Consider the following 114198-nt stretch of genomic DNA (forward strand, 5'->3'; position numbering starts at 1 on the left):
GCTATTTACAACTTAGGTTGGGAGTCAGCCTGCAGAATTGTCATGAAAATAAATTATTTTGGAAGCTTGATAAAATTGAGTTATTGGTGACTTGTCTTAGTTGTGAACTTATACTGGATTTTCAGTTAAATGCCACATACAGACTTCAGCATAAATATGGCACTTAACCTGAAGAGATTCCCCTTTGAAGGGTGATGCTGGAAAGTTAACCTGAAGAGATTCCCCTTTGAAGGGTGATGCTGGAAATAATCATAATTTTTTACAATCAAGACAGTGGATTCTCTGACTCAGTTTACTTTTCCACGGCAGGTTACTTGTGCCCAGTTACAGTCTGCCCATAATGTTCCTTCTTTAAGATAGAGCTGTCTCTGAACATGACACAGCATTCTTACTCAGGATCTCCATATGCTAAAATTGAGTATTTCTTCACAAGTATAGCCATAACAGCATTTTAGAATTTTATTATAATTCCAGGTTTAAAAAAATCATGATTGAAACCTTAAATGGAAAAAAGAATCTGCTCAACATGGCTGGCCCACTGCAGAGATCTGTCATTCATTCTTCATCCACTCAAATGATGTGCCCCCCCCCCCATATCTGCTTTGTAGTGTCATGTGACTACACTCAGGGGCTTGCTGCTGGGCAATTGCTTCCTCACTGAGCTACCTACCTACAACTCTCTATCCTCCCAGAGCTGCCTTCTACATGTCTGCATGTCACAAAAGACTGGGCTGGGCAAGGTCATGGGGGCCAAGAAAACATTCTTCAAACAGGATGTCAAACCCCAGATCACCTTCCTACTCTTAGTGTTGAATTAAGGCTTTTTCTTACAGTCAGTGAACTGTGTAGCTTAAGTCTCCATACGAGGCTGGATTTTAGGAAGACAAAGGTAAGAAAAAGCTTTGTCAGCCACCAGGCAGGGAATTATTGCTAAGTGACAACACTTACAGGTTAGTCACCCATTTGGAAAGTGACAGAACCAACTTAAGTGAGATACAATTTTAAGCAGACAGCTGAGGTGTTCCCATGCTTGGGTCACTAACATCTTCATCAAGGGTAGGCTTGCGGGAAGTTGATGACTATACATATGTATATACTGGGCTGTTCTGTTCAGCAGGTAGAAAGTGTATTGATCATCACCGCACAGAGCCCAAGGAAGGGGCAGGGCCTGCACAGAATAGATCAGCTTTCTAACAGAGTGCCTTAGTAGCAAGATTGTTTACCATCTGATGCATCCACATATCATGACATCAAAAAATGATTACATTACTCAAAACAAGCTTCTAATTCTATGATTTAAAATTTAATTATCTACTAGAATATTAAAATAAATCTAATTTCCCTAAGGTCATTCACCACATGGCAATACTGAGGTGGATGGAGGGGGGTGCTTGATTTTTAATAACAAATTTTAGGATGTTGGTAAAAATACTAATCAGTTAAACAACAAATGACCAACAAACACAAGGATTGTAACTGTGGGGGCGGGGACGGGGGCGGGGCATCTTTCTTCACCCACTTTAGAAGCCCATCGGAGGCTACCTGAAACTTTTGTTCAGGGAATTATACAGTTAACATTGTGGGCAGAGGGACAGTTTTTGAAATAATACTCCGTGACAATGCACTTATGTGAACTCACACTGCAAGGTTTCTACAGAGAGGAAAAATTGGCCAATGAAGAAGGCAGCTGATATTAAAACAACTGGTACAGACTCCTTAGTACACAGGATGAAAACACAAACAAGGACCCAGACAAGTAGAAACAAGGTAAAAAATGGTGTTGGCAAAGTTGTCTCCACCCATTTCAAATATGCCAAAATGCACATAATCTACAGTTCCTTTCCTTACTAGAATGAACTGAAATAAAAAAAAAAACCAAACTGAAAGCCAGATGGAACTACCCATTGTTGTTGGTAGGAAATATTAACAGATACAATAGTTCCTGGACAAACAAAACTTTAAAATATTAATATTGAAAAATACAATTAAATTTTTATTAAAAAATACATACTCCTTACTCAATCTTTGTGTACATTTTGTCTTGTGTGAAAAACAAAAACAAACACCCCCCCCAAAAAAAAAAACCAAAAATAAAATAGGAAAGGCATTAAGACTACCTAATTCTTTATATTGTATTTGGTAGAAGCGTGTTTCAGTCGTGTTTTGATGAAAAATAAGTTACTCTGCTTTCATTTGCTCCCGGACATCTGAGGGCAGAGTCTCAAACAGAGTGTCTTCTACGACCAACCCAGCTCGCTTCAGAGCCCGACAATCGCCCAACTCAGGGGGAAGGACTTCAAAGTGATTACCTTTGATGTCTAAGTAGGAAAGAAATAGTAAATTTCCAATTTTTGGTGAAAGTACGGAGAGGCTGTTTTTCCCAATTTTCAAAGTTTTTAGTTTCTTGCAAAAATAGAGTTCATCTGGAAGGCTTTCGACCTTGTTACAAGTGATGGAAAAATAATGTAAACTTTGCAGAACTCCGATTTCGGGTGGGATGAAGCGAATGTCATTATAGGACAAGTCCAGGTATCGGATTTTGTTGCATAGGAAGAGGTGCGAAGGCAACACCTCTACCTTATTGTGACTGAAAAACAGTCTTTCCAGGCTGGTCAGTTTTTTGATGTGCTCTGGAATGTAGGTGATGCTGTTATACCACAGTTTGAGCACGGTTAGCTTTCTCAAGTGCTGGAAGCTCATGATCTCTTCTATCGACTTCAGGTTGTTCTCCTTCAGGTCCAGTTCCTGGAGGCTGAGCAGGCTGAACACAGCGTGGGGAATGCGCTCCAGATCACAGTGCACCAGCTCCAGCTCTGTCAGGTTGGTCATCTTCTTCAGGTTGTTCAACATCACCAGTTTGGTGCCGTCGTTGTGGATGCACATTTTCTGGAGGTGGCTGGACACGTCCACCACGGCCTGAGGGATTTTGGAGAGGTTGCTTTTGATGGAGAGGGTTTTAAGGCTTTTGAGATCCCGCAGGGACTCTAGGGTGACATTTTTGGAGATGTCGTGACTCAGAGAACCGACCAAATAGAGCTCTTCCAGATTGCGGAGACCGTACATCCAAGGGGGCAGCTCCCGCATGTCGTCAAACTTGACACTCAAGACCTTGAGGTTCTCCTTCAGGAAAGAGAGTGCCGCACTATGGATTTTGACGGAGCACTGGTGTAGAGAGAGCTCCTGAAGGTTGTCCAGCTGGGCAATGGTGGCAGGTATCATGACATTCTTAATGATCTCCAGCTTCAGAGACTGCAACTCCGTGATTTCAAACACGGTGTCTGGAAGGCCGGACAGCATGATCAGAGGCAGTTCCAGGCGGTTATGGGCATTGGTCTGCAGCTTCTGCCTCAGTTTGTCAGGGGTCCACTCGTTATTTAAATTGAGCTGCTTTAATTTGTTCTCGCTGACTTCAGACAGGAACACCGCAAACCTCTTGGAATAGAGAGGGTCATACTGGTCTATCATATGGAGCATAAAAGCAAAGTCATTTTTCACATCTGGAATGTCATCAATTCCAGTCTCCTGCCGGACATACTCAAAAGAATATTCCCTCAGAGAACGGTAGAACAGCCAGTATAAGGTGTAAAGGCACGTCAAGCCGTAGATGCTTACAAAGCACAGGTAACAGAAAGAGAGTTTAGAGAACAGATGAGCCATGGTGTGATTGCAAGAGAAGTTTTTATATCCTGTCATGTCCTGGATGTCCACGTTACAGTCCACCGTAAACTGGACCTCGGAAACCAGAGCGCTGTTGTACACAATGATGATTAGGAACTTGATAACCTTGAGCACCGTCTGCCGGACGTACATAGCGTATAGGATGTCACCTTCTTCTACGTGCAGTCTGAACTTCTTCACCTTCTCAAACAGGGCCTTTGCTTGCTCACCTTCCTTCTTGTCCAGAGCCCCTGCAGTAGATTTGTCAACCACAAACTTCTCAGGAATCGACTTGAGAGACTGGGCGTTGGCCAGGTTGCCTTCAGGACCAGGCTGGATAGTGTTGGTCTTGTTCAGGTTGTTCTTTCTGTTGTCTTTCTCTTCTGAGTCCTCTCCAGACACTTCAGAGAGAGCACGCGTGGTCCACGGGGAGTCAAAGCACTTCCCCAGGATGGAGATGAAGTGTTCTATCTTGGAACTGGAACCAGGGAATTTGAACCAAAAGTTGCTGCAGAGCATGAAGACCAGGGTGTGGATGAGCACGAGGTAGGGGAAGTACTTGGCATACCAGTGGAGGGCTCGCTCGTAACATATCTGGTTGATGAAGCTGTACTGCTGAAGGTCCAGGTCTGTCTTCAGCCCTTTCATCTCCACGGTGGTGGGGTTGGTTGGAGAGGGCTTAGGTGGAGGCAGCGGGGTGGTACTGATGACTGCCTGAGAGACATTGGAAACAGAAGAGTGGTTCTGAACAGGCTGCACTCTCTTCGGAAGGCAGATGATCTTGTCTTGCATGACCTGAAATACAGAAATAATAGCTTCAAATTATATTACCCAAAGAGCTTTTGTAATGTCATTAGTGCAAAGGAAATAGCAATAACATCTAATAAATGTCTGTTTCCTCTGCCTGGAGAACATAACATTCATTTGATTCCAGCACCAAGGTTTTATTTTTAGCTCATGTTAAGGAAAAATGAAGTATCTGATTTAGTTCACCACATCAAAGATTGACACAAAGCAGTGGTATCATCAGGGCCTGGAACATGTCATGGTAATGTGAGTATTTAGGGAATATTCAGTATTTTTAGTCTTTGTATTTCTTCTCTTACTGAGGCCTGGTAGAATTCTGCCTTGAACTGGATGACTTTCAATGCCATCTTCGCTTTTTGTATGAGATGTGTGAGCACTGGAAAGACACGGTTCCTGGTGTCCCTGTTTACTGTCTCCTTTTGTCCCATATCTGGTGCTATGTATGATTAACACCACTGGCTCTGATATAACGGGGCTCTCATGGAAGCTTTCCCATGTTCTTCAGACACAAGAGAACACACACACAATGCTCAACAGCACTGTTCATGCTCTAGTTTGCTGCCTTGGAGAACAATCTTCTGCTCTGCCTAGAAGTGCAACACAGCAAAGAGAGGGTCTGGGATGAGGCAGGTTACTCCCAAAACCACAGTACAGAAGTCATCTCACAAAGAGGCTCAGAAACCTGGAGCAATTTGGACAATGAGCAACAGTTCGGAGGATGAGTAGCAACCAAAGAGCACAGAGTATGATGTCTGGAATTAATAACACAGGGAAAGTTGGTTTGGGGCTCGTGAGGTGGTGGCTAAAGGCACTGGCTTCTAAGCTTGGTGTCTGGAGTTTGAGCCCAGGGATCCACATGGTGAAAGGAGAAAACTGACCTCCACCGATGCACACACAAATAAACAAATGTAGAGGAGAAGTCTGTATCTTTAAAGACCGGAAACCCATTGTGTGGTAATTCTGCAAATGCAAGAACCTTGCAGACAACAAAGGACTTTGCATTGGTTACAGAGGAAGAAACTGAATTCACTGCAAAGTGGACTTGTGTAGAGCAGTATGTGACCATAAGAATGTGATGAGGGCAGTGGAGCCCCTCACCAGACAGACCCACAAGGCTGACAACCAGCTGAGGCATACAAGGCTTAGTAAAACATGTGTACTCAGATGTCAACTGGCTGAGAGATACCCAGGGTTACCACCAGTCCCTCTAGGTGTGGTTGCTATCAGTGTGAGCATGAAGAACACCTGTCCTAGGGATGAAGATGATAATGGTGAGGATAATGACAGCAGCACAAGTATGTTGTGCTCAACATGTAACTGTCCTTCTAGCAACACAGGATTATTTTGAATTGCCACTTAGAAAGGGCATCATGTTGCCCATGGGTATCAAACATCCCATGTAGCTGAGGACGACCCTGAACACCTACTCTTCTTGTTTCAACCTCACAAGCGCCAGGATTCTAGGCATGTGTCACTGTGTCTGCTTAATTGTCACCTTAATCTCAGAAGGCAAGTACGCTTATGATTCCCAGTTTATAATTCAAGAGACCAAGGCATTAAATTAAGTGACTTAAATGACGTCATGTAGCCTGTGACCAGTTCTTATTTTGTATAACTTAGAGGTTTAAAAATGCCTTTATTGCTTTTATCCTTAAAGAAAATCTCTTTAAAACTGTGTTTTAAGTTTTCACATACATATGTGTATACACACACACACATATACACACACACACGTTCATGGCACACATGTTTGGGTGCAACAGAGGCCAGGAAAGGGCACTACATCCCCTTGAGCTGAAATTACAGGTGGATGATGAGCAGCAACATGAGGCTGGGAAACAAATTTGGATCTTTCAGAAGAGCCACATGTGTTCTTAGCCACAGAACCATCTATTTACCAACACCCCCCTTTTTTAAAATTAAAAAAATTATCTTTATTTTTTCCTCAGTGAATTGTATACATTTTCACCTCCTATTACCCTCTCCCATCCCCCTCCTCCTCTGGCTGAGAACTTTCTTCTTCCTCACAAATGCTGACCCTAACTTTTTAAGTCTGTTGTGTGTGTCCACTTTGTTTAATTGGGTTAGATTGAGCATGGTGCATTCTTTCTTGCAGTAACAGTTCAGTATATTAGTTAAGTTTTACAATTCTGTATTGAAAGTAATTTCCCCTCTGCATTTGAAAACTACTCTATTTCCTCTTGTTTACTCAGTGGTGAGATGCCCGCTGCCAATTTAGTTCAGTTGTTTCATGAGCAATCTACCTTTGTCTGTTGAACCCTCGATTTTGTAGCACCACTCCCATTTTGCATACACGTGAATCATCCCTACTGCACACTTGGCACAAATGACTCAACTTTGTTCAGTTTTAGAAAATATCTTCCAATCCTACTTTGCTCCATCGATTCCTTGTGGGCATGTGCTCCTGGCTTGTGGTCCCTCTCCCCTCGCAAAGGTCCTCTCGTTTGCTTGGATCTGGGAGAACCCAGAACTCACTTCTAATGTAGCACTTCCACAGGCAACTGTTGTAGGATATTTGTACACTGAGTGAAGATGCAATGCTGTGACTAGTGAAAGAGTTGAATGGACAATAGCTAGGCAGGAAGAGGATGGGCGGAACTTCCACAAAGAGAGGACTTTGGGAAGGAGATTTCAACAGTTGACTTGGAGCAAGTTGGATGTGCTGAACTGAGAAGAGGTAACGAAGCCTCTTGGCTAAAGCAGATTTTTTTTTTTTTTTTAAATATGGGTTAAGTTATAAGAGCAAGTTGGAAACAAGTCTAAGCTAAAGGTCAAGCTTTCATAATTAATAACAAGTGTCCATGTTGTTATTTGGGGTGATCCAAAGATAGTCTAACAAAAGAGCTTGCTACCGGCAACTGGGCATAGGACTCACGTTCCATCAGTTGAGTGTTTAAAAATTAATTTTCATTTTATGTGTATGCGTGTTTTGCCTGCATGCATGTCTGTGCATTATGTTTGTGTCTGGTGCCCAAGGAAGGCAGAGGAAGGCACTGGATTGACTGGAACTGAAGTTACAGACAGTTGTGAGCTGCCGTGTGGGTGTTGGACCTGAACCCGGGTCCTCTGGAAAAGCAGCCAGTGCTCTACTAACTGTAGAGCATGTCTCTATCCCTCAGCTCTCATTTTAAAGTTTACCTTTGCAGCAGCTGGTTTTGGTGTTGTGGGTTGAATGCAGGGCTTTCTACATCCTCCCACCTTCCAGTTTCCATGAATTTTTTTGTCTTCCAGATACCAAGACATTGCCTGCCTATCTACCCCCCTCACAGCCACCTGCTAGGTTCTGTTGCTTCTTTTCGAACATTGTCTCTGAACATTCTGAATAGAAGCATTTTAAGTTCACAGTCCATTGCTTCAGAACACGATTTGGCTCTGAGTGAATCTGTCCTAATTGTTAATTTTAATGTTAGCTTTTTTCTAAAAAAAATTTTTTTTCACTTCCTTTTGAGACAGGGCCTCAGTATTCAGTACAAGCTAACCTCAAACTTGTGGCAATCCTCCTGAGTTGGCCTTCTGAGTGCTGGGATCATGTGTGAGTCCAGTTTGATCTCAGCCTGTTTTTAGTCTTCTTCACCTTCATACTTCTGGAGTGGAGCAGGATGTGGTTTTCCAGTGCCTGAGTGTGCTCTTGTGATTTCTGACTCCATCTGGCCCTGAGGGCCATCCCTGGACAGTATCACAGAGCTCTGGTGTTTCACTGGGGACACGGTCACCTTCCAGGTCCACAAAGGGAGACAGTGAGATGGCTGATTGGAGCTCTGGTTGGGAGGTACCCTAGATACCTCTGAGGCATGAGCTTTAGCATCTGGTCCGTTAAGATTCTTCCTAGGTTATTCCTTCTGGGAATAAGATCTTTGTCTTCAAAGAGTGACCAGGGTCCAGTCTCTTATCTCACCTGGAACGTTTCCAGTTGTCTTTGCTGGCAGGAGCCAAGCTTGGGTCCGTTGCTGCTTGGGTTTGGAGAAAAGCCTGGCAGTTGATTTAGCTCACTCAGTGTTCCTTTCCTGCTACACAGACACACTTGTCTGGGTTTGCAGCCTACCTGTGTGCTTTGCTATCTTACCATTACTTAAATGGGGAGTGCACTGAAGTCTAGCATTTTACAAGGTTTTCCATAATCACACATGTACATTACTAACAAAGTTAGTCAAGATACAACATTAACCCCCAGTTCCAATGTATTCTTTAGTCTGTGGCTTTTGGTCTGAAAAGACAGGGCTTCACATTGGTTATGGATGTTGCTGTTCAGTTTGGTTAAGGCAGATTTTTTTGTTGTTGTTATTTTGGTTTGGTTTTCTGAGACAAGGTTTCTCTGTGTAGCCCTGGCTGTCCTGGAACTCATTCTGTAGACCAAGCTGGCCTTGAACTCACAGAGATCTGACTGCTTCTGCCTTCCGAGTGCTAGGATTAAAGGCACCACCACCCTAAGGCCCGTATGTATGTATGTATGTATGTATGTATGTATGTATGTATGTATATTTTAAGGAACAGTCTTTTAATTTATTCTTTGGTAGTTTTATGTACATATACAATGTATCTTAATCATATCCAAACCAAATCTCCTCTCCCACTCACCTAGACCTTCCCAGTACTCTCCCTCCCCCATTATGACTCTTTTCTTTCTTATTTTTAATAATTCCCTGAGTCAATCAGTGATGCTGCTGGTGGTCATGTCAGAGTAGCAGTAGGTGTCAGCAGGGGGTTGGGCTATGAGGAAGCAAAGCTCCAGTGGGTGACTCTTGGACAGGCAAGGCCCAAGGGCTTTGGCCCCAGAATGCCTCTTGCTACTGCTGTGTCTTTACGTGCTTGCCACTGCCATTTTTCTCTGGTATCTGGCATGGTGTGAATGGACATGGGGAGATCTCCACTGACATTAATGCAGTATTACCATCTCATGGAAGCATCCATTCTACTGGGCATTTTTACCTGTGAATTATTATGGAGATGATCTCTCCTAAACTGTACTGTTTAATTGAAGCATGATTTTATACAATAGCAGGGTCAGTTGACACAGAATTTTGATTGAGGGTTTTTAATAAATATAGTAAGGGATTGCAATAAAGGTTAGTTTAGTGGAAACATTAACATAGATAAAGGTAGGATAAAATGGTGCCCCTACCTCTGATAAAGCAGAGGCTGCAGAGGAGAAAAAATAAAACCAGGAGGTGTCACCCAGCTAGGACACATGAGTTTCTACTGAGGAGCCATAGAGATTGTGGCTTAGGTTAATGATTAAGAAAAACAACTGAGTCCCAGTAGCCCAGATAGTTTAAGTTTAAATTCTTTTAATCTTAATGTTGGGAGATGTGTTCACTGGTTTATGAGTGCATTATAACAGAAACAAAGCTTTGAAAATGACTTAATGTTAGATTGAGATGTTTTTGTTAAAGAGCTGTGAGATGAAAAATCAAAGAAGACAGTCTAAAGCCTTAGAAAGACACATAGCTGAGTGAGGGACTTGTTAAGGTCAGGGAATGAGAACAAAGCAGCCCAATTACTATCAGCTGATGTGCCTTTCTTGCTGTGATTGGTTGGTGGTCAAAGATGATGATTAACCCATTTCTGCCCTGAGCTTCCTGATATGAAAAACAAAACAAAACAAAACAAACAAAAATCAAAAAGCTGTTCATGAGTGGGTATACACACTAAAGATTTAAAGTAGAGTGGAGTTTTCCGTAAATAAAAGTTTAGGTTTGTGATTATTTTAAGGTTCCAAATAAGCTTACTTTTCAAATAAGTAATTAAGTGATTGATTGTTTCTTTGTAGCAACAACATGCAGCCAGCTAGTAAAAGAACTGGCTGAGAGAAACACCCTACTTGCTCACACTTTGTTAATCTATAACAAGTCACTTAGATGGGGATATATGTGGGTTCTCAGGATGACTTTGTTTAATCAAGTAAGGAAAATGGGGAAAATATAGTTAGTTAAAGGAAGACATTAAGAGGCACAGAGGAGTTACATCTAGAAAGAGGTAAGGAAATACAGAACGGTGACAGTTGTTAGAAAGACCCTAATAGTGGTTCTTCTTTCTGGCCCTTCTACCTTGATAATCCATGACTTATTACATGACTTGATACAGATGCTCCATTTAGGATCGAGCATTCAACAGTCACTTATTCTCAACACCCTGACAAGTCATGAGTCCTTGTGTTGACTGTCGTCACAGCCACTGGGTAGATAATTCTTTTGGGTCAGGGTTTCATGTAACATAGACACATGGCCTTACATTTACTAAACAGCTTGAGAGCGACCTTGAACTCATGCTCCTCCTGTTTCTACCTTCCAAGTGGTGAGGCATGCCCAATTGAACCCGGGCTTTGTGTATGCATGGTAGACAAGGACTCTACTAACTGAGCTACAAGTTCAGTGCAGTTGTGGCAGATTTGATCCAAGCTGGTAGAACAGATCAATAAAAAGGCTGGTGAACTATACCAAAGATATTCAGCCCTTTACAGGAAGAGGTGATTTGGCAGTATAAGTTCTTTTGTTTTGGCACTAGCCAAGCAACACAGACGCAGCACATTGTTAGCCTGTTTCCACTAACCTTATATTAAATATACATTGTATTATTATTGTATTATTATTATTATTACATATACATTGTATATGTAATTATCTCTATTATCCTCCATTTACTCCTCAGAGATGCACATAGCTGGTACTAAATGTGATAACCCAAGTATTGATACTCAAAGGTGCTCCCAAATCAGACAGAGCAAATCAAGTTATCCCTGCTGTCCTAAGTGAGACAGGAAAAAGTGCATCCCCAAGTTGTATTCTCCATGACTTGCTTAGAGATACAACGAAGTGCTTTATCCACAGGAAAGGAAAGTGGCACCAGCAACGTTCACTCTACAATCTTGGTAGAGATGTAACTGCTGTACAAAAAGTCAACAAGGGCACAGGTGAGGCAGTATGCCCTCCACAAGAGGGGCACAGGAAGTGCAGCAAGAGGCGGGGTGGGGTGCAGGAAGTGGAGGGCTGCATTGGGGCTTGAAGCTTGAAGCTTCTAGACTTGGATAGAGCATTGGGAAATCGAAGGTCAGAACCTTGTAGGTTCCAGGCACAGGAGCAAAAGGCTGCATTGGGTAAGAGATTGAAAAGTACTAGGAAGATGGCTTGTCACTCTTACTACTTCTGGAAGTAACTCATGCCACTTAGGTACCAGTTAATGAGCAAACCTAAGTTCTGTCTCGCAGATCCCAGAGGACAAAGAACCATTGCCAACAGGCACCAGTTTTGTTCTTGTGGCGGGCGGAAGGATTAATTCAGAAAGTGCTGACTTTGTTGCAAGGTCACTGAAAATGTTTTAAGTATCATAAAAACCTTTCAGGGAATGAGAAGGAATCAAAAAATCAGGGCAGATGGCGCTAAAGCAATGAGCACTTTGGGGTTAGCAAATGTCTTATTCATAAGCCTGCTGTCCTCTGAGCCCAGCCCTGTGGATCGGGGGCAACCACCCCAGAGTGCAAAAATAGACATCCATGAGAACCACACATGCTACATCACTGTCACCAGGACAAACAAGGTCTTTGTCTCCAGGGGAAATGGGAAAGCAAAACTGAGTGGTGCCGTCACTTCCTGTCTGACCATCTATCTTCCCCTGTTATTTAAATGACTTTATTATACTTTTAAGAAAAGTTTTAGAGTGACAGCAAAATAGAGAGGAAAGCACAGCAACATCCCATCAGCCTCCCACTCACACATATGCACAGCCTCCTCTTACCAGCACCCCCAGGGCGGTGCATTATCACAATATACAAGATAGGCCTATCTTGATATGTCATTATTACCCAGAGTGCCTAGCTACATCAGTGGTCTCTCTTGGACTTGTGTCCTATATGGGTCCGGACAACTCTATGACACATATTCATCACCATAGGATCCCACAGAGCAGGCTCATGGCCTTACAGGTCTTCTGTGTTTAGCCTATACATTCCTGTCCTTTCCCTTTATCTCCCTCCCCCAAACACTGGCATTTTTACCTTCTTTACAGTTTTGCTTTTTCCAGAACGTTCCACAGTTGTGTGCAATAGTACGTAGCTTTTTCAGATTGATTCTGCCACGCTACACTTGCTTCATGGCCTCTGTGTGTTTTTGCAGCTACCTCAGTTTCTTCTGGACAGGACTAGAAAATAACTCGCTGCCTGGATCCTCTCTTAGTGACAGTGTTTAAATCTTGCGGAATGGTTAGGGAACAGCACAAAGTGCATGCAGGAAGTTTAGACCCAGAAAGCCAAAAACGGGGGGAAAAAAAGTCTTGAGCAAATTGTGAAAGTTTAACTGGTTACTTAATGAACATAAGGACTAGAGAGGGCTGTTGTTCAGGGTCAGAGCCCTTATTTATCAGCATGCATGAGTGTGATATTTTGCAATACACACACGTGACTCAAGAACTGAGAGCAAAGTGTGTCTTTATTAGTTGTGAGAAGAAACAAGGCCAAGCATCCCCTGCCCCTGGCATTGGATAATAATCAGTCTTTTCTCTGTCTGGGTTGTTTTAGTGAGGATGCCCAAGACTTATAATATGTTCAGGAAGCAACAGGTACACAGAGAAAGTTTCATATGTAGAGAATCAAAATAAAGAAAAACCAGAGATACCCGCAGCCTCCTGTACACAACCAAAGCCTCCTATATACAACCACAGCCTCCTGCACACTCACACCCACAGCCTCCTGCACACTCACACCCACAGCCTCCTGAACACACCCAAAGCCTCCTGAACACAATCACAGCCTCCTGCACACACCCACAGCCTCTTTTATACACCCACAGCCTCCTGTTTATCTATGCCACAGAGTGGTGCACTGGTTAGAAGTCATGGGCCTACACTGGTAAGTTCAGGAGTTTATGTCCTTTTCCTTGAGGATGGAAAAAAAGATGTCCAGGAAGGATTGTAAAAAAACCTGATCTCTCTCAGTGTGAAGAAGTAACAGTTATACACATTGTATATGTGTGAATTTTCTCAGTGGTAGAAGATAAGTTGTACATGTATGTGTGAACTTTGTTAATGATAGAAGATAATCATATTGTATATGTGTGAATTTTCTCAGTGTGAAGAAGATAACAATTGTACATATTCTATATGTTTCACAGAAACCAGACATTGGGCAAATCTTGTGGCTATAAATCAACAGGAATTTCTTTGCTTGAGGAACATGAAATGCCACTGGAATGGTGCCATTACCATGTCACTATTACACAGATCAGTTGAAACCTAAACACTGTCAGTTCCTCAGAGACAGGCACCATGGCTTCATCTCATGGTGGCACACCTTAGGACACAATGGACACCAGATGAGTAAATGCTGTCTTTCCCCAAGGATAACAAGCCTCAGCAGAAGTGGCCATGCACACGCACACCTATAATAAGATGCTGTTAACATCTGGAAGCATCTGGCTGCTAGCATCTTCTGAGATAAAACAACTTCTTATGTACATTCTCCACATTGCCAGAGCTAAGTGCTAACTGTTGAAGATCCAGAGAGTGCCAGAGTTGGGAGGCCAACACATGTACATTAAGATCATCTTTGGCTTCATAACCATAATTCTTCCATAACCACAGACACTGATATGAATGTTTGTTTCTGAGAGAGGCGATGGCATGACGATGTCTGCCATTATTGTCAATGCCTCTCACTACTGGTTGGCCTGGCACGTCCCAGACATCTGAGATGGTTCCATTTCCTATAGTGTGATTATACTGACATCATCTGATTCCTTCTGCTGAAGCACACAGATTCATGACAAGCAAGGAATTGGATTAAAAACTGAGGGTGTGTAAAGGAATTAGAGGGACCAATGGCATTTTTCAGCTACAGCAGTGGATTATTGGATCCATGGCAATTTAAGATTTTAACAGGAAGCATGTATATTTCAAAGTTAAAAACACATGGGAAAATTCAGTGGATATAAAAACCACAGATAAACACTAGGGATATATACACTGTATATGACTGTTTGGCTTATGTCTTTGATAAATTTGAAATATTTACCTATAAGACTTCCCCTGAAATAATAAAGGAAAAGCAATCTGTGAAGTGATATGCAAGAACTGACTGACATCTTGTTTGGCAGCTATGGTTTGCTATGGTCTCTGAGTAGTGGTAGAATTAGAGAAACTGAAAATGGTTAAAGAAAAAAATAAATAAAAACCAAACCATAAATTGTCCACCATGTGTCCACAACACAAAGAAATGAAGATCATTTTATAAATTTGTTATAGTAATTCAATAACAACATTCTATAGCTCCCAAGGAGTTTGATGAGGCCAATGGCTAGGGTCTAATCTGTTGGAACAGACCAATTATTCTTAAAGGAGATTAGCTGTCTGCCACTCACTGTGACATCACAAGGGCCCACCATTAAGTGAGTGCTGTTGCAATTGTTAGGCAGCTGCATGAGCAGCTTTGTTCTTGGTCCAGGGAGGTTCAGGGCTGCAGAGATGCTCCTCTTTAAGGAGGAGGACTGGACTGTTGCGGGGTGGGGGGTGGGGGGTGGGGTATCGAGTTTGGTGTCTTCCTTGATGTCAGCTCATGTGGCTGCTCTCCTTCAGGGTTCTCTTTGGAGTCCTCTTCTGTAGGTAAGGCTGTGTACTACAGTGTGGGAGATCTAGCATGAGCTACACCCCTCAGTATAGGAGTCATTGTCTGCAACCTCTCCTTTCTCCAGGGTGAATCTAGTACTGCTTCTGTCTTAGGGTGATAGTGGCCTGGGAAGGTCTGTGGGACAACACAGATAGGGACACCAGCCTTTCTCTAATCTCTCTCTCTCTTTCTCTCTCTCTCTCTGCCACCCACCCTTCCAGTTCCTTGCTAATTAATCCAGCTCTGCCCTGTCCCCTGCGTTGTTTTGTTCCTATTGTTGTTGCTCTGCTGTTATTGTTATTTTGCATTGAGCATGATGGTCACAATACCACAGAAGCCAGGCAGGCCCCCTCCCCCACTCTGAGATCTTACAGGAGAGAACATCCTTGTGACTTATGTGAGGTCTGTCCCAGTTCAACAGGAGAGTGATAGTGCGTGCTGGGGCCAGAGCCTTGTGGTCAGTTAAATGGTTTTCTTGCCTGGCTCTCTATCTATGCCTGTGCATCTTCTGCAACACTTCCAAATGAGAAGTGTAGGCAGGCACCTGCAGAGAGAAGAAGGTGGGCATTTGGCCTTGGGTCCCAGGGTTCTCTCAATCTCTAAGTGGCTTACCAATCTTGCTCAACTTTAGTCAATGGAACTGTCCCAAAGGAAGTAAAGTGTCTTTGATGTTGACAGTTAAAGAGGACCAATGCAACTGGTTTCTACTACACCATGATTAATTTTTCAGAATAACATTGAAATAAGGGCTGGGAGCTGGCTCAGCGGGTAAAGTGCTTGCCTCACAAGTATTAAGACCCAAGTTCAGATCTCCAGAACTCATTCAGAAGCTGGGCACAGTGGCATACATCTGTAACCCCAGCACTAGGGTGCAGAGGCGGGTGGATCTCTGGTGTTCAAGACCAGCTTGGTGTAAACAGAGAGTTCCAGAACAGCCAGAGCTACAAAGACCTTATCTCAAAAATGTGAAGAAATAAATGAAGAAAATACCTGACACCAACCTCCACTCTTAAGTCTTCATACCTTTAGTCTTTCAATCAGGAAGCGCTACCCTGTGTGTCTACTTCCGTCTGTCCATCTGTCCGTCTGTCCGTTCATCCATCCACCCATTCACCCACCTATCCACTCACCCACCCACCCACCCACCCATCCACCCCCCACCCACCCATTCATTCATCTATCCCCCCTAGTCCTTATTTGCTAGAATCCTCCACATGAGCATTTATGAAAATTTTAACCTAGTCTTACAAATCCTACCCTTTGTAATACCTTGTAACACTTTACTTCAGAAATATAATTTATTCCTATATTATTCTAATCCAGTATAAAACACTAAGGGCTTTGATTTCCCAAAGTATAATTAGTTGCCTTTCTCTATTATAGTCACTGAAATGTATTTATAGGTAATCCCACTGTAGAAATTATATAGTTTTATGAGTACACACATGAGTTTCTATTTTGAAACAGTTTAGATATGTTTAGGATTCAAACCAAGTTTGAGGTAGTATAATCTAGTACAGTGTCTGTAAATACAGAGGAAACTGATACAAGAAATAATAAAATGCTGTTTTGCCTCTGTAACCACTATATACAACCTTTGGGGACAGAGACAGAGTTAGTATTCATTCCCTGTAATTCCTGACACAGTCCTGGGAACTCAGTGAACATTCCACAAATGTTAACTAATTTATTTGCACTTTCAGAGTGCAAGTTTCACACAACAGGGATCTTCTATCCCCAGACTGTCTCAAGGAAAAGTATCCATGTGTGAAGGATAGACTATCTCTGTTGGACTTCCACTAAGCATCTTTTACATTCTCTTCCAGAATTATCAGAATTTTGTAAAAATAAACTTTGTAAAAAGAAATGTAACAATATGAGACCACAGGCTTGGTGGATAAGATTCAACCAATGTCACGAAGACACCACCATTATTGAGGAATGGCGGCTGGCCTTTACATGAAGAAATAAGTATGAATCCTTGAACGACCAAAGACAGTCACGAGGAGTGAACAGAAGCAAGTCCTCAAAGCTCCTGTAAAAAGTGGATTAGAATAAAGACAGGAGTGATAGCTTGGAAGTTAAGAGTGCCTGCTACTGTCCCTGAGGACGTCAGTTTGGCTCTCAGCACCACGTCCAGCAGCTCACAACCACCTGTAACTTCAGCCCCAAAGGATCTGATTCCCTCTCTGGCCTCCTCGGGGGCACATGCTCATACAGACAAGTAAATATAAAACATTCTTTAAAAGTTGGTTTAGAATAAAGAAAGAATGTTTTCTCGTGAAAACTGATGAAAGTTTTAAGGCCCAGGTCAGCTCATAAAATCTAACCAAGGACACAAGGCCATTTGACTACACCACAGAACCTGAGCACTTCAGATACAAAAATCTTTGCATGGGCTGGGAAAATGCTCACCAAGTCCCACTTATGAGGAACTACTGCTATCTTGTGTCTACCAGGGAAGGGAACATCAGTTTCTTCAGGGATGTGGTCCCCAATAGGACACCGGTGCTCAAGTAGTTGGACCTACACTCATGCACTTACTGGCAGCAGCGGATTTTAAAAAAAGAAACACGAACTTAGGAGGGAAGTAGCAGGAGGACAGGAGAGGACAGGGGAGTCATTATCCACATATAGGAAACTCTCAATAAAATACACAATAAAATCTTTATAAAGAAACCTTTTACTGTTGCCAAATTAAATTTTTGTGACCCTCTTACATTCAGCTATGTTATCCCATAGAGGTTACATACAACCCACTGTTTCAGAAGCCCAAGGCACCAGATGGGTACAGAATGAATCAGGCATGAGTCCAGCCTATAAGGAACATGGCTTCTCTAGATGCAAAGCAATATGCTCTTGGCATTGTCTGTCCTGTACTGCAGTTGCCCACTGTAGTGGGATATTCACTTTGTCTCCTTCTGTGGCACTGACCACGCCCATTAGGGGTGGAGCCAGGGGCGGAAGTGACCTGTGGTGTTTTATGCACATTATTCTTACCATATTCTATGTATGTATACTTTTCTTGTATTCAAGAAATTATTTGTACCTAATTACAATAATTCTCAACCGGTGAAGAGATATCAATGGCAGGTTTTGCCACAGGGAATGCTAAATAGCCCCACCCTGTGCCAATATTTTGTACAAAAACCACTAGAAATAATTCATAAACAGTTTCCACAATCCATAATCTATCATTACATGAATGATATATTGTTAGCTGACTCTAAAGGAGAAATATTAGAAAAAAATTTTTGAGAAAGTAAAAGAAGTTTTACCTCGCTGGGGATTACAAATTGCACCTGAAAAAATACAAAAAGGAGAGTTTATCAACTACTTAGGATATAAAATAGGTCTACAGAAAATTATACCACAAAAAGTACAGATCAGGAGAGATTGCTACCAGACTCTTAATGATCTTCAAAAATTACTAGGAGAGATTTCTCAACTGCAAACCATTATTGGAGTAGAAGGGCATGATTTGAAAAACTTGAAAATGGCCCTAAAAGGAGACAAGGACTTGAATAGTCCATGAATACTATCAGCTGAAGCTGAAAAGGAATTAAAATGGGTAAAAAAGAGGATACTAGAAGCACATGTGGACCGTGTGGATGCAAACCTAGACTGTATTCTGGTTATATAACCATCTAGAGAATATCCTTCAGGGATTTTGATGCAGAGAGAATATATCATATTAAAATGGATATTCCTACCACATAAACAAAATAAAAAATAAAAAAGATCTTTGACTTGATTATAAAAGGTAAATTAAGACTTCGTCAGCTAACAGGAAGGGACCCAGCAGAAATTATAGTACCTTTAACTAATGAGGAATTTTCGTCCTTATGGATAGATAATGAATATTGGCATAGAGCTTGCAGTAATTTTTTTGGGAATGATTAGCAACAATTATCCCAAAAGTGAAAGAATCAAATTCATAAAGAAACGATTTGGATCCTTCCACGCATTGTAAGAAAAACACCTATTTCTGGAGTTCCTACATTCTACACTGATGAAAACAAATCAGGTAAGGCAGGATATAAATCAGGAAAAATTAGTAAAGAAGTGGTTCAAAACCCTTAAAATTCTGTACAAAAGGCAGAATTGTATGCCATTCTCATGGTACTTATGGATTTTACAGAACCCCTCAATATAGTTACCTACTCTCAATATGTACATTGAGACTGCAGAATTTATTCCTGACAATACAGAATTAACTTCATTATTTATACAGATCCTAGATGGTGGAGGCCCAATGTGGGTGAGTGCTTGCCCCAGTGTGTGGGTCCACAGAGAAAGGAACCACTCTGCCTCCTGCTTACAGTCCCTTCCACACTGTGGAATGTTTCTTGGTGCACACCCACGGCCTCCTTTCTGTCCATTTGTTCTGCTCTGTTTGACCACTCTAGTGGTTCTCCTGCACTCTCTCCTTGTAAGGCTTCGTTGTTTCAGACAACTTATGTCTGAAGTCACATTTCAGATGTATTTGCTGGTTTTTATGCAAGGAGCTGGATATTTTTTAAAATCTTGAGGTGTGTGTGTGTGTGTGTGTGTGTGTGTGTGTGTGTGTGTGTGTGCACGCGTGCGGGTTGCCATGTGGAGATCAGAGGGCGACCTCTTCTTCCAGTCTTCACATTCCACATTAAAACAGGATCCATTCCCCCGCCCCCTCAACATACACATTGCTTATGTCAGCCTGGGCAGCCCCTGAGCTTCCCTGGCTTCCCATGTCCCCTATCTCACTGTTGAACTGTTGGATTTTCAGACACATATGACTGTGCCAGGCTTTGCTTGGGTTCTGGGATTCAAACTCAGGTCCTGGCACACGCACAGCAACTGCTCTACCCAACTGAGCCACCTCCCCAGCCTGGGTTTGGACATTTTTATCATCACTGAATCCCACTGATTGTTAGAATATGTGCCAAGAGTGGAGTTCTCATAACCCATGGATTCTTCTCTCAATTCCTTTTTCCGAGTCCCCACCCCTCCTGAAGGGGATCTCCAGTCACAGGAAACTCATGACCTAACATAGCATTTCAGAAAGGTCTTGACTAGAGCCACAGCATTCTGTCCGAAAATCCCCGTTCTAGGAAGCATAGAAGATGCTCAAGCCATTGATATTTTCCTTATGGAAGGAAGTCTGTTATAGTTTGAATCTTCAATGTCACCCCTAAAACTCATGTATTGTGGCTTGGTCCCTGGTGTAGCAGTGTTCAGAGGCAGGGTCTTTGGGAGGGATTGGATCATTAGGGCTCTGACCTAATCAATATACCCATCCAGTAATGGGTCAATAGGCTACTGGAGGTGCAGGAGCGCTAGGTGGGGTCTGTCAGAGGAAACAGAGCTCATGAGGGCATGAATGCATTCATTCCTGGGCCCTTTCCCAGTGCCATCCCATGCTGTCGGAGATGGCTAACATGTCATTTGTAACTCTCATATCTAAAACCCACATGTTTGCCGATGATTACCATTCTGAGAGTATAGTGATGAACCCCACAGATGGGGCCCAGTTTTTACCAAGTTCACAATCTTATACATTGGATATAAATTTTTTTAAAAAAAATTTATGTGTACTGATGTTTTGCCTGCACAAGGGTATCAGATCCCCCCTAGAACTGGAGTTACAGAATGTTGTGAGCTGCCATGTGGGTGCTGGGAATTGAACTCAGGTCCTCTGGAAGAGCAGCTGGTGCTCTTAACCACCGAGCCATCTCTCTAGCCCCTGCTTATAAATTCTTACAAAACAGATTCTACAGAAAGGAATGATGTATCCTGAGAGTTGATAATTTTCCCTCTTGTGAAACTTAGTGATAACGATGCACCTATTTGTGAAGTACAATCAAAATGCTTATAAGGTCATTTCCAGGGCCACATTGAAGAGGGATGAAGTTTGGAAAGAACGTGTAATACAGTCTATAAGGAAAGCAGAAGAGTCCTCTGGGGGAGATGGTTGGATGTGACTCTGCACAAGAGTACACACACAAGCATTTCCACATGGCTGACATGTATGAAGACACACAGGGAAGGGGATTAACTGTGCACACTCTTGAACAGATGTACACACATCATCACTTTATGTGACTCTTGTCTTCCCCCCCACTGCTTTCTCCTTCCCAGTCTTTTCATTCTTTAAATCATTCTTTTCCCATTATCATGATAAATAAGAATTCTTCATTTAAAATTTGGGGAAGTTTATAAAGTCTCTTTAAAAAATTCTAACTAGAATTTTATGAATATTGCTTTGGATCTATAAATAATTTTGGGGATTGGAAGTATTGACAGTCTCACTTCTGTGTGATCTGAAATGTGTAACATGCTTATTCAAATCACAACAACTCTGTTATTCACTGAACTCCTAAATGCTTCCCGTGAAGGGCTTGTCTATTGGTAGTTGGCTTGTTTCCCAGACACCGGGTTTCTCTTCTGCTTTTCAGTGGCACTTTTATTTTTCCTTTTAGATGGTTTGTATCTTTCTAGCTGGTAGCATTTAATTAATGAACGTTTAATTAATCAGTACACTCATTTATCCCTTTTCTGAGACAGGGTCTCATGTGACCCAGGTTGTGTTTCTGTAGCTAAGGCTGCTTTTGAAACCCCCATCCCCTTGTCCCAGCTTTGCAAGTGCTGGTGTGATTGGTGTGTGCAGCCATGCCCGGCCCATTTATATATTGTATGCAGTGAGTTCCTGTCCCCAAGGATGATGCATGGTTCGTCTTTACCCCTTTCTCCAGGGTTTGACAAAGAACAGGAACCTGCATATTATTCTTGGCCCATCCAATATCATGCAATACCACATACAAATCACATATGAATGCTAGACATTCCAAAAGGATGGGAATTATAAAATGCATATAATAAAAATACATGATTTAACAAAGGAACATTGGCTTAAGGGGAAGTAGCAGCAGCACGTTTCAAAATGAAAGGCTCCAGACACAAGCTAGAAACTTCCCAGCTGACAATTAAAATGTGCTTCTGCTTTAGCCTAATCTCTGCAGGGCCTCTGATTCCTGAGGGGAATATAAGAACTGACAGTGTTCTGGGTGTGTGTGTGGAGTGGAGGGACAGGGTCATCGTGGAAGAGGAAAAGTGGACCTGAAGTCAGAAGACTGAGGGAGAAATACAAGATCATCCCCTCACCATGGTAAACAACCCCCCCCCCCCGACTCATCTTCTTCCTTTTATTTTGCTATTTGCCCTTGGTTGGCCTGAAACTCACTATGTAGCCCAGGCTAGCTTCCAGCTTGTACCAGCCCTCCTGTCTCTACCTCCTAAGTACTGGGCTGACAGGCACCACCCACCACATGGAGCCGGTCCAGATCATTAAATAGAGGCTTTGAAGGATTTATACACACATAAACAGCAAAGGAGACTAAACACATGATAAATCTCTTTGGTCTCACATAGAAAAAAGAAAGCATTAAGAAACAGTCGGCACTGGGTGTGGTGGCGCATTCCTTTAATCCTGGCGCTTGGGAGGCAGAGGCAGGTGGATCTCTATGAGTTCAAGGCCAGCCTGGTCTACACAGTGAGTTCTAGGACATTCATGACTGTTACATAGAGGAAAACCCTGTCTCAACTCCCACCCCAACAAAAATGCTTCAAAATAGTATCAATCCACAATGTCCAGGTGAAGGGAAATGCCCCTTTCACTGACTGGCAATGCACGGTGTCAGAGGGTCTAAGACACTGGATTCCTGCCCTTTGCCCGACTCATTCTTGGTGCCAGGAACATACTGGGCTTTAATTTGTCACAGTGACAGAAGAGGAGAAGCAAAGTGCCAAGCAAGACCAAGAGCATCCGATAATAACGAAGGGGTCTTAACACAGACATGTTTTTATTTAACACCCCCCAAACTTCCAAGTAGAATGGTGATATAGATGTGGGCACAGTTATAAACATATCTTGGATGAAGTCTCTGATTCTTTTTTTCTCTTGGAGTCAGGGTCTCTGTATCCCAGGGTGGCATCACGTTTACTGTACTCCACCTGCCTCAGCTCCCAAAGTGCGATCCCAGCCCGAGCCTCCACACCCACTTGAGGTCTTATTTTAACCCTGCTCATTGGTGCCTCTGTTATTTTCCTGGATATTAAACTTCACCTTAAACAAAAGCTGTGTAAGAACTGGGTTCTACCTATAGTAGAAGCAAAACTCAGAGTCTACCACCCCACGGAAGCCCTCTGAAGTTCATGATTTCTCCAGCTGGGACTCTCCATGAGCTGCCTGTGAGGATTTCCATCCAAAGTCACTTGCCATAGCCTGACAGAGAATAAGATGGATGTCCATGCGCACCAGGAACCAAAGTGTCCCCAAAAGCTCTACTGAGCGAGCTGACAGCATGAGCCCATTGGCCAGTTTGCCCTGGGCAAACTTTTTTTCTTTTTTGGTAAATGGTCTCAAGTCATAGAAATAATTCTCTTGCAGCCCCCACCCAACTCAGAAAGCAGGAAATACCTTTCCTGTGTAACAATTGCAGGGCAAGTCCCAGGGGCTTCCTGGGACTTGCATCCCCCAATTCCTGTTTCTGGTCCCTAATTGCTCACTCTACATTTGTGTCAGGCTGCCTGCTGTGCATTTGGCTTATAAGATAACCCACAGTCATTGAACTCTAAAACAATCTGGTTTTTCCAGGAAGCAACAGACTGACCTCTCAGGATTTGGTCTGTTTTGAGTGTGTTGGGTTTTTGAATAGTGCTGTTTATAGCACAAAGTTGGGTGTTTATACTGTGGGTCCTTGAGAGTGAATAACTGTACAGGAATAGGATATGCACACTCTTAGACTCTCTTGGCGTATGCAGAATTGATTCCTGTTTCTTCTGTGGACTGGTGTCACATACGGAATGTTATTTACACATGTTTTTCTGCCACTGTAGTTTTGAAATAGCTACTTGCTTAGAAATAAATATTTGTCAGACAAACAAGACAAGGGCCGATTCCAACTTTTGCATTTCAGGGCATGAAAGGGCCTAACCAACAGCCCTTTTATAGATGATGTCATTCCCCTAGTGCTTTCAAAGCTGGACTGTACTATACTATATGAACAATATATTTTAGGAAGAAACAGATAAACATGCATGATTGGCCACAGAGGAAGTGATTTTCAAGATACTTCAGCTGTTGTGTTACCATTTATCATCAATCAATCATGACCCAACTACTACGGATTTTGCCCTGCTGTGTGTTCAAATCTAGGGATTAACTTGCTTTGTAACTACGGTCAGAAAGAAGGACCAAACTTTCCTTTTTCACCAGGGAATAGTGCAGCATAAAGTACATTTTAGTCATTTTAATATCACCGTGGAGATGGGAAAGGAATGTAAGCTTCACAGAGGGCCCTTTGTGTTTCAAGATTTGACAGTTACTGGGCCAGTTTCAGAGGACTCCCGCAGCAGAGCCCGGATGGGAGCATGTACTCCTTTCCCAAGGAACAGTTTGTTCACCACAGTGTGACTCCTGGACACTTTAAATTTTTCTTTAATAATTTATTGCAGCCTTTTTCTTGTTTCTTTAATGCAGAAGCTATTATAGCAGGCAATGGTGAACAGCCTTTAAAAAAAATCCGAATCTGTAGGGTTGGCATCTGTAACCTCATACCCCTAATGTCCTTAAATCCCCCCAGTATCACTTTGCACTTGCTTTTACGTGTAGCTTTATACACTAAAATCTCTCAGTGTTCCACAACAGTGTGTGTGGGTAAAACATTCCACAGTGTCTGTGCACAGGCTATAGCAGTGGTTCTCAACCTGTGTGTCTTGACACGTTTGGGTGTCGAATATTTATATTACAATTCACAACAGTAGGAAAATTAGTTATGAAATGTCAATGAAATACTTTTATGGTTGGGGGTCACCACAACGTGAGGAACTACACAAAGGGTCACAGTGTCAGGAAGGTTGAGAACCACTGAGCTAGAGAGAGGGGGCCTGAGAGCTGGTGTGCTGCTTCCTGTACCCAGCCCTCAGCTACAGGAAAAGCTATCCCAACTTTTGTCCTTCTAAATCCTTAGCTGAGAAACAGGACTTCACTGCTCCAGGCTCATTCTGGGAACTAAAGAAAGTCCGTGTGGATTCCAATACAGGTTGTTTACACGCTACTCAACCACAGTGCTGCTGACATCCTGGCTAAGGGGGGTTCTACTGTGTGCCACAAGCAGGGTGCTGACTTTTCTTGACTCTGCCCTCCCTCAAGATGGCATCTGGGCCTCTGCCACTGTGGATCCCCGGAGGGTTTGTGAAATGACCAGACTGCCTTCTGCTTGCGCTGACTTTTCTTCCCATTCTAGTGTTATTTGAGATCTCACTAGGTCGTCTTCTCTTCAAGTCCTAACTTGCAGTGACTGAGATGCTGGCACCATGCTGAATATTCTCTCAAGTCAGTGAGGTCCATACAGTGCAAAACATCACTTTGTGTATTTTCAAGATCTTCAAACTACTAATACCAGGGTTTGGGGCTGTACCTTTTGTTCAGTGTTTAGTACCTTACGTGGTCCCTGGCCACTGCTGTCTTGGTGGTTGGTATGAGTTCAGAGCCCTGTAGACTTGGTAACTTGATGCAATGCTCTCACTCCTTGGGACTGTGGCATCAAGGACCACACTTTCTGTATCTAGCCTGCTAGCATCGGATTCCTTCTCAAGGACTGTAAAGATGAAACAACATGTGCAAAAAGCCCAGGCTAGTTAACCTATCTGATTTGAGTCATAAAAGCAGAGGTGGGTGATCCTGAGTTACTCGCACAGCTTCCATACAACAGAGACAGGATGGGAATTAGCTGCAGACACATGACTGTAACAGTGTAACAAAAAAGGAGTCTTAAAGTATGCTTGGCAAGCATCCCTAGGCCCCAGAACTTCAGACACCTCTCCTGAGTGATATCCACTGGAGACATTACTTTTATTTTATTGAGAGATGGTGTCATAGATAAGGCTGGGCTTATATTTGTTACACAGCTGAGGATGACCTTGAATTTCCCGTCTTTCTGTCTCACCTCCCATGTGCTGGGATCGAAACCTCCTTGCTGTCTATGTGGTGCTGGGAATGGAACCCAGGGCTTTGTGCATTCCAGTTAAGTATTCTGCTAAGTGAGCCGATCCCCAGATGCACTACAGATATCTTGGTGGACATATTCTCTCTTTATTTGGTTTAAAGCTAAGGGCTATTTCTCCCAACTTTCTGAGTCCTCTTTTCTGTACTCTACCCAGCCCTGGAATATAAGCCTTAGGAAGTTCCTGCCCTGTGTTGGAGCTCTGCACAGTCAGATGCGCAGTCTTCCTGAAGACCCAGGCACCTTCTTCCCAAGGTACCCATTGTTAATATTTGTCCCCTTCCTTGAGGCCGGCATGGCACTGCTTCTCTTGGTACCATTCCCTGTTATCCACAACCACCAAGTCTCTGCAGATGTGTTCCTTTTACACCACAGAGAAACTAAGCTGCAAAGGCTCACCTTTTAGTGTCCCTTCCAAATAAAAGACACTGTGACTCCCTCTGGCAGCAGATGCTCCCAGTCAAGGGGGTCCCTTCTACCCAGACCCATCATGCCCTCCATCCGGGGGATGAATATTGACTGCTAACCCTCCATTTTGGGGGATGTTTCTATTTATTTACTCATCTATTTATTTTACATCCTGGCTGCTGCCTCCTTCCATCCAATCTCACTCTTAGCCCCTCCCCCGCCCCCAATCCCCTCCTCTTCATGGCAGATCTCCCATGAGTATCAATAAAACATAGTATATCAAATTGCAGTAAGACTAAGCACTTCCCCGTGTACTAAGGCCGGGCAAGGTGACCCAGTATAAGGAGTAGGATCCCCAAAGCAAGCATATTAGGAGTCCCATAAGAGGACCAAGCTACACAATTGTAATATATATATTCAGAGTGGCTAGGTCAGCCCCATGCAGGCTCCCTGGGTGTCAGTTCAGTCTCTGTGAGTCCCCATGAACCCAGGTTAATGTTTGGCTGTGGGTGTCTGCATCTACCTCCAACAGTCCATGACTACACTTTATGTCTCCACCTATGCACCCACTATCACAGCCTGGGGGTTGACATACATCTCAAATGCAGCATACTCAAAACCAGTTGTTCAGTTGTTAAAGGTCTAAAACCCTGAGACATCTCCACTGCTTTTTTCCCTCACATTTAACAATCATCCAGAAACCCTTGCTATGTTTCCTTCAATACATCCAGGGCTACAGTTTCTAGCCTGGTCTGAGGCACTAGATTAATATCTGGATTATTGTACTGGCTTTCCAAGTAGTCAACCGATGTTCCCTTCCTTTGCACCTGTACATTCCCTCTAGCTCCCATGCGAAAGTGCCTTGGTCTGGATCACTCTCTCCTGGGGGTTTTATCTAGACAAGCTCGAGCTGCACTTGTAGGGTTGGGTTTATGAGACACTCTCACTCTGCTCCATCTGGAAATTGCTTCTTGGCCATGGACTTGTGATCCCTTTGCCTCTTGGGTGCTGAGCTTATAAGTATGCCACCCTGCCTGCACTTACAATGCTTTTCCACAGCTGCAGTGGTTTTGTTAAAATACCACCCTGAGCCGTGCATGGTGGCACACGCCTTTAGTCCCAGTACTTGGGAGGCAGAGGCAGGTAGATCTCTGTGAGTTCAAGGCCAGCCTGGTCTACATAGTGAGATCCAGGACAGCCAAGGGAACAACATAGTGAGACCCTGTCTCAAAAGAATCAAAACAAATAAACAGGTACGTAAGACTGTAGATAGACAGAATGACAGACAGACAGACAATACCACCTCACGAAAACCCTCTGCTCATAACGGTCCATTTGAGTCCTTCCAGAACTGACAAAGCTCTATGTGACATGGCTGCCACCATCTCTCAGGTATCAGCTTCACCTTTATTATGCCAGGGAAACCCTTGCTTGCTTGGGTCACTATCAAGGGCTTCCTAGGTTCGCCTCATACCCAGATTCGTATGACATAAGCCTCACACAGTACTGGCACCACTTACAGACAGGGTTCTCCAGAACAGCAGCTCTATCACACAGCCTCAAGCCCTGAGCTGCGCCCTTGATGGAGAATCTATGCAACTCTTACTGCAATGCTCCACACTGCTCTCTGAGCGTCTCCCCAGTCCCTCTTGTCAGGCTTATACGACAGAACAGTCTACACCTCTCCCAGACACAAATGCTCCTGAAAGTCATAGGAGTCAATGCTATGGCTCCTAATCTGGCAATTATCGCTTTTAGCTGAGACAACCTGACAAATCAGCAGTCACATATAAGCACTGTTACCTAGCAACAGAGTTGAAGCTTTACCTGTATCAGGTCGCCAGGGGAACAGAGGCTGAGGAAGTGAAGGGGCTAGCACCCCATGTCTCTACACCCCTGTTCTGGCCTGGAGTGCTCCTTTCAACTGTGTGACCAGTCCCTGCCCATCTTCCAACTCCTTGGCCAAAAGCCACTCAGGTCCTGGTCCCATCTGAGGACTTCATGCTTCTGTTGCCCTCCTTCCATTCCAGTTTCTCTAACATTTGCTTTCTATCTATCAATTGCGATTCTGTGGTTTTGGTTACACACTGTCAGTTGTGGTCCTAAATATTAAATGGAAATCTCAGAAATAAGTGATTCATGCACCCATTCACTTCATGCTGTGTAGTGTGACACTAGTAATTGTCTTGGTTTTCAGGGTGACTGTGGGGGCACCTCGGCACTTGCATTCCTGTAAACTTGTATTTTTAAAGTGGCAATTGAGCACCAGGGGAGGTGATCTGAACAAATCGACAGCCCCAAGAAGTCTCAATTTAACAGGGAAAACATTTTTAAAAAGATTTCCTGAGGTTGCTAAGAGCCATATAATGTAAGAACAAACAGAAAAACATCAAGTTTGGTAGAATCCTTTCAGAAGCCACTGGAGGCCTTGTCAGCATCAATTGTTATAATTTACTCCCGGATTTTGCTTGCTTTCTTCTCTCCTTCCCCTCAGGCTGAGGTGGGTTTTGATTGTTCATTTAGTGTGCGTGCTCTTGCATGTGCTGCAGGAAGAGGCAGCTTTCTGAAATCAGTAATCCTCGACCATGTGATTCTTAGGACCCAGCTCTGCGGGGCAGGCTTGGCGAGTGCCTTTACCCACTGACCCACCTCAACAGCCAGAGGTTTTTTTATCTTTTATTTTTCCTTCCTTCACTGACAATTCTCAGTACAGCAGTGCCCAGCACAGAGTAGTGTGTTCTTCAACAGTTATTTTATTTATGAAAATATACTTATGCTCTCCTTCTGCTTTAGACTTTAGTTTTTCCTTGGTATTCTTTTCTGAGTGGGTGGGGAGAACAGAAGTGTGGTTTTCTTTGTTTTAAGACATGGCTTCATGTAGCTCAGGCTAGCCTGGAACTCATTATGTTGGATGACCTTGATTTTACTCCTGGTTCCAATTTCCAAGTGCAAGGATTATGAGTGTTCACCACCAGGGTAGCTAGCAAAATGTTTTTATTGCTTAAATAAAACAGTGAACATGGTCTTAGGGACGAGGAATGAGGACTCTGGATCTAAATTTCTTGGGTTTAAAGAATGACTATGCTGCCCACTGGGAAGTTTCCCTTACTGTCTGTGTACTTATTATAGTGACAATTCCTATCTGAGAGTTGGCACGAGGAAGGAATGAGTCACCACAGCAAGTAACATGTCCAGAAGGATGCCGGCCAGGCACACAAGCAACATTAGGACACACTTTAATGATTGACAATACCATTTTTTTTCTTTTGGCTTTTTTGAGACAGGGTTTCTCTGTATTGTTCTGGAGCCTGTCCTGGAACTAGCTCTGTATACCAGGCTGGTCTGGAACTCACAGACATCTACCTGCCTCTGTCCCCCAAGTGCAGGGACTAAAGGCGTGCACCACCAACTCCCGGTTAACAATAATCATGTTTTAAAGGCCTTTATTTCTACACTGTGTTGTTTCTGGAGATTTCTCTTTCTTCCTGCATCTTCCACCCATTCTTCCTGAAGGTCCCATCCACCCACAACCTCTAACTTCCACCCACTTATCCAACCACCGAACTGGTTTCTAAGGGGGCCAGATGTTACTTTTCTCTCTTTCGTGAGTCAGTTGGGAGCTACCTGCCGTTGTTACCCACACCTTCCCTGAGCACGGGACTCTCCTGCTCTCCACCTGGCCCTACTGCTCCCCATCTCTCCTTCAAGAACTCTTCAGTGCTGTTCCTGGCATCCTTCCCCTTCCCTCATTCTCCTTGGATGATTCCAGTCCCAGGTACCACACTGACGCCTTCCCAAAGACACCCACTCTGCAGAAGTCTCCTGGCACCTTCTCCCCACTCTTCCAGCTGCCACCCTCTACTCAGCCAGTTAATTCTCCAATTTTTAATGCAACTAAAACCTTTTTCTCATGTCTAGGCTAAGCTAAATTCTTTCCTCTGTGCTTCGTGGCAACACCAATAGCCTCTTCTGCTCGCCTATAAGCTTAGCTCCCCCATCAACTACATACAGTATCTAGGTCCTTCTAGTGTGGTGCCTGGCACAGTAACAGGCACGAAGACATATCTGGATTTGATACATGGATACACAGCTTCCATACAGAATGCATTTGTGACTGAGTTACATTTTAACTTAGAACTAGACACTGAGTAAGTACACTTTGGCCTGTCCCCAAAATATTAATTCTCCCAGAAAGACTCAGGCTCAAGCATAAGCATCAAAGAAAGCTCAAAAGCTGTATTTGACAATGCAAGTGGCATTGTGAACACTTCAATGTGAAGGCAATGAAAGATGAGGAGCCCTTTTGGATGTTAATGAGATCAAATGTCACCTCAGCAAGTAATGTCACCTCAGCAAGTGGCTCCCTTGCATTCTGGCACAGCACCATCTTGTCAGGAAGGTTTAGCAAGTGTTCCCTGCCCGATTACCAATGCTATATATAGACAGAAATGACTACCTAATTGTTACCTGTGACCTCCCATACAGCCAGCTAGCTCCTCTCCCTTCTCACGCCCTCTTTCTCCTCTCCTTCTGCCCTGTACAGTGCTGGGGATTGCACCCAGGGCTTTATGTATTTATCCCAGGCATCTCCCACCAGCGAGCTGCACCCCTGGCCTAGAAGAGCCAGCCCTGAAGTCGCACCATTTGGCTTTCAGTCCTCCAAGGGCGAGACACTCACCTGTAAAGTACATCCAAACACCCCGATCATCAGCATGGCCACTGAGAGGTAGTCCGTGAACACATCCCACCATGGCTTCAGCACCCGGAAGGCGGGCTGCTGCTCCGAGAACTGCCGGAACTCTGTCACTGGAATCATGTTTCTGAGAAAGGAGAGAATGCTGGTGAGTTAACATTTCTTGGGACATCACATAGGACATTTTGTTGTTGCTACTAAGCAATGTCTACAATGCTTTTGTGAACCTGCAGGAGCAGGGTCAAAGGGACACACAGTGCTCCTGAGCCAGTGATGGACCACCAGTGGAAGAAATAAAGAGGGCCACATACAGCCAAGTTAGCACCTGGTAACCAAGCTCCCTCCGTGCTCCTCTGGCTTAGACATACCCTGGGATTCCCTGGATCCTCACTTCCTCACACCCTCAAGTAGAACAAGAAGACGCCACAGAGAAGGGAGCTACGCTCTGAAATGTTTTTGCTGTTTCTCATCTCCTCAGGCCGTGCTTTAGAGTCCCTGCCATTTCTGTATCCATCTGTACTGCTTTACTGGAATCTGTTCATGGTGCTTCCTTTACTCCACAGAGAATAGAAACCATGTGGCTACTGCTTGTCCTTTAGTAGGCTGTGTGTGTGATTTTCTCCTCACGTTTATTTTGTCTAAATGTGTCTCTTTTTGTTCCTTTTCTGTTTCTTACATGACACATTCCACTGTGACTCTCAAACATATCCTGATATTCTATTCTGAGAAACCAGTTTGCCCAGGAAACTTGCTACACTTTGCATGAGTGCTCCCTAGAAGTCAGGTGTTAACACATGTATGGCCGCCACAGGTATGGCCGCCACCCTGCAGTGCTTTTAGGAGGAGGAAGACCTTTAAGAGATCAGGTCCAGTAGAAGGAAATTAGGTTGCTGTGAGAGCATCCCTTTCGGGGACACTGTGCCTCTCTCTCAGCTTCCTAGCTGTCACATGACCAGTAGGCCTTGCCTGCCATGTGCTCCTGGCCTAGATGTAACTACATGCCAAAGATTCAAAAGCAATAGGTAAACAGACAATGGACTAAAGTGTTTAAGAACATGGACCAAAAGAAACCTTCAGTCTTTTACAGTTGCTTTATCCCAGGTGTTTGTTACAGTGATACAAAATGAACACAAAAATAGTATCTCTATAATAATGACTGTTCAGCATTAAATGAGACATTAAATTGCCCCCTGCCCCCAAAGCCTAGGGAACGTTGGAAAAGGGGAAAGGAAGAAAAAGATGAGGAGTGCTATGAAGTGCTGTTTTCTTGACAGGTCATGGCATCCACCTGGGCCCTACAACATTCCACTGTAAGCTGGGGCGGGGCTTTGAGGAGATATGGGGGTTAGAGGTTGCAGGAGGAGGAAGCTAGAGTCCTCTGTAAGAACACCAAGTGCTCTCAAGTGCTGAGCCGCCTCTCTAGCCCTCCGGCTACTCCAAATACTTTAAAAGCCATGGCTATGTAAACAACAGCAACTGAAAGCTCCCTGTGCACCCGAGGCTCCCGGGAGGGAAGGGAAATGGGCACCCCCTCTCAGTCTGTTCTCTCACGTGCCCACTCTCGCAACATCCACCATGAAACTCCTGTGAATTTGTTGGTGGCCATGGCTTTGCAAAGTTAACATACTGTTCATTCTATCTTATTGCTTTGCAATTCTTTACTTGGTTTTAGTTTTGTTTTGAGACAGGGTCTCTCTACATAGCCCTGGCTGTCCTAAAACTCACTTTGTAGACCAGGCTGGCCTAGAACTCACAGAGGTCTTCCTGCTTCTGCTTCCTGAGTGCTGGGACTAAAGGTGTACATCACCACACCCACTTACAACTGTTTCTTAAACAATAATTTGGGCTTTACTCTTTTGAGTTTATTCTTTAATTATGTTGGGAAATTTCAGCCTGCCTCCTTGAAATCTGAGTGGCACTGATGTGGTTTTTCCATCCTACTGAAACACAATTCCACGATAACTCCATCGGCCACCTTCAGGTTCTTGAGAACTGAGCCTACTATGTTGTGCATGTGTGCCTGTCCTAGTCTGCTTTCTAGTGCTGTGATAAACACCACAACCAAGGGAAACTTGGGGAGGAAAGGGTTTATTTGGCTCACGGGTCCTGGTCACAGCCCATCTTTGAGGAAACACCAAGGCAGAACACAAGCAGGGTAGGAATACAGAGGCGGGAACTGAAGGAGAGCCCATGGATGATCCCTGCCTACAGGCCTGCTCTCCATGGCTTGCTCAGATTGTTTCTTTATACAACTCAGGACCACCAGCCCAAGGGAGACACCAACCCTAGTGGATTGCACCCCCACTAATCATTACTCAAGAAAATGCCCCACAAACTTGCCCAATGCTTTCTCTTAGATGATTCTAGTGGGAATCAAGCTGACAAAAACTAACCGGCAGTGTCCTTAAAGCCAGCACAGGCAAACCACTCAAAAGCACCCAATGGTTTCAATCAGTCCTAGAGCAAAGGGCCTTTTCCTCAGTCAACCACGACTGTCACCTCTCTTACTGTACTGAGGTCACTTGCTTGACACAGACAGGCTCTGCGTCAGCTGGATTTCCAAGTTCTGCTGCAGAGGTGGCAATCATGTCACCAGCCATCATTCCTGGAAACCAAGAAGCTCTGAGCAGTTGTTGGGGAAATAAAAGGATGGATTCAGATGCTCATTCACCTGGGGCAGTGATGACAACTTGGTGACAGTAGCAACTGCTGCAGCCCACTGTTCTTCCATGGGTTTGGCTGTTGTGTCTTTCACAAATTCCTTACATTCACTTAGGCAGCAGACAATTTCAGGAAGAAAAATGTCACTGTGGAGCAGTGGGCTCAAAAAATAACGGGAATCCCAAAGCATTTCCTATGCTCTTGAATATTTAACATTAGAGATGAAAAACACATTTAAAAAGTGTATTCATTTATGAAAAGAGTAAATGTATGATATAAAAACTGTTGGTTGCACATTAATGTTTCTCACGAAAGTCAATCAACAAAACTATGAACTCAAAAATGAAAAAAAAAACTCCATTACATGCTAACATTTATTATTATGAAAAATTAAATGTTCTAAAACACGGAAAGATGGCATTGTTTTACACTTTTGAAAATCTCTCCAATATCTAAAGAGAGATGACAGTTGGATTTTCAGGTCTGGTTTTGAAGCTAGTGTACTGTGACACGCTGTTTGGGTTAAAACGCATGAGACTAAACCCAGCCTCACAAAAATATGAGTTCAGAAATTCAAGAACTACATGACTAGACTTTCATGTAACTGTGGATATTTATTTTTGAGACCTTGACTAGTTAGTTACAGCACCGACAATAGGGAGGTAGTAATGAACCTCACTATAAGTGTTTCTCTGGCCCCTAAGAGTATCAAAGGCAATGGGCATCATCTAAGGCATAGGGGGCTAGAACCAAACAGGTAGAAAGGTTTAAGCTAGACTAGAAGTGAGCTGTTGTCTCTATTGAGTATACTTTGTATCTCTCTCTCCTAGAGTAGAGTGTTCACCCAGCTGCAGGCCCTTTGTGGCCAATATAGAGAGGCATCCGCTGGCTACAGTTGCAAAGCAATGCCACTTAAGGGTCCATTAGACCTGCCTGCAGGCAGGCAGCTGCCCAGATAACTAGGCTTGACCAAACAGGTAGAAAGGTTTAAGCTAGACTAGAAGTGAGCTGTTGTCTCTATTGAGTATACTTTGTATCTCTCTCTCCTAGAGTAGAGTGTTCACCCAGCTGCAGGCCCTTTGTGGCCAATATAGAGAGGCATCCGCTGGCTACAGTTGCAAAGCAATGCCACTTAAGGGTCCATTAGACCTGCCTGCAGGCAGGCAGCTGCCCAGATAACTAGGCTTGACCAAAAGGTAGAAAGGTTTAAGCTAGACTAGAAGTGAGCTGTTGTCTCTATTGAGTATACTTTGTATCTCTCTCTCCTAGAGTAGAGTGTTCACCCAGCTGCAGGCCCTTTGTGGCCAATATAGAGAGGCATCCGCTGGCTACAGTTGCAAAGCAATGCCACTTAAGGGTCCATTAGACCTGCCTGCAGGCAGGCAGCTGCCCAGATCACTAGGCTTGCATTAGACCTGCCTGCAGGCAGGCAGCTGCCCAGATCACTAGGCTTGATAGCGAGGTAGATAGCAGCCTTGACTGCAGGCTGGTGTAGCCAAGGAGGTGGGCACCACTCCTTCCTCGCTTTAGGCCAAACTGATCAGCCAAAGCCAGCTCCATTGAGTTCATCAGTGCTAGAGAAATGCACAGGCTCCATGGATGTCCAGGATGCAGAAGCCAGCTACTGATAGGAATATATGGAAGACACAGGGCAAGGAGGGTTAGGTATCCCACTGGAGTTAGAGAATAGCCAGACATCTGTGTCACCCCCCATCTAAGGCTCAAGAACTATTGTAGAAGAGTGGGGTGGAAAACTGTGAAATGAGTCACTCCCACCTCAAGCAACTCATGGGGTTTTTCCTTGAGACACCTCTGTACTCTGTGGTGTTCTGCATCTTTCCCATGCAATCACAGGGTCATCAATACATCTAGTTAAAAGATGGAAGTAACTAAAACAATAACTTCTATTGAGTCAAAGGGACACTATATGAAACCGAGTTTAAAAAATAAAACAAGGTAACTGTGTGCTTAGAAAGACTACTCTCCTCCCTCCAGTCTGAGTTCTTCATCTTGATGTATGAAACGCATCTTACACACCACTGATTTTGCAAAATCAGTGACAAAGGCAAAGGACATGTTAGCATCACAAATTGTTGACTTTGTGGGGTCCCTTATATGTGTGGGCTAGTGGGGCTCCATGGGCTACCAAGACAGAGGCTCACTGGTCCTTACTGATGGTTTTCCTTGGAAAAGCAAGGGTCTAGAACTCACAGCAGGTGAGACTCCATGAGCCAGTGGCTGAGGTTTCTCCTAGGCTTCATGCTTTACTATGGGCAATGAGGGTGAACTAAGGAGCCAAAGCATGCCCGTGAGGTATGGTGGTTTGAAAGAAAATGGCCCCCATAGGGAGTGACACTATGGTGTGGCCTTGTTGGAGGAAGTGTGTCACTCCCAGCCCTGTCAGTGGTTGTTTTGTTGCTGTCTTGCAGTGGGTACGGGTGAAATGTTCCAATTTCATTATCTCAGCAGCACCTGACACCAGGGAACCATTCATTCTCCTTTCAGTTTCAGGTTGCTTCTGACCTCCCTGGCTGCTTCTCCCATTTCTTTGCATCTCCTCCTTTATTTAGAGTGACCACTGATAAAGTGGTGATTTTCTGCCCTCACTGCCTCACTCCTTGGGCAACTCCATCACTGTTCTTCTCGCCCACATCAAATCTACCACATGGCTGCGCCTTCATCTCATGCAAATATCCAGCTACCCATTTGACATCTCACTCAGTTACCCACTAGATAAGCCAAACTTGGTTTTCCAAAATCTGCCCATGTCAAGCCCTCATTTCCCACCCTCACAGCAAAGCCCTGATTCATATGTAAACTTCCTAGCTCAATAATGACAATGGTATCCTTCCAACGACCAAGGACCGCAATCTGAGTCACTCTTCACTCTCCCTGTCTCTCATATACATAGTTAACCTGTCAAAAAGACAAGTTTCTTATTGAGCTGCTTCTTTCCTTCCATGACAACCGAAGTTTCACAAAGACAGTTCGTCTTTTCAGTCCAATTTTGTTCACAGGCATGCTAAAAACACGTAGAAAATAAGGAACAATATATGATGAAATTAACACATTAGGGGAGATAACTCAGTGGGATGGGGTGCTTCTTGTTCTGCAAGAACAAGGACCCAAGTTTGCCTCGTACTGGGTTTAGTGAGGGACCCTGTCCCACATGAATGAGGTAGAGAGTCACAGGAAAAGGTACCCAATATTGTCCTCTGCACTCTGCATGTATTTTGCAGTGTACTCACTCATACACACATGTGCACACTGCATAAACATCCCATATAGATGTGTATATGTGTGTGTGTGTATAATTACAAATATTCACATACACATAAAATAGTGAATATTTGTAATTCTAGTGAGGAAGAGGGGTAAACGGTTTTCAACTTTACAACAGTCATGAAAAATCAACACGTGTCTAGGGGAATACCACAGACAGATGGTCTCTCTGTGTAGGGCCAGGTCAGAAGCACAATGGATACCAGGATGGAGAAGGCACATGTGGCTTTACACCCACAGACTCTTCCATTTGTACCAAACGGGCCCGCAGGTGAAAGGAAGTCATAGGGATGCACTCAAAGCATCTGTCACGAAACAAGTGGCCTTTCTTCAGCATCGTGAAGACGATGAAAGAGGCTCATTTTCCCAGCAACAGACTCTGAATAGAGTCTTACTATGTGGTACACATGACAACATCTTTCTAAAAAAATCCACCAGAGGTTATGATGATACAATGCTACAGAAATACACTTTTGTTAAAAGAGAAAAGCCTTAAGTGCATTACAAATTAGAACTGACAGGGACCAGGAGGTAGGTCATCCCGCTCATACCATCATTTTAGCGGTGAGAAACCTGAGCCAAGGGAGACAAGATGCTTGATCAAGGACGATAGCTAGCAAGCGGAGAACCGGAACTTCCAGGTGAAGTTCTTGTGCTGGAGTTCTTTGATGAGGTCACAGGATGCTGAGGAGGGTTGACAGAACCTAAAGAGTTCTGAACAAATAGTTGAAGTGGAATTTCTCCTGCTGCCACAGCCTTTGTTTGACCGTAAGCAATGAAATTTCTCAAGTGCTATCAAAGTGGAAATGATTCTTAAAGCCATTCATACCACACTCAGGCTGTCCTGAAATTAAAGTGGTCGACTCAAAGGAAGCTTAAAGGTAAAGTTGACCCTGTGACCCAAGTGGCACCTCTGTATTACCGGCTCCCTGGATCTCTTCATACATTCCTGTGTTTCCATGAGTGGGGCTCAATTATCCATCGTATATAAAAAGTCTTCAGTTTAAACTTCCCATGATTTCCAAGGGCAGGAAGTGAAAATCACCATTTAGCACTTTCGGTTCTGTCTTAACCAGGGAAAAGACCACCTTCCTTTCCAGCCATCTCCTTTGACTACTTAAGAACAATCCATTCGTAAATGTGTGCTGCAAGCTGCACGCCAAGGCCTTGGCTTTGTTTCTGGGAACTCTATAGTCACTGCCCTTTGAAGCTACTGAAAATATGTCATATATTTGATCATTAGCTGTCTGGGGCAACTCCCCATCGAAATCATGAGCCACTTCATTACTAATCGGCTTGCTATAAATGAATTATGAGAGTGAAATATGCCTGGAACTGTGCCAGGGGCTCAGGGAATAAAGAAGAACACAACAGACCAGGCACAACCCCCCCATATTCTCTCAGGGGAGGGGACCTGTTAGCTGGATTCCCACAATCCGACACTGCAATGCTCTTCTTTCTAACCAGAGTTGATTTGCACTTGAGATTTACTTTATTTCAACAGAGACAAACTGTATATGTTACTTATCTCAGAATCTTCTAGAAAACAGAGGGGTCTCAGAAATTGCTATTATTATTTGGATTTTCGAGACAGGGTTTCTCTGTGGCTTTGGAGCCTGTCCTGGAACTAGCTCTTGTAGATCAGGCTAGTCTTAAACTCACCGAGATCTGCCTGCCTCTGCCTCCTAAGTGCTGGAATTAAAGGCGTGTGCCACCAACATCCGGCCTCAGAAATTATTAATACATATTCCTTAAGTTGAAATCACACAGATACACATACCCAATGAAGCAATTTGTAGTAAATACCAAATCCTTCCACTAATGTTACTCTCTTAAAAACTTGATATTGCAATAAAGAAAACCAAATGCATAAACACATAGATGAATATTGTAAAAAGCGATCAAATAAAACACATCTGGTATCAGAGAAAATGCCTGAGAAGAGCAAAGGAGTCAGAAACTATGTATCATATCAAAGCTGAGTGTAGTGATAACTTATTCATATTCTAACAAAGTTTGCCTGAAGATCAGAGAGGGCAGAGCTACCCACTAGTTTACCAGAGAGGTATGGAGGTCTTTACAGACAGACAGGAAGCGATTTGGCTGGGCCTAGATAGGAAATGATAAGGCAGGAAAAAACAGAAACTCGGTGTTTTTCGGCTGGGAAGTTGAGTAGGTAAGGTGTGGCTGTGGTTTTGCTCCTTCATCTCTCTGACCTCTCAGCATTTCCCCCTACATCTGACTCTGGGCTTTTATTATTAAGACCTACTAGATCTTGTATCACAGCCGAGGGTTGGTGAAACCCACTTGATGCCTGTCACTATTGCTGGAGACAGTGCGCTGATAGGAATGTGTTCCTAAATCTCAGCTTGACCCCAAGGGAAGAGCCAATGCAACAACAGAAAGAGCTCAAAACTGAGTCTGGATTTCTCCATTTCCAGAGCCTGCTGGGGTTTGAAAAGGCTTTCATTTTTTGGGGTATGTTTGCTAAGAAGCTTTAGGGATGTCACCATGACATTAACCACTCAATGCTCATATATATATATTTCAAGTGCACCTATGTTCAGCGATGCCTGGTGAACTGAGGTTAAGTGGCAGTCTAACGCCCTCTTAAACACTGACCATGGCCCAGCATGAGGGTAAGGCTTCTTTTCCTGGTCTCTGGTTCTGAACACACCCACAGGCTGTCTGCAACACGGCTGCCAATCTGTATTCCATGTGTTTGTTTGAGAAAGGGTAGTAGCCTTGACCTCACTAAGTGTCCCAAGGATGACCTTGAGCTCTACTTTACCTCTTAGTGCTGTGTTACAGGTGTGTTCAGCACACCCTGTTTAGACAGTGCTGGGGGCCAAATCAGGGCAACAAGCACGGCGGGCCAGCACTCTACCAATCGAGATACACCCCTAGTCCCTCCACTGGCCTTAAAAAGCAAACATAATTCTTTATTGATTCTCTGGAAATTTCACATCATGCACCTCACTTCCCAGTCCCTCCATATCTGCCCTCACCCCTCCAGTATGCCCCCCAAAATTAATTTTTAAAAGAAGCCCGCCTCACTCCTCCATCTCTCCAACACCCGCTGCATTCATCACAGTGGCACCAGGAGCTGCAATACGTCACCCACTATACCCCCTTTCCCAGTCAGCTCCACCCACAAAATGCGCACTGCAATGAGATACAGGTCTGGTTCAGGGCTCTGGCACACAGTCATCGCCAGACCCTGACCAAAACTCCTCTTGGATATCCTGTTGTTGCCCGAATCATGGTTATGGTTCCACAGGATCAGTCCTTTCTTGCACTCCACCAGGCTACAGATAGGACAGATGTTAGGGTAGGCTAACCCAAGGCCCAGGATGTGGGTCTGGGTGGTGATTGAGCTGGTGGGTTTGGGCCACTAGGACCACCCTTCAGGGGAGGGCCAGCTCTCCGGGGCCCATGCCATCAGAGCCAGCTCTCCCATACCTTCCACTGGCCTTCTTTATTTTATTTTATTTTTCTAGCATTCAAACTAGAACCATCTATCTGGATGGTGTGCACACATGACTTGACCTCAATAGGAGTCCCACCCTCTAAATATCCCTTAAACATGCCTTGTGAATCAACGTCTATGGTTTTGACAATGTTTCAGGGTACCTTATCCACCTCAACATGTCAAAAAAGCAAATGTACAATTCACATACATATGTGAGTAATGGTCAATCTGCAGATTTATCTCCTTCAGTGAATACAGTTTACCTTCCGGGCAGACTGGTAGCTCACACACATAGCAACTATCAGTTCCAAGCAGTCCCACAGGGCCACACAGGGCAGGCCAAACAAGGCTGAGCCTAGCTGTCTACCAAGGCTGGGTGGAGCTGTCCACTTAGGAACCCATTCTTTCAAGGGACAGGAAACCAGAAAAGTCTGGAAGCCCGTTCTCCAAAACATTAAATCTCAAATTTCCCCACTCACTGCTTAACTTCTGAAGTTTAGAGAAACCTAAATGTAAGGCTTCCCTTCTATTCCTTATTTCTCACCCAGAGCACTAAATGGCTGCAAGAAATGACGCTGAGCTAAACTGTGAATGATTCTACAGGGAGTGCTATCATTTCCATTCCAAAGGTAACTTTAACTTGTTTATGAGATACTTATGGGGGGATGGTGAGGATCAGTCAACCCAAGTGTAGCCAATTTCTGGCCCAAACTTCCCCATTTCCTTTCTTCACCCAATCACCCACCCAGGTGGCATTGGGGAATCCAAGCCAAGGCCTTGTATATACAAGACAAGCACCTTAAAAAGGGTAGGGGGTATAAAAAATTAAATTTCTAGCTAGGTTAAAAACAGTAACATTACTGTTACCAGAGACCTAGTTTACCTTCTGACCTGATCCTGTGGGAATCGGGAGATTGACAGGCCAGGGGATGACAGGAAGATCCTATTTAAATGAAAGTTCATTTTATGTGCTTCGGTGTAATGTCTGCATGCAAATCTATGCACCGTGTGCATGCCTGGCACTCACAGAGTGATCATCTGGGAGAGCAGCCAGTGCTCTTAGCAGCTGAGTCATCTCTCTAGACCCTTAATACATTTTGTTTCTTTTTCAAGACAGGGTTTCTCTGTATAGCCCGGGGTGTCCTTGAAATCATAGAGATCCACCTGCCTCTGCCTCCCTAGTGCTGGGATTAAAGGTGTGAGCCACCAAGGCCCAGCTAATACATTGGTCTTAACACAAATCTTGTATTTGGAATTCTCTTCTCTGCCCATGCATCCTGGGAATCTGTGTGCTGAGCGTACCGGCAATGAATCTATTCATATCTCCCACCAGCTCTTGATGAGTTTCTCCTGTTAGGCATGTGCAGTCAAGTCCATGCAAGGATGAGGTCTAGGTTCTTGAGTCTCTAGCAAAAAGGCGAAGTTCAGGAGAACCAGGACAGAACTCATCAGGATTACTCAAACAGGCGTGGACGCAACTGAAATCTAGATATCCGTGACCATCCCTCTGGTAAATATATAATGTAAAACTTGGTGCCTACTGGATAAATAACAGTTGGATTAGGGTGGGACATCTTTTCTGAATCTGATACCACAAGAGTTCCTGTTTTCTTTCCACCAGGTGAAGCTAAATGCAATCAAATGTAAAGACAGACAATAGGGCCATCAATCCCAGTAACTGGGGGAGGCCGTCAAAACAGTTTCAGTGAAAGGTCTAGAGGGAAGGATGTAGCCAATAGGCTGCTGGTCTTTTATAGCTGGATTGTATCAAATATCTATAAGGAAAAATGACTTATTATTAAAACATAACTCTTTCTGAAGATGGATGTTTTTCAATTAAAAAAACATAAAGCAAACAGTTCCAAACTGGGACCCATGCAGCTCTCAAACCTCATTGGAGAAGTTCTCCTTCACAGTGGGTGGAGGTTAATGCAGAAGCTTGCAGACTCTGCTCAGTCACACAGCAGGCTTCCGCCAAGACTAAGGGCCCATCACAGAAGAGGGGGTGGAAAGACTAAAATCAAAAGGGCAAGGGGAAGGTCAGACTCAGAGGTTGCCTGTGTGACCCATACAACAGATCAAACCTGATAGTGTGGAAACAGGAAGGGGATCAGGAGTTGCCACCCCTCACTGAGAAGCTCTGGACATCTGATGTTTTCTAGGGGAAGAACAGTCAGTTTTCTTTAAGGGTGTGGTTACTAGTAGGTTGACCACACTCCACTGGATGTCCTCACACCCAAAATATGGACAGCATAAATTGGAGTGACTGGATAATTATGGAAAAATAAAAAGGACATGAACTTGGGGAAGGGAAAGGAGGTGGGTGGATCTGGGAGAAATTAAGGGGAGGAGGAATGAAACATGCAAAGAATTAACAAAAATACTTTTAAAAGATTAAAAACAAAATAGAAGAAAAATTAAAAATCACATACTTTTGGGTAAAAGGCAACACAATTCCACTTTATTTATTTATTTACTTATTAGATTTTATTTTATTTATTCACATAGTATGACCGTTTTGCCTGCATGGATGTGTGTATAACGTCTGCGTGCCTGGTTCTGGAGGGGTCAGGAGAGGGTGCTGGAGCCTGTGGAATTGGAGTTATGGATGGTTGTGAATTCTCCTGTGGGTGCTAGAAACTGATCTTGGGTCCTCCGAAAGAACAAATGCTTTTAACTACTTAGCTATCTCACCATTCCTCCCATGGGTGGAGCTTTGAATGAGCATGACCCAGAGGCTCATACAGTTGAATGCATCTTCAGCTGGTGAACTGTTTAGGAAGGATTAGGATGTGTGGCCTTCCTAGAGGTGTGTCACAGAGGGTGGCCCAAGCCAGGCCCAATCTGTCTGTCTGTCTGTCTGTCCATCCGTCTGCAGAATAGAACGTAAGCTCTCAGATACTGCTTCAGCACCACACCTGACCTCTGGCCATGAATGATTATGGACAAACACTTTGACCTATAAGCAAGCCCCCAGTTAAATGCTTTTTTCTAAAAATGCCTTGGTGTGTTTCATCACAGCCTTAAAACAGTAACTAAGATACAAGACACATGTCCTTTTTTTTTCTCTTTCTTTTACGCATGTGTGCATACGGTGCTAGGGGTCTCACACACACTAGTCTTATAGTCTACCATTGAGCTAAATCCACATAACCCTTCTTTAATTTCTAATGCTTTAGATCATCTTTATGTTGCCTAGGCTGGCTTTGAACTCACTCTGTGGCTCAGGAAGAGTGTAGCTTTATAATCATCCTGCCTCAGCCTACCAGATGTATGGGATTTCAGGCCTCCCTCACCACGCCTGGCATACTGCCACCCTCACAGAAAAACTGCATACCATTTAGAAAGGGGTTATTTGCCAGGTGCTATTATTAGTAAAAATCTTGGGTTGGAACTTAAAAAATTCATTTCAGAAGTGACTATAGCCTTGCCACATTTATTTTTAAAAGTTGTTGAAAGATCCAGAAAACAAGATTCATGAGCCTACTGATGTATCAGCTCGCCTGGTAGCATCTACAGATGCTTTCTGATCTGAAATTTGTCAACTGGATAAAAAGTGTGTTTGGAAGGGACCGAGCGTGTCACCTTGGATTATCGTGTGAAATGTGTCTTGCCACCAACACTTCCAAGGCAGAAGAGAGTATGGGAGTTGAAGGTTATCCTAGGCTAAACAGCTAGTTCTAGATCAGCCCAAGCTACACGAGACCCTGTCCCAAAACAACAACAAAGAGTCGTTAAGCTGAAAGGCTTAAAATATTAATCCTAGGGGAGGTGTGGTGGTGCACACCTTTAATTCCAACATTTAGGCAACAGAGGTTGGCAGATCTCTGAGCTCAAAGCCAGCCTTATGAGTTTGAGGCCAGTGATGGCTACAGTGAAACTCTGTCTCACAAATAAATAAATACATACATACATAAATAACTAGCATGGGAAATCTGAGAAATTCAGTTAAAACCTAAACTTCATAGAAAAACAAAGTAGGACATGAACAACAACAACAAAAAAGATTACTCTTAAAAGTCAAGCACTTGAAAGATGAAAAGCCTTTGTAGCTCTGAAGAGGAACTGGGGATTTAAAGGATGATCTTCTGGGTGGTGGAAAACAGGCCCAGCGCCAAGAGAAAGAGCAATTGATGTTTGCTTTTGTTTGCGCTGTTATCCTCAAAAGTTACCATGGGCCACTGCTCCCTGGGCCTGAGAAGGGTTACACAGACATAAAAGTTACTGTGAAATAAATAACAATGCCCTATGTATGGAGAAATGGTAATTTGTGGAAGGATAGGTCGGTTCATTTGTACCCAAGGCAAGGTCACCCTCTGGATTCCTGTGGGTGGCAAGTAGGACTGGAGATGGGGAGGTGAAAGCCAGGGCCTCCTTGGCTTCCTCTTCCCCAGGAAGTGCAGGGGCTCAGGTTATCAATGGAGGATCTTGGAATTAGATGGTTCTCAATGGCAGTGATTGACAACCTCTCTGTCCTCAACACTGACCCTGACAGTAGACCTGGCAGCCTGAGGAAGGTACAAGGCTAGTCAGCAACATTCTGAGCTGCTAATGTGGAGAGGGCAGTGAGTAAGTCAATCTGTCCTTATGAGCCTCCCACTGGGATGCAGAGGTGTACTGAATCACCCACACCTCATGACAGTTGGGAGAGACATGATGGGCTGGACACATTTAGGATGCTTCATACATGCAGCAGAGATGCCTGAACACGGCAGCTGAGATGCCTTCTTTGGGGGTTCACATGGCTCTCCATGAGGTGGTATGAATTTTTGTTTCTGTTTCCGCTGAATAAGATAAACTGGATATTGTCTATCCCAGAGATGAAGACAGAATGGGGCTGGCTGACATGCCCCAGAGGAGTAGGACAGTGCATGACAGTCTTTAGACTAAACTGACAAAAGGTGGCCAAGACTCAATCGTGAAAGCCATCACCCAGCAGAAGCCAAGCAGCTTTGTCTTTCAGCTGCTTGTGCCAATGACACTTTCCTGTGTCGAGGCATCCTCCATTGGACATCTCAGTTGCCCACGATAGTCCCAGTCAGCCAACATTGTTTTGGCATCTTATGGATCAGTCACCACCTTCCCAAACACAAGTGGTGACAAAGAGGGCCACAGACCTCTTCTCTCTCCTGCCTCTGTCCACATGCTGCCAGTTTGTCCTGCTCTCCTACTCAGTCTGTGCACATCTACCTAGGAACCCACTTCCCAAATGCACACAGCCCTCTACTGTCTAGTCTCTGGTCAGAGGATATTCCTTAGATCTGCTTAGAAACATTTTTTATTTGTTAGTTTTTTGAGATGGGGTTTCACTGTGTTGTGTAGCCTTGGGTGTCCTGGATCTTAACTCTGTAGATCAGGCTGGCCTTGAACTCCCAAGTCCTGGGATTAATGGTGCACACCACCACCGCCAGGTAGAAACAGTTTTAATTGGCATATACTCATGGGCTTTAAGTTCTCAGATTTTGGCTGAAAGACACTTAAGAAAATGTTCCACATCCCTAGCTATCAGGGAAATGCAAATCAAAACAACTTTGAGATACCATCTTACTCCTGCCAGAATGGCTAAAATTAGAAACACCAATGATGACTCATGTTGGAGAGGATGTGGAGAAAGGGGAACACTCCTCCACTGCTGGTAGGAGTGCAAACTCATACAACCATTTTGGAGATCAGTATGGCGGTTCCTCAGGAAAATGGGAATCAGTTTACCACAGGACCCGGCAATCCCCCTCTTAGGCATATACCCAAAGGATTCACATCCATGCAACAAAGACATCTGTTCAACTATGTTCATAGCAGCACTATTTGTAATAGCAAGAACCTGGAAGCAACCTAGATGCCCCTCAATTGAAGAATGGTTAATGAAGATGTGGCACATCTACACAATGGAATACTACTCTGCAGAAAAAAATAATGGTATCTTGAAATTCGCAGGCAAGTGGATGGCACTTGAAGAAACCATCCTGAATGAGGTAATCCAGTCACAAAAAGAGGAATATGGTATGTACTCACTCATATATGGATTTTTAGACACAGAGCAAAGGATCACCAGCCTATAATTCACACCACCAGAGGAACTAGGATATAAGGAGGAATCTAAGAGATTCTTACAGGGTCTCTCACAGACAGGAAAGGGACAAGATCTCCTGAGCATATGGGGAGTGGGGGGGCAGTGAGTGGAGAGGGAGTTAGGAGAAAGAGAAGGGGAGGAAAGGAAAACATGTGTGACCAGGAAGATTTAGCCTGGTTAGGAATAGAAGACAGGAAAGAGAGAGAGAGAGAGACAGAGAGAGAGAGAACATAAAAGAGGGATCCAATATTGGTTTGAAGATAAAATTGAACACAAAGAACTACAAGACTGCTCCCAACTAATAATTTGAGCTTCCGTGGAAAAGCTATCATAAATGCCCTTCCCGGAGAGTGAGATCAACAACTAACTTATCCATGGAGCCCTCAACTAATGCCTGTTGGAAACAGAAGCAAACACCCATACATAAACACTGAGTCGAAATAGAACTCAGATGCAGAGGGAGAGGACAAGACCAGACGGCAGAAACACATAGAGACAGCTTACCTGAACAAGGAGGAACTAACGGGCCACCAGACTGATAGCTGGGAAGCCAGCATGGGACTGACTCAGGCCCCCCTGAATATGGGTCTCAGCCAGAAGGACTGAGCAGTCTAAGGGACCTCAGACAGTGGAGCCAGGATGTATCGCTGGAGCACAAAAGGACTTTGCCAACACATCCCCCATGGAGGGATAACTGCCTTAATCTAGAGACAGGAGAGAAGCCCTAGTCCCTACTTCAAATGACCTGTCAGACCTACATGACCCCTACTGGATGACATTCCCCTATATATGGAATTGGGGTGGGGGGATGGGAGGGTGGTTAGAGTGCATTTGAGAGGGCAGAGAGGGTAAAAGGGAGGGAAGGAGGGAGGAAGGGAGAAAGGGAGGGAGTGAAGGAGGTTGGGAGGGAGGGGGAACTGGAATCAACATGTAAAATAATAAATTAAAAAAAAATGCTTTGACTCCAAAATTTAAGTTCAAGGACAAGTTACTGGGGAAAAGAATTTCTATTTTTGTTTCCACAAAAAATGAAAAGATGTGGATTCCTTACAGACTAATGTGGTTTGATCAAGCCAGACCACCTGAAACAGAGTACCAGGTGATCCTACATTCAAAACAGCTGGACAAAGCAGCCTGACAGACTACAGCCAGGATTTCTGAATGTTCTTTGAATCCCCCATGACAGCGTCCCTTACCAGCAGGAAGTAGTTTGGAAAGAACGCCCAAATTCCCAAATATTGTCTATAAATGTTTGTTTTCATTTAAATGGACTTGGTTATATAAAATAAAAAAAAAAAAAGAGTAAGCTATAGGTCTTTTAAAAAAAAGTTCTCAGATTTTTGGGTTTTGGTGGTGTTTGGGCTTGAGTCTAAGACCTTGGTCATGCCAGACAAGTACTTTACCACTGTGCTACATCCTAGCCTACCATAAACTGTTTAATGGCATGGCAAGCCTCTTGGTTTTCTTGCTTTAGTTATTCAGACATGTAAACTACTGTAAATAGTTATCCTGACATGCTATAGAAGGTAAGAACTAACTCTTCCTGCTGGACTTCCTACATAACTTCTCCATATCTCCCAGTCTCCAGAGACCATGATTTACCTCTCTTCTCCCATGAGATCAGTCTTTGAATGTGTGAGGACTTGCAACAGTTTTCCTTCCTTGCTTGGCTAATTTCTCTTCATTAGGATGTTTTTCAAGTTTATCCATGTTGCCACTTTACTCTTATTTCCCCCCTCCTTTCTCATTTCTGCTTTTCAACATTTTAAATCTACTAACTGCCCATCACTGTGAATGAAAGCAAACAAGAAGCTAGGTCAGGAATGTGACCACACACATCCATGCAGAGGCTTGAGAACGTGACCCCTTGGCTTTGGTTCTCTACCCTTCACACTAATTCAAACTCGAAGGGCTTATCTGAGCAAGATGAACTCTTGGGAGGGAGGTTTCCCTTCTGCCACAGAGGACAAGATCCAAAGCCATGTAAGCCATGTGTGGTGACGGGCACTTGTAAGCCTGGCACTGGAGAGGTGGTGGTGGTGGTGGGGATTGGGAGTTCAAGTCCAGATTCAGCTCTGTAAAGAGTTAGCACAGCTTGGCCTATATGAAACTATCTCAAAACCAAAACCCAAATATGTGACTGCCTGGGAATGAAGAAGTGGCAACAATTATGTGTCTAGCTCTCGCAACGGGGACTTAGAATTGGAATAGATTCAGATATATTTTTAAGAACTTTTACCATATAAACCCCGCTTAGGTGATTTTGTTTTTGAGGCAACATCTCATGGAGCTAAAGCTAACCTTTAACTAGCTATATAGTCAAGTATAACCTTCAACTTCTGATCTGCCTGTGCCCACTTCTTGGGTACTGATACTTCAGGTACATGGGGCTACATCCAGGTATTTTTGTGGGCCTGCGGCCGGATCCCAGCATTTTATGTGTTTTACAGTGTAGTCAATCAGCTGGGCTATACCCCAGCACTTGCATAAACTCTTGCAACTTGCTATTCAAATCCTAACAACTACATAGATTTGGAAGAGTGATGCTTCAATACGCTTCTGTATATTCAATACTTTTCTCCACCTTTACTTAAACCGGCATTTTTCTGGTGAGAATGTCCATAAATCTTTTCTAGTCAGCAATAAGATGTTTAATCCCCTCAAATATTTAACTTCCATACCAACAGTGACCCACCTGATGACTGTTGAAAGAGAAGCACAAAGCATCAGCATTAGGGAAAGTAGCTGCAGGAATTAAACTAGAAAAAAACAAAACCCTGTGAGAGACTAAGTGAGTCAGCATGAGGTATACCAGCCTACAGGCATCAACTTCAAAGAGAAAATGAAATTATTTGGGTTGCCCTGGTAACACCAAGATAAAATGTGGAAACAAAAATGCAGGCTCTAGCATTAACAAAATCTTCCTCAGCGGGAAGGTCTCTCATGCCTCAGAATGAGCTTTACCATAGCAACATGCAAAAAACCCACATAGACTGATCAAACAGAATATCCAAGGGGATTGGAGATCATACTGACCCACCGTCAATTCAGTACCTCACAAGAGCTTCTTGGGATCAAGGGAGACCCCTTTAAAATCTTAACCTTACTTTTTAAAAGCCAAGTGCTATGTATTATTTCTACCAACTCCTATTCCTCCAAGTCTCCATTTATTCTAAAGCATGGGTTTTATACAGAAAAATAAAAACCTAAAACAAACATAAAAGCCAAAACCCCTGTAGTGGTTTAAGTAAGAAATGTCTTGCATGGTCTCAGGCATTTGAACACTTGGTCACTTGTGAGTGGCACTGTGTGGGAAGGTTGAGGAGTGTGGCCTTGCTGGAGGAAGTGTGTCACTAGGACTGGACTTTGAGAGCCAAAGACCTCACTGAAACACAAATATAATAAAAACCCAGACACAGATAATGGGGTTCAAGCCGAAGATCAGAAAAGCAAAGCGGCCAACCACCAGGGAGCTCTCATCTCTACCAAGGCTAGGGCGATCGTGTCCTCAGTGTAGCTGGAGACTCACTGTCATCTCTGAGTCCCTGCTCCTGTCTTATATAGCTCTCCAGTGCTGGGATTAAAGGTGTGCACCACCACTACCCAGGTGAGAGCTCTCTGGTGGCTTGGCTGCTTTGCTTTTCTGATCTTCAGCTTGAACCCCAATGTCTGTCTCTGGGTTTGATTTATTCATGCTACATCCCTACTCTGCTTGCAGTTTGCTCTCTTTGCTGCTACGCTACCCAACATCAGTACCTCATCCCTCTGGAACCACAAACCCAAATCTATTCTTCTTTTGCTCCTGAGTTGCCTTGGCCCTGATGTTTCATCACAGCAACAGAAAAGTAACTAACACAGTCACCATTCAAGGCTAGATTTTCCACATCTCATTTATACCTTTGTGAGGAAATATTGTCACTAATTACTAAGGCAGCAGGTAGACCTCACTGGCAATCAGTTACTATAGCTCCACAGTATTGCTATTATTATTCATTTTCCTTTTGGTTCTAGCAAGTGAATCTGGGACTTGACATGCAGAGAACTTACCCTATGACAGGACAATGCTCTCAGTTCCAGTGATAGTCAGGTAAGACTTTAGAATCACACCAGGTGGCAGGGTAGCCCTGGCATGGAAGTACTTGGGTCAGGATCCTGACTCTGCCATTTGCAAAAGAGTAAGTAGACTACACACTCCTCCTGTTTCCTCACCCTTAAAAGGCTGAACAGAATAGTTATTTTCCTCTGTAAGTGTTAGGAAGTGTGAGAGAGATAATTACTGTAAGCTCTAATTGCAGTGAGAGGCAGGGGCTTAGCACTTAATATTTGGCAACAGAGACAGTAATTAGATTTGGTAGATAGGCTAGGGAGTTCACAACTGAAAAAAAATTGTCATTTTTGTAAGAAAACTTCATAAACGATTGACCTTCTCAGCAAGTACTAACCTATGCAGTGTGATTTTTGCTGGCCATGGTTGTAAAATTGTACAACAGGTCCCAAGAATGTATTTATCTTGCTAACTAAAATGTTATACCTCTTTGTGGTGGTTTGAATGAGAATGGCCCCCATTTGCTGTGTTTGAACACTGGGTCCCCAGCTGGTGAGAGCATTTGGGAGTGGTTAGGCTGTGTGGCTTGTTGGAAGGGTGTGTCACTGGGGGTGGGCTTTGAGGCCGCAGAAGACTCAGCCATTCCCAGCATGCCTCTGCTTCTTCCTGTTTATGAATCTGGACGTAAGCTCTAAGCTGTGGCCCCAGTGCCTTGTCTACTGCCTGCTGCCATGCCCCCCACCACGGACTCACCCCCTGAAACTGTAACCCCCAAATAAAGCTTTCTTCTGTAACTGAGATGCCTAGCTCAGTAGCTGCCACTTGTCACTTCTGCTCAGAACTACTGGTGTGCTCCCTACTTGGACTGGTGTGGATCCAGCATTTGTGTGGAGTCCACAGCATTTGTCACTGTGTGACTCACCCATTTCCCTTAATGTGACACTTTGAGGGTTTATCGGGGCCCTCACATACTGAAAGCTGAGAAGTGTTCCATTGCAGGTGTATACTATGGTCTAAAAATCTATACATTAGAGGGGACTAAGGGGCCTGACTCTTCCCAGAAACATTGTTTCTTCAGTGGTGTGGTCACAGGTAAGTTGTCCCTGCTCCTGTAAATTCCTCTTATCTGAGCCCTGTAAGCAGCATCAGTTAAACTAATTGGTTCATTAAAAAAAAAAAAAAAGATATATTCATCTGCTGATAGGTTATTTCCATATCGTAGATATTGTAAGGAAGGTTAGTATTAATAGTATCATACTAAGAAAAAAAAACTGATTTACAAACAAACAAACATACAAAAACCCCCTTTGAGTGGAATATCTTGTTTTTGTTAAATGAGAAAGGCAGGTCTAACAACTGATAATGCTGTTGTGTCTGCCAACTGCATTAAGCACAGTATCCGATGTCATTACGTTTATTACTCTACATTAAGTCTATCAAGTAGGCATTGACTTGCCCTATAGAAGATGAAACCTACACAAAGTTAAATAGTGTCCTCAACGTTACAAACTTTGTGAAAGGCAGAGCAAAAAGCTCAATTCCAATCTGTGAAGATTCCAGTGTCCACACTCATCACACTTCACAAGCAGAATCTCTTCATTTGGGAAGCTAGCTGTCTCAGGATTGCATTCATGGTAATTATGTTTGTGAGTTGAACACTCTGCCCCAGCCTGTGGACAGAGAAATTCAGTCTAAGAGAAGAGCTTTGTGGAGGTTGTAAGGATCCAGCTTCTGTCCACAGAGCCACTAGTATGGAATCTACCTGTTACTCATTCATACTAGAGTTTACAGAGGCACAGGATCACTTCTATTAATACATTACACTCTTGGTTATAACCGCTTTACTTGAAGCTAAACCCTTGGGTGGAGAATGCAGTTCCCAAAAACTGCTGTTCCAAATCTCCTAGTTCAGGAGGATCTGGATGTGATTTCCAGGAACTCGGTGTGGTGAAACAGCAAGAACCTTCTGTACCGAGAATTGAATACTGGGAAACTTAACACCAAATTAAAATAGGAGGACACTGACTACTTACTTCCCTTTCATTGTTCTTGTCCAAATTAATTTGGTTTGGTTACTTATTAACCATCTCTCCCCCAAAGAAAATTACCAGGATCTCCCTTCCCAAGCGTTCTGCTTTATTGCAGATTTGTTCACCAAAAAAAAAAAAAAAAAAAGTGTTGGTTTTCTATGACTAGCTTGAAGGTCCAATTTTAAGACAAAATGTGATGACTATTTCTGGCTCCTCTGCTCTTCTCAAAACATCCCCCAAAGGCAGGAAACATGTTAGGTATATTTTATGTATAATATTTCATGAGTATTGAAAGTCTCTTCCTAATGCACGGGCTGCAGCCTTCAACCTGCCAATGAGTGTTAGTGGAAGCACCCATAGGAACACATAGAGTGGACCTCTCTGAGGGTACAACTCTTTTAGGTGATGTCACATTGCCAGGAGGTCTAATTTAAGCTCACACACCTGTAGCTTTGGCTTTCATTATTCTAGTAAATACTTCCCTGCAGGCACCTCTATCATTGCTTGGGTTTCTATTTGAACTCATTTTTAAAAGTCTGTGTGCTCTAAGTTCCCCTCCTAAGTTTTTCCCAGTATCTAAAACTCAGGCTAGAGTTGAAGGGCTTGACACAGCATTAGGAAGAGTCAAGAAAAGTCCAAGATTTTTACTAATTTTTATAAAACTGAATGGAACAGAGGAGCCTTAGACAATAGGAAGAGTATGTTTGCAGAGAAGCACAAGGGACTTGGTGACAGAGATGCATGGTAGGTGCCCCAGTGGAGGGGTTCCATAAGAGGCTGGATATGACAGACTAGAGTCGGAAAGTCTCAGCTAGGGGAACAAACTCAGGAGTGATTAGGACATATTAAGTGTTACCAGGAGACAGGATAACACCACTTAGGGCACAGTCAGACAGGAAAGCTGTTTAAGGACTTCCTGAAATAAAGAACATTTTGATCCAAATGTGGACAAGAATATTTTCTGTAACTTCCTTCTAGTCTTTGCACAAATGCCACTTGTGGGGGATGGAGGATGGCTCACTGAGTAAAACTCTTGCTGCACAAATTCAAGGACCTAAGTTTCAGTCCTTAGCAACCATGTGAAAGCCAGGCATAGTCATATACATCTGTAACCCCAGCACTGGGGAGCTGAAAACAGATGAAATGTCTGGGGCTCACTAGGAGCCAGTGTAGCAGGATTGGTGAGCTCCATGTTCAGTGAGAGACTTCCTCAAAGAATATAATCAAGAAAGATACCCAACATCAACCTGTGGTTTCCACATGCACACACATGCATTCTTCTACATACACATGTACAAACCATAAGAATATATACATATGCCATACCTACATGTGCACAGGTATGCGTGCATGCACACACACAAACACACACACACACGTTAGTGCTGACTCTTGCACATGCACACCCACACATGTGTTAGTCCTGACACAGGTATGCACACGCACACACACACACTAGTGCTGACTCTTCCACAGGCACACACACATACACACACGTATGTGTTAGTCCTGACTCTTGCACAGGTATGCACATGCACACACACACACACATACACAGTAATGCTGACTCTTCCAGATGCACACACACACGTTAGTGCTGACTCTTGCACATGCACACACACGTATGTTAGTCCTGACTCTTGCACAGGTATGCACATGCACACGCACGCACACACACACACACACACACACACACACACACACCATTCCAAACCCTTCCATTGCCATGCTTTCTTCACAGCATTATGTCCGCCACCTGCGCTCTGTGTTTGAGTGCTTTTCACTTGTGTTTGGATTGTCTCCTGTATGACAAGGTAAACTCCTTAAGCATCAGGGGCCTTGTCTTCATTCATCCCTCCCTTCTAATGCCCAGAGCAGCCTCTGGCGCATACATGCACTCAGTAGATAACGGCTGAATGAATGAGTGAAAACTGGTATATACATTGATTGACACTCTCTCAGTTGTTATAAACACACAGTAGAAGAGCTGCAGCAAAGGCTCAATCACTGAGAGGACCAGGCTCTTCTTAGAGAGGGTCCCTGTTTGGTTCTCACACATAACCTCACAACTACCTGTATGTAACTCTAGGTCCAGAGCATCAAATGCCCTCTTTTTACCTCTGTGAACACCAGGCAGGCAATCATAAAATAAAAGCAAACAAATCTCTATGAAACATGCATGCAAGAAATATTCATTTGACTCTCAGAATTCAGAGTTAGGTTGTGGTGATATTTTGTTTATGATCTAACAAAAGTTTGCCTGAAGATCAGAGTGCAAAGCTAGACAAGCCACAGAGGCTAGGCAGTGGTAGCTCACACTTTTAATCCCAGCACTCTGGAGACAGAGGCAGATGGAAGATATCTGTTAGTTCAAAGCCACCCTGGGCTACATGAGAGTGGATCTGTCTGAAAGAGAAATGGCTCACACAAAGGGGATCTCAGCACTTGGGTTCCCAGGCCTTTAATCCCAGCACTAGAGAGGAATATAAGGTGGGAGGAGACAGGAGCTCAGTGCATTCTGAGGAGCAGTGCAGGCTGGAGATGCAGTCTGAGGACAGGATGGTCTGAGCATTGGTAGAGGTGAGAACTCTACTGACTGGTCGCTTTGTTTCTCTGATCTTCAGCTTTAACCCCAATATCCGTCTCTGTGTTTTTATTATTCATACCAACTAGAACTCATGCTACATTAGGTGAAACTAGTATTCAGATGAGAATCATAGGTTCCTCCTCACCGATCTGCGTTTCTCAGGAGACTGCACTTTGCTATAAGATAAAGGACAGCACAGGTGTGTATGAGGCCATTAAGATACTTGCATACACATAGAAAATTAAAAGAATCTCCTTTTGTCTTCTACAAGGAGTTTGGGAAGATAGGAAGGAGAAGGACTGGGTTATCCTGAAGTGTGGGCTCCTTTATAGTGTGGCTAACAGAGGCACATTCACTCAGCGGCTCCACTTCCAACCTCATGGCCTTCCAGAGACACACTGTGAACTAAAGTACAACCTTCATGAGGGGCAGTGCAGGCCTTTACTAAGCGATGGTTCTCAGTGACAGTTTAGGTCACAGTCCCTAAAGGTATATGGCCAGTAATGAACAGGCACTCCAAACAGCAGTGTGACAACTTCAGGGTCCTGTTGGGTGACAAAGGCGCAGGTTCACACCAGTATCACTCCTTCACATGACATAAAAGCAACCTACTGCTGTGACCAGCAAAGGTTGGCTTCCTCAGCAGAGTGTTGGGGGCTGTTATTCTAAAGAGGGATGTGGAAAAATAATAGATATCTAGGTTCCAGGTATTTATTCATCCCATCCTCATCTCTACCTTTGGGAATAGATCCCAGGGCCCTGTAAATTCCATATGAGTGTTCTCCCACTGATCTACACCCCTAACCTGTATTCCAGACCAATCTCCACTATTACTTTGAACCACTCCATGATAATAGTGTAACTGGATGATGCAGGAAGCCTCTTAACTGATTTCCCTGCTTCTGCCAGAGATTGGCCTTCACTGAGCAGCCAGAAGGAAACTCTTTGTCTTAGTTAGGGTTTCTATTGCTGTGAAGAGACACCATGACCATGGCAACTTTTATAAAGGAAGACATTTAACTAAGGTGGCTTATAGTTTGTAAGCAAAGGACCTGGTAGTGCCTGCCTACACTCCAGTGTGTGCAGATACAAAATGCTTCAGTGCAGTACATTGACAGCTGGCAGGACTTCCTTTGTCAAATGAGAAAATTAGGAAGGACTGACTGGTGGTTAAATGGCATGCATAACAGATTCTAGAAGAAAGTTCAAAGACTGTTAGAGGGAAAAGTTGGAAAAATATGTCAAGTTACAGGCATAGGCAAAGACCTCTCAACAGGACTCCAGGCAAAGAAATAAGGCCAATGACTGACAAACAGAACCTCATCATATTAAAAGAAATGGTTAATCACCTGAAGAAGTCATCTAAAGAATGAGAGAATATCCTTGCCTACATATCTGACAAACTGGTATCTAGAATATACAAAAAACAGGCGTGTTCACGTGCACACACACTCACACACAGCAAGAAATCAAATAACCAAACCAATAAATGAAATAAAGAACAGTTCTGTCAAAGGACAGAAAGAACACAGACAATAAATATATGAAAAATGTTTGGTTTCACAAGGCATCAGAGAGAAAGAAATGTACTGTAATACTATAGTGAGATCCATCTTGCCCCAGTTAGAATGGCAGTCATTAGAAAATGAGCCAGGCGTGGTAGTCCATGCCTTTAAGTCCATGCACTCAAGAGGTTGAGGGCAGGCAACGGTATATTCCAGTACCAAGTACAAAATGCTCTTTGAATTTGAGGCCAAGCCAGCCAGGGCTAAATAATGAGACATCTTCTCAAGACAAACAGTTAAAAAAAAATCCAAAAAGGGGTCTTAGAACAAGCCCATGGGTTGGTTATCTCATAACAATACAAAAATGGGTGCTGTATAAAAAAGTCCCTGGTGCCCCGCTAGGCAGCTCAGGACCCTTTGGCGGCTACTTCTGAAGTTCGGGAGGTACTTTATGTTTGAGTACATCTGTGTAAGTGTGCTGGGAACTGCTCTGTGTGCATCTGTGTAAGTGTGCTCAGAACTGCTCCATGTGCAACCGTGTAATGTGTAAGTGTGCTGGGAACTGCTCTGTGTGCATCTGTGTAAGTGTGCTCAGAACTGCTCCACGTGCATCTGTGTAAGTGTGCTGGGAACTGCTCCGTGCACATCCGTGTAAGTATGCTGGGAACTGCTCCGTGTGCATCTGTGTAAGTGTGCTCAGAACTTCTATGTGTGCATCCATGTAAGTGTGCTCAGAACTGCTCTGTGTGCATCCGTGTAAGTGTGCTGGGAACTGCTATGTGTGCATCCGTGTAAGTATGCTGGGAACTGCTATGTGTGCATCCGTGTAAGTATGCTGGGAACTGCTCTATATGCAACCATGTAAGTGTTCTGGGAACTGCTATGTGGAGAACCTAATGCTAGAAGCCTAGCTGATCCAGCATTGAAGGGTTCGTGGGAGAATCCTGGGAAAGAAAACACAGGCAGGTGGGGGGCTCTGTGGTGTGCACCTGTGGTTTAGCTATCTCAAACATTCACTGAATGTGGATAATGCTCTAAACATAAAAGCTGTAGTTTAGATGGAAACTAACAATATTGATCATTCTCAACAAAGCTCCCTGTGTGTATAAAGGAGAACTCTGGGCTACAAACTAAGGCTTAAAGTGTATGGAGGAGGAGCAGCACTTCAAGTGAGCAGCATATTTAACTCCTCACCATCCCAAGGTTCGGGGGGCAAGCCTATGTTGTGTGTTTGAGAGGAAGTGAGATTTTAGAGAGAGGTAACTATTTTGTCTGGGTTGCCAGGGTGAATAGGGCCCTGAATGTCACCCAGGGGGCCGGTTTATGTACCGTGAAAGTGATAGCAATGCTTTGCAGCCAACACCGCACTTCATCCTCATCTTTGGCAGGAATTCATCAACAGGAAAGGCTATTTATTCTCTCTCCTACTTGTTAGATTCTGCCCCATTTCAAAAGGGATGTTAATTGAACATTTACTGATTGTACCAAATGAGTTTCACTGTGACATTTTCAGATAAGCACAGTACATAACTGGATCCTATTCACCCCTTATTGTCTTCTATTAGCTCCCCTTGGTCTTGCCCTCTAAGCTGGGTGCTGTCAATACCTCTCATTTCCTAGGAGCAGACAATGTCAGAGATACTTTGTTTCCTTTCTCAGGGTTTCTGAATCTTTTAGCCTCGTAGTAACGCCAGAGCAGACTCCACACCACTTGGGAGTTCAGCAAGTACATTCTCCTGTCAGCAGGTGGCCCACGTGCATCTTTACATTAAATATTTGTCATTACACGAAGTAGCAGCACACAGGTTCAATTTTCAAATCAACGGAGAAAAAAATAGGATTCCTCAGCGTTGCCCATATGAACATGGATGTATATTTTTAAACTATGGGGATCCTACCACCCTTGCCACTTCTAAACAAAATGCCACAGAGACTGAAATGCTAAGATAACCAGAAAGACTATTCCAGAACCTTCACGAGGTGAAGAATCCGCGGGTCCTTTTCAGATTACATTCTAAAAACAAAAGGTATTTAAGACAAGCTTCCTCCCAGGTTTCCAAGTGAACACACCTAAATAAGATTAATTAATATATCAGCGCTGTGGAGTGGCCTCTGCTGCTATACTTAACCTTGCTTATGATGTCACACAAGTGATTCTGATTCAGTGAGAATGTCAACAGGAAGAGGTCTGGTGGAAACATAAAACCTCAGAGCAAAATAATTCCTGACACTCAAGTCCCTTACCAGAGACACTGTTTAAACTAAACAACAGAGCAACCAAGGCCATCAAGGAAAACCTCTGTTCTCCTCACATAAGGCACCTATTATAGTTCTGTCTGGATGTGGCCCAAGGGGGCTTGTAGGAGCATGGTATATTTTAAATAAAAAAATCTAGCTGAGGGAATGTAAAGAATCCCACGGGTATACACTACATCCCTAAGGGACCCTAAAGAGATGTACTTGGTCCTCAGCACCAGTGACATCCCTTATTGCTGCTCATAAACTATCCTTCAGGGTGTATCTCAGCTGCTGGAGTGCTTATTTAGCATGCACGAAGGTCTGGGTTCCATCCCAGCACTTCCTAAACTGAGTGTGGTTCATCCAAATCTATAATCCCAGCACTGGGAAGGTGGAGGCAGGAAGACCATAAATTCAAAGTCATCCTTAGCTATACAGCATGTCCAAGGCCAGCCTCGAATACATATGACTCAAAAACAAAACAAAACAAAAAAACCTCACCACCACCAAAACCCCCAAAAAATCTAATAATGACTTACAATATTACAATATACATTTTTTTATGCATTGCTCCATTTGGTTCTAATTTTCTTCTCTGATATTAAAAGGTAATCCATCAGCAAATTTTGAAGAAGCAAACTCTGATCATGACATGACATACTTAGGGTACCGACCACTACATAAATGGCATTTACTCTGCAAATTCTGCTCTCTATAAACTAAACACAGTTGCTTTGTACATGAAGACTTATAAAAGGCCCTTCACTTAGAACAATCTATGTCAACAGTGAAACTAATAAAAAATACATCTGTTATTACCTTATATGTATATGGTACTTCACTGAATATCTGTGGCCCCAGAATTCTAAGTTTAGTATTAAACAGCCACATTAATCTAAAAAAATAGAAATAATAAGTCACCTCTATTCCATCATGCATAATATGTTCTGTTTCATATAGTGGTTATAATGCAAGCCTTCTAGGGTTCTATTGGGTAGTTTTCAACATCTTTAGATTATACACAATTAGAAAAAAAGTGTTGGCAATAAATGTACAAGTATCTTTAAATGTAACAATTATTGTTTACTCAAGAAAAGCTAAGCCTCTATCTTGGAATCTTCTGGCACACTTACTATTTGTGACAGTTTACTTGCTGTTCATGGAGAGTGCCTGTGATAACCCTCAAACTGTGGTGCCTTCTTTAAAACATTCGTATTTTGTAATTTCCCCTTGTCGCAAGATGAGTCAAGTGTCTTCCTACTATCCATATCTAATCCATATGTACCAGTCAGACCCCATGAAAATCAGTCTGCCCAGCTTCAGAGGTCACAAATGAGTAATCTAGGCTCTCTAGTCTCAGCACTGGGTACCTCTGGAGCATGACCTGAAGTTTCTAAGAAGCCTTCATAACCCAAACCAGCACTAATATCAACTTAAGAGTTCCTTAGGAACGAAGGTCCACGAGTAGAGAACACATTTCTGCTGTTTCCCTAAAAGGACACACTGTTAAACTGACTCCTAAATATTTACGTTTATCCCCATAGACGTAGGTCACCCGTGTGTGTTCCTTTACAGAGGGTGACAGCTAAGGCAGACTAACTATCTGGTCAAAGAGTTGTGAATTAGTAACTGATGAGCATTCCTAATGGGACATCTACATCACTGGCCCTCAAGGCCCAAGCTACAGACAGATGATGGGGCAGAAGGAATTGGGTGGAGGATATGCCAGTGTCATTAAATGCTGCCACCTGGATATGACATTGCCATTGCAACCATACACGTATGCAAACATGTGTATGTGTACACATACACACACACACACACACACACACACACACACACACACATGCACACACACACTGCACATACCAGCAGCTATAGACACATGCACAAGAATATGCCCTTTCTTGTCATCATGGATGGAGGAGGTATCCATTCTCCATCCCTCTCCAAGGAGCTGATAAATGACTGGTATTGGTTGCTGGAGGCAGGAGCATCATATTGTCTAGTGGTGATGCCAATAGGGGAACAGATAGAAGACATGCTCACAGGCAAAGGAAGGGGAAACCAGCAAAGATGGACAACAAATACTACAGCCATATGTTCTATTTGTATATACTGCTTTTGAAAATATAAACGCAAATGTCAGGACTGGATTGTGCAAAAGCAGGTTGCAGATCCAGACCATGTGAGCCATACTTTGTCACTGCATTTTCCAGGGTTGTGTCAAGTCCCATGCAGACTCCCCTTGAGATAAGTGAAGCTTACAGTTATTGGCTTCTACATTTGAACACTGCAGTGTAGAAGTCTAAAGGTCATTTGAGAAGACCCCTGTCTATGGGGCTTACGCTGACTCACTATCTAATCAGGGAGCGGGTGTAGGAACTGGCTGAGGGGGAAGGGGTCAGCTTCAAGCTCTTCCTCGGGGTGAAATTAGTACAGGATTGTGCCACCAAAGAGTGTAAGTGTAGAAATGAAGTGATGAACCTTACATTTCTCTTCTATGTTTTAAGTTTGAGGAGTGTCACAGCCAGTGTCTCATTTTGATCAAAAAATAAATGTCTATTATATCAGAGACAACTAAAGCCCTCTAAATAAAGGTTAAGATGGGAGCAAGCATGTTCTGTTCAAAGTACAAAATTTCAGAATGAAACAAAGAATGAACTACCAAAGGGTGACTTAAGGGAGTGCGGCTTGTTTTGACCAGTTCTAGTTAAACTCCAGAGTTAAACTATATGTGTCCAGAAGAAAAACACATAGTAATGTTTGTTTCCCTGGAGTACATCATTCCTAGTCATAGACCTAACTAGGCAGTGTCATTTTAACATTCTTAAAAAAAAAAAAAAAAGATTTCCTTATATTTCACGTGTGTCACACTTGTAAGCTGCTCTCAGAGGGGAGACAAGAGTGTGTCAGATTCTCTGGAGCTCCAGTTACAGGGTTGTAAGTCAACTAATATGGGTGCTGAGAATCAAACTCGGGTCCCCTGCAAGAGTGGCAAGTGCTCTTAAGAGCCGAGTCACCTCTCCATTCTTTTAAAAGGTAACTCCTTAAGGACTCCTGGGAGTACTTTTGCCATTTGCTGACTCCCTCACACGCGTTAGTTTAGAAAATCGTTGGCATGTTCACCTCTGTAGAAAAGTCATGTTTCAGGTTTTGAAAAATTATCCCTTGACAACATTCAGAAAATTTTTGTGCTTTCCTTACTATGGTTCATTAATGGTGCATTTTCATACAGATTTGCATCAATTGAGCAGTTGAAGCTGCATAAAGGAACTTGTTTAGTGATTGCCTGTAAATCCACCTGTCTGTCAGAGGTTATAGTTAGTGTCCTGTCTATGTGGTCAATGATTTCCTGATGGACTTAACAGGTCTATAGCTTTCGATCTGCCTGGAATTCTAAGAAGGGAGGCTTCACGGCCGTAGGAGTTTGTGTTTGAGGAGAACATCTACCTTGCTGTACACACTAGTTACTTTGAAATTTGCAAAGACAGGAAAACTGGAATAGCTGTTTTCATTAGGTGAGAAGAGAAAGTGGGGGCAGAGATTCCTGCAGCTGAAAAAAAAAAAAAAAAAAAAAAAAAAAAAAAAAAGAAAGAAAAAAAAAGAAAAAGAAAGAAAAGAAAAGAAAAGAAAAGAAACAGTAACTCCAAAAAGACCCAAAGAGAATCTGCCATCTATAAAGTCAGTTCCAGTGAGGAAGCCATGGGGGGACAAACACACCGAAAGTTTAGAAGAGGCTCTGCCTTTCACAGGCTCTGTGTCCTCCTTCCAGAGAGAAACGGAAACCTGAGGACACCTCTCCTGGACAGACACCAACAAGTACTTTATACATTTAGAATTTGAAAACTTCCCCCTTCTCAACATGCACCACTAAGTGGAGCAGGAACTGTGGACGGCATGAAGGATGTTAAGGATGTAGAATGAGATATCTGCATGTGTCCACTTGATGAGGAATCTGCCTGAATCTGCACACGTCCACCTGGTGATCTTTCAGAACACCCCCTCTGTCTTGAGTTTGTTTTTGACACAAAGGTAGATTAAGAAGTTACTCATTTGACTTACAAACATTGTCTTGCTTCTAAATGTCTTTACAAAACTTGAACTCTGTGTGTGTGTGTGTGTGTGTGTGTGTGTGTGTGTGTGCGCGCGCACGCTAATGTTGGTGTCACCCACAGGCCACAGGGGCATTGGTCTCCCTGGCACTGGAGTTATGGTGGTTGTGAGTTATGATCCCCTGATGTGGGTGCTGGGAAATAAGATGGAAGAGCATCAAGTGCTCTTAACCACTGAGCCATCTCTCTAGTCCCTCCTCTAACTATCTTATTCCTATAAATTTTGAGTTAAATTCTACTGTGGTCAAAAAATACAAATAAGGTTACCCTGTCTTCATTTTTTTTTTTTTTTTTTTTTGAACCTTCTTGAAGCTGTTTTTCGGAACTGGAAAGATGGCCCAACAGCTGAGGAGCACTGGCTGTCCTTCCAGAGGATCCACCCAGATTTGGTCCCCACACCTACAAAGTGAGAATCAGACGCCCTCTTCTGGTGTCTGTGAGCACTGCATGCACAATGTGCACAGACACATAGGCAGGTGAGACATGAAAAATAGAAACAAACCAGTCTTTAAAAGTTATGTATTGTGTCTGTGAGTACAGGCTGCCATGTACTGCAGTGGCAGGAGTGTAGAGCATTCCAGACATCAAATTCGGGCCATCAGGCTTGCTCTGAGCCACCTGGCCAGCCCCTACTTTTCTTTATCTGGAGAAAAACTTACTCTTTATCCTGACTGCTGTCATTCTAGAGGGGGTATGTTTTGCTTTCTCTGAACACTTTTAGGTTCCTCTTTGTATTTGCTTTCCAGTCATCAGACTATGGTGACAATTCAGGGATGGTGTTACTGCACTCTTAACTACTTACAGTGTGGTGTGCTCTTTGGATCAGTAAGTTTATGTTTTGTTTTATCAAATGTGGGCAGCAGGTAGCCTTTATCTGAAAATGGTTTCTCTTTTCTTTTTCATTTTCCCTATTTTTTTTCCTTCCTGAACACTGTTTTTGTTTTATCATTATTTTATTTTCTTTGTGCCAGATTTATTCCAAGGCCACAAGTTTTTGTTTATTCACTTGCTTCTGTGAAATCCCTTCTTCTGTGCAATCTACTCTTTTGTGAGGACCATTTCAGTATGTCATGGGAATGCATGCACATCTAATCTGACTGTGAGTTCACTACATGCCATGGTGCATTGTGGGAGCTTTGCTCTCCTGGCTATGTCCAGAGGCCAGAGAGCTGCACTGGAACCATTAGGCTCTCTAAACTCTCTACACTTTGAAATGTACACAGTAAAAGGTCAGCACCACTTTATCCCACAGACCCTGTGCCCAGTCCTACCCACTCCACCATCAGAATGCCAGAATGGTGCATGCTGCTCCTTCTAACCAACACTTTTCAGATACTGGGCTCTGAGGATGTGCATGGCTTGACGGTCTCGGCAGTTTCACAAATGCTATTAAAGTAAACACAAAGATTTGACCTCTTGATTGGCAAGAGGTTTTTTTTTTGTGTGGTTTTCTGGGGTAAGAGCACCAAACCACTTTTACAAGTCACCCCAGTGTGCTCACAGGGAGAGACAGCTGTAGTGTTGATATTGTCCCATGTGTCAGTGTATCTCAATATCTTCAGACTTTTTACTACAAAATTGTGTGTGTGTTCCCTCCAATGAGTTTGAAAGCTACCTACTGGCTTTTTTGTATTAGACTTTGCATTTTGTTGTCCGTATTTCTTTGCTGAGTTCCTATCCGTGGAGCCATCAGGATCGTATTCCTTTCCACACTGTTAACAATAGCAGCTGGAACTTGTTACTGCCTAATTCCATTATTTGGCTCATCTTGAAGTTAATTTCTGATGATTACTCTTTGTCTTCTTATGGGTTATATTCCCCTGTGTGTTTTCATGTCTAATTACTGATTTTTACACTGGATATCCTGATGATAATTACTGCTCTTTGCAGCCCCGGGAAGGCATTGGTTTTAGTCCTAGCAGATCAGCAGTGTGGTCAAACTGAAACTCTGAAGTCTGTGCCGTACAGTGGCAGTGGCTCACGCCTGGACTCAGGCCAGCTATTCATGTCTCTTAATTCTTCCCAGATCAGGCAAATGTTTGGAGGGAGTTTATATGCAGATTTAGGGGCTTTCCCTTTACTGTGCAGCCACTGGAAGTCCCCAGTTTGACCCTCTGCTTTTCCAAGTCAGAGGGACTGCAGCTTTGGTTTAGGATTTAGCAGCTCCCTGTGGCAAGAAGTATCAGAGGTTGCAAGAGAAAAGCCTAGATTGACCTCACCAGGTGCAGTTCCTTCTCTTAGGGAATCCTCCACCCCCTCTTGCTTTTGATTGCTTTCTCGTGCCTTCCTTGTCCAACTTATTTTCTGAAAGATATTTGCTAAAGCAACCCCTTTTTCTTTAAGATACATCTAACCCTTAATTTATCATGTTATTTCAATGTTTAAAAAAAATAAAACAAGTCAGGTGGTGGCGGCGCACACCTTTAATCCCAGCACTCAAGATTAAAGAGGCATGCAGATCTTTGTGAGTTTGAGACCAGCCTGGTTTACAAGAGGTAGTTCCAAGACAGGCTCCAAAGCAATATAGAGAAACCCTGTCTCGAAAAACTAGAAAACAAAACTTAACTAAACCCAGAAGAGTTGTGGGCAAGCATCTACAATAACTGGTTATGCCTGATGCTCTCAGAGCAAAACCCAAACAAAATTCTATTTCACTGGCACATTGCCAGAAAATGCCAGAAGAGCCAGAAACCCAGTTTTAGGGGCTTCCTCAAACTGCTCCCCAGAAGAAACACACTCTCTAGAAGTCTGGAGTGCACCCACATTCTAGCATTCTAACAGCATGAAAGAAAACATCCTGTCAGGAATGATGAAGGGAAAGCTGTGAGCATCACCTGTCGAATGCCGAGAGAGCATAGTGGAAATCCCCCGAATAAGGGAAATTTTTAAAAGTAAACTCAGAAAAGCACAACTAGTTTTTGTAAAGACCCATTTGCACAAACTTTAAGAAGGACACCTGAAAGCAATAAAATAAAAGCTTATTTGTAGGAAAGCCAACTATTGCAGATTCTATGTCCCTTGGAAAATAAGGCCTAAGTTTATGCCCTTCATGAAGCAGCACCATTATTGCTGTGTACTGAGATGCTTTGTGCTCCTGGTAATGTATCACTGTGCAAATGCTTGTTACACAGGTAGTAACTGAGTAAAGCTACTTTGTGGCATGCTGTGTTGAAAATGTCTCATTTGGAGATGAAGTTCTTTAGCATGACCATCCCACTATGAAGGCTCTAGGGCTATACTTTTGTAAGTGGGACAAGGCCTACAATAACTTTCCTGAACACTACTGTATGATCTTCAAAATGTCACCTGCATGAGCATGTGCCTGTCTTTATGTGGGTGCACATGTGTTCATGTGGGTGCACATGTTGTTCGTGTGGGTGCACATGTGTCTATGTGTGTGTGTGTGTGTTTATATGGGTGCACATGTGTTTGTGTACCCTGTTTTTTTTCTTTTTCTATTAATTTATTTTTTACATTCCAATCCCAGTTCCCCCTCCCTCCTTTTCTCCCACTCCCTCCTCCTCCCATCTGCTCCATGGAGAGGGTAAGGCCTCCCCTAGGAAGTCTTCTAAGTCTGTCCCCATCATCTCATTGAGGCAGGACAAGGACCTCTCCACCCCCACATCCCTATGTCTAGGCTGGGCAAAGTATCTCTCCATGTAGAATGGGCTCCACTAAGTCAGTTTGGGCATTAGTGTTAGGTCTTGGACCCACTGCCAGTGGCCTCATAGATTGTCCCAGTCACACCACTGTCACCTATATTAAGGGAGTCTAGTTTGGTTTTATGCAGATTCCCCACTTGTTAGAGCTGAGTCAGTGATCTCTCACTAGCTCGGTGTACCCAATTTTTAAGGGGCCCCTAAGACTCTTTTTCTAATAAGGTGGTGGTGGCATTTACCTTTAATTACAGCACTGGGAGGTAGAAGCAGGCAGATCTCTGTGAGTTGGAGGTCAGCCTGCTCTACAGAGTGAGTTCTAGGATAGTCTCCAAAGCTACACAAAGAAACCCTGTCTCAAAACACACACACACACACACACACACACACACACACACACACACACACACACACTGAGTCTTTCAAAACAACTTAAATCTTCTTTTGAAGCAGGATAGTGATGGCAGATGTCATTCTGTAAATATGTGTCTCTTATTGGTTAATGAATAAAGCAATGTTGGCCAATAGGAAAGCAAGATAGGTGGGACTAGGAGGAGAGAGGAAGTAGTAGGGAGGAGTCAACACAGAGAGACTTGAGAGAACAGAGGTCTGGGCCCTCTCTCTGGTAAGATGAGACCACGTGGAAGTACTTAGATTAATAGAAATGGGTTAATATTTAAGACAGAGCTAGAGCTAGCCAATAAGAAACTAGTAACTGGCCAATAGCTTTATATCTAATACAGGGTCACTGTGTGTTAATTGGGGCTGGCTCGGCAGTGAGACCAGACCGGCGGCAGAAAAAACTACTCATAACAAGATAGCCCTGGCTTCCTGGAACTCCATTTTTAGCCCAGGCTGGTCTTATCAGAATAAGAGTCGTAGGTGCCCCCTTAAAAATATAGGTACCACAGGGATAAATACCATAGGCAAAATCATTCCTAGCTTGAAAGTAGTACTAACTGGGTCAGAAGTACTTCTTGCTGTACCTTTTAAAAAGAAACCAGGCTAAATAGGCCAGGACACAAAAACACAGAGGCCAGGTACACACACAGGTAATATTAAAATAGTGTTTGTTTAGATTACGCTTTGAAAACATTAAAATACCAGTGTGTCATCAGTGCTGACCATCATAATTCTAAAGGTACAATATAAATGAAAATCCAAAGAGTGAATGAGTAGGTAATAAATTCAAACATCCTAACACAAAAAATAGAACGCAATGGATGAAATTTCCTGAGCCAAGACAATCCATAAAGACTGTCAGAGGTAACATGTTTCATGCCTTAAGGACTGTCAAGAGTAACTCTCTGTCTCTCTCTCTGTCCCCGTGATGCAACCCATGACTTTGTATTCCAACTTAAATAATAAATTAAAAAAAAATGACCAAGAAAGTTTCAAACTTGATCAGAGACAGCATCTCTTTGCAAGATTTTACTACTACGGTCTCTCTCCATGAAGAAATTAAGACTCCCAATAAAACGCATAAGAACATTTAAATGAACCTTACTAGAGAGCAGAAGTGTTCTTGGAAATCTGTTTCCTGGCCACCTGACTGATTACTAGCTGCCAATCAAGGGCCTGGTAAGTAATGTAGATATGATGGAGTGTACCTTTAGTGTCACCATTCTTGGGAAAGACACAAGTGGATTTCCAGAAGTTCCAGGCCATCCTGGTCTACATAGCAAGTTCTAGGCAAGTCAGGGCTACACAGTGAGACCTTGTCTCAAAACAAAAGTTTAATAATAACTTTGATACCACATTTTAAAACCAAGTCCACCATCCACTTCTATCAAGTGATGTTAAGAATTCACTTTAGATGGCTCTTCCCCTGCAAACAAAACAAAACAAACAAAAGAAAACATCTCGCTTTTCATAAATTATCTATCCAGCAGGTCTTTTTAGCAGTTTGCTAGCTGGTCAACACCATCTTAGAAATGCCTACTTTCATGCTAATGGCACATAACCATTCTCTGTCTTGCATTTCATTCATCTATTCATTCACAAGTTGTTCTTCTGGTACAACTTCACCGGCAACAGCCAGATAGGCACTATGTTGTACTCAGGGCGCATTTTTCTTCATGACACCACCACTTTCCCCCAATCAATTACTTTTTGCTTGTTTTGACCATTTCCTTCCATCTCTTTCATTCTACCAAGCTTGTTTTAAATCCTTGCTTTAGCACCAAGCACTGACATCATGGGCTCACACACACATCAGACACATGTTTTCTAGCATGCCGTCTAGAACCTTCATAAAAACGCCGAAATTCTTAACTCCTGGCCAAACCCCACCCACTGCCACAGCTGCAGAATGACTGGGAAACACTCCGCATAGCTGTGGGCTCACCAGAAAGCTGAGTGTAATCTGGACAGGATTTCCCAACATCACTGATATGCACACCGTATTGGGCCTTGCTAATGTCCAGGGAGGCAGAGTAATTATTCTTTACAATGTTTCCCCAATGATATCATTCTTTAAGGCTTCAAAACAGAAATGATTGACTAAGCATTGGTTCAGCTATTGTTCCAGAAGTTAGGTATAAGTTAACGTCTTTTCCATTTAATTTTCATAAACTCTAAGATATTTAAAAGTAACTACTAAGTAATTCTTAACTGATTTTTTGACAAGAGCTTAAAATACACAGGGGAAAAAAAAAAGAAGACTAGTTGGGAAGAGGAAGGAGACAGGGAGTGGGTGGGAGAGAGGGCAAGAGAAGGCGATGGGGTATATTTTACCAAAATACATTATATACATGAATGAAATGTCATAATGCAACACATTATTATGAGTAATTACACATGCTAGGGAACACACGAACATGCATAGAAGGTACTCATGGGGCTCACAAACTTCTGGATTTATCTCATTTAGTGACTTTCCTTTAAGATTTGCCTTATGTTTATATGCTTGCTGCTAGCTTACAGCAATTTCAACATTTTTCCCCTAATTTTCAATTACATTTAGAAATATTTCTACACATGTATTTGCCTCTACTAAGAAAGGTGACTTTCTAATGACACTACCAAATTCCATTACCAGAATGTCAGACAGAAGGAAGTGAGCAGTATGGCTATGGAAATCAGAATGCTTGACCAGTAAGATGAAATGGAGTTTATTTGGAGAAAATAACTTAGACAGGAAACAACCAGCTCCAAGAATGCAGACCCTGCCGACCTGATGAGGCTTCTGAGCCCCCCCCTATTCATTTTAACCGGTAATGTCCACACCTGTGACCATACTACAGGTTGGGGGGGTAGTGAATATATCACCACAGAGCAGGTGTGATGGTGCAGACTTTTAATCCCAGCACTCTGGAGGCAGGCAGAACTCTGTGAGTTCAAAACCAGCTTGATTGATATAACAAGGTCCAGGTCATCCAGGACTACACAGTGAGACGTTGTCTCAAAAGAAAACAAAAAATCAGAAGGAAGTAATATGTTCCCAGCTAGGAGGTGAGAAGTGTCATCATTAACGTCTATAACATCAATAGTTTTTGTGTTCCGGCACCAAGGATGGAGTGGCTGCAAAGAACAAGGAAGGCTCTTGCCATCCTGGATATTTTCCTGTCACCAAACATGATTTTGGAGGTTTGAGATTAAAGTTAAAAAGGATGGGCTGGAGAGATGGCTCAGTGGTTAAGATTACTGGCTGCTCTTTCAGAGGACCTGGGTTCAATTCCTAGCACCCACATGGCAGCTCATAACTGTTTGTAACTCCAGTTACAGGGCATCTGACAACTTTACATCAATGTTCATAAAATAAAGTTAAATAAATTATTTAAAAACATTGAAAAAGAACAATCTAGTTCAAATAAAAGCCAGGGAAGAGGAGGGTTGCATTGCTTGTGGAGATGTGTGTACCACAGCAGGCCAGCCTCCAGATGTGGGCAACTGCTAGGGAAGCAGCCTCCTCACATCTCCAGAGAACACACCAGAAGCCCAGGCTTTTGTTCCCCAGGGAACTTGTGCAAGAAACCAGGAAGCCAAAAACAGCCCCAGGAGCCCCACCCTCCCCAAATATCTGCATGCTAAAATCTTTTCAATAAGGAAGTGTCAATTTTTTGATACAAACTAACTCATACTGGATAAATACCTGAGAAGTCCCAAGGAGGATTAATTGGCCAGGGTCACAGCATCCCAAGGAACAGATAAGGGGTGATGGCTCTGAGAACTGAGGGGGGCTGCCCATCAAGAATCAAAAGGACACCCAGTCAAGGAGGTTTTGGGAAATGAATTTAAAGGTTTAATAATTTGTCAATGTAAAATTTTGGTAATCAATTTAATTCTTTACAAATCTTGGTTTGAGACAGCAGGGTCTGGAGAAATAGCTGTCAGTCATGAGCATGACATGAATTACATCCCCAGCATCCAAGATCTTTTTAAAGCCAGTCATTGTATCACACACTTGCCTTCCTAGCCCTGGAGAGGCAGAAATGGGCAGATCCCAGGCTTGCTGGTGAGCCAGCCTAGCCTTATTAGAGAACCAGGTCATAGTAAGACACCTTATCCCAAAAGCAAAGTGAATGGCTCATGGTAAACAACCTCTGTGGTTGACCTGTGGCCTTCACACAGACCCATGCTGTGCACCTGAATACAGGTGTGCAGCACACACACACACATACACACACACACACACACAGAGTGGGGGAAGGGAGGGAGAGAGAGCAAGCGAACAAAGTATGTTTCTTTTTCGTTTGTCTAGACAGGATCTCTCTGTGTAGCCTGGCTGTCCTAGAACTCACTCTGTAGACCAGGCTGACTTCATACTCACAGAGATCCACCTGCCTCTGCCTCCTAAGGGCTGGGATTAAAGGCATATGCTACCACATCCAGCTGAGTATGCTTCTTATAAATAAAAAATAATACAACAAAATACAGTTGCAGAGGATTTTAAAATGCTATTCCATATGCCTTCAGTTGAACACGGCTCCTCTGTGACTTCTAAATGTAGCATAGAGCACTGTAACCATGTGTTCAGCAGGGATCATCTTGCCCTGGCAAAAACTGGTTGGGTGGGAAGAGGGGTTGGGAGAAAGGAAAAAACAACTCTTAAGACTACGGTCCATCCAAGGGCCACAGTCCACAGAAACACAACAGACCTTCAGCATTAAACGTTCTCACCATCTGTCCTGCGTTCTGGGGCCTCTGGCAGTTTTTGACTTAGTCAGCTAATTCTCCCCAAGTCCCACCTTGCTGCTTTCTCTGGCATGGGAATATCTTTTATTTCCCTGGGTCTTTGAAAGATTCTGTAAGGAACACATGCCAATCCTGGATCACTCTAACTCAAACACTTCCTTGTCTAAAACATTTTCAATGACTTTCTTAAATTATAAAATATCTTTCGGAGCTGGGCATGGTGGTTGAGTTCAAGGCCAGCCAGCGCTGCACAAGAAACCGGGTCTTGCCAGAGGTGGTGGATGGTACGTGCCTTTAAGCCCAGCACTTTGGAGGCAGGGGAAGGCAGATCTTTGGTCTACAGAATGAATTCCAGGATGGCCAGAGCTACACAGAGTCAACCCTGTCTTATAAGAAACAAAAAAGAAAACCTGTCTTAAAACCCCACCTCCAAAATATTTTTCTGGCAGCTGGTTTCTGAATTTCTGAATTTTTCTGAGCCCACATTACAATTCTTTTTAATCAACAGCTCTTTGGTAAGACACATCACAGGCTACAGAATAATATTTTTTAAAAACCCAAGAGCTGGCACAGGTAGGTGTACAAAGATGTGGCTGAGTAGGAGTATGTGACGTATACAGCTTGTGAAAGGCCCTGAATTTAACACCTGTGTCCATGTTGCATGTTTGCCTGCGCTTCTATGTCAGAAAATGTTCCTAAACTTTCTTCTTCTAAAGCCTGTGATGGGAATGACTTTTCTAAGTAAAGGGTACCGACTTTTCCACGTGTGACAGTCATTCTCCACCTCAACACTTCGGGTCAGTTCCCACAGATTCCCACCCAACTGTCAGAAGAAACCCTCCTGCATTTCTGTGCTGGCCATGGAGCAGTAGTAAGGGGTGTGCATTTCTACCTACATGTTAGCTGTTCAAGGACAAGTTAGCTTCTCTGTACTCTTGTTCACTTGATCCCATCCATCTCTCTCATTTTTATAGCCCAGGAATAGGAGTCGGCAGGCCTCCACACAGCATTACAGCCAAGCCCCCTTTTTTGCATTCCATGTATCAGTGGTAAGACGGCCTGGGCTTTTCATCTGGACTAATTCTCTCCTGAATATGACTTCCAACTGCAGCCTCCTGCTGTGCCACGGTGACTTCTGTTCCCCACAACAAAGGTTCGAAATCTTCCTTGCTCACTACCTCACACTTCCGTTTGAAGAAGGCCATGCTCTCCAGTAAAGGGATTCCTACCTAAAGGCCGGCTATCTGATTCTAATGTGCTCAACAGACATGCCCACTCTAGGAGCAAATTATAAGTGAAACACTTCTTCTTATGTGACATCTAAAGGCCAGGCTTTCTTTAAGAAATGTGACCTTCCAGTAAATGCAATACTAGTGAAATGTAACAAGAGAAAAAAGGGGCTGGGTAGGAGTGAGTTGGCCCTGCAAGTGTGAGGACCTAGTTCAGATCCCCAGAACTTACGTGAATGTCAGGTAGCGGAATAAGGGCTCAGAAGCAGAGAAAGGGGATCTCAGAGAAAACTGATTAGCTAGATTAGCTACGATGATGAGCACCTGGTTAAGTAGAAAACCCCACTTCGATAAATAAGACAGTGCTCAGGAAAGATTGCCAATATCCGCCACAGGCCTCCACACATGTGGATGTGCAGCTTCATACACAGAAGCCCACACATGTGAACACACATACACACAGCACACACCCTACACACATGCACATAAAAGAACAAATTCAAAGGCTGAGACAAATAAGTATCAAAATAAGGAAGATAAGCAATTAAAGTGGATGCCTTTCATAGATCCTGTGGAAGGACCACTTACAAATACATGACTCGTCTTTCTCTTAGGACATAAATAACATCAAGATGCTATCCTAAGCAAGCAAGCAAACAAACAAAACAGAAAAAGGTCTACTACTTCTAACAACTTACTGTATTTTGTAATACAGTGTCTGGAAAAATTACATGAAAAATAATAAAACATTAGAGTGCTTGTTGTGTATAACTGGACGGACAGAAGATGCGGAGGGAGAGTAAAGGGCTGGAGAAGAGAGAGCATTTAGTCTTGGAATGTTGCTGCAGTGGGGAGAGGAGTGGTTGAGGGTAAGGTGTGTGGCAGGGAGATACCAGCTTCCTCGAGGTGCCTTGAGAGATAAGCGAGGCTGAGGCTCAGAGCAGCAGAAACAGGAACATTTGCCTGCCAAAGGATACACATTCCAATCCACTGAAATAGCTCTAGTAAGTTCTTTAAAATGTGCGGCATAGAACAAAGGAAACACTAAAAAAGGTGTGTGCGCTCCTAAGTCAAGACCTCGAGAAAGGATGTGATTCAAAGGTTAGATACGCTAAAAACAGATGTAGACCCAAGGCTAGCTGGAGGAGGACTGATTCTGAGGAGACTGACTAATCGCCACCTGCAGGTAAAAAACACAGAAAGTGAAAGCAGAGAGTTCAGTCAGCTCTAGACAAAGATGGAGTCCTTGCTTCTTCTCTGCTAGAGAAGGGGGCTGTCTGCACAGGCGCTGCCCCATGTAGCTCCCACACCAAGTATGCTTACACAAGGAAACTGGGGCTCAGCGTGGTTCAGTCGTGTGTGCCCTTTGAATTTTGCAGAGCAGACAGAACTTGACAGCGACTACTCCTGTCTAGGGCTATGCTCTGTACACTGTTCCAATGTAAAACGATGCATGCACTTTACTGCAATAGGTGTTGAGATTTTATTTATTGATTTATTTTTGATAAAGGGCTTCACTCTGTAGCCCAGATCGGCTTGGAACTCACAATGACAAGCTCATCTTAAATTTGTAGCATTCCTCAAGCCTTTGCCTCCTGAGTGTTATGATTACAATAATGTCTCACCATGCATGGTTACCATTTATATTTTAAAAGAAGTGAATCAAAGACACTGCCACAGTAATGTCATTCTCATGGGTTGTAATATGTGTTCACAGATGAACCAAGACTAGAGACAGCGGATGTTGCAGGGATGAAGTAGAAAATCCTGGGACACTGCTGCCATGTGGACACAAGCAGCTGATGGTCAGGACAGAATGGTCCATTAGGGTGTTTCAAATCATTCATTTAGTTACACTCAGTAAAAAGACCATGGGCTTTGGAAATAGGCTGTTCTTACTCAAAATAAGAATTCTGTTGCATAGTAAAGGCATGGCAAATTCTGGAGTGGTTACTTTACATTCTTAATTTCTGTTTTCTTGTGCAGGCATTATAGTTAGTTAAAGGTATAATTAGGTTGGAGGGAAAGAGAAGGCCTTTAGATAATAGGGAGAAAGTGTAACATTAAAAATTAAAGAGAACCAGGTATGGTGATTCACATCTGTAATCCTATCATTCAAGAGGCTGAGGCAGGAGGATTACCAGGACTATAAGGCAAGCCTGGGCTGCAGAGTGAGGCTGTGCCTGAAAACAAACTCTGTTTGCATTCATTTAGCATGGCCTTTGGCAAGCCATAAACTGTGAACTCCATTATATAAAATGGGGATAGCAACATCTCTCTCAGGATGGAGAGATACCAGGACAGCCAGTTCATATAAAGGAGATGTAGCACAGTAAATCATTAAGACAAGTCTTGCCAGATTAAGTACAAATTTTACATCCTTTCTCTGTAAACTTTGTCTTTATTATAGCAGTGCCAACGGCTATAGATTAAAATACCACAGAAGGCTTAAAAACCATCGATGGGTCTGATGCCTTTAATCCCAGCACTCACGAGGCAGAGGTAGGCAAATCTCTGAGTTTGAGGCCAACCTGATCTATAGAGCAAGTCCCAGGACAGCTAGGCTACACAGAGAAACCCTGTCTCAGTCAATCAATCAACCAGCCATCATAATTTGATAAAAAACTGGGCATACGCAGTTAAGAATATGTCTGGCTCTGTGTTGTTTTGAAAAGATAAACTTTACACTGGTTGTGGTGACATACACCTTTAATCCCAGCACTAGAGAGGCAGAGACAGGTGGATCTCTCTGAGTTTGAGGCCAGCCAAGATTACAGTGAATTCCAGGACATCTAGGGTTACATAGAAAAAACCCTGTCTTGAAAAAAACAAACAAAACAACTTTATATAAACTGGAAATTGTTCCTTTTTCTTGCAGTTCTTAAAACCTTTTTTTCTTCATTAAAAGTCTCCATTCAAACATTACACTTCTTGGGGATGTGACTCAATCAATAGACTGTCATCTAGTACCCGCAATGCCCCGGATTCGATCACCAGCACAGAATAAACTGGGCATGGTAGCATACTCCAGTAATCCCAGCACTTTTGAGATCAGGAGTTCAAAGCCATCCTCTACTAAATAGCAAGTCTGAGGCCAGCCTAAGCTACATGAGACCAATAAAAACAAAACAAAACAAAAACTCACAACATTTGGTTAAATAAAATGCACAATCAATCTGAGAAACAACAGATTAATGCCATTAGCAAAGGCTATGGGCAGTTTTACCCATGAGACTGGTTACTGATGCTCACCACCCCGCCTTTCACAGGTGTTGAGGGGGCTGTCAGTCTAGAATATAAGAGAGGGAATGTTTGTTTGTAAAACTGCCCCACCTTCCAGAATGTCTTAAGTCATAAGAGGTTCTTCTATCACATTACTACTACAGAGTTTTGTAGACCTAATCTGAGAGCTTTGTCCACACATCCAGCGTGGATCACAGATCTGAGTAGGAGTCGATGGGGTTCAGATTACAACCAGGTTTAGTGGCTTTTCCCAGATCATTAGAAAATGAAGGGCGAACTCAGTTAAAGCTTCACCGCTGGAGGTTTTGCAGAGCCGTGTGAACCAAGAAGTTTAAAGTCACTTGTATTCCTGTGTCACCTAGATGGTATCTCAATGCCCGGTCCATTCTAAAGCCTTGTCCAAGCTTCAGAAAAAGCCACTGCATACCTGGCAGAAATGTATTGCGGTCTGCAGAAGTGAGTAAAGCTGCACCTCTAACGGGTAGGTAATTGAAGCCTCTGGGCCAAACTGGGGCACGCTCACAACCACCAATTAGACCCCCCCCCCCCAATTTAAGGAGGGTAGGAATCTGAAATGTTTAGCTGATTTGCTGTGAGTTTAAAACGCATAAGGACTTGGAAACCCGGTGAAGTTTTGCCCTCACCCTCTAGTGAAACATCTGCATGAGCACGGAGACTAGGGTGGGCTGAGCCATCGCAAAGCCAGGTGAACTCGAAGTGTTTGAAAATAACTGAAATCCAAGGAACACAGCCAAGCGTCGTGGGTGGGGGGTGGGTGGCTGCTGGACAAGAGAAAGGCTTTGGTATTTACCGAGCACACCCTAAGGCTCCTGAAGGCTAACTCCATCTCTATGCTGGCAACACCTCTATGCTGCGAGCCACAGAACACTAAGGATCAGGGAGGCTCTGTCTGGGAAGAAGGCAGAGGTCCTGGCTGCAATTGCTGGCCTAGACACCTGACCTCCGGGATGCTGAGCAGCCCCCTCCAGCCCCTCTGGTCCTGCAGGTGAGCGGGCTGGCTCTGACTCAATCCCTAAATAGACCTTGGGTTTCACCCTCCTTCCTTAAAAAAGTGTAACTTCAGGCATTCTGGGGAGGCGAGGGAGGTGGGGAAAAGAGCAGACAAACCAGGCCCTAGCATCTCCGGGTGTTTTGAAGGTAAGGAAGGAGAATCGCCCAGGCCATCCCTACCGCTACCGCGTTTCCTCCTCGTGCGCCCCTCCCCCAGCCCCCCAGAACCTGGTGCGGCCGTACTGCGCTAGGCGCCGGGCTAGGGGTCCCTTGCACGGACGCCAGGACCCGCGTGGGTCGGGTGGGGTTGGGATTGGCGGGCTCCCAGGACCGCACGCTGGGAGGCGACCACATTGTGCCGGTCCCAGAGCCCGGAGGAGGCAGGGACACGAGCGAGCGAGGCGGGGTGGGCGCATCCGGGCTGGTTGGCCACTGAGTCGAGTGGCCGGGTGTCGGCCGACCCTCTCCATCCCTCCGTGAGTCTCCAGCCCTTACCTCTGGGGGCGACCGTGTCCGCAAGAGAGGGTGCTGGGGCGCGGCGAGCTGTGTCCAGGTTGGATTCAGCGGTGGCTGGCGATCTCCGGGTGGCTCATGCCTTGTCGCGCCCAGAGTGCTGCGGCCCCGGCCACGGCGGCGCCTTGGTCCTAGTCCTCTTCGCGGGATCCAACCCGGGACGCAGCTAACGCCCCAGCTCCGCAGCCTGTTCCTCCTCCCCGGTGCCTCCCCAGCCGCGAGCGGAGCCGCCTCCAGCGCCGCCCCGCGCGCTGCCCGGCCGGCGGCAGCCAGCGCCGCCCAGCGCCCGGCCCCGGGGTCGCCGCCGCCTGCCTAGTCGCAGCCGCGGTGCCAGCCCCGCTGTGACGCAGGCAGCGGTGCCCAGGAACTTCCTCCTCTGCAGAGACCACCCGACGCCCGGGGCGGGCGGGCCTTCGCCACTGCTGGCTGCTGAGTACCGCCTTCCGCACCGGGAAAGCAATCCTGTCCGCAGGACAGATTGCGCTGCTCCGAACCGCCCGCCTGGTGGGCACTGCAGAGGAGAGCAGCTAGCTGCATCCCCTGCCTCCGGTGCGCATCCCTAACAATGCCAGAAAGCGGATGGCTTCTGTGCGGGCGGCGTCCGCTCCCACACCGCAGTTCCTCCCGGGGTTTGGTTGGAGCGAGTAGCTGCTGCTAAAAATAGCCCTCCTGGGAACTGCACAAGGGTTAGGATGGAGATAACCCCTCCCCGGAGAACCAAAGGTTGAGAGGGCGGTGGGATACACTAAGGAGGACAGGAGAAAGAAAACAACAAAACAAAACAAACAAACAAACAAAACCCGCCGATGTTCCTAAGGCACGTAGCCTCAAGCTCTTGAACAACCTCAAGCTGGTGTTCTTCTGGCAGGAGTCCCCATCTATCCGACCCTGACAGATGGGCTCTGACCAGCAGGTGCCACTCAGTATGAAAGTTCTGCCTACGATTTTGTTTACGCCGGGGCGGGGTGTGTGTGTGTGTGTGTGTGTGTGTGTGTGTGTGTGTGTGTAAGAGTTAACAGTGTGCACCAAACCACCTGTTGTTTGGACAGTGTGAGGGAGGAGTGCTGTCCCATCCGTTGAACCGTGGGTTTCTCCTCCCATCCCTCTGCCCAACTAGGTCTAAAGCGCAAACTGACCTCCTAAAAGCTGGCAGCTCCCTACAAAGAAAAATTTCCTGATGGGGAAGAAAAAAAAGGCAGACAAGATAACTGTAGCAGAGTCTTCTGGGAGTGAATATGCTTGTCAGTACCAGCTGGCTGTCCTCAGTGCACTGATGATGAACGATTACTCTGTTCTAGCAGTTTGGGAGAGAGGAAAGGAACGAGCACCCAACAGCCACTAACTAGTTTGTGTGCTCTTGCATTTTGGAAGGTCCATCCATGTTCCCTGTCGGTGTCGTGCCCACCCCCCCACTCCCTCACCCTCCACACTCCCTCACCCTCCACACTCCCCCACCCTCCACCCCCCCACTCCCCCACCCTGCCTTAAGATCTTAACTGTTCCTGCTCTTGCAATAAAGTACTACACCATCTCTAATCGCAGTGCTGTTGTTGGCTCCAGAAGACAACCTTAAACTCCTTCAGGCCTTAGGAGACTTGCCCTTGCATCAGCCTCATTAACCTAGTACAGGTCTACAACCTCGGGTAGGTGTTCTGTGGTGGGAACCAGGGAGGTTTCAGTGTCTCTGAGGGAAAGACAGAGATTTGTTTTTGGTAGTTTGTTGGAAGGAAAGAAAGAAGAGGGGGAGAAGGGGGTTGGGAGGGAAGAAAGAAGGAAGAAGGAAGGAAGGAAAGGAAGAAAGAAAGAAAGAAATAATTTTAAGTACCCTGTATCCAGCAGGTAGAAGCAAAACTATTCCATGAGGTAGCTCCCAATTCAAACATTTTGCCTCAGGCGCTGGGATGGTGTCTTCCCACTGTGAGGTTGGATGGCAAAAACCAAACATGAACCTCAGAAAAGTAACTCCTACAGTTGAAAACCTCCCATGCATTGTCTTATTTTCCAGACGCTGTCCCAGGGCACACCAATACTCTGTTGTCTTCAGCATCCCAACTAAGCTGAGGCCTGCTAACCCATTGCTAAGGGACCATCAAACCCTAGCCCAGTGGTTCTCAACTTTCCTGACACAGAAACCCTCTAATACAGTTCCTCATATTGTGGTGACCCCACCACCACCCATAAAATTATTTTCATTGCTACTTCATAACTGTTATGAATCATAGTGTAAATATCTGATATGCAGGATGTCTGATATATACCCCCTGTGAAAAGGTCACTCGTCTTCCAAAGGGATTTCCAACCCACAGGTTGAGAACTACTACCCTAGGTTGTTAGTGAAGATGAAACCGACTTACGTCTCTGCTCCTCCTTGTTAAGCCCAGGAAAGGACTGCTCCTTTTCCCATATCCATCAGTAATGTAGGTATAGTACAACAGGGATCTGGAAGAATCCCATAGCATGTGTAAAGCACCAAGAAAATGAACCAAGCAACTACTTCACTTTGTAAGCACTTGATACAGGAGAGCACTTACTGAAACCATTACTCTTTGCTACCTTCTAGGAGAAGAATGGGTACAATATTGAAGTTTGAAATGAGATATGCACCCGTTTGTCAAGATTTCTCTAGAGTTGCTTTCTAACTGTACCCAGAGCTCTTCTGTAATGAGGGTTCACAGGGCAAACAGGACAGTTCTGCATCTCTAGACAGGTGGTTGCAAATGCATATTAAATATGGAGTTACTTGTCTAAAAGTCATGGCACTATACTGTTTTGGTCATCCTTTCTTATTTGCTAGCTTATAAACATCAATCAAGTCTAGCCTTTTCACTTCAGTTAGCTTAACTCAAAACACATACTTAGCAAGCTCTCTGTAATAAAACACTGGATGAATCAGCAATTAATCAGCGTGTGTGAATGCTCGCTCCGAAAGTACGACACCTGGAGGCTTCAGAAAAGTAGGAGCGCTTATTCATTGATGCCAGGGTGTTATGGAAAAGAAAACAAGTGAGGTTGGAAGTCTGCATCTTCAAATCGTGATGTAAGTTCAGTAAGAAAAGAGGTTGCTGTTGTCTGGCTAATCTGGGATTTTATCTTGACTTTGTTTTATATGCACTTCTCCCATACCTTCCTCCCAACTCTTGAGCTGGGGACAGAACTCATGGTCTCATTTTAGCCAAAAGCTCTCTACCCTAGAGCAATTTGACATTCTATTTGAGCTTCCAGATCCAAACTCTACAGATACTAGTTAACTGTAGACAGTTTGTAACAGGGAGTACAAGTGGATATTTCTGGACTGGGCAAGGCTAAGGTCCAGGGTAAGAAGTATACACTTCTGGGCTCAGGCTCTGTGTTACTAGCTCTGGTCCTTAGCTTCTTTTAAACTTCAGCTCTCTCATCTCTTTCCTAGAACTTATTTCTTTGGGGTTGTTGGTGAGATTGGGCCTGTATCTTGTAAATGGTGATCTGGTTGCTTTGTTGTTGTTTGTTTGTTTGTTTTTGTTTTTTGTGTTTTTATTGTTAGCATTGGGAAAAGAACTTCCCCAAGCCATCATCTCATTCTTTGAATAATTAAAGAATCACTTTGTCAGGTGCCAGCATCTTCCTGGAAAACGTATTTCTTCTTTGTGTTCTCACAGTGTTTCGTTTTTACAAGCCTACTTCACCATCAAGTGTAAGAGCTTCCCTGGTGCAAGGACTGTAATTATGCATCTTCACATCTGTTACCAATACCTAGCCTAGGACCTTCTATTAAATACTAATATTTCAACAAGAAAGCAAGATAGGAGGGACTAGGAGACAAGGAGGATTCTGGGAGATGTAGTAGAGAGAAGTCAAGATGTAGACCCTGAGAGAAATAAGAGGTATGGACCCTTTCTCCGGACTCTCTTTCCGGTAAGATAAGATTATGTGGAAACACTTAGATTGATGGAAATGGATTGATATTTAAGACAGAGCTAACCAATAAGAAACGCTTATAACTGGCCAACAGTTTCATAATAAATAGATAAATACTAATATTTCAAATTTTGGTTTATACTGATTCTCAGTATTGGCTCATAGTATATGCTCTGAAATCTGTATACTCTAGCTAATAAATAATTTATATTTAATAATGAATATGTATGAAAGTGCCATCATGAAACCCAATACTTTGTATGCTAATTTAAAAAATAAATTTCAAAAATCTTAATCTCACTTTAAAACTATACTAAAATGATGCATTATATACAAGTCCAGCCATAACACCTGATGTTTTTTGATGTTGGAATTACTCTTTAGGGTGAACCTGCTATTTTCACTTTGTCTTGCTTTTTCTGTCAGTTGATCCTGCCCTGGTAATAATGAAAGTAAAGTTTACATTCTCGGTCAAAACTACCAGCAAGGTTTTACTCGGAATCCTCGTCTAACCCATCTATGCATCTGCTACCCAGACCTTTTCTGGCTTGTGGGAAGGAACTGAACTAACAGAAAACATCCTGTTTTAAGTTTCAACTGTTAACATTGTTGCAACAATTAGCACATAGTGAATTTCTGGCTTCATGAGAAAACTTGAGCCACAGCTTTGAAATGGCTGCTTTATACTATCAAAACCACTAAAACAGCAGGAAGAATTCCTTCCCCTGTCAATGACCTCTGCTCAGTTCCCTGAGGAGGTAATGTGGTGATGGCAGCTGAATGTGCATCACACCAAAGACATAAACATACAAGACTTTAAGTTTCTAGACCCAGGGCAGGTACACATAGGCCATGACACACGTGTGGAGATCAGAGGACAACTTTGTGTAGTTGTTTCATGTAGCATCTTAGGGTTTCTATGGCTGTGAAGAGACACCATGACCACAGAAACTCTTATAAAGGAAAACCTTTAAATGAGGGGGCTCGCCTACAGTTTCAGAAGTTCAGTCCGTTATCATGGCGGGACATGGCAGCGTGCAGACAGACATGGTGCTGGAGAAATAGCTGAAAGTCCTACAGCCTGGAGGCAACAGAAAGTCAAGGAGTGTCACACTGAGCTGAGCACAGGAAACGTCAAAGCCCACCTCCACAGTGACTCGCTTCCTCCAACAAAGCCACACCTCCTAATAGTGCCACTCACTTTGGCATTATGGGGCAATTACATTTAAATTACTTCATGTAGTCACTTCTTTCCTGATACTTGTGGGACCCAGGGACTGAACTCAGGCCATGTGAAAGCACCTCCACCCAAGAAGCCTTCCAGGCCCATTCAGATAATTTTTGAAATTACATTCATTTGCGCTCTCCCAGTAATGCCCACCCCAGACACACCCTCAAGCAGTGTTCCTACTGCTTACTCTGTAAACGCAAAACACTGATGAGGAAACTTGAAAAAAAATCTTTATTGTTGTTGCTTTTATTTTTGTTTTTAGAGACAGAATTTCTCTCTGTATCCATGGCTGTCCTGGCACTCACTCTGTACACCAGGGTGGTATTGAACTCACAGAGATCTGTCTCTGCTGGGATTAAAGGTGTGCACCACCACCTCCTGGCTTTTCTCTTTTTAGCAGAAGAATGTACTCAGGTTTACAGTTGGGGTAAGGATGTATCATGGCAGGGAAGCAAGGCAGTAAGTCACGGGTATGCAGCTGGAGCAGGAAGCTGAGAATTCACATCTCCAACCACAAGCACAAAGCAAAAAAGAAACTTCTTAATGGGAGATCATGCAGTGGCTCCGAGCGTTTAAGCAATGTCATGTAGACTGAGATGACAGTCTTGCTCTTAGAATTATTGTTCAGGTGGGCCAGTGATAGATAAGCTTGTAACTTTCAAGCCTCTCATTCCAAGTCATTAGAGCTATGAGACATCTTTTACATTTGGGGTTTGTCCTCAGTTTATTAAGTATTGTAAAGGGAGGTGTCTTCTGTGATTTCTTACAATCTGCTTTCACCTGAACATGGCCTTCTGTTGGAGAGGTGGATTTCAGAAGGCCACACCAGTGGAGACTGGCTTCTAGGTGGGACCAAGCCTGTGGCTTATTGGGTGGGACTTCTCCACCCATCAGCAGTGCCAGGGAGTTCATCAGTCAAGCCTCCATAATGAACATAATGAAGGTCTGGAAATGATGTGTCCGTACTTTTTCTTATTGTTGTTACTGAATACCTGGCAAAAGCTACTTGAGGATGAAAAGGTGTGGGGGTGGGGGTGGCTCTCACTGCAGGAGAACATGTGGCAGCTGGTGATAATGCATCATAACTCACACGTTAGAGAGACAATCCAGAGAGCATGTCTGCCTGCCTGGTGAGCGGAACCTCACAGAACCTCACAGGAGTGAAGCTCCTGTTCCCAGAACCCTCTGGATCTTGCCTTGCAATCAGTCTCTTCATGTGGATGGTGAACTTTATAATAAACTAGTCATACAGAAAGAAAGCCTTTTCAGTTCTGCAGGCTGTTCTAGCAAATGACAGAACCTGGGAACAGGGTCATGGGAAACGTTCAGTCTGTAGCCATGTTGGGTAGAATCAGTGGGTAATGTGGGAGCTCACTATTTGTGACTGACATCTGTCTTAGTTAGGGATTTCTATTACTGTGAAGACACCATGACTATGGCAACTCTTATAATAAGGATAACATTTAATTGGGGTGGCTTGCTTACAGTTCAGAGGTTTAGTCCATTTTCATCATGGTGGGGAGCATGGCAGCGTGCAGGCAGACATGGAGCTGGAGAAGGAGCTGAGAATCCCACATCTTTCAGCCAACAGGAAGTGGTCTGAGTATCATATTGAGAGAGGCTTGTGACTATATAAAACTTCAAAGCCCGCCCACACAGTGACACACTTCCTCCAACAAAGCCACACCTCCTAATAGTGCCATTCTCTTTGGGGGCCGGTTTCTTTCAATCTACCACAACAGTTGAAGCTAGTCAGGGGCTTAGCCTTTGGGGGATGAGGCTAACTCCAGAGAGTATGAGAACTTAATTAACTTTAGGACACTCTGTCAATGCTTGCTGAAGAACTGATTTGTTCTAGGAAAAACCTCTGCTCCCTGCCCTCCACCTCTTCTTGGCTAGAACCTGCAATAGAGCTAGTTTCTATGTTTTCTTAAACAGATATAACCTTTCTACAAGTAAAAGCCCAGCTCATTGTCTAGTTAATTCTAGCTGTCTAACTAATTCTTGCTAATCCATAGAACCAACTAATAAGAAGGGATATTACACATAACCACCAGGTGTTCTGGGTTATGTAAGTTCAAACAAAGATCATTTAGCAATTGCTATGGGTTGGATTTATAATGGGCTCAGGTATTTGAACACAAAGTTCCAAGTTGTGGGGATGTTTGGTGAAGCTGTAGTATCTTTTGTGAGGGAGACATGGCTGGTGTGCACAGAGCCACCAAACAACAGGGGCTCAAGAGATTATGATTTTGGGTTAAGTGTACTTGTCATGCAATTACAAGGATTGGAGTGTGGCTTTCAGCATCCATGTAACAAGTGGGATGTCCTGCAAGCTCCTTACCCACGCCCCAGCACACTAACACTCACAGATACATCACACACATATAAATTATCAAGTAGATCTTCAAGATACTAAAACAAAGAGCTGAATTACAGGCTCTGTCTAATCGTGTGATCAGAACACTTCATTTCCAATATTCCTCTACTAAATCTTCCTCAGAAACAAGGATGGAGGGCTATAACTGCAGAAGCTGACCTAGAAATGCATTTATAGCAAAGGATATTCATAGTCTGGAATGGCTAAGGAGGGGAAAGATGAAAATACCATGTTACCCTGCCACTGCCCAGCCACTCGGGAGGAACAACACAGGGACTGTCAAAAACAGGAAGGAGTTGAGATTCACTGGACTTGCAAGGCAAGAACTCAGTCTGCTATGCTCTCTGGGATGCCACTGAAAGTAGGAGAATCTTGAGTCAAAGAGAAAAGAAATGTCTCTGTTCACAGTGACTGCTGCATCCAGGAGGGTGGCCTGTTTCTCTTGGCTCCTAAGGCCCCAGTGAAAAGGGGCCATAACATACCTCAGGTACAAGTGAGTGCATTACAAGAGCAGAACTCTTGTGGGTGGAGAGACAGCTCAGCTGTTAAGAGCGCTTTAGCAGGGAATGCAGGTCCCATTTCCATCAACCAAATGATGGCTCAGAATCATGTATAATGCCATTACTTGTGAGACCTGACACATTCTAGCCTCCATGGAGTGTGAGTGTGTGCAAGGAGTTGTGTGTGTGTGTGTATTTCTGAATTGAGATTGTTTCCAAAAGAAACACTTAGAAAAGATAAGAATGCAGATAAAATTAAGCACACATGTGACCAGAGGGAGGGACATGACCAGGACAGAGACAGCCCATGGGCTCGAATAGCAGACTGGGAACATCTGTGTCTCTAAACCTTCCCAGTGTTGTCCAGCCATGCCATGACTGTCCACAGGACAGTCAGTTGACACCTTGATCTGATTTCATTTCACACAAAATTTTCATTTCATTGATTAAGCCAGACACAGAGTTCCTCCTTCTATAACAAAGCTTTGGTCAAGTGCTTTGAAGGAAATGTCCTGAGTGAAAAAAAAAAAAAAAAAACAGCAGAGAATTTAGAATGGAAAGTGGCTGCAGTGATGCCAACCACCACAGGAGGCCAGTCACTGTTAGTTGTGATCTACACTGGGTCTCTTAACAAGGTTATAACCATCTCCACTCCATAGACCTGGCTGAGGCACAGGTAGGAATGCCGCTTGCCTGGGATCACACTGCTACCAAGTGGCAGAACCAGGAGTGCTTGCCAGCCAGCTGTAAAGCCACTCTCCACTTCCCCCTCTTTTCTTTTTTCTTTTTTAATATCAGAGTGTTAAGAACTGTCTGAATAGTAACTGTAAATCCAGAACATTAAGAGAGAAGCCCCATCCATCATCAGTCATGCTGCCTAAGAAGATACTTTATAGTGTTCAACATAGGATTTGTTTTGTTTTGTTTTGTAGCAGGGTGTTCCAGTCACACTAGTTACATTGTTACTTACAGACAGCCTACATTCATTTGAGGAAATAAGCCTCAGCTGAGGAATTGCCTAGTTTGGATTGGACTGTGGGCATGTCTTTGGGGGAGGGGTGTCTTCATTTATAATTGATGTAGGAGGACACAGCCCACTGTAGGCAACACCATCTCTAGGCAGGTGGTCCTGGGCTCTGTAAGAAAGTTTGCTAAACATAATCAAGCCAGTGAGATAGAGAATGAGTGAGCGAATGAGCAGTGTTCCTCCATAGCTCCTGCCTCTGGGTTCCTACCCTGACTTCCCTCAGTGATTGTGGGAGTTTGAATGCAACTGGCTCTCATAAGCTCATAGGAGTGGCACTATTAGGAGGTGTGGTCTTGTTGGAGTAGGTGTGTCACTGTGGGAGCTGAGTTTGCAGTCTCCTCTTCTCAAGCTACACTCAGTGTGTGAGTGTCCTCTTCTGCGGCCTGCAGATCAAGATGTAGAACTCTCAGCTCCTTATCCAGCACCATGTCTGCCTACATGAGGCCATGTTCCCTACCATGATGATAATGGACCAAACCTCTGAAACTATAAGTCAGCCCCAATTAAATGTTTTCCTTTGTAAGGGTTACCCTGGTCATGCTCTTTACAGCAATAGAAACCCTAACTAAGACAGTGGGTAATGGTAAGGGACTTTTGAGTGTTTCAAAATGAAAGGGCTCTAAAAATCTTGGATGGGCATCACTCAGGAAGACAAGGGACTTGTTTAATATGCAACATTTATGAATTGCTCCTGTAAACTCCCAAAAGTGGTCTCTAAAAAACTATGAAAAGCCTGCAATGTTAAAGTCAGTCCAGTATCCTGGCTGCAGAAGATAAATAGCACATGGAGATTTCATATATGAGAGACAGGTGCCCTGGTAGTGACTCCTGCCTCTACCTTCAAAACAAACTGTGAGTGTCTTGTCTTTGCTGAACAGCTGTGTAGAGCCTGGTGGATTCTTAAGTCTTCCTGAACAGAACCAGAACATCTGCTCTGTAATCTGGTAAATGCCTGGAGGGTGTGAGAAGCCTTTGTGAATTCATCTGTAGACCTTTGTGGGGTGCTGAGTAGTTTGAGATGGAAGCAAAGATTCTCTCTGAACTTTTCCGTTATGTATCCCAATAAAGTCTATTTTCTGAAAAAAAAAAAAGAAGAAGAAGTAATGACATTCCCTACTGGTAAGTATTTAAACATACATCCATTTTCATCTGCATGGTATGTTTTTGCAACGTATGTACAGTAAGTGAATTCTCAGACTCCATGAGCTTTGGAAAATCTCCTTTCCAGCTGTGTTAGCTGTTCTTCTCACCATTGTGGCAGAATACCCTACAAAAGCCATTTAGTGAGGAAAATTTACTTTAGTTCATAGTCTGAGGGGATTTAAGACCATCATCTGATGGGGAACTTCGATGACATATTCTATCAATTCTAACCCTGACTAATGAAATTAAATACTATGACCAAAACCACTTAAGAGAGAGATGACTTATTTTGGCCTATAGTTCTGGGGGATATAGTCCTCATGGGAGGGAAGGTGTGGCAGCAGACAGGGGGGCATGGTGGCAGGATAAGGAAGCTGGCCTGTCACATTACCTCCACGAGCAGAAAGAAGCGGGTGAACCTGAAGTAAAGTGGGACTATAAAGGTTCAGTGTCTGTCTGTCAGGGCTCCACCCAGCAAAAGTTCCAAAGACTTCCCAAATGGCACCAGTTGGTGACAAAATGTTCAAACACCTGAGCTTCTGGGGGACAGTTTACACTCAACCAGAACAGAAAAAACAAAAAGCTAAATCAGTTGAAATTTTCTATTGTTTCTCAAGCTGTCCTCTTCCATTTTGACAGCTGCTCCTTTTGTCTGGGTCTCATCATTTTATGCCTGCCCCCTTCCATGTGACCTTTTCTGTTTTCTCTTGGCTTAGCTTCTTTCAGCCTACCCTCCATGTACCGGCCTGAGCTACCTTCCAAAGTACTGTTTCAGCATATATAATCCAAAGGGTTGGTCTGTAGTAGATGCTCAAGTAATAATAATAACAATAATAAGTTGAAATCTGTAGTGCTTTTCCATCTACACAGGGAACGATGGTATTTTAATGATTATGTTCAGTGTTTTTGTTTGTTTGTTTTTTAATTGCTAAGACATTTGGTCTTGTCTGATGAGGTTGTTTTGTTACTTTTGATGACCAGTTAACTCTTAGATACTTCAGGACAGCACATGGTCAGAATGAAGACCAACTAGGTAGGGATTAAAGTGCTGGAACTCTGGATCAAACTGACCTGAGGTCCAAACTCACTAACTGTGCAAGGAAGCAGCCTGAGATTTTCAATGTGGCCAGTGATTTAATCCATGACATATATATAAGAAAAATCCCAATACATACTCTTTTTATTGAGGGTCAGTGAAGATCTCTGGCTGATGAACTGTGATGCTAAAGATGAGACTAATGAGAACAACCCCCCTTTCCTGGGGTAGAGGTGATATATTGTATAGTTAAAGCACTGGGCAACACTATTTAGTCATTACTGACTAAACAATCATGTAAATTAGATAATAATTGGGAATGGGTGCTTGAACTCACTAATGCTTACTACTAGACTCTTCTAAAGTGTGGTAAATAAGAATCTGGGAAATGATAGGCTGATGGATGTTTATTAGGGAAGAAATCACTTACACCAGAAACAGATAACCACTGCAGGTTCCCGTTCCAAGGATGCCTTTGGATGCTCTCTGTCTCTGACTAGGAAGTAAGAGAGTGAGCTGGGGTCCAGGACCCCAGACCTAGTTCCCCCAGGTCATGCCACACCTGTTCCCACTCCCCAATAGGCGAGGTCAGTGCAACAGGTGTGGGCAGGGTGGATATCTCACTACACTCTTCAATACCCATGATGCCTTGATTAAAAGTATCAGGCAGTCAGCTTGACTTCTGCTCTACCTCTTTCACACTCCACAGATACTTTGAGGAAGTTGCATGACAACTACAGCTACCTGCTGTGGCACTTGCGAGTATGAAGCTGAAGGTCTTGGTAGCCCAGGCCAGCACTGACCCACTAACGTTAGAGGGAGAGTTCCTGCTGTTGCTGGCTCTGTCTGTCACAGTTGCCCACTGTGTCATACTCTGAGGGTAAGGATTACAAAAGCTGCCAAGGACAGCGGTGACGAAGCCTCTCATATCTGATTAGAACAACAGGACACAAGCCAGACAACTGGTGTGTGTGTGAGGGGGGGGCTTTAGTGAATCATCTGCCCACGGATAACTTGATTGATGGGTCTGCTAATAACTGGTATTCCCCATTTCTTGTTTCTATCCTAATTCTATTCTGTCACAACTACCCAGAGTTGACACCCACTCTATTTTGATTTTGTGTGTATCTTTCCATCACCGGGAGAGGGGGGTGGGGAGTTGCTCCCTGAGACCACTGGGGTGACGTGTGGAGCTTACTGTCCTCTTGCCTTATATGTCTGTTTGACTCTTCTTCAAGTGTGTCCTTTAATAAAGCTTTGGGTTCAGGGAATCACCCCAGGAAACTGTTGATCACAAAGGACTCATGGTAACCTCATTGAGCCCAGTTGGGCAGAAGTATGGGCAGCCTGGAGACTTCGAGAGACTTCCTCTGGTTTGCATGTGAGGAGAGGACAATCTAATGGAGATATTTGCTCTTTGTCCCCATAGCTGTTTGTACCAACTCTGGGCAGCTAAGCATCTGAGTCAAACTGGAAACAGAAGAGATGCAATCCTAAGCTGCAGTTACTGGAATCCATAAAAGTACACTGTCTCAGACCATGACGCTGCACAACACAGCTGTGATAAAACAACGACAAAACCTGACAACCAAAGGCCTTCTTAGGACACAAAATGCTGCTGTTGTTTCCTCTAACATGACGTACATGGGCTCTATTCATATGGCCTCCTGTGCAGAAATCCTGCCCATGAGTCATTTGCAGACAAGAGGAATCAAAATGTTTTGACTGGGGCCGAGCAGAGCATTTCAGATGCATTGTAAGCTATCTATGTTCTTATTTCCACAGAGCCACAGCCCCGTTTATTTTGGCAAAAAACCCACAGGGCTGTCCTTTGCCACTCCAGTATTCTGAGCATTCTTTCTAGACCAGGCAAACAAGGCAACTGGTGACTTCCATGTAAACAGGCACACTGTGGAGATTTGGAATTGTGGGCTCTGTTTGCATCCTTGATAGCTATTGTGAGAAAAAAATGATGTTACCAGCACTGGTAACCAAAAGGTAGATAGGTGTGTGTGTGTGTGTGTGTGTGTGTGTGTGTGTGTGTGTGTGTGTGTGTCTTGTGTCTGTGTGTATCTGTGTGGAGGTATGTGTGTGTGTGTGTATGGTATGCATGTGTGTGTGTGTAGGTGTGTGTAGGTGTGTGTGTGTATGGTGTGCATGTGTGTGTGTGTAGGTGTGTGTGTGATATTCATTTCTTGTTCACTATACTGCTTTTCATTTGGGTATCAACACGAGAGAGAGAGAGAGAGAGAGAGAGAGAGAGAGAGAGAGAGAGAGAGAGAGAGAGAGAGAACCAGAACCATTTAAATGATGGCATTACTCTCTGTTTCCTAAACTGTGGAGAAATGAGTTCCAGCTCTGCCCTGACACGTGATGAACCATGAATTCTACTATAATAAACTTGTCCATGCTAAGTTCTGCCACCATGAACCCTACCTTGATGAGCCCTGCCATTAATTCCTCCATGAGGAACCCTTTTCCCAAGGTGACAGGCCTCCCTCTTGAATCTTTATCTCTTCCCTTAATCAGGCATTTGATCCCAACAAGAAAAGTAATCATACATTAAACTAAAACCAGCCCTGAAACAGTCTTCTTCCAGTGGGTCACAGATTTCCACTGTCCCCATAACAGTGACATCTCTAGTCCTGCCCACCCCCAATACTATCTCTTTATGCCAATTGATGCTAATTCTGGGGGAGGTGTTATCAGCCTTAGCAGTATCCTAGAAACATCATGGGTACAGTCACCCAGGCCATAGTTTGCTGGGTTTTATTAAATGGTCTCCCCATCTCCAAATTAGCTCTAATTAAAGGTAGCCAACAAGACACAGAAAGAATCCTTAGGGGTGTGTCCCTCTCACTCTCCAGCTGACTGGTGTGAGGGCTCAAGCCTGTTGAGGCGCACTGACTGATGAGGCTGTGTTCTGCATCAGTATGTGTCTTCTATTGTTAGGCAAGAGCACCAAACTAGCATGGTTGGCCAGGGACTTGAAGGGCCTGGGTTACAGTACACAGTGTCCTGGCCAGGGGAGCTCTCTGACCTCTGATATCTCACCTGACCACCAGCTGGGTGACACCTGACCACCAGCGGTGACATCTCCCTTGAGCTGAAATGTTGAGCAGCTGTGGACTGGGACCTGCTCGCAGACAGAGTGAAGGCATTAACCAGAGAACACGCTTTCCCTTCATTTCCAGAGGGCTTGTGGCAGTTGTTTTCCCATGAAAACAGGCAGAAATCTGCTGCAATCATCTGTCAAGTTTAATTTCCAAATTTGTATGGGAACCTAGAGAGATAGACATATGCTACTTTCATTATCCCACAAAATCACAGCTGAAAACAAACGTGAAAGCCAATCTTCGAATGAACACTTGGGTAGACGCCTTCAGGCCATGGTCCCTGATCTCGGGGACCCGTCAGCAACCCTGCTGGGTTCGCTGCTTCAGTCCCATTTACTACGACTCTGGCAGGATTTTGATCTGGATCTTGGTAGGTGCCTCCCTGTCACACATCAGCCTGCCACCTCCTGTCAGATCTCAACTGTCCCTTCCTGCACCAGCTGGAGAGCAGAGTGACCAGGACAAAGTTTCTCATCCATGGGTATACGACATGTACATGGTGCACAGACACACATACAGGAAAAACCCATACACATAAAATAAAATAAATAAAAAAAGATAAATTCGGGTGGATGGAATTAAATGTTTCTACATGGAAAGTAGAGGAGGCAAACCCTCCCCTGGTCACTGTGAGACCTGGAGTGTCCACCTGTTTAACTTGCCCGTGTGAAACACAGACAGCCGAAGAGATGGAATTGTCCGGGAATGATGATACTCTACAGAGACACTTGTGCCCTCCCTCTGGCTGTCAGACTATTGCAACAGTGGACCCAAGAAACTGAAATTTTCCTTGAAATCTCATGTTAGGCAAGGAGAAGCCTGGGGCTATGGTGTCAGCCAGCAGGGGGAGCTTGGAAAGAAATTTTATACATTTCTGCCAACTTGTCAGACCACGATGCAAGAGGGACTGGGGCTGAGGAAGCCCTCAGTCATTGATGAGTGGGGCCACACATAGACTAGGACTGTTTATGCATTGTAGTGAGATATTCACACACACACAGCTGTTTGGGCGTGGCCACAGGTTCGGATGTGACTGGTTAAAAGGATTGAAATGGGTCTCAGAAGCCCTTTCAGGTCACAGAGCACCGGGAGTCAGGGTCTGCATTCTTGAGGCTGGAGCAACTCGATAGTCACTTGTTTCCTGTGTAAGCTTTTTTCTCCAAATAAATTCCACTTCGTCTTACAGGTCAAGCATCCTGATTTCCACGCCCATATCTATGTACACTTTTTGCTGTTCATTTAATAAGCCCATTATCATGACTCCAGAGAGGGAGCTGTCTTATCACTGAACCCTTGATGCTCTTCCCAGCATGGCTGCAATGGATACACGTCTTTCTCCTGCTTCTCACTATCATTTGTCTCCTACTGAGGGTGCTAACTAATCCCAGGTTGCTAGGACTGTCAGGCTCATTAATGATGTTAGTAACAATGTGGTTGCATAAGAGGGACGGGCCTATCTAACAGCTACAGACTCAGTGGGGGAAAGCCTGTATTCCAGCAAAGCCTGCCTGCTCATACAGACCCTCTGTATAGCTTTCATTACCTCTAGGTGTGTGGCAGGATCCTTTCTGGAACCACATTATGTGTCCTATAATGGATCCAGGTGGATCAGACATCTTAAAAATAAGCTAAAATTAGTGTAATAGCTTTAGATTTCACAGGGTTTTTTTTTGTTTTTTGTTTGTTTGTTTGTTTTTGTTTTTGAAAAGAGGAAGAATTATTATGCTATGGCTTGTGTTAGGGAAGAAAAAGTCTGGAGAGGATGAGGAAGGAAGGAAGATCCACCAGGAAAAGCCCCAGAAGTTTTCATCTGAATGCTTCACTTTGGGGAGTCATTTTCAGAGTCACCCATCAAACAACAAAACTCATCTACAATCCTTATTTACAAAACTGTTGCCTTTGTCTCAAGAAAACAAGAGTAAGCTTATGCTGCTGCAGAGAGAGGGGAGCAGAGGAAGGGCACTTCCTTTAACACACAGCTGTGCCTGCCTGCCCCCGGGGTCTGCTATTTAAAGGGTCTCCCAAGCACAGTTAAAGATCAAGCAAAGACATACAATAGAAAAAGCAAGCTAGGCCTGGTTAATCCCAGCACTCAGGAGGCAGAGGCTGGTGGAACTCTTGTGAGTTTGAGGTCAGCCTGGTCCAACCAGGGCTACACAGTGAGGCCTTGTCTCAAAAGAAATTATATTACACATATATCCAATTGCTTTATTTATTTATTTATTTATTATTTATTTATTTATAGATAGAAAGGTGGTACTCTTGACTAATGGCATAGAGAAGACCATGTGCTTATGTTAGTTTGGAGAACCTTTTGGAACTCCAGTGGAGGAGGCTGTGAAGGCTGGATACGAGATACTTAGTAGAAACTGTTACAGTGTTCCAGGGCCGCCCAGGCCCTGCCTCACACACAGAGCTGGTGAAGCTTACCTTACTTTCTTGTATTGTAGTCTTCATGTTCTCAGTAGCTACATAAGCAATGCACCATGACTGGAACGGGGTCCTGTTCCCCGTGTTTCTAAGGTACTGTAGATTTAAGGAGTCGGTTGAGGTAAGGCAGGGCTGCACAAGAAAACTACAGTGGGAACCAGCTTGACCCCAAGTTTCTTAGAGTGTGCATTCTAATGGGCAAAAATAAATGAATGAAATTATTTTATCAATATATGATGTAGCCCAATGAAATAAAAGTATGGAGATGGAGGAGTGGATGTGGGGGAGGGGCAGAGTGGGGGACGGAATGGAGGGAGAGGAAACCCTGGTCCAGATGTAAAATAACTAAATATTTTACCCTGTGTCTCCTCATTGTGAAGTCATAGCTGAGTAGATTATTGAAGTGAGGTCTAATCAGAGGAAGCAGACACTGGATGGTGCATTTGAGGGTGCATTTGCCCCTGGACCGTCTTTCCTTTTCTCTGTGTACTGAAAGAGCCTCAATGAAAGGAAAGGGAAGCCGGGAAGAACATGGGGTCCCAGGTGTGCTCTCTTAATTACTGAGCTGCCTCAAAAGGTAGTTATCATTCTTGCCCGTTTTGAAAACTTTCTTTTCTATTCTTTTTTTTTTTAAAGATTGGAAAACAAATTTATTTTTAAAATACCTATCAGAGAACATTTTAAGTCTTTTTGTGATCCTACATGCCAACACTTCAGAATCCTTCATTTAGGGACCACTTATGGAAATGTGCAACTTTCTGTCTTGTCCACTGCCCAAATCTTGGGGGGTGGGACAGGAGAAGATGACCAGATGTAAAGTAGGAAAAGCAAAAGAGATTTTGAAATTCTGAGTAGAAAGGGCAAACAGTCCATTACAATTATCATTAGAAAACAAGCATGGATGGTAACTGTTACTGATCATAATTGTTACTGATTAGAACTGTTACTGATCACAATTGTTACTTATTGTAACTTACTGATCAAATTCTTTTTTTTTATTTTATTTAATTTTATATAACAGTCCAATTAAATGAAAACAAACATACACAATATTTGGGAATTTGGGCGTCGTTCTTTCCAAACTACTTCCTGCTGGTAAGGGGCGCTGTCTTGGGGGATTTGAAGAAGATTCAGATATCCTGGCTGTAGTCTGTAGGGCTGTTTGTCCAGCTGTTTTGAATGTAGGATCAACTTGTACTCTGTTTCAGGCAGTCTGGCATGATCAAACCACATTAGTCTGGAAGGAATCCACATCTTTTCATTTTCTGTGGAAACAAAAATAGAAATCATTTTCCCCAGTAACTTGTCCTTCAACTTAAATTTTTGGAGTCAAAGCATTTTTTTTTTTTAGGTTAATATATTATTTTACATGTCGATCCCAGTTTCCTCTCCCTTCCTCCTTCCCTCCCTTTTTACTCTAAACACCCTCCCCTCCCATCCCCCCACCCCAATTCCATATGTAGGGGAATGCCATCCAGTTGGGGTCATGTAGATCTGACAGGTCCTGTGAAGTAGGGACTAGGGCTTCTCTCCTGTCTCTAGATTAAGGCAGTTATCCCTCCATGGGGGATATGTTCGCAAAGTCTTTTTGTGCACCAGGGATACATCCTGGCTCCACTGTCTGAGGTCCCTTAGACTGCTCAGTCCTTCTGGCTGAGACCCATAATCAGGGGGGCCTGAGTCAGTCCCATGCTGGCTTCCCAGCTATCAGTCTAGTGGCATTAGCTCCTCCTTGTTCAGGTAAGCTGTCTCTATGTGTTTCTGCCGAATGGTCTTATCCTCTCCATCTGCATCTGAGTTCTAGTTCGACTCAGTGTTTATGTATGGGTGTTTGATCCTGTTTTCAACAGGCATTAGTTGAGGGCTCCATGGATAAGTTAGTTGTTGATCTCACTCTCCGGGAAGGGCATTTATGATAGCCTTTCCACGGAAGCTCAACTTGTTAGTTGGGAGCAGTCTTATAGTTCTCTCGACCTTTCTTTGTGTTCAATTTTATCTTCAAACCAATATTGGCTCCCTCTTTTATGTTCTCTCTCTCTGTCTCTGTCTCTCTCTCTCTCTCTTTCCTATCTTCTATTCCTAACCAGGCTCAATCTTCCTGGTCGCACATGTTTTCCTTTCCTCCCCCTCATTTTCTCCTACTTCTCTCTCCATTCGCTGTCCTCCGCCACTTCCCCTGAGCTCTGGGGGACTTGTCCCTTCCCAGTTCTGTGAGGAACTTTATATGAATCTCTTAGAATACACCTTGTATCCTAGTTCATCTGGTGATTTGATTTATAGGCTGGTGATCATTTGATCTAGGTTTAAAATCCATATATGAGTGAGTACATACTGTGTTCTTCTTTTTGTGACTGGGTTACCTCATTCAGGATGGTTTCTTCAAGTGCCATCCACTTGCCTGGGAATTTCAAGATACCATTATTTTTTTCTGCAGAGTAGTATTCCATTGTGTAGATGTGCCACATCTTCATTAACCATTCTTCAATTGAGGGGCATCTAGGTTGCTTCCAGGTTCTTGCTATTACAAATAGTGCTGCTATGAACATAGTTGAACAGATGTCTTTGTTGCATGGATGTGAATTCTTTGGGTATATGCCTAAGAGGGGGATTGCCGGGTCCTGTGGTAAACTAATTCCCATTTTCCTGAGGAACCGCCATACTGATCTCCAAAATGGCTGTATGAGTTTGCACTCCCACCAGCAGTGGAAGAGTGTTCCCCTTTCTCCACATCCTCTCCAACATAAGTCATCACTGGTGTTTCTAATTTTAGCCATTCTGGCAGGGGTAAGATGGTATCTCAAAGTTGTTTTGATTTGCATTTCCCTGATAGCTAAGGATGTGGAGCATTTTCTTAAGTGTCTTTCAGCCTTTTTGATTTCCTCTATTGAGAATTCTTTCTTCAGTTCTGTACCCCATTTTTTAATAGGGTTATTTGGTGTTTTGTTGACTAGTTTCTTGAGTTCTTTGTATATTTTGGAGATCAGCCCTTTGTCGGATATAGGATTGGTGAAAATCTTTTCCCAGTCTGTGGGCTGCCGTTTGGTCTTGTCGACTGTGTCCTTTGCCTTACAGAAGCTTCTAAGTTTGAAGAGGTCCCATTTATTAATTGTTTCTTTCAGTGTCTGTGCCCCTGGAGTTGTGTTCAAGAAGCGGTCTCCTGTACCAAGTTGTTCAAGGGTACCTCCCATTTCCTCTTCTAAGAGGTTCAGTGTGGCTGGGTTTATGTTGAGGTCTTTGATCCATTTGGACTTGAGTTTTGTGCATGGCGACAGACATGGGTCTATCTGCAGTCTTCTACACACCCTCATCCAATTGTGCCAGCACCATTTGTTGAAGATGCTGTCCTTGCCCCATTGTATAATTTTAGCTGTTTTGTCGAAAATCAGGTGTTCATAGGTGCATGGATTAATATCAGGATTTTCAATTCGATTCCATTGGTCTACCTGTCTATTTGTATGCCAATACCAGGCTGTTTTCAGAACTATAGCTCTGTAGTAGAGCTTAAAATCAGGAATGGTGATGCCTCCTGAAGTTCTTTTATTGTATAGGGTTGTTTTGGCTATCCTGGGTCTTTTGTTTTGCCATATAAAGTTGATTATTATCCTTTCAAGGTCGGTGAAGAATTGTGGTGGGATTTTAATGGGGATTGCATTGAATCTGTAGATTGCTTTTGGTAAGATTGCCATTTTTACTATGTTAATCCTACCTAACCAAGAGCATGGGAGATCTTTTCATTTTCTGTTATCTTCTTTAATTTCTTTCTTTAGAGTCACAAAGTTCTTATTATATAGGTCTTTTACTTGTTTGGTAAGTGCTACACCAAGATACTTTATGTTGCTTGTGGCTATTGTAAAGGGTGATGTTTCTCTGATTTCTTTCTCTGCCTCTTTGTCGTCTGAAAAAAGTAGGGCTACTGATTTTTTTGAGTTTATCTTGTATCCTGCTAGTTTGCTGAAGGTGTTTATCAGCTGTAGGAGTTCCCTGGTAGAGTTTATTGGGTCGCTTATGTAAACTATCATATCATCTGCAAATAGAGACAGTTTGACTTCTTCCTTTCCAATTTGGATCCCCTTGATCTCCTTTTGTTGTCTTATAGCATTAGCTAGAACTTCTAGTACAATATTGAAGAGATATGGAGAGAGAGGACAGCCTTGTCTTGTTCCTGATTTTAGAGGAAATGGCTTAAGTTTCTCTCCATTCAGTTTGATGTTGGCAGTTGGTTTGCTGTATATTGCCCTTATTATGTTTAGGTATGTTCCTGTTATCCCTGACCTCTCCAAGACCTTTATCATGAAAGGGTGTTGAATTTTGTCCAAGGCTTTTTCCGCATGTAGGAGATAATCATATGGTTTTTCTTTTTCTGTTTGTTTATATGGTGGATCACATTGATAGATTTTCGTATGTTAAACCATCCCTGCATTCCAGGTATGAAGCCTACTTGGTCATGGTGGATGATTTCTCTGATGTATTCTTGAATTCGGTTTGCCAGTATTTTATTGAGTATTTTTGCATCGATGTTCATGAGGGATATTGGTCTGTAGTTTTCTTTCTTAGTTGTGTCTTTGTGAGGTTTGGGTACCAAAGTTATTGTGGCCTCATAAAAAGAGTTTGGCAATGAACCTTCTGTTTCTATCTTGTGGAACAGTTTGAGAAGTAGTGGTATTAGTTCTTCCTTAAATGTCTGGTAGAATTCTGCGCTGAATCCATCTGGCCCTGGACTTTTTTTGGTTGGAAGGCTTTCGATGACTGCTTCTATTTCATTGCGGGTTATAGGTCTATTTAAGTTGTTTGTCTGTTCTTGATTTAATTTTGGTAAGTGATAGTTATCCAGAAACTTGTCCATTTCCTTTGAATTTTCAATTTTTGTGGAATACAGATTTTCAAAGTATGACCTGAAAATTGTCTGGATTTCCTGTGTGTCTGTTGTTATGTTCCCCATTTCATTTCTGATTTTGTTAATTTGCATGTTCTGTCTCTGCTTTTTCGTTAATTTGGATAAAGGTTTGTCTATCTTGTTGATTTTCTCAAAAAACCAACTCTTTGTTGCATTGATTTTTTGTATTGTTTTCCTGGTTTCTATTTTGTTGATTTCAGCCCTCAAGTTGATTATTTCCTGGCGTCTACTCCCGCGGGGTGAATTCGCTTCTCTCTGTTCTAAGATTTTCAGTTGGGCTGTTAAATCTCTTATGTGACTATCCTCTGTTTTCTTCATATGGGCACTTAGTGCAAAGAACTTCCCTCGTAGCACTGCTTTCAAGGTGTCCCATAAGTTCGGGTATGTTGTGTCCTCATTCTCGTTGAATATTAGAAAGTCTTTAATTTCTTTCTTTATTTCTTCTTTGACCCAGGAGTGGTGCAATTGCACATTGTTCAGTTTCCATGAGTTTGCAGGTTTTCTGCTATTTGTGTTGTTGTTGAATTCCAATTTTAAAGCATGGTGGTCCGATAAGATACAGGGGACTATTCCTATTCTCTTGTATCTGTTGAGGTTTGTTATGTCACCTAGTATGTGGTCGATTTTAGAGAAGGTTCCATGTGGAGCAAAGAAGAAGGTATATTCTTTTGTCTTTGGATGGAATGTTCTATAGATGTCTGTTAACCCCAGTTGAGACATAACTTCTATTAATTCTTTTGTTTCTTTGTTGAGTTTCTGATTTGTGGTCCTGTCTAGTGTTGAGAGTGGTGTATGAAGTCTCCCACTATAAGTGTGTGAGGTTTTATATGAGCTTTGAGTTTTAGTAGTGTTTCTTTTACGAATGTGGGTGACTTTGTATTAGGGGCATAGATGTTCAGAACTGAGACTTTGTGTTGATGGATTTCTCCTGAGATGAATATGAAATGACCGTCTTCATCTCTTTTGACTAATTTTGGTTTGAAGTCTAACTTGTTAGATATTAAGATAGCTACGCCTGCTTGCTTCTTATTTCCATTTGATTGGAAAATCTTTTCCCAACCCTTTACCCTGAGGTAATGTCTATCTTTGAAGCTAAGATGTGTTTCTTGTATGCAGCAGAAGGATGGATTCTGTCTTCGTATCCATTCTGTTAGCCTGTGTCTTTTTATAGGTGAGTTAAGACCATTAATGTTGAGGGTGAGTAAGAACCATTGATTGTTGATGCTTGTTTGATTTAGGTTTGTTGTTGGCAGTGGTATTGTGAATATATTAGTTCTGCTTCACCCTTGGTTTCTGGTGTAGTTGGATTATCTGTTGCCTACATTTTTGTGGGCGTAGTTACCTTCCTTGGGTTGGAGTTTTCCTTCCAATACTTTCTGTAGGGCTGGATTTGTAGATACATATTGGGAAAATCTGGTTTTGTCATTAAATATCTTGTTCTCTCCGTCTATATTGATTGAGAGTTTTGCTGGATATAGTAGCCTAGGCTGGCATCCGTGTTCTCTTAATACTTTTAGAACATCTATCCAGGACCTTCTGGCCTTGAGGGTTTCCATGGAGAAGTCAGGTGTAATTTTGATAGGTCTGCCTTTATATGTTACCTGTCCTTTTTCCTTCGCTGCTCTTAATATTCTTTCTTTATTCTGTATGCTAGGTGTTTTGATTATTATATGTCGAGGGATCTTTTTTCTTTGGTCCAGCCTATTTGGGGTTTGGTATGCTTCTTGTACTTTCATGGGCATGTCCTTCTTCAGATTTGGAAAGTTTTCCTCAATGACTTTGTTGAATATATTTTCGGCACCTTTGAGCTGGGCTTCCTCACCTTCGTCTATGCCTATTATTCTTAGGTTTGGCCTTTTCATGGTGTTCCACATTTCCTGGATGTTTTGTGTTAAGGATTTGTTGGATTTATGATTTTCTTTGGTCGATGAATCTATTTCTTCTAGTTTATCTTCTACGCCTGAGATTCTCTCTTCCATCTCTTGAATTCTATTGGTTATGCTTGTGTCCGTCATTGCCGATTTTTTGCCCAGCTTTTCAATTTCCAGCATTCCTTCTGTTTGTGTTGCCTTTATTTTCTCAATTTCAGTTTTCAAGTCTTGAACCGTTTCCTTCACCTGGTTGTTTTTTCTTGGCTTTCTGTACTTACCTTAAGGAATTTGTTCATTTCTTCCACTTTTTTGTTTGTTTTTTCCTCCATTTCTTTAAGGGATTTTCTCACATCTTCTTTGAGGGCCTCTATCATTTTTATGATGGTAATTTTTAAGTCATACCCTTCTGCTTCCTCTGCTTTGTTGTTGTGTTCCATTCTAGTTGGTGTAGATTCCCTAGATTCTGGTGGTGTCATGTTTGTCTTTCTGTTGTTAGGTGTTCTCTTGTATTGCCTTCTTCCCATAGCTTCTTCCAGTAGGTGTTGGTGGTGTCTCCCCCCTCTCTCTATGGTACTTCCCCGATGGGCTTATGTGGGTCTGAGATTCAACATCTGTAGCTCTGTGTGGTCCAAGCTCTCTAGGAGGTTTCTCCACAGACAGGGATCCAGGGATGGGGTCAAGGATGAGGATCCAGAAGAAGATGCCAGCAGGTACTAACAGTGGACCTCTGGCCAATAGCTCTGGACAATAGCTGGCGGAAGAGGAGGAGGGCTGACCAGGAACTTGAGAAGGTTTTGCAGGGTAGTGGGATCTCACTGGAAGCTGGCGCTCTCCAGCTGAGACCTCGTTCTTTGGCAGAGGCCAGGATTTGGGGGTCAAGGATCTTGCCCGCAGGAACTCCGAGTGGACCCGCAGAGATAGGCAGATCTCTGGGGAAAACTTTATTTTCTGAAGTTAAAATATACTACTTTTGATTTTCTCCCTTGTACTTCTCTCTCAACTTTTGGTCTTGTTTCCTTAATTTTTTAAAAAATGATTTATTTTATTTAAATTAAAAACAAGCTTGTTTTACGTGTCAACCCCAATTCCCTCCCCCTTCCCTCCTCCCCTGCCCCCTACCAACCCCCTATCCCATCTCCTTTTTGCTCCTCAGGAAGGGCGAGGCCTTCCACGAGGGATCTTCAAAGTCTGTCACATCATTTGGAGCAGGGTCTAGACCCTCCTCCACATGTCTAGGCTGAGAGAGTAGCCCTCTCTGTGGAATGGACCCAAATTCCATTTGTACACTAGGGATAAATACTGATCCACTACCAGAGGCCCCATAGACTGCCCAGTCCTCCTAACTGACACCCACATTCAACGGGCCTGCGTTGGTCCTATGCCAGTTTCCCAGCTATCAGACTGGAGTCCATGATCTTCCCTTGTTCAGGTCAGCTGGTTTCTCCAGCCTGGTCTTGACTCCTTTGCTAATCACTCCTCCCTGCCTATAACTGGATTCCAGGAGTTCTTGGGTCTTATTTCTTTAACTGTTGTGCTCTCTCTCTCTCTCTCTCTCTCTCTCTCTCTCTCTCTGTGTGTGTGTGTGTGTGTGTGTGCGCGCGCGCACGCGCGCGTGTGCGCGCACTCGCACCTGCACAGTCCTTCCATTACTTGTGTGTGTGTTTTCAAGGCTGACCATTTGGTGTTGGGTAACTCATTGGGAGCTCTTCCATGGTCTTCCCCTGAGAAAGCTGAGCTGTCAAATGTTTCTGTGGCTTGCTCAGTACAACACAACTGGGCAACTGAGGAGGTAGGGTTAGACTTTAAGCCTGGCTGGTGGGTGATAAGAGCTCAAGCTAGTGACTCCTATCATAAAGAAAGGGCAGAAGTGACAGAGCAGGCAGAGAGTGGAGTTCTGGTTGAATGCTTAAGAAGGGGGATGAGTCAGGAAAATCAGCATTTGTAGACTCAAACCTGGCTCCAGGAGACCCATACTCTGCAGACACATTGGCTTTAGACAGCATGTATTTTAGGTGTCCACAGAGGCTGTATGGGAATTCTCCTGGAAAGGCGGATGCTTAGCGGGTCCTCAGTCCATCAGTGTGCTGTCTGCTGTGACTGAGTGGAAATCAGTCACAATCAGTTGAGCTCATCACACATTTATTGTAAATGAAAATTCTTGATTAAAAACAATGTGTTTTTCATTGATGGTTTTGACTCCATGTCTCAGTCAGTTATGGTTTCATAACAGGAGCTGTGATGGGGTATCTTAAAGAACAGACCTTTGCTTCTGACCACTCCAGAGGTTGGGAAGTGCAAGCTGGAGGTACTATCAGATTTAGTCCTCAGTCTGGGGCTCAGCTGGCCAAAGCCCTGCCTTCGAGTACCCTCACTCTCGAGTTAGACTTTTAATGTAGGACTTCCCAGGGAACACAAACACCTGGTTCATAACACAGACGCTAGCTGAAAATACATTTGTAGAGTTTAGAATTGGCCAAGAAAATTCCCAGTAACCATCTTCCTTACTTAAGTCTCATGATATTATCGAAGAGATACTTATTTCCTTGTTTTCCAGCTGAATTGAGTAGCATGGGACTGTCCCAGCACCCTGCACTAAGTGGCAGCGGTGGCGACACATCCCAGGCTTCTGATTACCAATCTTGTGTTCTTATGGCTATACCAGGGACCTGGCCTTCTGCATCTCTGTTAACAGCAGAAATATCAAAAGAGGAGCAATGGGACTCAGTGCTGGTCTCCTAGAGAACCACAGAGAAGATGCCAGTGTTTTCTCTGTTTTACATATCCTAGAATTATCAGGGTTAAATAACTATATGATTGCATAGATGGTACATGATATACTAAACATTGGACTAGTATTTGGCTGAATATGGAGCTTATGTTCTCATTAAACCACTCAGCTGAAGTGGCCTTTTAGGGGGGGGGTCTTTGGAAAATGATATGCAAGGTGAAAAGATGCTATTTGACATTTATCAGGATTTTAGTTTAAAAAAAAAGAAAAGAAAAGAAAGAAAAGATTTCTTGCCTTTACAAGCATCAGTGCCCTACATAGCACTAGATGGAAAATCCTGTTTGTCAGGCCCTGCAGATGGAGGACAGATGTTTCTTTATGCTTGAAAAGGTCCACTCTATGTAGCTGACTCAGAAGAGATCGTATCTTGTTTTGAATGTTTTGAAGAAATGGCATCAGGCAGATTATTCCAAATTAAAGCCAAATCAAAGGAGTTATCATGCAGATGGGATTTTTTAAAAACCCAAGACAATGGGAGGTTATTCAGTGGCCTTGGTGGGAACGATGCATTTCAGAGTTCATCCTGGACCCCGGCATTTCCAGGTGTTTTTTTACCCTGAATTCTAGCCTGAAACCAGAGAGCATCACACATGTGTGTGATTGACATCTGGGCAGGTGAGGCAAGGGTGGGAAGTGATGGTGCAGTCTTGCCGTGCAAGGCTGGTATTTGGTGACATTCAGAACTGCATGGATCATGGGAAGCAAGTGGGAATGTGGCCGTCACCCAAGTAGACTATTCAGATGAAACTCAGAGTAAGCTTGGAAAAATTACAATGGACTGTGTGAGCATATTTGAAATACCCACTTGGGGTGAATAATCAGGCTTTATGACCACCTCACAGCTTTTGGAGTCAGAATGGCAACCCATGAAAAGGTTCTTCATGGAAAATGCACAAATTCATTGCTATGTGTATGTGTTCATGCATGTATGCAACACATGTGTTCAAGCATGCTTGTTACAGCTTGCATGTAGAGGTTGGAGGACAACTCTGTGGAGTTGATTCTCTCCTTCCACCTTTACATGGGTTTCAGGGATCAAACCTAAAAGGCTTGCAAGTGCCTCACCCTCTGAACTGTCTCCCTCCTAGTCTGGCTGATTCCATGTTAGGAATCCATTTGTATGCTAATGACATTCATAGCATTGCAGTGCCAACACATGGCCATAGGGACCCATGGTTCTAGTTGCCTTATTTTATAGAAGAGGAAACTGGGACCCAGAGAGGCTTAGTGACATGCTGTGGCCAAACGTCACACTTCCTGAATATGTAAAGGCCTTGTTTAAAGTGGTGCTTGCACATCTATTGTGGGCTTTGTGCAGGACTTGTGGACCTAAATTCAGGCCCTATCTGTGTTTTTACATCAGATCCTTTTAATGATGAGCCAGGTGCATTTCTGTGCTGTGGGTTTCCATGAGGGTGGGGCCCTACTGCCCTCATTATCCTTCCCTGCAGCGCTGGGGTGTCAGGCAGGAAGGTGCTACATCTCCAAAAGAGGCAGAGACACAAAGTAACAAGAATCATTGGTGGAAACAGAACTCTTTTGTTTCCGAGACAGGGTTTCTCCGTGTAGCTTTGGAGCCTGTCCTGGAACTAGCTCTGTAGACTAGGCTGGCACCTGCCTCTGCCTCCTGAGTACTGGGATTAAAGGCGTGTGCCACCACCACCCGGTGGGGAAAATGGACTCTAACTCAGCATGAGACTTGTGTCCTCCAGGCTGCCCATCTGAGTTTCTTTCCAAGTCACTGTGATAACGTTGCTCTGACAGAAGCAACTCAAGGAAGCAAAGGCTTATGTGGCTTAGTTTTTGGTGCCAGCCATCGTGGTGACAGGACCTTGAAGCCACTGGCCCACAGGCATGGAGAAGAAAGTGATGGACACTCCTGTTTAGCATGTGTTTTTTTTTTATACAGCCAGGGATCTCAGCCCACAGAATTGTGTCACCCATAGTGGGTGCATCTTCACACACCTGTTCACCTAATGAAGATTATTCCACGGGCACGCCCACAGGCCCATCTCCAAGGTCGTTTTCTAGCTCAGTAAACGGACAATGATTTTAAGAATTGCTGGACCACAGGACAACCCAACATGATTGAGGACAGATGTCCTAGCTTTCTTTAGGTACAGTGAAGTCTAGGACTCAAGCAGTTGCAGTTTGGGCACCAGAGCACAGAGGACATACACAGTGCCCTCTGCAGGAAGTCCTGTGCATAGCAGAAAGCCTGGTGGTGCACAGCTCACCCTAAGAGCCAGTCAGGGGAGGGTATGGACTCCACCCAAGCAGAAACCAATCATGTGCAATGTATCCAGCCTACAGTTGTCTTACTAGAGGGGCTAATTTTATACTTATGCCCAGAGCTCTAGGGAAAAAACAAAACAAAACAAAAAACGCAAGAACTTCAAGCTGCAGAGATCCGTTTCAGGGAGGACCCTGGGCTGGATGCCAGGCATCTTCCACCTTCCTTGTTAAAGCCAGAGTGGGCAGAGCACCTCTAAGGTCTCCTGTACCCGCACAATCTCAGAACTTCCTGAGAAGGGACACTTGAGTATCGTGTCTACTGGCCTCACTCCTATCCATTTTAAATAGCTTCCCTTTATTGTGTGCCTGGACCTCTGATTGGGGAGCCCTGCAGAACAGCCTTGCAAGATGGTTCTACATTCCCTCACTTATGATGCTTTGACCTCTTCGGTGAAAAGTTCTGTTCATGTGCCACAGAAATGAATCATTTCAAAGGCCTAAAAAAGATATAAGTGACATGCAAGCTTTTGAGAAAATTACTCAGTCCTATTCCTCATCAACACACCCACACACTAGATGAGAGTCAGCAGGCAGCTTAGGACCCACCTGCTTGGTAGGTCTCATAGGTCAGGCAGAAGAACTCTGGGCACGTCTGCAGGAACACACCACCCTGGAAACAATGGGACATGAGTGCTAATGCCAGGAAACAATCCACCCCTTTATCTTCCTCCATCATCCTAGCAGTTAGATTCCTCAAGTCATGGCTCCAAGAAGCATGTTGCCTTTCTCCAGGCCTGCCCACCCAAGCCTACCCTACATACCTGACACCAACACCCAAGCATCCATTCAATTCATTTCCAACTTTGCAAAATCACTAAAATCCTCATCAAAGAAGGACAAAGGGAAAGGGCCTACTTCTTTATCTCTAGGAGGAAGACAGCTCACATGGTATGATTGAGCCACTGTAAGCTATCTTTTCATCAACAGATCTCAGTGGAGGTGGGGGGGGGCAAGAACAGCAGTCAGTATGAGCGAGCCTTGGAGGCAGTTGAGTTACCCGATTTGTGGAGGTTTCATGTGCTATGTGTTTCAGAGGGTGAGCAATCTGAGGAATACGAGAACTGAGAGCCAGGCTTGCAAGGCAATGGGTGTGAGAGCTTGGTCCCTGCTTTTCTCTGTGCTCAGCAGTGCAGTCAGTCAGGGGCAGAGCTGGGGTCACAGCAGCAGCTCTGCTCTCTGGGAACACAGCTTCTTATCTGGGACAAGGAATGAATTCAATAAGGGCTGTGTAGCTTGTCCCTCATCCTCATGTGCTAAGCAGCTAAGTCCACAACAGAGGGGTAGTGTAGCAGAACTGTGTGAGGAATTAGTTTTTCAAGTCTGAGATGCCTGCCAGCGTTTTCCTATAATAAATCAGAGCTTGCAGGGACTAAATCTGTAACTTTGTTTCCGATAAAACCCGAACTGGGAGCTCCCTCAGCAACTGGAGGCAAGACGGCATTGGTGACAACTCTTCCGCAGACAGGGGCCCTAGACTAGCCTGCTCAGGGGAACTCTCCATCCTGCTAATGAGAGCAGGTATGTTCAAAGCTTCAGGTTAAACCACCAAAATAAAAGCTATGCATGCTTCAATATATGCAATTTAAAAATAGTCCCTTGAATGGCATATACTAAAATGTGTTTAAAACTGCATGTGTCTACTGGCATGCACTTGCAAACCATTTCCCAGAATATTCATTTAGAGCCCTCTTATTAAAAAGGACCTTGAGTATTCAAAGCTCCACCACTCCTTAGACATGTCACCTCAACAGCGTTAATAACAGGTGCAAGATTTGGTCCCTCGCTTAAAATGCACCTGTGTTATTGGCTTTCTGTATACTTTAACGTACAATCCACTATGGTGATCAAATTGCTGGAACCTATTTTTCACATGTAAAATGAATGTTTTCAGTAATGTTCCCATTGGAAGTATCTTTGATAGCTGAGCTGAATTGCTTGTGTGTGAAATGGCAACAAGAGCCTACAGTCCAGCAATGCCCTGTGTGTAGGACAGGGTTCTCATAAAGCTGGGTTCCCAATGGGAAAGCTGCAGCTTGATAGAGTATGCTGGACTTGGCTAGGCAGCAAAGATGGTTGTTAATCTGTGCTCTTCCAGACAGGAGACTCTGCTTCCTAGAGCCAGTTAGCAAAGCAGGAGCTCTCTGCAGTGTGGGAGGTGCAACACGGTTCCCTTCATCAGCAGGAGGGCTGTGATCTCTTTCCAAGGGTTGTGACTTTTCTAAGGAATCTCTCCATGGTGCTGTCTGGCTGGCACATTCTATCTTCAGGACAGATTAGAGGATGATAAGGAAGATATTGGCGCCACTGGCTCAGGAGACAGAAACCAGGACATGGAGTTGGAAAAGACCTTTGAGATTTTCCCTTGCATGAAGCAGCTGCCTAAGGAAGGTTGTATCTTTCAAAGGCCCTGAGTATTCTATGCACGACTATGGCCACAGCAAAGCAGGGATGTGAAGCAAATATTTTTTTGGGGTGGGGTAGGGTGGGGAGGGAAGATGCAATGGATTACCACTGGGAAGAAAGCCTTTCTACTTCACTCCATAACACCTGTGAGCCTTTTCAAGAGCAAAATCACCTTTTAATTTGTTGCTTGCTAGTTCCTGTTGAGAAGGAAATAGCTGTGCCCAGGAATCAGGTATCGTGTGCCAGGCCAAGCTGAACCAGACATTAGTACATTTGGACAGGTGCCTAGGGTTGCTAATCAGCAAGAGAGCTAAATGTCAGAATAATTGGGAATATGGGGCCTGTTAGCTCCACCTTTTGATGGCAATTCTGTATATTACCAAATTGGAAAAACAAAAACAGGAAAAATGGCTCTGATTCCATTCAATAAACATATTGAGCAAATCCTATTCTTTCCATTTTGAAAATGTGACAAGAAACTACCTTGAAGGAAGAGAGGATGTTGAAAATACTAATTTTTGCAGAGCAGAAACCAAAGTGTCCTCTTTGGACTAGTATCTCCTAAATGTTCTTGGTGATGGGATTTGGTGATGGGTAAGGACAGATAAGCTAGGCTCATGGGCAGGATCAGGCGGGATGGGGGAGAGTGTTACTGCAGCAAAGTGATCTGGAGAGGGTCATGAGTGGCTTGGAGGAAAGGCCGGCCAACGGCAGCCTACCCACAAGGCCTGGGAGAAGATGACTGACATCTGAGAATGGATGACACAAAGGCTGAGATGTGAGGTTTCTTTCTCCTTATACCTCCAAATTCCCCCCAGTCTTTTAGTTTCTCTTGCAGAATCATATTTGAGAGGATAGTTGACATCAAAGCCCACTCTTATTTACAGAAAAGTAGTTTCTTCATTTTTACCAAATCTATGTTGGTGTTGGCTGTTCAAACCATGTTTGTCCTTTTTTTTTTTTTTTTTTTTTTTTTTTTTTTTTTAATTGGGTGTCAAATTCTTAATGACCCACAGGGCTCAGAGCTAGTGTGGTCCTGGTGCCAGGAGGCCCTGCATGGCACCTTCTTAGTGCATTTCCTTTGAGATGGAATAACGGAGACCTGGTGAGGCCAAGGCAAGGGGAAACTAAACCTGAGCTGGAAGGAAATTGTTTAAAAGACCAAACCAGAAAAGAAATTAGTCTCCCAAAAGGCTGCTGCCTAACCTGGGCTGCTTCTTAGTCTCATAGGTGTGATTTACCATGTGGCATTGAGGCCCTTACTCCATGGCCGAGAAGACTGGTCAAGGTAACTGTGCAGGTTGGATGATCGTAGGAAAGCTTAGAGAGGTTGAGTCTGAGATGCCACATTGGCTGGCAACTTCTAGAAGAGAAATTACCAGGAGGATTTAGAATGTGGGACAAGCTGGATAGAAGAGGGTTTTGAAGGAAAAAGTTAGTGAGGGCTGTCTTGGGAGGTTTGGAGTTCACAGAAAGCATGGAGTCTGTTTTCTGTTCCCTCAGTAAGGAACGAACAGGGAGCCACACTGACTGTAGACAGCATCTGAGGATGCTTGAGTTACCCTCCTGTCAGCAGCAGAGGGAGGTGGAGAGTAAAAAATAATGCGTGCTGAGTCCTCACAGGCACTGCACATAAGCACCCAATTTAAGTATTAAAACACTCAGAAAACCTCAGTGCAGGCTTTGTAGGATGTGTAGAGACAGAAAAGCTTAGGCATTGAGTCAAGGAGGAGGCAACACCAGAGCAGATGGGGACTGAACTTTTTAAAGATGTCAAAAAATGGCTGTTCTTATGATCCTTTTTTGTCTTGTGGATACTTGTAGGAGCAGGGATTACCCAGTGGGAACAGAGTCCAGGGAAGGAAGCAAAAATTGAAAAGCTGCAACTCTGGAGATGCAAATTCAGCTTTGGAGTGGCCCACACAGCCTCCCTTTCCCAGTTAAGTTCAGCACATGGTTGAGACACGGTCCTGAACCGAGGAAGCAAACACTGACAAGCAGCTGTCCCTCTGCCTGCAGCAGGCTCCTGGGGGCTGCCAGTCAATTCACCTAAGCATTTCCCAGAAGGCTGGGGCAGCCTGTGGCAACCATGACTGCAGCTGTAAAATGTATTTCCCATTCCTACACATTTAGGGGAGGCCATGGCCTGGGGCAGTATACAACCCCAGCTACTTTAGCTTGTGTTCTGGTTCAGGAGGAATGCCTGAAGAGATGAGCTCTGTTGCCAGCTTTCTAACATGTGTCAGGTCACTCATGTAACAGAATAAGAAAAAGTTTATCGTGTGTGTGTGTGTGTGTGTGTGTGTGTGTGTGTGTGTGTGTGTACACGCACACATGTGCATGGACATACATGTATAGGTGCACTCATACAATGGCTTGAGTGTGAAGGTCAGGGAACCTCAGGGATCTGAGTCCTTGAGCTTCTGGGCATTCTTCTGCCACCACCTCCCATCTGTAAGAGCATGGGGTTACAGATGTGGCTTTACTCGATGCCAGGAACCCACACTCAGATCCTCTGCTTGGGTGGCAAGTGGTTTACCTGTGTTCAGCCTTTTTTTCCCAGCCCCATTAAGAAAAGTACTTGATTCCAATTATCACATGCATATTTTGTCTAGTAACTCAGTTTCCTCTCTCTGCCGTGAACTGTTTTACAGTTACTTAGATTTCATTTATCTGCTACTCTGTTCAGCACTGGTGTTAGTAGCACATGAAGAGGGGGCAGAGCTGGTTTCTGAGCATCTGAACCTGGAGCTTCCTGAGCAGCATGGTTTGAACAGTGATCACAGGGGGCATGGACCGCTCTTACCCCATCTCCTGCACATGCCAGTGCCTAAGGCTGGCTATTCCATGGCCATTGCTGCACACTCAGAAAACGTAAGGGCTGAGAAGTGTGGGAGATGACAGTTGCCACCAGACACTGAGCTCCAATGGGAAGAACAAGGCGAAACGGAGGCTGGTTAGTTTCCTGTGATTCATCTCATTTACCATTTATTATAAAAATCTAATCTTTTTACACAAAGGATACTTTAAAAACAGCAGATTTTACCCAAATCTACAGAATGTAGGGATTTAAACCCAGGGGCCAGAAACATTGAACACAGTTTTACATTTTCTAGTAATTCATTCCAGAAGCAAAACCCAGATACACATTTCCAAAAATACGGTAAAGATAAAGTAACAAATGCTAGGCTTCACTGGGCTCCAACAAGAGTCTCCATTATTTTACTTAGAATGAAAGTTAGAATTTTAGTTTTATTGTACAGTGTTAAAGACTGAGACATGACAGACAGAATCACAGACATACCCATTCTAACTCTATACTTCTGCATTTTTAAAATTGCACCACATCTGTGAGAAACAATGAACATGCAGAAGGCATTCAGAATTGTTTTTCTCAGCTATGGTGTATTTTGCATTAAATCTAAAACTTAAATATGAAATTAAGTTAGACAAGAAGCCATCTCAACTCAGTACTTTGGCTCATATACTCTGTGTTAATACTTCCATGTTGATGAAATTGTGCATATTTTTTATAAAAAGTTGAAGAGAATATAGTTTATGAAGTCCACTGCAAAAGTTACATAGTAGACAACTGTCACTGGATGTAGAAGCTGTGGGCTAGAGACAGAAGGGGAGCCATTCTGCACTTTCCCCTGCTGCAGTACACCACACAGGTACACACAGACACGGTTACACCCAGGACGTTCTGCAGTAGTTGCTTGTTTACACAGTCTATGTATATGAATTTTTTTCCTTCATGATGCATAATAAGTCTTTCTCTCTCTAATTAGTTTCCTCTATTTTCCAGGAAGCAATGCAGTTTTTAATGCGACATGCAATCACTGAAAACGAAGGAACCAGAAGCTGGGTTCTTATAGTAGGAATGAAGGACTGAGCATGCTTGGTGACACTGCAAATGCTATAGCATAAATACACCTCAGATTTAGTGAGGTGGGTGAAGACAAATACACTGTGGGTGAACCAGCACTACTTGAATATAAAGATGGACAGGTAATATTATTGAAAGTATAAGGAAAAAAACGTCAAGTCTACAGATAAATAAGTGTTTGGCTATAGTAATGAACCCATTGATATTAGTACAACATTTAATTAAACATGACATTCAAACTATAAAACATGAGCAGAACCATTTCATCAAGGAATGATGTTGTATACGTAAGCTGCTTTAGCATATTGCAGCACATAAACTGGACCTTCCACTTCACTGAGACCCCAAGGATTTCAGGTACCCTGACTCAACCTGTCATTAATAACACAGAAACATGGTGATAAACTGGAGATCAAAATGAAAATGCAGAATCAATATCACCACAGAGATCTGCCTTGATGTCCATGAGGGAAACATAGCATCTTTTCAAACTAAGATAGTGTTTGGTTTTTAAATACCACCATGAGATGGGATGTTTCATGATTAAAATTAATGAATTTTTAAAAAGTTGCTATTCTTAGACTAGCCTAAATGGAATCTGAAAACATGAGATGTGTGCGTCTCCGTATTTGTGAGTGGATGCAAATACAATGAAAGTATTCCATTGTATCATAAGCCTAATTTTGCTTTTGATCCTTTATGTTTGGCTTTGGGGAAGTCTCATGATAATTTGGAAGATTTCATCTCCTTCATTTAAGATTCTTTTAGGTATTAGGTGGCCATCAACACAGACAGAGATGCCAGTACTAACACCGGATCTCCATCAGGCAGGCAGTAGTGTACTGTTCATTGCCTTAGTGTTAGTTAGCTTGTACAGCAAGCTAACATTGCGGCACAAGCATTAAATACAAAAGACATCTCAGAACTGTGATATCAAGAGCTACATCGTTTCCAGCAGTAAAAACAGCCTAGTGTGGGGGAAGTGGCTTCTACCTCATGGCTGACCCTTCCCGGGAATTGCTTAGAGGAGGTAGAAGAGTCAGTTGCACTGGAAAACAAGGTGTGGGGAAGTTCTCTTTTGTCAGGTGTAGGTTAGAAAATCTTAATTGTGTTTTGAATTTCTTTCCTACAAAGAGGGTGGGATTTTTTTTTTTCATATGAAGTATGGTTGATAATATTGAAACCTCCTTCACATAAATCACTGACATTCAAAACTTCAGAAAATTCCAGCCAACTATTGGCTGGAATTGGTCCACATGATGATTCTACTGAAGACATTTATTATCAACTCA

The 114198-nt window shown here is 43.7% G+C and overlaps 1 protein-coding gene across 2 annotated transcripts; it reads right to left on the reverse strand.

The window, feature by feature from the left end:
* Window positions 1–1972: 1972 nt before the first annotated feature.
* On the reverse strand, window positions 1973–78238 carry Lrrc8c (leucine rich repeat containing 8 VRAC subunit C). Of its 2 annotated transcripts, none has more exons than XM_051198146.1 (3): window positions 77992–78238; window positions 31202–31343; window positions 1973–4452 (listed from the first exon to the last, which is right to left on the reverse strand). In XM_051198146.1, exons 2-3 carry the CDS (start codon window positions 31337–31339, stop codon window positions 2179–2181), a joined length of 2412 nt encoding a protein of 803 aa, XP_051054103.1. In that variant the 5' UTR covers window positions 31340–31343; window positions 77992–78238; the 3' UTR covers window positions 1973–2178. The 2 variants fall into 2 exon arrangements, with proteins under 2 accessions (XP_051054103.1, XP_051054104.1); XM_051198147.1 differs by lacking the exon at window positions 77992–78238 and adding an exon at window positions 37711–37810.
* Window positions 78239–114198: the final 35960 nt, after the last annotated feature.

The sequence above is a fragment of the Phodopus roborovskii genome, unplaced genomic scaffold, assembly GCF_943737965.1.
Source record: "Phodopus roborovskii unplaced genomic scaffold, PHOROB, whole genome shotgun sequence".
Lineage (NCBI taxonomy): Eukaryota > Metazoa > Chordata > Mammalia > Rodentia > Cricetidae > Phodopus > Phodopus roborovskii.

What these genes read in the sequence shown, in the direction of transcription:
- Lrrc8c (XM_051198146.1), bottom strand. Translation starts at nt 31,339, where the DNA reads ATGATTCCAGTGACAGAGTTCCGGCAGTTCTCGGAGCAGCAGCCCGCC. An exon ending in TGTTTGGATGTACTTTACAG is followed by an intron (nt 4,453 to 31,201) that starts GTGAGTGTCTCG and finishes TCTGTATTTCAG; the next exon opens with GTCATGCAAGACAAGATCAT.